This window comes from Salvelinus fontinalis, chromosome 18, assembly GCF_029448725.1.
Source record: "Salvelinus fontinalis isolate EN_2023a chromosome 18, ASM2944872v1, whole genome shotgun sequence".
NCBI classification, from domain to species: Eukaryota; Metazoa; Chordata; class Actinopteri; order Salmoniformes; family Salmonidae; genus Salvelinus; species Salvelinus fontinalis.
In genome coordinates this window covers 26,961,989-27,083,179 of record NC_074682.1, presented here as the reverse complement: position 1 = coordinate 27,083,179, position 121,191 = coordinate 26,961,989, and the positions used below count along the sequence as shown (strand labels likewise).

At 44.0% G+C, this 121,191-nt stretch overlaps 1 protein-coding gene across 12 annotated transcripts; it reads right to left on the bottom strand.

Moving 5' to 3' along the window:
* Positions 1-17,709: 17,709 nt before the first annotated feature.
* On the bottom strand, positions 17,710-114,092 carry LOC129815233 (ERC protein 2-like). 12 transcript variants are annotated; one of them, XM_055868825.1, is made up of 23 exons: positions 113,983-114,092; positions 104,108-104,944; positions 86,229-86,252; positions 84,010-84,171; positions 83,464-83,730; positions 78,502-78,576; positions 75,608-75,763; positions 73,794-73,961; positions 71,275-71,442; positions 69,561-69,698; positions 62,417-62,557; positions 62,036-62,176; positions 55,486-55,521; positions 50,094-50,335; positions 41,614-41,778; positions 35,583-35,594; positions 28,211-28,343; positions 27,778-27,938; positions 27,316-27,487; positions 26,295-26,933; positions 25,330-25,400; positions 24,878-25,078; positions 17,710-24,460 (listed from the first exon to the last, which is right to left on the bottom strand). In XM_055868825.1, exons 2-21 carry the CDS (start codon positions 104,783-104,785, stop codon positions 25,374-25,376), a joined length of 3,705 nt encoding a protein of 1,234 aa, XP_055724800.1. In that variant the 5' UTR covers positions 104,786-104,944; positions 113,983-114,092; the 3' UTR covers positions 17,710-24,460; positions 24,878-25,078; positions 25,330-25,373. The 12 variants fall into 12 exon arrangements, with proteins under 12 accessions (XP_055724800.1, XP_055724805.1, XP_055724799.1 ...); XM_055868830.1 differs by having other exon boundaries at positions 27,340-27,487; XM_055868824.1 differs by having other exon boundaries at positions 78,502-78,589; positions 83,465-83,730.
* Positions 114,093-121,191: the final 7,099 nt, after the last annotated feature.

Below are 121,191 nucleotides of genomic sequence, written 5' to 3'. Positions count from 1 at the left end.
GTTATGTTCTGCTCCTATAATACTTGTTCTGTTCTGCTCCTATAATACCTGCTCTGTTCTGCTCCTATAATACCTGTTATGTTCTGCTCCTATAATACCTGCTCTGTTCTGTTCCTATAATACCTGCTCTGTTCTGCTCCTATAATACCTGCTATGTTCTGCTCCTATAATACCTGCTCTGTTCTGCTCCTATAATACCTGTTATGTTCTGCTCCTATAATACCTGCTCTGTTCTGTTCCTATAATACCTGCTCTGTTCTGTTCCTATAATACCCTGTTCTGTTTATATAATACCTGCTCTGTTCTGTTCCTATAATACCTGCTCTGTTCTGCTCCTATAATACCTGCTCTGTTCTGCTCCTATAATACCTGCTCCGTTCTGCTCTTATAATACCTGCTCTGTTCTGTTCCTATAATACCTGTTCTGTTCTGCTCCTATAATACCTGCTCTGTTCTACTCTTATAATACCTGCTCTGTTCTGTTCCTATAATACCTGTTCTGTTTATATAATACCTGCTCTGTTCTGTTCCTATAATACCTGTTCTGTTCTGTTCCTATAATACCTGTTCTGTTCTGTTCCTATATATACCTGTTCTGTTCCTATAATATCTGTTCTGTTCTGCTCCTATAATACCTGCTCTGTTCTGTTCCTATAATACCTGTTCTGTTCTGTTCCTATAATACCTGTTCTGTTCTGTTCCTATATATACCTGTTCTGTTCCTATAATATCTGTTCTGTTCTGCTCCTATAAGACCTGCTCTGATCCTATAATACCTGCTCTGTTCCTATAATATCTGTTCTGTTCTGCTCCTATAATACCTGTTCTGTTCCTATAATACCTGCTCTGTTCTGTTCCTATAATACCTGTTCCGTTCTGTTCCTATAATACCTGCTCTGTTCTGTTCCTATAATACCTGCTCCTATCTGCTCCTATAATACCTGCTCTGTTCTGCTCCTATAATACCTGCTCTGTTCTGTTCCTATAATACCTGTTCTGTTCCTATAATACCTGCTCTGTTCTGTTCCTATAATACCTGTTCTGTTCCTATAATACCTGCTCTGTTCTGTTCCTATAATACCTGCTCTGTTCCTATAATATCTGTTCTGTTCTGTTCCTATAATACCTGTTCTGTTCTGTTCCTATAATACCTGCTCTGTTCTGTTCCTATAATACCTGTTCTGTTCCTATAATACCTGTTCTGTTCCTATAATACCTGCTCTGTTCTGTTCCTATAATACCTGCTCTGTTCCTATAATATCTGTTCTGTTCTGTTCCTATAATACCTGTTCTGTTCTGTTCCTATAATACCTGCTCTGTTCTGTTCCTATAATACCTGTTCTGTTTTGTTCCTATAATACCTGTTCTGTTCTGTTCCTATAATACCTGCTCTGTTCTGCTCCTATAATACCTGCTCTGTTCTGCTCCTATAATACCTGTTATGTTCTGCTCCTATAATACTTGTTCTGTTCTGCTCCTATAATACCTGCTCTGTTCTGCTCCTATAATACCTGTTATGTTCTGCTCCTATAATACCTGCTCTGTTCTGTTCCTATAATACCTGCTCTGTTCTGCTCCTATAATACCTGCTATGTTCTGCTCCTATAATACCTGCTCTGTTCTGCTCCTATAATACCTGTTATGTTCTGCTCCTATAATACCTGCTCTGTTCTGTTCCTATAATACCTGCTCTGTTCTGTTCCTATAATACCCTGTTCTGTTTATATAATACCTGCTCTGTTCTGTTCCTATAATACCTGCTCTGTTCTGCTCCTATAATACCTGCTCTGTTCTGCTCCTATAATACCTGCTCCGTTCTGCTCTTATAATACCTGCTCTGTTCAGTTCCAATAATACCTGTTCTGTTCTGCTCCTATAATACCTGCTCTGTTCTGCTCTTATAATACCTGCTCTGTTCTGTTCCTATAATACCTGTTCTGTTTATATAATACCTGCTCTGTTCTGTTCCTATAATACCTGTTCTGTTCTGTTCCTATAATACCTGTTCTGTTCTGTTCCTATATATACCTGTTCTGTTCCTATAATATCTGTTCTGTTCTGCTCCTATAATACCTGCTCTGTTCTGTTCCTATAATACCTGTTCTGTTCTGTTCCTATAATACCTGTTCTGTTCTGTTCCTATATATACCTGTTCTGTTCCTATAATATCTGTTCTGTTCTGCTCCTATAAGACCTGCTCTGATCCTATAATACCTGCTCTGTTCCTATAATATCTGTTCTGTTCTGCTCCTATAATACCTGTTCTGTTCCTATAATACCTGCTCTGTTCTGTTCCTATAATACCTGTTCCGTTCTGTTCCTATAATACCTGCTCTGTTCTGTTCCTATAATACCTGCTCTGTTCTGCTCCTATAATACCTGCTCTGTTCTGCTCCTATAATACCTGCTCTGTTCTGTTCCTATAATACCTGTTCTGTTCCTATAATACCTGCTCTGTTCTGTTCCTATAATACCTGTTCTGTTCCTATAATACCTGCTCTGTTCTGTTCCTATAATACCTGCTCTGTTCCTATAATATCTGTTCTGTTCTGTTCCTATAATACCTGTTCTGTTCTGTTCCTATAATACCTGCTCTGTTCTGTTCCTATAATACCTGTTCTGTTCCTATAATACCTGTTCTGTTCCTATAATACCTGCTCTGTTCTGTTCCTATAATACCTGCTCTGTTCCTATAATATCTGTTCTGTTCTGTTCCTATAATACCTGTTCTGTTCTGTTCCTATAATACCTGCTCTGTTCTGTTCCTATAATACCTGTTCTGTTTTGTTCCTATAATACCTGTTCTGTTCTGTTCCTATAATACCTGCTCTGTTCTGTTCCTATAATACCTGTTCTGTTCTGTTCCTATAATACCTGTTCTGTTCCTATAATACCTGTTCTGTTCTGTTCCTATAATACCTGCTCTGTTCCTATAATACCTGCTCTGTTCTGTTCCTATAATACCTGTTCTGTTCCTATAATACCTGCTCTGTTCTGTTCCTATAATACCTGTTCTGTTCTGTTCCTATAATACCTGCTCTGTTCTGCTCCTATAATACCTGTTCTGCTCCTATAATACCTGCTCTGTTCTGCTCCTATAATATCTGTTCTGTTCTGCTCCTATAATACCTGTTCTGTTCTGTTCCTATAATACCTGCTCTGTTCTGATCCTATAATACCTGCTCTGTCCTGTTCCTATAATACCTGCTCTGTTCTGCTCCTATAATACCTGCTCTGTTCTGCTCCTATAATACTTGTTCTGTTTTGTTCCTATAATACCTGTTCTGTTCTGCTCCTATAATACCTGCTCTGTTCTGATCCTATAATACCTGTTCTGTTCCTATAATACCTGCTCTGTTCTGTTCCTATAATACCTGTTCTGTTCTGCTCCTATAATACCTGCTCTGTTCTGCTCCTATAATACCTGTTCTGTTCTGTTCCTATAATACCTGCTCTGTTCTGTTCCTATAATACCTGCTCTGTTCTGTTCCTATAATACCTGCTCTGTTCTGCTCCTATAATACCTGTTCTGTTCTGTTCCTATAATACCTGCTCTGTTCTGATCCTATAATACCTGCTCTGTCCTGTTCCTATAATACCTGCTCTGTTCTGCTCCTATAATACCTGCTCTGTTCTGCTCCTATAATACTTGTTCTGTTTTGTTCCTATAATACCTGTTCTGTTCTGCTCCTATAATACCTGCTCTGTTCTGATCCTATAATACCTGTCCTGTTCCTATAATACCTGCTCTGTTCTGCTCCTATAATACCTGTTCTGTTCTGCTCCTATAATACCTGCTCTGTTCTGCTCCTATAATACCTGTTCTGTTCTGTTCCTATAATACCTGCTCTGTTCTGTTCCTATAATACCTGCTCTGTTCTGTTCCTATAATACCTGCTCTGTTCTGCTCCTATAATACCTGTTCTGTTCTGTTCCTATAATACCTGCTCTGTTCTGATCCTATAATACCTGCTCTGTCCTGTTCCTATAATACCTGCTCTGTTCTGCTCCTATAATACCTGCTCTGTTCTGCTCCTATAATACTTGTTCTGTTTTGTTCCTATAATACCTGTTCTGTTCTGCTCCTATAATACCTGCTCTGTTCTGATCCTATAATACCTGTCCTGTTCCTATAATACCTGCTCTGTTCTGCTCCTATAATACCTGTTCTGTTCTGCTCCTATAATACCTGCTCTGTTCTGCTCCTATAATACCTGTTCTGTTCTGCTCCTATAATACCTGCTCTGTTCTGTTCCTATAATACCTGTTCTGTTTATATAATACCTGCTCTGTTCTGTTCCTATAATACCTGCTCTGTTCTGCTCCTATAATACCTGCTCTGTTCTGCTCTTATAATACCTGCTCTGTTCTGTTCCTATAATACCTGTTCTGTTTATATAATACCTGCTCTGTTCTGCTCCTATAATACCTGCTCTGTTCTGCTCCTATAATACCTGCTCTGTTCTGCTCTTATAATACCTGCTCTGTTCTGCTCTTATAATACCTGCTCTGTTCTGTTCCTATAATACCTGTTCTGTTTATATAATACCTGCTCTGTTCTGTTCCTATAACACCTGCTCTGTTCTGCTCCTATAATACCTGTTCTGCTCCTATAATACCTGCTCTGTTCTGTTCCTATAATACCTGTTCTGTTTATATAATACCTGCTCTGTTCTGTTCCTATAATACCTGTTCTGTTCTTATGTAGTGATCAAAATATAGTAGCCATATCTAGGAAAAGCAGAGTTCCAAAGGTTGGGCCTAATATAGTGTATAAGAGGTCATTCCGTAAGTTCAGTAGTGATTCCAATGTTGTTGATGTAAAAAATATTTGTTGGTCTGTGGTGTGTAATGAGGAGCAACAAGACACTGCACTTGACGCATTTATGGAATTGCTTATTTCAGTTACTAATAAGCATGCATCCATTAAGAAAATGACTGCACAACTTGTTAAATCTCTGTGGATTGATGGGGAATTTAACAATTTTATGGTTGAGAGGATTGAGGCAAAAGGAATGGTGAATAAGTCTGGCTGCACAGCCGATTGGCAAACGTACTGCAAATTGAGAAATCATGTGACTAAACTGAATAATAATAAGAATAAAATACACTATGAAACAAAGATAAATTACATAATGAATGACAGTAAAAAGCTTTTGAGCTCGTTAAATGTAATTTTGGGCAAAAAGCTCCATCATTCATTGAATTAGATGGCTCATTCATCACAAAACCCACTGATATTGCCAACTACTATAAAACCTGTTATGGATCTGCAAATTCTTTTCAATTTTTACCTAAAATGACCTACCCAAATCTGACTGCCTGTAGCGCAGAACCTGAAACAAGGATATGCATATTCTTGATACCATTTGAAAGAAAACAATTAGAAGTTTGTGGAAATGTTAAATTAATCTAGGAGAATATAACACATTCGATCTGGTAAAAGATGATGGTATTATCTTTGAAATGCAAGAGAAAGGCCATAATATATTATTCCAGCCCAGGCACAATTTAGATTTAGGCCACTAGATGGCAGCAGCTCATCCTGACATGACCCTCCAGCATGACAATGCCACCAGCCATACAGTATTATCATCTACATTTATGATGAGTATTTCTGTTGAAACGATGTGGCTATACAAAATCAATGGATGTTTTTGGAACTAGTGAATGTAACGTGCCAATGTAAACTCAGATTGTTTGATATAAATATGAACTATATCAAACAATTATTGGGGGGAGGAGTGTGGCGAAATCCTGCACTTAAGTGCGCTGCCACTTTAAGAGCACATGAGCAGTAGGAAGGAGGAGATAAAAGAGCTCGTTAAGCTCTATTGGGGAGAGCTCTTGTTGGCGCGACAGTTTGGTTTGTGTGTGCTATGCTGCAGAGTGTTTTTTGTTTGTCTTCACCGTATGTGGTTGTACAGTTTTTTGGATCAATCCTCGGTGTGATCGCTCGACGACGTGGTTGTTCTCAGTTGGGACCGCGATGGTTATGGATCAAATGGATTAGTAGCAACATTTGTTGCGTAGCATTCAACTACAACCCAACATACCATCGGACAGTCAGACCGGATACCTGCACCCTCAAAACCACAGCTAAGCCCTCTCTTGTTCTCTTTCTCTCTTTCTCTTCACGCTATGTTCCAGTGCTTTACACTGAAACCGACTCTATTTACTAAGTACATTGAAGTTTCATTGGAGCTGGACTAGTGTGTATATGAACACCACACATTCATACCCTCTGCACTCCTTCCCAGGAAGAAAATACAAACTATTGCAAATCCTCTGTGTGATGACTGGGTTCATTCATTATTATGTGAAGTTGCTGTTTATTCGCTCTGCCATTATTGTTATATGAGGTATGTTTGGTGGGGTTACCAATAATTGTGGAAGGACTGATGTGATGTGGGATCTATAGGGTGTGTATTCTTTTTTCTCTCCGCTGGCTATCTGGTCAACAGGCTACACTCTAGGCAGTCTCTTCTGTTGATGTGTGTGGGTCTGGTAGTGGTACTCTCGCTGTTCTACTATTTTCCTTTTGGCAGGGTTAATACCTGCCTGGCGCCCGAACAAAATCTTCTTTACCTTTCTCTAATTAATACCGCTACAAGGTCAGTAAAGTGAATTGTAGGTTGAGTGAATGTTATTTTAAAGGGGTACACATAGACAAATTAATTAACTTCTGTACAATGGAGTAAGAAACACTTCTTTGGAGGGGTAGAATGACTTATGACCTCTATCATAGCTTTCATTTGTGGTCTGATCAGCCTTATGGGAAAGCTATTTGGATGGAGAATTTAAGGTAATTTGCAATACTGATTTCAAGGTAACTCGTGAAATGGATGAGGAAAGTTGTGTTAAAAATGGGGGAGGATATGGTCCTTTGAGGGTTGGAATGGACATATTTTAAGCAAATAGAGCAGGAAAATAGATTAAGGTGGAAAAATAGTGATTTTTATAAGCAAAAAAATGTATTATGAAAATAAATATGTTGCCGTTCTTAGGGATGGTAAATTACTGTAGATAATGGATCCCACACTATGCAACATATATAAAATTATTGATGAGACTGATTTAAGATTAGCCCACGTTATTGTTAGATAAAATACAGTGGACTCCCGAAGGAGAGATTTCAATTGTACAGAAAACATATGCTATGTTTAGCATTATTTTGGGCTTTATTTAATCATTAGATTTTTGTTTTTTTAAATAAGTAGAAAGTTGACAGGGATATATGGCATCTGTGTTGATCCAGAATCATTTAGGTTACTTGGAATAATTAACTATTGTCGAGCATGGGTACCATACTTTTCCTTGCATACAGAACAACTTAGTGAGTTGATTTATGGTAAAGCTAAGGCAGCAAAATATAAGATCGAGTGGACGGAGAAAGCTGAGAAACAGTTTGTAGACATAAAAAAGTTATTACCTCCTTAACAAAGTTTTCCTATCCCCCGACCGTTCCTACCTCTTGGTGGGTTGGGGGAGAAAAGATAAGCCATTCTAGTTAAATTTGTCTTTTGTTTCTGTTAGTCTTTAGTGACATGGATAGAAGTAGTCTGCTGTCATTCTGATCTAAGAATATTACTCCTGCTTATTATGAAGAAAAAATACATCTGTTTAACTTTGTAAAGTAAAGGTGTGTTTAGAATTATTTTTGTTGTATTAATGATATTTAATCTCTCCTCAGACTAATATTATTCTGTTTGTCCTGTGGGTACCTTTGCCACTGTTCCACCCCTTGTGTATTGCGCTGTCATGGTGTATTTGTTTGTATTTGTGTGTGCTCCCAGAAGTGTGAGTATGGGGTGGTACCTAGCAGACCGATTAACTTCTCTGCGCTACGGATCCCTTTTACGGGATCATTTTCCTAAACAACCGCTGAATTGCATGGCGCAAAATATTACTAAAAATATTTATAATCATGCAATCACAAGTGAAATATACCAAAACACAGCTTAGCTTGTTGTTAATCCACCTATCATGTCAGATTTTGAAAATATGCTTTACAGCGAAAGCAATCCAAGCGTTTGTGAGTGTATCAATCAATGCTAGAACAGTTAGCCTTAAATTAGCTTGGTGACGAAAGTCAGAAAAGCAATAAAATTGTCACGTTCTGACCATAGTTCTTTTGTGTTTTCATTGTTTTAGTGTTGGTCAGGACGTGAGCTGGGTGGGCATTCTATGTTGTGTGTCTAGTTTGTCCATTTCTATGCATGGCCTGATATTGTTCTCAATCAGAGGCAGGTGTTAGTCATTGTCTCTGATTGGGAACCATATTTAGGTAGCTTGTTTTGTGTTGGGGTTTGTGGGTGGTTGTCTTCTTTCTTTGTGTTCATTGCACCAGATAGGACTGTTTCGGTTTTGCCACATTTGTTATTTTGTATTGTGTTCATGTTCAGTTGTTTATTATTAAAACATGGATACTAACTACACTGCGTATTGGTCCGATCCCTGCTACACCTCCTCTTCAGACGAAGAGGAGGAAGGCTGCCGTTACAGAACCACCCACCCAGAAAGGACAAAGCAGCATGGTAAGGGACAGCAGCGGCCTAGTACACAGGACTCCTGGACACGGGAGGAAATTCTGGACGGTAAGGGACCCTGGGCCTGGTCTGTGAGTTTTGGTGTGCAGCCCTCTCTTGGCAGGTTTGTTGTGGTGCCATATTCTTTCCATTTTTAAATAATGGATTTAATGGTGCTCCGTAGGATGTTCAAAGTTTCAGATATTTTTTTGTAACCCAACCTTGACATGTACTTCACAACTTTGTCCCTAATCTGTTTGGAGAGCTCCCTGGTCTTCATGGTGCCGCTTGCTTGGTGGTTCCCCTTGCTTAGTGGTGTTGCAAACTCTGGGACCTTTCAGAACAGGTGTATATATACTGAGATCATGTGACAGATGATGTGACACTTAAATAAGGTCCACCTGTGTGCAATCTCACTAATTATGTGATTTCTGAAGGTAATTGGTTGCACCAGATATTATTTAGGGGCTTCATAGCAAAGGGGGTGAATACATATGCACACCACTTTTCCGCTTTACATTTTTTGAAACAAGTTATTTTTTTAATTTCACTTCACCAATTTGGACTATTTTGTGGATGTCCATTACATGAAATCCAAATAAAAATCAATTTAAATGACAAGTTGTAATGCAAAAAAATAGGAATAATTCCAAGTGGGGTGAATACTTTTGCAAGGCACTGTAATTGGATATTTGTAAACAAAATAAATATGTTCTCTAGAGGACTAACACACCTGTTGTAGGATTCATTATAGCGCCAGCCGTCAAACCTAAGGAAAACAGATCAAAGGAGCAAGAACAAAGGTAGCAGTCAAAAGATCATCTTATTCAGGGTAATAATTTAATCTGTTCTGTTTTGTTACAAATCATCAGGAAACAAAGATAGAAGTGGAACAGCTGTATACATGTGTAGGCCTACCTGCTGTAATAGTTGTTGCATCACTAATGTGAACTTCCACCAGATCTAAGAGTATTTGGGATTTACAGTAAATGTGTTTTTTTAGTTTGTGGGTCAGAATGAATACATTAATACTAAGAAGATTGTAAATTCAAAGGGAAGTCAGATCATGAAGACCTGCAGCACTGATAGATTTGTTTAGATCATGACTCACCTGTAAAGCTGTACCCATCACTACGTGGAGAGAGAGAGTTTGGTCCTAAGCTCACTCTGTAGTTACAGCTCACATCCTTACTCCTCACTGACTGTAGATGTCTGATCAGATTGTCTTTGGTACCATTGAATGTACAGTACCATGTTTTCAAGAATGGCTTATTCTTCTCTCCAACAGACAGGTTACAGTTGGTGTTGTTACCAGCAGGCCCAGAAATCAAACAGGTGATGAAATGCTCCTCATTACGACTGGTAGTAATCACTGGTTTCTGAACTGTGAAGTAGAACACACTACTATGCATATCTCATTCTGTCTGTATTTTATTGTATGTTCCATTTTCACAACGAAAGCTTAAATGCAGATATTTATTCAAATTATGGATCTATGGTTTACATTACAATTACAAACCTTAAAAAGTGTTTTTCTCTATAATAATTAGACAATATTCAAATGAAACTGCTCATACTGACAAATAATATGTCAAGCACATATCTGTTTACTGTAAGTCAAGCACATTAATATATCTGATTACTGTAAATCAAGCACATTAATACAGTGCCTTCAGAAAGTATTCACACCCCTTGACTTTTTCCACATTTTGTTGTGTTACAGCCTGTAATGGATTAAATTGAGATTGTGTTTGTCACTGGCTGACTCACAAAACCCCATAATGTCAAAGTGGAATTATGTTATTTTTTAATTAAATCAATGAAAAATGTAAGGCTGAAATGTCTTGCATCAATAAGTATTCAACCCCTTTGTTATGGCAAGCCTATCAGACGTCAGGATAAGACCCAGATGCAGACAGTTCGAAATAACAAATGTTTATTTACAAAACGAGTCCGTAAGGTACAGAAAGGCAAAGGAAAGAGGAGACAAGAGGTTTAATCCTTGATACATGGAATGTGGGATGTATACGGTGGGTGCGGGGCAACAGAAGACAAACAGCAGAGGTGCTAAGGATCTTGGCCAATAAAACGGGGGCAAATCTACCCGGAGGGGAAAATCCCGAGTGGACAGCAATAACCTCTGCCCAAGGCGATAGCGGGGAGCCGGGGCCCACTGGTGGTTCGCCTGTCGATGATACCTGGAGGTGGTCTTGAGAAGAGCAGACCGAGCGCTCTTCCAGGTACACCGACAGCAGAGGACGAACATCTGGGCCGAGGGTATGTTGACCTCACCTCTTCCTCCTGCTCCAGGAAGAGCGGGGGCTGAAAACCCACAGAGCACTCGAAAGGCGAGAGCCCATTGGTCGAGCAGGGAAGGGTGTTCCGACAGTACTCCACCCACACGAGTTGCTGGCTCCAGGTGGTGGGGTTGGTCGAGACGAGGCACCGAAGAGTCGTTTCCAGGTCCTGATTGGCACGCTCCGACTGGCCGATGACCCAATGAGTCTGCAGAACTCCTTCAAGAACCGGGATGAGAACTGAGGACCCCGGTCGGAAACCATGTCCACCGGAAGTCCATGGATCCAGAGGACGTGCTGCAACAGAAGGTAGCTTGAGGAGGGGAATGAAATGGGCGGCTTTGGAAAACCTGTCCACAACTGTAAGGATAGTGGTGTTGCCATTAGACGAAGGGAGACCAGTGACGAAGTCCCGGGATATCTGTGACCAGGAACGGTGAGGGACAGGAAGAGGTTGAAGGAGGCCAGCCGGAGCTTGTCAAGCAGTCTTGTTCTGAGCACAGACAGTGCAGGCGGCAACGAACTCGGAGACGTCAGGGACCATGGTGGGCCACCAAAGCATTGTCTCACAAAGGCCAGGGTCCAACGGGAGCCAGGGTGGCAGGCAAGCCTTGAGGAATGAGCCCATTCCAGTAGCGGGGAGCAGGCAGAGTCTGGGACAAACATCCGGTTAGCCGGGCTCCCCCTGGGGTCCGGCTGGGAACGCTGCGCCTCACGGACCTGGTTCTCTATTCCTCAGACGAGGGTAGCAGCCAGGCACGAGGTAGGAAAGATGGTCCGAGGGTATAGATGCGGGGCTATAGCGGCGTGAAAGCGCGTCTGGCTTAACATTCTTAGACCCCGGGCGTTAGGAGATGTAGTTGAACAACAGGGTCCATTGAGCTTGCCTGGTGTTGAGACGCTTGGTGGTGCGGAGATGTTCTAGTTTCTTGTTGTTCGTCCACACTATGAATGTAAGTTCCGCCCCCTCCGAACCAGTGTCTCCACTCCTCCAATGCCATCTTCACCGCGAGTAGTTCTCGATTCCCCACATCATGATTCTTCTCTGTGGCGTTAAGACGATGGGTCCAGGGCAGAACGCTTGGACAGGATTACAGAACGCTGTATTCGCTGCCAAAGGTGATTCTAACATGTATTGTTGCAGGGGTGTGAAATCTTATGTAAATGAGATATTTCTGCATTTCATTTTCAATCAATTTGCAAAACATGTTTTCACTTTGTCATTATGGAGTATTGTGTGTAGATGGGTGAGAGAAAAAAATATTTAATCCATTTGGAATTCAGGCTGTAAAACAACAAAATGTGGAATATGTTAATGAGTATGAATACTTTAGGAAGGTACTGTATATCTGAGTACAGTAAGTCAAGCACATCAGCATCCATTTGAACAATAATATCTTACCAAGAATAGTGACAGAGACAGGCTCACTGTGAGTCGATGGAAAGTGTGTCTCTACAGTGTAAAAATATCTCACACAGAGAAACAATGAATAACATCTCCATACTGAACTAGCCTTTCACTTAACAGATTGTCAGCAAGTTTCCTTTAACTGAAATAGTTAAAATAGCAAAACTACTGCAAAACTAACGTGTGTTGATGTTACTTTACCATCCTTAACAATGTTTTCTCACTAACCTTGAGCTTGGAGAAACAAAACAGCATCTAGAAAGAAATAAAACAAGCATGTTACTCATTCTGGGAGGAAAAAACTGTTATGGGTTTAAGATGGCACAGTGATGCCATCTGTTGGTAAATGTTTATTACTGCAACTCATGTATTTATACCGGGGTGCTTGAGATACCCGGGAGTGTCATGATGTACAGAACAAGGCTGGTTACTAGCATTAATGTCTCTGTCTCGTCATTTACCATTGGAACAAACATGGTGTCAGAAGAGGGATCACTAACCATGCTTTCCGCAAATTAGAGTAACCTGTTCTGGTTTACCAAACAATTGTTTATTTGAGTAAAATTTCGCCGGAATTGGCTTTAGCTAGAGTGAGTTTGCCAGTTAGCTTCAGTGTTGTTAGCACCGGTTAGACATGGCAGCGAACATTCCCCCTCCCGCCGTTATGAAGCTCAGCGGGGATTGGAGCACGAACTGGGATACGTTTAGAGGTGAATGGGAAGACTATGCGCTAGCAACGGGACTTCTGGAAAAGGACGAAGAGGTAGTGGCTGCCACTTTGAGGACTATAATGGGAACTGAATGCCGACACGTATACAAACACAACCTGAACCTAACAGCAGCTCAGCAAGGTAACGCTATAACTATTCTTGATGCTCTTGAACATTACTTTAAGCCAGCAAAGAACGTCATCTACGAGCGTTATGTTTTCGGTTGTTGCAAACAGGAGGACGGGGAGTCCATTGACAGCTTTGTCACTAGGTTAAGGGAAAAGGCAGCTACATGTGACTATGGTGCTTTAAGAGATGAACTGATCAGAGATAAGATTGTGCTTGGCATAACTGATGAGGGCACCCGCAGACGTTTGCTGAGAGAACGTGACCTGACGCTGGTCTTGGCAGTGGAGACATGCCGTGCAGCAGAGCTTACTGATATACGGATAAGGTCCATGGAGCTAGAAAGGCAACATATGGACAATGTCAATGCTACATTCAGGCAGCCAGTAAAGAAATTCCCCTTTGCTACACCTAATGCTAATATTACAGCCAACTCTGCAGTAGACAACCCCAATACATGCCGATATTGTGGCATTTCTCATGGACGAGGAAAAGAACACTGCCCAGCCTATGGAAAAATATGCAAATCCTGTGGTACAGCTAATCACTTCGCAAGGGTCTGCATGAAAAGCAAGAGAAAGGAGGGTAAAGTGAACTCCATTGAAACAAACCCAGATGAAGGGAACAACAGCACAGAGGATGTATATGCTAGCGAGTGCATCGGGGCAGTGAGGGCAAAAGGAAAAAAGTGGTTCGTCACTCTGCTACTTAATAATAAACCACAGCAATGCCAGATAGATTCAGGGGCCACATGCAACGTTATGAGCATTAAAGATAAAAGGAGGCTCGCGCCCAGAGACAATCTCACACAGAGTAGCACCAAGCTGAAACTGTATTCAGGCCAGTTCATGACCTCTTTAGGCCTGTTTGTGACAGAGTGTGTTTTACGTGGCCAGAAACACACCCTTGAGTTTGAAATAGTTGAGGCTAGTCAACAGCCATTACTGTCAGGTTCTACATGCGAGCGCCTTGGGCTTATTAACTTTACCATCCCAGCTGATCTTAACATTATAGATAAAGTCAAGGCTGGGCCCCTGAGCAAGGAGACACTCCTAAGCAAGTACCATGATGTCTTCAACGCCCCGGTCGAGTCAGTTCCCGGGGAAGTCCACTTTGAGTTGGACGCAGCAATCCAGCCTGTCCAGTGTGCACCCCGTAATGTACCAGTGGCCATGAAAGCAGCTACGAAGACTCAGCTTGACAAATACGAAGCAGATGGCCACATGATATCCGTCACTGAGCCTACAGACTGGATAAGTAATATGGTTATCATCAAGAAACCAGACAAGCTACGGATATGCATTGATCCTAAACACCTCAACCGGGCTCTGCGACGTTCACATTACATTATGCCCACGTTGGAGGATGTTCTTTACAAGCTCCCAAAGGCCAGAATCTTCACGCTCGTGGACGCTAGAGATGCCTTCCTGCAGTGCAAGCTCGACAAGCCCAGCAGCTACATGACCACCTTTTGGACACCCTGGGGCAGGAAGAGGTGGTTGAAGCTTCCGTTTGGTGTCTCCGTGGCTCCAGAGGTGTATCAGCGGAAGCAGCACGAGCTGTTGATGGGACTCAGTGGCGTGGAACCTATAGCAGATGACATCCTCGTAGTGGGCTGTGGGGACAGTGATGAGGAGGCAGAATGTGACCATGACGCCAAGCTGCTGGCCCTGATGGTCAGATGCAGACAGGTCAAGCTAAGGCTAAGCATAAAAAAGCTTCAGTTTAAAGTGCCAGAGGTCCGCTTTCATGGGCACATCTTGTCCTCCATCGGATTGAAGGCGGATCCTGAAAAAGTGAAGGCTGTCTTGGAAATGCCCCACCCATCTGACGTGAAGGGAGTGCAGCGCTTCGTCGGATTCGTCACTTACCTGGCCAAATTCCTACCGCGGCTCTCTGAAGTGTGTGAGCCACTAAGGAGGCTCATGGACAAGGACGCCATCTGGCATTGGCTCCCAAAACATGACGCAGCGGTGAGGGAAATAAAAAAACTGGTCACCCAGACACCTGTACTGCGTTACTACAATGTGTCAAAACCTGTCACGATTCAGAGTGACTCAAGCCAGTATGGACTTGGCTGTTGCCTCATGCAGGAGAGCCAGCCTGTGGCATTCGCCTCTAGGGCACTCACCCTAACAGAGCAGAACTATGCCCAGATAGAGAAGGAGTGCCTCAGCATTGTGTTTGCATGCCAACGCTTCCACCACTACCTGTACGGGCGTGACAATATTACCGCAGAGACAGATCACAAGCCCCTTATTGCTATATTCAGCAAGCCTCTTCTGAATGCCCCAAAACGACTGCAGAGCATGCTACTGGCCTTACAAAACTACAACCTCACGGTGGTGTATAAGCCAGGGCCAGAGATGTATGTGAGTGACACACTCAGCAGGGCTACTGCATCAGGCACTCACACACGCTCCATGCATGAACAACACGCAGTGTGCAGCTTACAAAGAGAGCAAGTCGATGTTGAACACATCAACCAGGCTGATTACCTCAATGTTACGGACCAGCGCCTTATACAAATCAGACAGCACACAGACAGGGACGGACAACTCCAGGCATTGAGGTCTGTGATTATGATGGGCTGGCCCGACTGCAAGGAAGAAACTGCTTTAGCCGTCAGAGAATATTGGCAAGTCAAAGAGGAGCTCAGTGTTCAAAATGGAGTAATATTCATGTGTCAGAGAGTCGTTATTCCCCGGTCTCTGCGCCATGAGATGTTGGCGCGTGTGCACTCAAGTCACATAGGAGGTGAGGCCTGTTACAGACAAGCACGTGACACACTGTATTGGCCAGGAATGCAGAGTGAAATCAAAGACTATGTCAGTAAATGCACAATCTGCAATGAATACGCCATTGAACAACAGAGAGAGACGATGATGTCCCACGAGCTACCGATGCGCCCCTGGCAGATAGTAAGTTTAGATCTCTTCCAGCACAGTGGCAAAGACTTTCTGCTGGTAGTTGATCATTATTCAGACTTTTGGGAGATTGACCTCCTCCCCGACCTCTCAGCAGAGACAACGATCAAACGCTGCAAGGCTCAGTTTGCCCGCTATGGCCAGCCAGATAGGGTAATTTCAGACAATGGACCCCAATTCTCCGGTGTTGAGTTCCGAAAATTTGCTGCAGGATGGGAATTTGAGCACGTCACTTCATCACCACGATACCCAAAAGCTAATGGGAAGGCGGAGTCCGCAGTAAAAATCGCAAAGAACCTCTGCAAAAAGGCTCTGCGAGAGGGCCAAGATGCCTAGAAAGCAATCCTGCAGTGGCGCAATACCCCGACAGAAGGCATGGATAGCAGCCCGGCCCAGCGCCTCATGGCACGGCGCTTAAAAGCAGCTCTGCCAGTAGCCAACACTCTCCTGGAGCCCTGTGTGGTGACTGACGTGCTGGTGAAGCTACGTCACAGAAGACAGGTCTCCAAGTTCATCTACGACAAATCAGCAAAAGACTTACCTGAGCTCAGGGTGGGTGAAACGGTGCGAATGAAGCCACTACCAGGGGACTGGACGGGCCTCTGGAGACTCGGATCCTGTGTACAGAAAGTGGCACCACGCTCCTACTTGGTCGAAGTGAATGGATCACTGTACCGTCGCAACAGGGTTGACCTTCGGATTGCTGAGCCAGCACCTACTCAGAACCCTGATGGTCAAAGGGGTCGCATGACAAAAGACGGAACTCCAGCAATGGGGCCTGAGGCACTGGGCGAAGAGCCAGGTGATCACAGGTCAAGTCACATGGGGCCTGAGGCACTTGGCGAAGAGCCAGGTGATCACAGGTCGACTGCTCCCTCGCCCATCAATACTCCTCTTAGACAGTCAGGTGACACGCCTGTGCGGGAACCCGCAGTCCTCGCAGACAAGCCCCCTGTCTTTTCACGTTTGTCTCAGCCACCAAAAAGACTTAATCTGTAGGTTTCCCATCAGGGTTGACAGAAAGAGATTAAAAGAAAAAAAAAGAAAAAGTAAAGAGACTATCAAAATGTGTTAAATTGTTATCTGAGAAAAAACTTAAAAAAAAAAAAAACTAAACTGTTCATGTTGGAAATTATTATTAGGTTTGTTTTGTTAATGAATTGACACCTCCTGTCCTATTTTATTAAAGGGAAGATGTTATGGGTTTAAGATGGCACAGTGATGCCATCTGTTGGTAAATGTTTATTACTGCAACTCATGTATTTATACCGGGGTGCTTGAGATAAAAACTATCCTTCAAATGTCTTTGTGTGTCCTCTGTTTATATTCACATTGCATTCATACAGATACAGTACATTGGTAAATGGAGACTGTTCATTAGCAGTAACAACTCAATCACACAGTACATAATGACTTCCATTACACAGGCTGGTGTATCTTGAAGCAAACTATACATGTGATGTAACATAAAGTTGTGTTGTTAGAGAATATATGAAATATAACACTTACAGTGGAAGAAGACTACTGAAAACAGGAGACCAGCGCTGGGGTTGATCAACTCCATTTTACAGAGACCATCTGTGTCTGGTGGGCAGACTGATGAACTGTGTCGTTAAACAGTCATCATAAGGAAGTGTTCAGTCACCACAGGAAAACCACATGAGCAGGTTTAAAACAATATGTTCTAAGTACAGAGACCAGCCTACACACAAGTCAGAAAGTCACCTTTATTGAATGTATATAAACAAGCTGGCCAACACTCAATAGTAATATTCTGATACAGCACATACAATAGAAATGTCTGGGGCACTGGAGACAGCCTCCTAAAAACACCAAACATGACACACAGTATCCATTCTGAACACAACTCTCTCTCTCTCTCTGCCATAGAGGGTTTCACCCCTCTCTCTCTCTCTCTCTCTCTCTCTCTCTCTCTCTCTACCTGCAATATGAGGTTTTGCAACCCTCTCTCTCTCTCCCTGCAATATGAGGTTTTGCAACCCTCTCTCTCTCTCTCTCTCTCTCTCTCTCTCTCTCTCTCTCTCTCTCTCTCTCTCTCTCTCTCTCTCTCTCTCTCTCTCTCTTTCTTTCTACCTGCAATATAAGGTTTTGCAACCCTCCCTCTATCTTTGACTCTTGCACTCACACGTGCGAACAAGCAAAAACATATACAGTACACAGACACGTACAAACCCACACACACACTTTATCACACACATTCACACAAACACACTTCATCATTTCTCTCACACACATACACACACACACACAATCTTTCTCACAGATTTACTCCTGCAACACCACAAAAACATGCTTCCTCTTTCATAACACTGCACACGCTGCCTACTAGGGGGACAGGACAAGTGAGGAGACACACCACTCTCAAACACAACATCACACCGTCACCATGCAAATGCACTTCATGTATGACGACTGGAGCACCATGGGAAATAAGCCCAGGTTCACACAAGTAATGACTCAACATGCTGGATACACATTTAACTTGTTCCTAAATCCTTACTGTACAGAACACATTTACTTATACACGTAGTACAGTCCCAAACTGACATATTCAATAAGCCGAACTGAAAAAAAAGTCTAACTTAAAGATTTGAATCCACAATATGGGAAAACAGCTCCACCGCCGTTATTGTTTTTGTTTTGTTAACAAAGAAGAGGTGGGGAGCGTCACGCGTCAAGGTAAAAAACAAAGGTTGATATGCTGCTGTTCTATCACGCGTGCAATGATGTCAGAAAAAAAACAAACAGTGTTGCACTAACTACTTTGTTGTTGTAATATCCCAAACAGACCTGGCAGTTTCACCATTACGGATTCCAGCTTTAAATCTACAAAAGTAAAAACCCCAAAAATAACAAAAACGTTTCTGCCATTGATCACAGTGTTTTGTTTGATCCAATGGTTTGCATTTTCAACATCATACCATAAATCAAATGCAACTTGTACAAGACAAAGAAGGTGAATCTGTCCGCCTGTATTAGGCTTCTCATACTCCTATTCGAATCAGAAGCCCTTTTACTCCCTTGATCGCTATTGGTGAAGTCTGTTGTCTTTAACTCCTGGGTCATGTTCATTAGCCGCCAAACGGAAGAAAAATCTAGTGAAACAGGGAAGGACTACCTGGACTTGTCCAATTTCATTTTATTAACATTTATTTAACTAGGCAAGTGAGTTAAGAACAAATTCTTATTTTCAATGACGGTCTAGGAACAGTGGGTTAACTGCCTTGTTCAGAACAACAGATTTTTACCTTGTCAGCTCAGGGATTTGATCTTGCAACCTTTCGGTTACTAGTCCAATGCTCTAACCACTAGGCTACCTGCCACCCTAATAAGAAACATTAATTCTCATTTTGCGTTGCAAAGCGTTTTAAAACATTGCATACACTAATGAACACAACCCTGGAGTATGTTAACTGATAGGCCACTGATGACTGCACATCAAGATCTCTGCATAGAAGACAGGAAAATATCCCCAGACTATCACTCTCAGTTGGCACATCACGTAAAAATTTGCATGCATGGGCACAAATGAAGTGTTCAACGTTTTCTACCATGTTCTATTTACCAAGTGCTGTACAGTCACTTATCATGGTAGGAGAACCCATGCTTTATCTATTCAGTAGTAAAGGACCTGAAAATGGGCGATTCTGAATCCGTTCCCCCTGATGGCTACGTTCAAAATATCCAGGTTAAGACAAGAAGATTCTAATATCCCATAACTCTTTGCACCAATACTCAACAAGGGACCCGCTTCCGCATTCGGAATGACTGGGAGTGAATGGTAGCAACACAGAAAGTTTGCCATCAAAGTGAAAAATAAACACAACTGTAATGAATTTCAGCTAACTACTCCTTGAATACATAGCATAACTGCTTTACTGTCATTCTATTCATTTAGACTTTATTACTGGACTTCCTGACCGCTGGTCATGTTTCAATGCTAATCTGGAATCCAGCAACATCGCTGGTGCCATTAATTTTTTATTTTTGAATGTTTCCACATGGAATTATTACATTGTCTTAACCTTCCCACCTTCAACAAAGCCTGATGGTAAAGTGAGAGGTTTTTAACTCCACTGTCCATGTGCTTTTCCATCTCTGACATTGTAAACACAACATCCACACACCGTCTTTTTTTCAATTTGATTTCATCGGAACTTGTAATTCTTGGGCAATGAGAGGATGAGTTGTGAGATTCATGTCCTGGCTGAATTCTATGTTGAAGCTGACAGACAAATGGATACAGAGGTGACGTTGGTAAGTGGATCACTTTTTGTATGGTACCCACACACACACACACACACACACACACACACACACACACACACACACACACACACACACACACACACACACACACACACACACACACACACACACACACACACACACACACACACACACCATGGAGGGGGGTTAGTGGTAGTAGTGATGGATGGGGGTTAGTGGTAGTAGTGATGGAGGAGGGTTAGTGGTGGTAGTGATGGAGGAGGGTTAGTGGTGGTAGTGATGGAGGGGGGTTAGTGGTAGTAGTGATGGAGGAGGGTTAGTGGTAGTAGTGATGGAGGAGGGTTAGTGGTGGTAGTGATGGAGGAGGGTTAGTGGTGGTAGTGATGGAGGAGGGTTAGTGGTGGTAATGATGGAGGGGGGTTAGTGGTGGTAGTGATGGAGGAGGGTTAGTGGTGGTAATGATGGAGGGGGGTTAGTGGTGGTAGTGATGGAGGGGGGTTAGTGGTGGTAGTGATGGAGGGGGGTTAGTGGTGGTAGTGATGGAGGAGGGTTAGTGGTGGTAGTGATGGAGGAGGGTTAGTGGTGGTAATGATGGAGGGGGGTTAGTGGTGGTAGTGATGGAGGGGGGTTAGTGGTGGTAGTGATGGAGGGGGGTTAGTGGTGGTAGTGATGGAGGAGGGTTAGTGGTGGTAGTGATGGAGGGGGGTTAGTGATGGTAGTGATGGAGGAGGGTTAGTAGTGATGGAGGGGGGTTAGTGGTAGTAGTGATGGAGGAGGGTTAGTGGTGGTAGTGATGGAGGAGGGTTAGTGGTGGTAATGATGGAGGGGGGTTAGTGGTAGTAGTGATGGAGGAGGGTTAGTGGTAGTAGTGATGGAGGAGGGTTAGTGGTAGTAGTGATGGAGGAGGGTTAGTGGTAGTAGTGATGGAGGGGGGTTAGTGGTGGTAGTGATGGAGGAGGGTTAGTGGTGGTAGTGATGGAGGAGGGTTAGTGGTAGTAGTGATGGAGGAGGGTTAGTGGTGGTAGTGATGGAGGGGGGTTAGTGGTGGTAGTGATGGAGGAGGGTTAGTGGTAGTAGTGATGGAGGAGGGTTAGTGGTAGTAGTGATGGAGGAGGGTTAGTGGTAGTAGTGATGGAGGGGGGTTAGTGGTAGTAGTGATGGAGGAGGGTTAGTGGTAGTAGTGATGGAGGGGGGTTAGTGATGGTAGTGATGGAGGGGGGTTAGTGGTGGTAGTGATGGAGGAGGGTTAGTGGTGGTAGTGATGGAGGAGGGTTAGTGGTAGTAGTGATGGTTGAGGGTTAGTGGTGGTAGTGATGGAGGGGGGTTAGTGGTGGTAGTGATGGAGGAGGGTTAGTGGTGGTAGTGATGGAGGAGGGTTAGTGGTGGTAGTGATGGAGGAGGGTTAGTAGTGATGGAGGGGGGTTAGTGGTAGTAGTGATGGTTGAGGGTTAGTGGTGGTAGTGATGGAGGGGGGTTAGTGGTGGTAGTGATGGAGGAGGGTTAGTGGTGGTAGTGATGGAGGAGGGTTAGTAGTGATGGAGGGGGGTTAGTGGTAGTAGTGATGGAGGGGGGTTAGTGGTGGTAGTGATGGAGGAGGGTTAGTGGTGGTAGTGATGGAGGGGGGTTAGTGGTGGTAGTGATGGAGGAGGGTTAGTGGTAGTAGTGATGGAGGGGGGTTAGTGGTGGTAGTGATGGGGGGGGGGTTAGTGGTAGTAGTGATGGAGGAGGGTTAGTGGTGGTAGTGATGGAGGGGGGTTAGTGGTGGTAGTGATGGAGGAGGGTTAGTGGTGGTAGTGATGGAGGAGGGTTAGTGGTGGTAGTGATGGAGGGGGAGGGTTTTGCCAATAGAAGGGTTTTTGTTGTTCTCTACACACTCAACTGTCATGTATGTCACCACATCGGGATACACTGGGACAATGACATTGACAACAAACAAACACACACCACTGAGACTGGATAAAGCATCTGCAATGACGGAGTCACTCCAACCCTCCACTTTAACAATGGTAGTGATAGTCCTCACTGCCAAGTACAAGTTTCAGAAGTACTGATCCTATAGTGAGTGTGTGTGTCTCAAAAAATATTTCTCACGCTGTAGCAGGAATGTAAGATCTCTTCTAAATGAGAATGAAATAGTCTTCTTTCCTTTGGAATCTGTCTCAAGGTTTCTTGAGAGCCAGTCTGTTTTCATACAGGGAATGTTGAGTGCTGTATTTTTTCTTGTAATGTACACAACAGAGGAAAGTCACAAACGTTACTCCACACACTAAATACGTTTTAAAAATCCTTAGGCCAGTTAAAAAATTAAAAGAACATGTATTTTTATCCTCATTCTTTTTTTTCCTGGCACAATATTCTGACCACATAGACATGTAGACTATAGATCTCTTTCTATATATATCTATAATATGTATATAATATGAACGAGGCACAAGGCCACCTTGTTGAGAAGAACAAAAACGAGTCACTAGGCTTGGGTTTGGGTTAGCACAGACTATGACTGCTGAAAGAGAAGAAGAGAGGATGAGAAAAGAGGTCATGAAGAAGAGGAGGGAGTAGGGAGACGATGAGCCGGAGAAAGGGCTATAAAGGTATGGCAGGAAATCTCATACACCTGGGTGTCCATGGATGCCATTACACATATAAAATCTCTCCAGCTGATCTTACGTACAATACAGTCTTCTACAGTTCATAAGCAAGCCAGGTTATGGGATCAACATCCCTATTTAGTGACATGGTTGCACAACATCCAATGGCCGTGTCCCTTGGCTGTGTCTCTGGTTGAACATCATGTTGTGAGCACCAGTGATCTAAAAGCACCATTAGAAGTATCCCTGAAACAGGGGAGGAGAAGGTGCATATAATCATGTAATCTGATTGGTGTATGTTCTGAAAATACCATTCTGATTGGTACTGGTTTAAGACATCTACATGCTTTTGATTGGTGCCCTTGACTCATGACTGGATAAAAGCTGCATAACTAGTTCTGATATCTGCATAGATTGGAGTTTTAACTGTGACATCAACTGAGGTAACAGGATAGATACACAGTTGGAAGCCCCAAGCCCAAAGGCCCAGTAAACCCCTGGTACATGGCCATACCCATAAGGCCATGCCAGACTGCACATTAACGGCACAAGCAAACCTTCAGTACTACAGGCAAGGCCAGTGGCTGCTCATTGGTCAGATAAGAGCTGTAGTTGTACCTATTGGTCTGATAAGAGCTTTAGTGGGTGCCCATTGGTCAGATAAGCGCTGTAGTGGCTGCCCATTTGTCCAATAACAGCTATAGCGGCTGCCTATTGGTCAGATAATAGCACTAGCGGCTGCCTATTGGTCAGATAATAGCACTAGTGGCTGCCTATTGGTCAGATAATAGCACTAGTGGCTGCCTATTGGTCAGATAATAGCACTAGTGGCTGCCTATTGGTCAGATAATAGCACTAGTGGCTGCCTATTGGTCAGATAATAGCACTAGTGGCTGCCTATTGGTCAGATAATAGCACTAGTGGCTGCCTATTGGTTCCTCTTCCTTGTTCTGATGCACTTAACACAAAACACTTATAGCCATAGTCAAGTACTGCAGATGAAACACACTCAAGAAAAGGTAAATAGAAGATAAAAGTAAGTAGCACAACAATTTAAAAGTAATCTAAAGCTGTACCTGTATGGCACTTCATAACATATGTGGGAAGAGAGCAGGCTATCTCTGAAAAAGAAAACTACAAAAAACTACATATGAGTAAAATAAGCACTGTGAAGACTGTCAGTAAATAGGGAGGAGACTGACAGGCAGGGGAGCCAATCAGAACCAGCCGGGGATGAACAGGGCAGGGCAAATCAGGTAAACAGCGCAGCTCAGGTAAGCAAGGTGGAGTTAGGAGAGTGAACCAATTAGACACAGGTTGGTGAGAATGGGGGGGTGGGGGGGGGGGGGGCAACAGGTGAGCTGAGCAGCTTGACAACTGGGCCAGAGTGGCTGTGTGAGTTTGGCTGTGTGAGCAGGACCACGGAGCTGAGACCAGACAGCTCATCTGTCTGTCTGTCTCTGTTTGTCTGAGGGGGACCCAGTCTGTCCAACCGAGTTTAACTTTACAGAAAGCACCTCTGTGTCTGTGTAGGGCCACTCATCCTCCACAGAGTCACTCTCAAAGAGCTGGCCAGTTTCTTTAATGTCTGTACAGTGCTCTTCACATGATGGCTCCTCAGTCATCTGTAAAAATACACATAATGGTGTAATTAACACTACAGCCGTTCCTGTCCATTTACAGTGATTGTCGAATGAACACTAAACAATAACTCACAGTGCTTAATTCTATGTCTATCAATCAATATAATACCAATCCATCAAATGTATTTATATAGCCCTTCTTACATCAGCTGATATCTCAAAGTGCTGTACAGACCTCCGGTAAGGGGACTAGGATTGCAAAATTCAGGTATCTTTCCCAACATTCCCAGGTTTTCCTGAAAGCCCAGTTGGAATATTCCTGGAATTAAGAGGGAATAATCAGGAAATCCAGGAATCTTCCAACCGGGATTTCTGGAAACCCAGGGGATTCTTTCCAAAAGTTACCCCTAAAGGGGACCCTGCAAATCAAGTGTTACTGAATCTAGAAATAAGTTTTACCTGCTCAACTATCAGTCTCCTCGTCTGGCCTTCCCACCTGCTTCATCCGTCCTCCTCTTCATCATCTTCCTCATCCTCAGTAAAAAATAAAGGCCCCATTTTGAAGTGTGGATTGTGTGGCGGTAAAAAATGTTTGGTCAGGTAGTCAATGTGTTTCAGCATCATGGCATGGCTGTGCTCCTCCAATAGTGACTGAATCATCTAGGATCCAGAGAGATGAACGGAGAGAGAGAGCGAGAAACGTGGCGAGGGAGGCAGGCAGGGTTGGGAGGGAGAGAGAGAGAGGGAGGGAGAGAGGGAGGGAGGGAAACAGGAAGAGAGAGCGAGAGAGTTACTCATCAGTCAGCTAAACAAATAAATCCACAGCACACAGAGATTTGGAACAGAACTGAAGAGAAAACAGGAAGTGAAAGCGAAAAGGTACGAAAAAGCAGTGTTTCAAAACATCTCACCCCTCAGAACAACATCAGAGCTTTTGTTGTCATCATTGGCACGATCATGCCCAAATGCCCTCCTCGTCATCCTATTGGTGACAGTGTTATAGGTCGGCAGAAAAAGTTAGCAGGAAGTGAAGAAAGGGTTAACAAGAGTTAGCATAGGTCAAAGGTCATTATATGACAGCATGTCATGAGTAGGTAAATATGCAGGAGAGAAATGATTGAAAGCACTATATTAAGAGTCATGATAATGTTACACTGTATACAGGATTATATAGGATTAATATAGAGAAGAGCAAAGGCATAAAGGCATTGTAAGTTTGGTTTTTGCTTGTCAATCCAATCTGCATTGCATAGGTTAATTAAAGGCCCACTCTGTAATATTTACAGACAGTATTGGTTGAATGGGTTAACAGTGGTCAGCTTGATCCAGGCATGAATGTTGAGCAAAGCTGAGAATAAACATTGGGTCTATTTTGACCTCACACCAGGAAGGCCCTGCAGTAGAGTGGTCATAGGGCCCTGGTCAACAGTAATGCACTATAGGGAATAGGGTACCATTTGAGACACAGCCTTAGAGTTAATCTAAACGTAGATTTAAACGCACAATGCAACAGTCTAGCCATTCGACCACCACACCACAACAAGGATAGGAAACAGAGGGGCAGCCTGCTTTTTGTCTAATAGCGTTCGCAAAAACATCTGTAATTGCAAAAACATAATGGCAATGCAATTCATTCTGAGTAAATACGAGAATATGGTTTGGAATAAGTAAATTATGTGCACCACTTTAGTAGCTACAAAGAGTTAAAGCCTTACAATCAGAGTTCTGGGCCCATAGTCATAAAACATCAGTTTTGCCTTTTAGATCATATGATGATATGGACAGGGGGGACTTGATCCTAGATCAGCACTGCTGATCTGAGATGCTTTATATATCCAGCCCCTGATTGTAAACACAAGAAAGGGAGACATGTGACCTGGTCGTGGGAGGGGCGGTGGCTGGCATGGGGGGGTCCTCTGGCAGGCCCTGGTCCTCCGCGGTGGTGTGGGGGCGGTTGGCGGGGGTGGCCACCTTGCTGTTGCGGGGCATGGGGAGGGTGATGGGGGTGCTGCTGAGGGTGTTGGGGGTGTGGGTGCTGGGGGTGGGGGGCTTGCTGCAGGGGGCCGTGAGGGTGCTGCTGTGGGTGCTGTTGGAGGTGGGGGTGCTGCTGCTGTGGCGGAGGCCCGTGAGGATGCTGTCCTGGGTGGGGGTGTTGTTGTTGTTGTGGGTGTGGGTGCTGGGGTTGCAGCGGGTGCTGGGGCCGTGGTTGGTGTTGTTGGGGCTGTTGGGGGTGCCCCTGCGGGTGCTGTTGGGGATGAGGGGGGTACTGCTGTTGAGGCTGCTGAGGGTGAGGGTGTTGTTGGGATGGGGGCTGGGGTTGCTGGGGGTGTGGGGCATGGGGGTACGGGGCGTGCTGCTGCTGGGGATGTGGAGGGTGCTGGTACTGGGGCTGGGGCTGGGGGGACTGAGGCTGGAGACCCGGTTGGGGTTGCTGGGGTAGGGAATGGAAGGGAGGATGGGGGTGGTAGTGGTCGTCTTCATAGTTGTCTGCCATCAGCTTCATCCTGCTCTGTGTCTGTGGAATAAAACACAGACATGTAAGTTCTACAATTTAACACGAGAGACCCAAACACTGAGTTAGTCATTATGAATGGAAGGAATTGATCGAGTTAGCAGCGAGAGAATAGCAACTGAGTAGCTGAAATATGCTTATAACGGAACAACTGCTGCTATCGTGAGCAGGTCCTCAATGAGACAAACCTGTGTAAATAAAGGCAGGGTTGGAGTCAATTCCAAATTCAGTCAATTCAGGAAGTAAACTGAAATTCCAATTCCAATTAAATATTTCTAAATACTTTTCAATGAGAAAGAAATGGAATTACCATTTCAGTTTAATAACTAAATTGACTTAATTGAAATGGAATGGACCCTGAGTAAAGGTTGAATAAAATGTCTACCTGAGTTGTGTCACCAGTCCTGACCTGCTGTTTTAGCTGGTGCATCAATCTGTCCTTCTCCCTCTTCAGAGCCAGAACCTCTTCCTGGGTCTTCTTCTTCCCAGAGGCAGACAGCTCTAGCAGAGCGATGTTAGCATCCTTCTCACTGATGGCTGCCAGCAGGGCCTGTTGTCTATAGACAGACAAGAGAAAAAGATACTAGTCAGCACAGCTGAGACAAAACATGCATCTTTCCCACATATGAAGATAACATAATTTACCATTTCTCACTATTTACGTGAAACAAAAAAGTATTGACATGGCGTTTGAGCATTCACACGACCAAGCCAGTTTTTCTTTATATCCTTTACCTATTTGAATGATTTGACTGCAGATCTTTTGATTACCATTGTTAAACAGAATATGAACATGAATATGAACATGTTTCATTGCTCTGCTGATGTACGACATCCCATGACTCACTTCATCTCCAGGATCTCCTCCAGCTGTTTCCTGCGCTCCTGTCTCATGTTGGTCAGGTGACCGTCCCTCTCCTGCAGGGACTGCTGGGTAGACGAGAGGCGCTGCTTGGTGGCATCCAGCTCCTGTTTAGTTCTCTCTAGGGTGTTCATCATCTCCTCCAACTGACACACACACACACACACACACACAAACACACACACACACACACCTAGGAATTACAGACATACTATATTTTCTATGTCTCTCACACGCACGCACACACGCACACACACACACACACACACACACACACACACACACACACACACACACACACACACACACACACACACACACACACACACACACACACACACACACACACACACACACACACACACACACACACACACACACACACACACACACATTCACACACACTTTTTAAACAGACCTTCAAATGGTGACCAAGGTCCATGGTGTTGTCTTTTCGAGGGTCCCCCATTATCTGACCAGGCTTCTTTTCCCCCTGGGCGCCCAGTTTGAGGTTGGGACCCCCCTTCTTAGTAACCTGCTCCTTGGTCTGCCTGGATGGAGAACCACAGATTATGTCAGAATTCAACTCTCTATCATACTAGTCACCGTCTTACCACATCACTAGCCGAACAACTGGTATCAATGGTTCATACGTCCCCTTGAGGCATTACTAAGGCATTAGTAATACTTTGTCTACTGTACTTTATAAGTAAATATAGACACACAGAACTCACATACCACACATACAGGTTTGGGTAGGTTACTTTCTAAATGTAATATGTTACAGTTACTAGTTACCTGTCCAAAATTGTAATCGGAAATGTAACTTTCAGTTACTTTGAGATTACATTCCCTTTAAGAGGCATTAGAAGAAGACAAAAAATATATATTACCAATGGAATGAAATCTATTGCAGGATAAATCAATATTAAAATTTACATAGCTGGCTATTAATGGATGTTGGATTTTACTTTATGGGTTGGTTACGTAGGCTTCTTCTAACCCATTGCTTTTTACAACAGATAATAATACGATTAGGCTACACTGTAAAAAGTGTCAGATTTACAATCATTCCAATTAATGTAATATCCTTTGATCTTTAAGAATATGACTTAGAAATATGTAAATACTGTTTATACTATGAAACATTTCAGGAGATCTCAGTTGGGGTCTCAGCTTACTGTTCAGAGTTAGAATAGTAGAATACACAAGGTGCAATTTAGAACTGTGGTTGTGCATCAGCAGTTTTCACTTGTTATGTCAATCACTGATTGTCACTCAACTAGCCATGTCAGCTAACAATTGTTAGATTTGTAAATTAGTCTATCCAATTATCTAAACTTGTATTAATCATGGCTGACTACCGACTGGGCACACAGGGCACGTACCCAGGGGCCCTGAACTCCATGGGGCACCCATCGATTTTGTTAGTCACTCTCACTCAGATATAATTTACATGGCATAAGTCGAGGCAAAATGTGAAGAATTGCAGGTAACTAGCCCTGAATCAGTTACCCAACCAAGGCAGGGCCCCCTAACTTCTCTCCTCCCCACATCTGATGATTAGCAGAGCGGCAGCAGGCTATCTACACTCATAGAGAGCAGGCTCCTGTGGTTGGCGGTTGCAGTAAAAAAAAAAATATACATATACACATTTCCATTTTTCTCTGCCTCAAGGGCCCCCTACGGGCTTGGGCCTCTGGGCTTCAGCTCCTGTAAGCCACTGCATTAAGCAGGCCCTGGATCTGCACTATGCAGCTGTTGCAAGAGCACATTTTTCACTGGCTGTCCACTGGTTGCAAATAAAATAATTGGTAGGCAGCTTAAACTTCTTTAGTTCAACCACTATTGGGTTGAAATACACATATACATTTGTGAACAGCCACCCACTACAAACACAATTCATTAGGTGCATAAAGCTAAATGAGAGAGCAGCAGTGTGATTCACTTGAATTCGCTATGTAGATGTCAATTATAAGTGATATCCTTATCGCCGTAGACTACACCACTACTGTCCTCCTTACCTCCAAGCCTTTATTCAAATTGGATTATCCTTGAATGCCTTTGACAGTAGTCGCACCATTGGAAGACATAGCTTGGACTGTAGCCTATAAAAGCCTGTTCCTGCTCTTTTACCGCGATCCATCAAATACATTTTGTGTGTCATCATAGTGGTCTCTGACTTGTGGTGAGACTCGCTCAGGTGGAACAAACTTAAACGTGAGTCTTTTTTTTCAATGCTGATTTGAATGTTGTGAGTAAACAGAAAGGTGTCAAAGATTTTTTTCTCGCAAACTACCTTTATGAATTTAAAAGTATTCCTAGAAGAAATCATCATTTTTAAAAAGTATCTGAAGTCTGATAACAATATTCTTTCTGATAACGTAACGGATTAAAGTTAGTTGCACACATATACAGTTGAAGTCGGAGGTTTACATATTTAAGTTGGAGTCATTAAAACTTGTTTTTCAACCACTCCACGAATTGCTTGTTAACAAACTATAGTTTTGGCAAGTCGGTTAGGAGATCTACTTTGTACATGACACAAGTACTTTTTCCAACAATTGTTTACAGACAGATTATTTCACTTATAATTCACTGTATCACAATTCCAGTGGGTCAGAAGTTAACATACACTAACTTGACTGCGCCTTTAAACAGCTTGGAATATTCCAGAAAATTATGTCTTGGCTTTAGAAGCTTCTGATAATTGACATAATTTGAGTCAATTGACATAATTTGAGTCAATTGGAGGTGTACCTGTGGATGTATTTCAAGGCCTACCGTCAAACTCAGTGCCTCTTTGCTTGACATAATGGGAAAATCAAATGAAATCAGCCAAGACCTCAGAAAATTTAAATTGTAGACCTCCACAAGTCTGGTTCATCCTTGGGAGCAATTTCCAAACGCCTGAAGGTACCACGCCTGAAGGTACCACGTTCATACCGCGTTAACTTAATTGAATTAAAACAAGTCAGTTGAAATCAAATAAAATAATTAAAATACAGTAAGACATTGTTAGTTTGGCAAAAAAAAACGAAGCAAAAATTTGTGGGTTACATATTTTGTCCAATGGTAAATAATTGCAAAAAATAGTACACAGGTATAAACACCATGGGACCACACAGCCGTCATACCGCTCAGGAAGGAGACGCGTTCTGTCTCCTAGAGATGAACGTACTTTGGTGCGAAAAGTGCAAATCAACCACAGAACAACAGCAAAGGATCTTGTGAAGATGCTGGAGGAAACAGGTACAAAAGTATATACACTGCTCAAAAAAATAAAGGGAACACTTAAACAACACAATGTAACTCCAAGTCAATCACACTTCTGTGAAATCAAACTGTCCACTTAGGAAGCAACACTGATTGACAATAAATGTCACATGCTGTTGTGCAAATGGAATAGACAAAAGGTGGAAATTATAGGCAATTAGTAAGACACCCCCAAAAAAGGAATGGTTCTGCAGGTGGTGACCACACACCACTTCTCAGTTCCTATGCTTCCTGGCTGATGTTTTGGTCACTTTTGAATGCTGGCGGGGCTTTCACTCTAGTGGTAGCATGAGACGGAGTCTACAACCCACACAAGTGGCTCAGGTAGTGCAGCTCATCCAGGATGGCACATCAATGCGAGCTGTGGCAAAAAGGTTTGCTGTGTCTGTCAGCGTAGTGTCCAGAGCATGGAGGCGCTACCAGGAGACAGGCCAGTACATCAGGTGACGTGGAGGAGGCCGTCGGAGGGCAACAACCCAGCAGCAGGACCGCTACCTCCGCCTTTGTGCAAGGAGGTGCACTGCCGGAGCCCTGCAAAATGACCTCCAGCAGGCCACAAATGTGCATGTGTCTGCTCAAACGGTCAGAAACAGACTCCATGAGGGTGGTATGAGGGCCCGACGTCCACAGGTGGGGGTTGTGCTTACAGCCCAACACCGTGCAGGACGTTTGGCATTTGCCAGAGAACACCAAGATTGGCAAATTCGCCACTGGCGCCCTGTGCTCTTCACAGATGAAAGCAGGTTCACACTGAGCACATGAGCACATGTGACAGACGTGACAGAGTCTGGAGACGCCGTGGAGAACGTTCTGCTGCCTGCAACATCCTCCAGCATGACCGGTTTGGCGGTGGGTCAGTCATGGTGTCGGGTGGCACTTCTTTGTGGGGCCGCACAGCCCTCCATGTGCTCGCCAGAGGTAGCCTGACTGCCATTAGGTACCGAGATGAGATCCTCAGACCCCTTGTGAGACCATATGCTGACACATGCACATTTGTGGCCTGCTGGAGGTCATTTTGCAGGGCTCCGGCAGTGCACCTCCTTGCACAAAGGCGGAGGTAGCGGTCCTGTTGCTGGGTTGTTGCCCTCCTACGGCCTCCTCCACGTCTCCTGATGTACTGGCCTGTCTCCTGGTAGCGCCTCCATGCTCTGGACACTACGCTGACAGACACAGCAAACCTTTTTGCCACAGCTCGCATTGATGTGCCATCATGGATGAACTGCACTACCTGAGCCACTTGTGTGGGTTGTAGACTCCGTCTCATGCTACCACTAGAGTGAAAGCACCGCCAACATTCAAAAGTGACCAAAACATCAGCCAGGAAGCATAGGAACTGAGAAGTGGTCTGTGGTCACCACCTGCAGAACCATTCCTTTATTGGGGGTGTCTTACTAATTGTCTATAATTTCCACCTTTTGTCTATTCCATTTGCACAACAGCATGTGACATTTATTGTCAATCAGTGTTGCTTCCTAAGTGGACAGTTTGATTTCACAGAAGTGTGATTGACTTGGAGTTACATTGTGTTGTTTAAGTGTTCCCTTTATTTTTTTGAGCAGTGTATATCCCCTGTAAAACGAGTCCTATATCAACATAACCTGAAAGGCCGCTCAGCAAGGAAGAAGCCACTGCTCCAAAACTGCCATAAAAAAGCCAGGCTACGGTTTGCAACTGCACATGGCGACAAAGATCGTACTTTTTGGAGAAATGTCCTCTGGTCTGATTAAACAAAAATAGAACTGTTGGCCATAACGACCATTGTTATGTTTGGAGGAAAAAGGGGGAGGCTTGCAAGCCGAAGAACACCATCCCAACCGTGAAGCACGGGGGTGGCAGCATCATGTTGTGGGATTGCATTGCTGCAGGAGGGACTGATGCACTTTACAAAATAGATGGCATCATGAGGGAGGAAATGATGTGGATATATTGAAGCAACATCTCAAGACATCAGTCAAGAAGTTCAAGCTTGGTCGCAAATGGGTCTTCCAAATGGACAATGACCCCAAGCATACTTCCAAAGTTGTGGCAAAATGGCTTAAGGACAACAAAGTCAAGGTATTGGAGTGGCAATCACAAAGCCCTGACCTTAATCCGATAGAAAATGTGTGGGCAGAACTGAAAAGGTGTGTGCGAGCAAGGAGGCCTACAAACCTGACTCAGTTACACCAGCTCTGTCAGAAGGAATGGGCCAAAATTCACCCAACTTATTGTGGGAAGCTTGTGGAAGGCTACTCAAAACGTTTGACCCAAGTTAAACAATTTAAAGGCAATGCTATCAAATACTAATTGAGTGTATGTAAACTTCTGATGCACTGGGAATGTGATGAAAGAAGTAAAAGCTGAAATTAATCATTCTCTCTACTCTTATTTTGACATTTCACATTCTAAAAATAAAGTGGTGATTCTAACTGACCTAAGACTTGGATTAAATGTCAGGAATTGTGAAAAACTGAGTTAAAATGTATTTGGCTAAGGTGTATGTAAACTTACGACTTCAACTGTATGTGGGTGATACAAGGCGACTGTTAGACTCATTAGAAACACATGCAGATGGACACAACATAACACAATAAAAATTAACACAAATATATATACACACTGAACAAATTATAAACACAAGATGTAAAGTGTTTTTCCCATGTTTCATGAGCTGAAATAAAATATTTTCCACATGCACAAAAACATATTTCTCTAAAATTTTGTCCACAATAGGTTTACATCCCTGTTGGTGAGCATTTCTCCTGCACCAAGATAATCCATCCACCAGACAAGTTTGGAATATTGATTGAACAGCATTATCATTACACAGGTGCACCTTGTGCTGGGGACAATAAAAGGCCACTCTAAAAAGTGCATTTTGTCACATTACAATGCCACAGATGTCTCAAGTTTTGAGGGAGCTTGCAATTGGCATGCTTACTGGAGGAATGTCCACCAGAGCTGTTGCCAGAGAATTAAATGTTTCTTTGTCTACCACAAGCCGCCTCCAATGTAATTTCAGAGAATTTTGCAGTACATCCAACCGGCATCACAATCGCAGACCACGTGCAACCACGCCCGCCCAGGATCTCCACATCCGGCTTCTTCACCTGCGGGATCGTCTGAGACCAGCCACCCAGACAGCTGATGAAACTGTTGGTTTGCACAACCGAAGAATTTCTGCACCAACTGTCAGAAACCGTCTCAGGGAAGCTCATCTGTGTGCTCGTCTTCCTCACAAGGGTCTTGACCTCCGAGAGCAACAGTTCTGCGTCGTAATCGCCTTCAGTGGGCAAAATGCTCACCATCGATGGCCACTGGCATGCTGGAGAAGTGTGCTCTTCACGGATGAATCCCAGCTTCAACTTTACCGGGCAGATGGCAGACAGTGTCACGCGGACGAGCGGTTTACTGATGTCAACATTGTGAACAGAGTGCCCTGTGGTGGTAGTAGGGTTATAGTATGGGCAGGCATAAGCTACAGACAATGAACACAATTGCATTGCATCGATGGCAATTGAATGCACAGAGATACTGTGTCAAGATCCTGAGGCCCATTGTCGTGCCATTCATCTGTACACAATTCTGGAAGCTGAAAATGTCTCAGTTCTTCCATGGCCTGCATACTCACCAGATATATCAGCCATTGAGCACGTTTGGGATGCTCTGGATCGTGTATGACAGCGTGTTCCAGTTCCCGCCAATATTCAGCAACTTCGCACAGCCATTGAAGAGGAGTGGGACAACATTTGAATATGTGTATTCCCAGTCATGTGAAATCCATAGATTAGGGTCTAATGAATTTATTTAAATTGACTGATTTCCTTATATGAACTGTAACTCAGTAACATTTTGAAATTGTTGCATGTTCAATTTATATTTTTATTTAGTATATACAGTGCATTTGGAAAGTATTCAGATGCCTTGACTATTTCCACATTTTGGTACATTACAGCCTTATTCTAAAATGAATTAAATATTTTTTTCCCTCATCAATCGAAACACAACACCCCAAAATGACAAAGCGAAACAGGTTTTTAGAAAACATAAATACTTTATTTACATAAGTATTCAGACCCTTTGCTATGAGACTTGAAATTGAGCTCAGCTGCATCCTGTTTCCATTGATCATCTTTGATGATTTTTTTTGCTTTGTCATTATGGGGTATTGTGTGTAGATTAATGAGGGAAAAAACTATTTTATCCATTTAAGAACAAGGCCGTAACGTAAAAAAATGTGAAAAAAGTCAAGGGGTCTGAATACTTTCCGAATGCACTAATATACACTCAGGTTAGACATACAGGTACTGTAATTGACACTGAAATTTGAATGCAAAAACAATGAACAGCATTCAGGAGAGATACAGATGAGATAAAGACAATTCCATTCTAATACAGTATGTTCAGAGATCTCTGAAATGACTCACAGGTTTAGGCACCAGAGTTACAATAGTAGGGGGGAAGTCGCACCTCTCAGGTGTAGGGATGGGGATGGTGGTGGGGGGGGGGGATTCTAATGGAGGTTCGCTACTTACCTGGGAGCTAGGCTGCAGGTGGAGAAGAGGAGGAACAGGAGGAGGAGGTGTAAGGAGGGATGGCAGGACAAGGGGAAACAGCAGACAGAAACAGGAGACAGGAGAAGAGTAAGGAAATGTAACTTTAGAATCATAACAGAAAATAAGGACAACAGAGGACCCATAACCAGAATAGAGTGTACACAATCAGAGACAGACAGGGAGAGATCATCATCATCATAAGAGGCATCAATGAGAGACAGTCACTGGAAAACACAGACATAGCTAACGTGGAATGCACAGGATACACCTTCTCCTCTGACAGTCAGGTTACAGCCCTGTATGTCTTTGTATTAGCTGCTGGCTGCACAGCCTGTGAGTGCGGGCTGGGCATGCAGTCAGTCAGACAGAGGGGACAGAGGACACTAGCCGTGATAGAGAGAGGTGGAGTGAGCGAGGGTAGGCTAGGAGGAGGGGAGGGACAAAAGAGCTAGTATAGCTAAACAGCAAGGAGGAGAGGAGACCAAGTGGGCAAGGCAGCAAGGGAACCAGTCAAGGGAGCCATGGCAGACAGACAGAAAGAGGGGGACCAACCAAACAACTGGGGGGGGGCATATAGTACATACAGACCCTACCTACTAAACAGCTGAGCAGAACACTGTTGACCTGGAGGACAGCAGCTCTAGTCATGCAGGCCAGGATACTAGGCTGAATGCTAGCCTTTACATTGGGCACAGCAAGCTAGACAGGGAATGGGAGAGGGCAGGGAGATCAGGGCGGAGGTCAGTGTAGAGAAGGTGGGAATCACTGTTAGTAGTAGGGTGGAGGTATCGAAGCAGTGAAGGGTGAGGATGGTTCTGGAAGAGGGTTAGGGATGGAGGTATCAGAACAGACAAGGGTGAGGGGTGGAGGTATCAAAACAGAGAAGGGTGAGGGTGGTTCTGGGGGAGGGTTAGGGGTGGAGGCATCGGAACATCGAATGGGTTCGATCTGAGGGAGAGATTGGGGTGGAGGTGGGCAGATGGGGGGCAGGAATGAGCAGGGGAAGCAGCATGCTCACAGCAGTAGAAGGACTAAAGACAGGACCTTGCTACTCTCTTAGAAAAAAGGTGCTATCTAGAACCTGAAATGGTTCTTTGGCTATTCCAATACAGTCGTGGCCAAAAGTTTTGAGAATGACACAAATATTCATTTTCACAAAGTCTGCTGCCTCAGTTTGTATGATGGCAATTTGCATATACTCCAGAATGTTACGAAGAGTGATCAGATAAATTGCAATTAATTGCAAAGTCCCTCTTTGCCATGCAAATGAACTGAATCCACAAAAAAACATTTCCACTGCATTTCAGCCCTGCCACAGAAGGACCAGCTGACATCATGTCAGTTATTCTCTCGTTAACACAGGTGTGAGTGTTGACGAGGACAAGGCTGGAGATCACTCTGTCATGCTGATTGAGTTTGAATAACAGACTGGAAGCTTCAAAAGGAGGGTGGTGCTTGGAATCATTGTTGTTCATCTGTCAAACATGGTTACCTGCAAGGAAACACGTGCCGTCATCATTGCTTTGCACAAAAAGGGCTTCACAGGCAAGGATATTGCTGCCAGTAAGATTGCACCTAAATCAACCATTTATTGGATCATCAAGAACTTCAATGAGAGCGGTTCAATTGTTGTGAAGAAGGCTTCAGGGCGCACAAGAAAGTCCTGCAAGCGCCAGAACCGTCTCCTAAAGTTGATTCAGCTGCGGGATCGGGGCACCACCAGTACAGAGCTTGCTCAGGAATGGCAGCAGGCAGGTGTGAGTGCATCTGCAAGCACAGTGAGGCGAAGACTTTTGGAGGATGGGCTGGTGTCAAGAAGGGCAGCAAAGAAGCCACTTCTCTCCAGGAAAAACATCAGGGACAGACTGATATTCTGCAAAAGGTACAGGGATTGGACTGCTGAGGACAGGGGTAAAGTCATTTTCTCTGATGAATCCCCTTTCCGATTGTTTGGGGCATCTGGAAAAAAGCTTGTCCGGAGAAGACAAGGTGAGCGCTACCATCAGTCCTGTGTCATGCCAACAGTAAAGCATCCTGAGACCATTCATGTGTGGGGTTGCTTCTCAGCCAAGGGAGTGGGCTCACCCACAATTTTGCCTAAGAACACAGCCATGAATAAAGAATGGTACCAACACATCCTCCGAGAGCAACTTCTCCCAACAATCCAAGAACAGTTTGGTGATGAACAATGCCTTTTCCAGCATGATGGAGCACCTTGCCATAAGGCAAAAGTGATAACTAAGTTGCTCGGGGAACAAAACATCGATATTTTGGGTCCATGGCCAGGAAACTCCCCAGACCTTAATCCCGTTGAGAACTTGTGGTCAATCCTCAAGAGACGGGTGGACAAACAAAAACGACAAATTCTGACATTACTCCAAGCATTGATTATGCAAGAATGGGCTACCATCAGTCAGGATGTGGCCCAGAAGTTAATTGACAGCATGCCAAGGTGGATTGCAGAGGTCTTGAAAAAGAAGAGTCAACACTGCAAATATTGACTCTTTGCATCAACCTCATGTAATTGTCAATAAAAGCCTTTGGCACGTATGAAATGCTTGTAATTATACTTCAGTATTCCATAGTAACATCTGACAAAAATATCTAAAGACACTGAAACGGCAAACTTTGTGAAAAATAACATTTGTGTCATTCTCAAAACCTTTGGCCACGACTGTAGGAGAACCCTTTAAAGAACCTTTTTTGGTTCCAGGTAGGACCCTATTGGGTTCCATGTAGAACCCTTTCCCCAGGAACCAAAAAGAATTCCCCTGTGGGGACAGACATTATGGCACCCATTTTCTAAGAGTGTACAGAAGCTACACAAAACAGCCAAAACACAAAAGGCCACAGTGTGTGTGTGTGTGTGTGTGCGTGTGCGTGTGCGTGTGCGTGTGCGTGTGTGTGTGTGTGTGTGTGTGTGTGTGTCTGTGTGTGTGTGGAATCAGTGTCTGGTTATTGTCTATGCGTAAGGTATATGGGATCTGTACTGCATTTGCTACAGATCAAGTTGTGTATGTGATTTTAGAGTGTGGGTCAGAACATTCTCCTGGTGAAACTTTTGCCATTTTTTAGGGTTAGGGATGGAGGTGGCTACTTCAGATCCCATAATGGTGCTCTGTTGTAATGAGAGTGAGTTCATGGTAAAGGGAGGGAACAGGGCATACAGACTGTCAAATTAAATATCATCCAGGAAATGAAAAGAAATACATATGATTCAGTATATACAGTGCATTTGAAAATTATTCAGACCTCCTGACTTTTTTCCACATTTTGTTAAGTTACAGCCTTATTCTAAAATGGATGAGTTTGTTTTTTCTCCTCATCAATCTACACACATTATCTCATAATGACAAAGCAAAAACCGTTTTTTAGATTTTTTTTCAAATGCATCAAAATAAAAAAAACTGAAATATCACATTTACATAAGTATTCCGACCCTTCACTCAGTACTGTGTTGAAGGCCCATTGGCAGCGATTGTAGTCTCCCTTTCTTCTCTGCAGATCCTCTCAAGCTCTGTCAGGTTGGATGGGGAGCGTTGTTGCAGTCATTTTCAGGTCTCTCCAGAGATGAACGATCAGGTTCAAGTCCGGGCTCTGGCTGGACCACTCACGGACATTCAGAGACTTATCCCGAAGCCACTCCTGCATTGACTAGGCTGTGTGCTTAGAGTCGTTGTCCTGTTGGAAGGTGAACCTTCGCACCAGTCTGAGGTCCTGAGCGCTCTGGAGCACGTATTCATCAAGGATCTCGCTGTACTTTGCTCCGTTCATTTTTCCCTCGATCCTGACTAGTCTCCCAGTCCATGCCGCTGAAAAACACCCCCACAGCATGATGCTGCCACCACCATGCTTCACCGTAGGGATGATGTCATGTGCCTTTTACTGAGGAGTGGCTTCCGTCTGGCCTCTCTACCATAAAGACCTGATTGGTGGAGTGATGCAAAGAAGCAGCACTCCATTTCCACAGAGGAACTCTGGAGCTCTGTCAGAGTGACCATTGGGTCCTTGGTCACCTCCCTGACCAAGGCCCCTCTACCTCGATTGCTCAGTTTTTCCAGGAGGCCAGCTCTAGGAAGAGTCTTGGTGATTCCAAACGTCTTCCATTTAAGAATGATGGAGGCCACTCTGTTCTTGGGGTTCTTCAATGCTGCAGAAATTGTTTGGTACCCTTCCCCAGATATGTGCCTCGACACAATCCTGTCTCAGAGCTCTAAATCAAATCAAATTTTATTAGTCACATACACATGGTTAGCAGATGTTAATGCGAGTGTAGCGAAATGCTTGTGCTTCTAGTTCCGACAATGCAGTAATAACAACAAGTAATCTAACCAAACAATTCCGCAACTACTACCTTATACACGCAAGTGTAAAGGGATAAAGAATATGTACATAGAGATATATGAATGAGTGATGGTACAGAACGGCATAGGCAATGGTGCAGTACATGGTATAGAGTACGGTATATACCTATGAGATGAGTACTGTAGGGTATGTAAACATAAAGTGGCATAGTTTAAAGTGGCTAGTGGTCCATGTATTACATAAGATGGCAAGATGCAGTAGATGATATAGAGTACAGTATATACATATACATAAGAGATGTGTAATGTAGGGTATGTAAACATTATATTAGGTGGCATTGTTTAAAGTGGCTGGTGGTACATTTTTACATAATTTCCATCAATTCACATTTTTAAAGTGGCTGGAGTTGAGTCAGTATGTTGGCAGCGGCCGCTAAATGTTAGTGGTGGCTGTTTAACAGTCTGATGGCCTTGAGATAGAAGCTGTTTTTCAGTCTCTCGGTACCTGCTTGGATGCACCTGTACTGACCTCGCCTTCTGGATGATAGCGGGGTGAACAGGCAGTGGCTTGGGTGGTTGTTGTCCTTGATGATCTTTATGGCCTTCCTGTGACATCGGGTGGTGTAGGTGTCCTGGACAAGTCCTTCGACCTATTGGCTTGGTTTTTGCTCTGACATCTACTGTCGACTTTGGGGCCTTATATAGATAGGTGTGTGCCTCTCCAAATCATTTCCAATCAATTGAATTTACCACAGGTGGACTCCAATCAAGTTGTAGAAACATCTCAAGGATGATCAATGGAAACAGGATGTACCTGAGCTCAATTTCGAGTCTCATAGCAAAGGGTCTGAATACTTATGTAAATAAAGTATTTCTGATTTTTAATACATTTGCAAAAAACTATAAAAAACTGTTTTGGATTTTTCATTATGGGGTATTGTGTGTAGATTGATGAGAAAATAAGAAAAAAAATCAATTTTAGAAAAAGGTTGTAACGTAACAAAATTAGGAAAAATTCAAGGGGTCTGAATGCTTTCCGAAAGCTCTGTATGTGTTGAAACTGACATACTGTATATGAGAAATATATGACATCCTTAATGCTTTCATATGTGAAATCATATGCATACAGTATAAGTTCAGTATTAATACAAATATGTAAGTATTGATTCATACATGCTACTACAGATTCGTTTTTGATATAGTTTGTTTACCTGGCGCCTTGTTTAGGTGGCAGGTAGCCTAGTGGTTAGAGTGTTGGACTAGTAACCGAAAGGCTGCAAAATCCCAGCGCTGACAAGATAAAAATGTGTCGTTCTGCCCCTGAACAAGGCATTTAACCCACTGTTCCTAGGTTGTCATTGAAAATAAGAATTTGTTCTTAACTGACTTGCCTAGTTAAATAAAGGTAAAGGAAAAATGTATTAGATTGAGTCATAAAGTGTGTACAGGCATGGGTGGAGAAGCAGGCTGAAGACATGCGCAGACACACGTGCACAAAGATGCACATACAACATAAGACACACACTGTTGCAGGCTTTTGCAAGACTTCTTGCACAACAGATATAGTGATCTTTACATAACATGGATGGGCCGATGGGCTTCCAAATCAAACCAAATAAATTAACAGGTGAGACCATATGCAGGTGCAGTCCCAGACGTAACCCACGAGGGCAGCCTTGCTGAAGTGCCAGGGGCAGAGCACTCACTTTCCCAGGAAGTCCCACACCATGCCCCCAATCTGCTGGGGGGCAGCGGACACAGGGGGGAGCGGGTCAGGGGGAGCTCTACCACCGGAACCGTGACGAGGGACGGAGCCAGGGCCGGAACCAAGGCCGAAACCAGGGCGAGGGACAGGGGCAAGGTGAGGGGGGCTGTGCCAGGGGGAGTAGGAGGAGGAGCGTGAGAAGGAGGGTGAGGGGAAAGTGTTGGGGAGAGAGAGAGAGAGAGAGAGAGAAGAGAGAGAGAGAGAGAGAGAGAGAGAGAGAGAGAGAGAGAGAGAGAGAGAGAGAGAGAGAGAGAGAGAGAGAGAGAGAGAGAGAGAGAGAGAGTTTTGAGTTTTTATAAAACCTTTATTTTCTACTCAATTGTTAACATAAATAATGACACACTGCCTTTTCAGAAATAAAACAATGAAAATAATTCCTACACAAAATAAATAAAATAAAAATACAAAAGAACATATACATTCAACTTATTTCCTCAACAAAAAATAATTTCCCCTCCTCTACAAAACAAAGCGCTCCTTCATATGCCCACTTCTCCTCAAACAATGGGAGATCTTTTACAGCTGAGAAAAACTCAAAATCCACTTTTATTCTTGCTTTCACTAATCCTTTAAAAACACATCTTATATCCTTCTCATATCCCGTTTCTATTTTATGTTTCCTACTCAAAAAAATTGACATCTTAGCTTGTCCCAAAATAAAATTTAACATTTGACATTTTCTTTTCTGTTGCTTACTATATTGAAACCCCAAAATAAAAACATTGTTATTAAAAATCTCACCTACAGCTCTAAACAATGATTCCAGTATTTCCAATAAAGGTTTTATCCTCTCACACTCCATAAAACAGTGAAAAATGGTTTCTCTTATATTACAAAAAGGACATCCATCTCTAACATCTGAATTAATGACAGATACAAAAGCATTAACTGCAATAATGCCATGTAACACCCTCCATTGCATATCACCAGTACCCTTTTGTAACGGTGGTTTGTACAGTGCTCTCCATGCTGGCTTTACCTTGTCATCAATTCCCAATTTTACCCTCCATGGAGTGTCTTTTCTATTTTTCAATTTCTCTTTGTTTAACACCTTAACACACCCCCTATACAAATCCTTCCCATTCACCTCATCCAAACCCACCTCCTCCAACCCTCTCAAATCCAACAATATACCCTTTCTCTCTGACTCTGTGATATTTGGTGTAATCCCTAATCTTGGAAATGAGACGTCTTCATCTTGTTCCTTCTTCTTGTGGCTATTAAGCATTCCCCACTCTTCCGCTGACAGAGCTTTCCTGCAGCTTCCCAGCATTTGTCCAACAATCCTTTCCGACCTCACCCCCAAATGTTCAGCCAACCGTCTTCCATCCATTAAGTCGGGCCCAGCCATTGCCATTAACTGTCTTAAGGTGATTATTTTTCCCTTCACCAGAATCTTGGAGAAATGTGGAACAGCTGCAGTTGTACAATCCAGTCTTGCCCCAAACACCAGAGGTTCCTCCAACAGCCAATGCACTGACTCCGCTGAAGTTCGTCTGGACACCTTCATTATGCTCCACACTCTGAGAAGGCCTCTGTAAAACGGAGGTACTCCCTCCCTAGAAATCTGGCTACTATCAACCAGAAATAAAGCCTTCTTTAAACCTAAACCTCCAACCCTCTGTAACACAAGGCCTGCTACCCCCCTCCACACCACATTTTCCTGTCCATAAAGCAACCTTTGAATAAACTGAAAACGGAAAGCAGCAGCCCTACTAGCAAGATGTACCAGACCTTGTCCCCCCTCCTCTTTTGACAAATACAAAACACTTGTGGAACCCAGTGATATTTATCCCAAAAAAAATCTACCATAATTGCCTGTATCTTAGCCAGAAGACCAGAAGGTGGTTCTAAAACTGCCAACCGATGCCATAATGCAGAGGCAATCACATTGTTAACTATAATAGTTCTCCCCCTATATGACATTCGAGATAACAACCAACGCCATCTCCTCATCCTCCCTTCCACCATTTCAACCACCCCAATCCAATTTCTTTCCACAATCCCCTCATCTCCTAAGTACACTCCAAGATACTTAAACCCTCCCTTACACCATTCCAATCCCCCTGGCAAAGCCATGATCCCTCCAGACCATTCTCCAATCTGTAATGCACAACTCTTTTCCCAATTTACTTTTGCCGAGGATATTCCCCTAAACCGATCAACCATTAGACTCAAACTATCCACCTCCGCTTGATTTTTCACTAAAACAACTACATCATCAGCATAGGCTGAAAGACGAATAGGAGGAATATCCTTGGAAAGGTACACCCCTTCAATGCGACTTCTAATGCTATTTAGTAGTGGCTCTATAGCAATGGCATACAGCATCCCTGATAAAGAACATCCCTGCCTAATACCTCTACACACTTTAAAAGGAGCACTCAAACCACCGTTAACTTTCAATACACTTTCAATGTCACCATATATCACCTTTATCATGTCAATAAAACCAGAGCTGAACCCAAACGCCTCAAGCGTATGCCATAAATATTGATGTTCAACTCGGTCAAATGCCTTTTCCTGATCAATTGAAATTAGACCTGCATCCACCCCAATAGCCCTAGAGATGTCCAAAAAGTCACGAATCAGAGAAATGTTATCCCCTATCTGCCTGCCAGGAACACAGTAGGACTGGTCCGTATGTATGATTTGCCCCATCACCTCCCTCAGCCTGTTGGACAAAGCCTTGGACAGGATCTTATAATCAGTGCACAATAAAGCCACCGGCCTCCAGTTTTTCACCTCCCTAGGGTCTCCCTTTTTGGGCAGTAGGGTGAGGACAGCCCTTCTGCAGCTTAATGGTAGTAACCCTCCGGTTAAACTATCATTAACCACTGCCAGCCAATCTTCTCCCAACATAGTCCAAAAAGACTTAAAAAAGTCAACGGGAAGCCCATCAAAGCCTGGTGCCCTTCCATTTTCCATGCCTTTTAATGCAGAGTATAACTCCTGCAAAGACAATGGTTGCTCAAGCTCAACCTGAGCTTCTGCATCCACCTTTGGGAGCCCATCAAGGAACTTCTGTGTCACTGTTTTATCCTCTTTGTACTCACACTTGTAGAGCTCAGCATAGAACTCTACTGCCCTCTTTCTAATTTCACTAGGGCTAGTGAGCTCTTGTCCAACAGCTGATTTGAGACAATGAATAATTTTTCTTTGTCCATTCTTTTTCTCTAAACCAAAGAAAAATTTGGATGAGGCATTCATTTCAGATATTCCCTGAAACTTACTTCTCACCAATGCCCCCTGTGCTCTGATACCCAGCAGGTCTGCCAATTCAACTTTTTTTTTCTTGAGTGCCTGCGTATGGCCCCAATCTCCTGTGGTCTCAACCAACGTCATGAGTTCCACTATTTCAAACTCTAGGGCTTTCATTGATCTGATGATATCCTTGGTGACATTCCTCGTGTATTGATTACAAAATTGTTGAATCTGGATTTTCCCTATATCCCACCACTGTTGAATGGATACAAAACTGTCCTTTTGAGACCTCCACCTCTCCCAGAAAAAACAAAAACATTTCCTGAAGTGAGCATCACTCAATAAAGTTATATTAAAATGCCAGTATGCGCTTTTGGGTTTTACATTATTAATGAACACCACCTCTGTTATTAAACAATGATCAGAAAATCCCACTGGGGTTATCACACTTGATTTACAGACCTGAGATTGATGCTCAAAACAATAAAACCTATCTAACCTTGCCATAGAGATGATGTTCTCTCTCACATGCGCCCAGGTGTACTGCCTTGTGCCTCCATTTTGTCTCCGCCAAATATCACACAATTCATGCGTTACAATGAGGCGTTTTAAAAAGGTCCTTGAGGCTATATGAGGTTCTTGATGATTTCTATCTAAATCACTGACTGTGCAGTTAAAATCCCCAGCAATAAATAAATAATCTTCATTGTTACATTTCTCAATGGTATTTGATAATGTCTCTAAAAAACATACCCTCTCAACTGCCACCACTGGGGCATAGACATTTATCAGACACATAGTGATGTTTTCATACCTTGCTCTAACTTTTAATAACCTCCCCTCAACTACCTCTTCAACCTCATAAGACAAAGGCAAAAACCCCCTTGAGAACAATATAGCCACACCCCCACTTTTAGAATTTTTATGACTACACACCACTGTCCCCCCCCACTCCTTTTTCCACATAACTTAATTTTCCAAATTACTATGTGTTTCTTGTAGAAAATTTATGTCACTTCCCTTTCCCCTAATTAACTCATACACTATCGCTCTTTTTTTAACATCTCTTCCACCATTTATGTTTAAAGAAGAAATCTTAAAACTGCTCATGAATGAAAAAAATATACAGAGGAAAATACAGATATCCCATCTCTTTACAGGGTTAAAACTGCAACTAAACCCTTTCATTTTCTTTAGAATTTACATCACTAATCACTCTCGTGACCACCTTCTTAAGTCTAGCAATTTCAGGGCTTGTCAAACCTCCCCCTGTTATTTTTGACATCAAAAACTTTGCTGATTCAATAAACAATTCACTTTCAGGGAAAAAAACAGTTATATTGTAATCCTGCATATATTTCTTCCCTTTTGTCAACTTCAGAAATTGGCGTACCTTCTTAATTCCATACCTTCCTTCCTCCCCAATTATCTCACTATTTTGTTGCGACGCGTCAGATGACTCACTCCCGCTCTCTTCCCCAGAGGAAAACTCCCCCAACTCTTCAACCTTTTCATCTTCAACTAATTTATCAATCTCTACCTTCCTCTTAGAATTAGACCCTTCACCCCCCCCTACATTCTTTCTCTTACTTCTCGGTACTTTGAAAACAGCTTCTTCCTTTCCTGTTATTTCAATTTCCTCTTTATCTCCAATTTCACTTTCCAACACCACCTCAGCAACGGCAGTCGCAATCTCACAGACTGCTTCCCCTCCCTCCTTGTTCTGATCCACCACAATTGTCCCCGTATCCACACTGCCTTCCTCTCCCCCTTTTCCAACCACATCTGCCCACCTTCTTCCTTCCCCCGTACTTTTAGCAGTTTCATCTCTTTGCGTAAATGCATTATCTGTACCATCACTATAACTACTACCGGGCTCTGCGCGCTCCTTCTCAGGACAACTACGCACCAAATGCCCCTCTCTTCCACACCCAAAACATTTCATTGATTCAGTAGAAGCGTAAAACACATAATCAAATCCATCAATCTTAAAACTGAACGCTAAATTCAGTTCATCAACGTCCTTTTTTAAGATCATATACACTTGCCTCCTATGAGACACGACATGTTTCAGCAACGGAGATTTGCATCCAAAAAGAACTTTCTTTATTGTAGATACAATTTGACCATGACGCGATAATTCTCTCTCCAACACTTCATCTCTAACAAATGGTGGTACGTTAGACAATATAACCTTCTTAGCCGGATTCATAAGTGGAAATACCTTCGTCTGTGTCTCCCTCAAAACAACACCGTTCTCCACCATCGTATTCACTTTTCCAATAGAATCTAAGAATATCACTACTGCGCTATTCATCCTTGAGGCTGATTTAATGCTATCATACCCAATCATACTACCTACCGCTAAAACACATTCTTCCACTGAACATCCAACCTCTGCCAAAATCTTAATTCCATTGCGCCGACTAAGTTTTTCATACTCCAAATTCTCACGAGTGGACATTTCAACCAGCCTCAACCAGCTGGTTGTGCCCTCGCGAAAACAAACAACCTCAAACTATCCCACCACCCCTCTACTTGTTAATTAATAATTAGAACAATTATCTTTAAACCAACTAATCAATATATATATATTTACATACCAAAACCCAATAGAATGAAAAGAAATCCAGTCGCTCTCACAAACACTCCTGCTTGACGACTCACTTCCCAGCATGCACTCCGAAGAGAGAGAGAGAGAGAGAGAGAGAGAGAGAGAGAGAGAGAGAGAGAGAGAGAGAGAGAGAGAGAGAGGAGAGAGGAGAGAGAGAGAGAGAGAGAGAGAGAGAGAGAGAGAGAGAGAGAGAGAGAGAGAGAGAGAGAGAGAGAGAGAGAGAGAGAGAGAGAGAGAGAGAGAGAGAGAGAGAGAGAGAGAGAGAGAGAGAGAGAGAGAGAGAGAGAGAGGAATTGTGAGGGAGAGACAGTGGTAAGGAAGAGGTGCGAGAAAAAAACAGAAAGAAAGAGAGAGGTGACACGGAAGAAGGGAGAGAGGGAAAAAGGAGAAGTTGTTGTGAACAAGGAAAATATAAAGGGGGGAAGATTTGGGCGAAGATGGTAAAGAAGGACAGAAACACTCAGTTAAATGAATCAGTCACAGCATGAGAATGACACACTGAAATGCAATGGCACTGTATTACTGCCAGGGGAGGCTCATGTGGCGAGCACATACAGTTTGACCTACCTGGACCCTTTTCTGCAATATTTTACACTAAAATGGTCATTCCAAAGTCTAAAGATGAAATGTTCTATTCATCAATACTCTATAAGTATGATGTAGATTTTCACTATCAGCCAGCATTGTACCCATGGGAGGGTTGGGGTGCACCTGAGCAGCACAGTACACAGATTTACAGGATGACGTGACATCCACATATCAACAAAGACCAGATGAGAGAGTAGATTAACTACACAAGAGCACATTTAAGCCAACTTGCACAGAGTTACAGAAACAAAGCATAGCAGTAAAGCAGTCAACAGCGGGCCATTTGGAGAGGACCATGCACATCCAGTGCCTTGTCATACAAATCCAATGAGCTTTCACCTTCGCTGCACATTGTAGGGGTTTCACCCATAGCCTTGCTTGCTCACTAAAAAACTATCAAAACCTCCATTCATACTGTGACTCAATCAAGTGATTTGTAATAATTAAATAAGACTTTCAAAAATTGCATTAACAGTAAGTAATAGTATTGCGTTAGACGATGGTTTTAGTCTGATAATCAGTTCAACAAATATGATAATCTTTATCTATAATTCTGTCTGTTTCTCTATCCATAGCACTTCCATGCTTATGCCACACCTCCAACTACTCAACATCAATATATATGTATCTATTATAAGACCTACAGTGCCTTTGGAAAGTATTCAAACCCCTTGACTTTTCACACATTTTGTTACGTTACAGCCTAAATCTAAAATGTATTAAAAAAATAAAACTCCTCAGCAATCTACACACAACACCCCATAATGACAAAGCAAAAGCAGATTTTTAGAATTTATTTAAAATGTAATAATAAAAAACAGAAATACCTTATAAGTACTCAGACCCTTTGCTATGAGACTCGAAATTGAGCTCAGGTGCTTCCTGTTTCCATTGATCATCCTTGAGATGTTTCTACAACTTGATTGGAGTCCACCTGTGGTAAATTCAATTGATTGGACATGATTTGGAAAGTCACACACCTGTCTATATAAGGTCCCACAGTTGACAGTGCATGTCAGAGCAAAAAACCAAGCCATGAGGTCGAAGGACTTGTCCGTAGAGCTCCGAGACAGTTTGGCCACCTGGCCAAACTGAGCAATCGGGGGAGAAGGGCCTTGGTCGGGGGAGGTGACCAAGAACCTGATGGTCACTCTGACAGAGCTCTAGAGTTCCTCTGTGGTGATGGGATAACCTTCCAGAAGGTCATAAGACACATGACAGCCCGCTTGGAGTTTGCCAAAAAGGAACTTAAAGACGCTCAAACCATGCCAAGATAGAACTCTTTGGCCTGAATGCCAAGTGTCACGTCTGGAGGAAACCTGGCACCATCCCTACGGTAAAGCATGGTGGTGGAAGCATCATGCTGTGGGGATGTTTTTCAGCGGCAGGGACTGGGAGACTAGTCAGGATCGAGTGAAAGATGAATGGAGAAAAGTACAGAGTGATCCTTGATAAAAACCTGCTCCAGAGCATTCAGGACCTTTGACGGGGACGAAGGTTCACCTTCCAACAGGACAACAATCCTAAGCACACAGCCAAGACAACGCAGGAGTGGCTTCGGGACAAGTCTTTGAATGTCCTTGAGTGGCCCAGCCAGAGCCTGGACTTGAACACGATCTAACATCTCTGGACAGACCTGAAAATAGCTGTTCAGCAACACTCCCCATCAACCTGACAGAGCTTGAGAGGAACTGCAGAGAAGAATGGGAGAAACTCTCCAAATACAGGTGTGCCAAGCTTGTAGCATCATACCCAAGAAAATGTGATTTTTCATTTTTTAATTGAGCAAACATTTCAAAAAAACATGTTTTTGCTTTGTTATTATGCGGTATTGTGTTTAGATTTGTGAGGGGAAAAAACGATTTAATCAAGTTTAGAATAACAAAATGTGGAAAAAGTCAAGGGGTCTGAATACTTTCCGAAGGCACTGTATATACTTGATATATCTGTAAATATAAAGCACTTCCGCCGACTACCATAGAAATGTAAATCTAAGGGTAGTATAGCCCAGTTACCTTTCCAGCTCAGCGATCTTCTTATCCTTGTTGTTCTTCTCAGTCTCCACCTCTCGGAGGATGGCTAGTAGCCTATCCACCTCGGCCTGGGCCTTGCCAGACTCCTCCTTGTAGTAGGAAACCTCCTTCTCTAGGACCTTGACTCGCTGCTCCCGCTCCCGCTCCCGCTCCACATACTCTGGGTTCCCCCTGGAGCCCACTCCCACTCCCACCTGCTGGACCTCATGGACCTCATGGGCCTTCTGCATAGTCATGGATATGGGGAAATACACACACACACACGTACGCACGCACGCACGCACGCACGCACACACACACACACACAAACACACAAATGGACGCAGGAATAAACACACACACATACGCATGAATGGAACACACGCACAGACATGCACATACGCACAAACTCTCACAAATAGGAGAGGGGAGAGAACCCAGAACAGACAAGCTCAACAGTTAGTGTCTTTTATGAACTTCTCACTCTCCTCTATCCCTCTTTCTCTCTCCCTCTTTCCCTCTCTCTGTAATGTATAAATAAAGCATGGTGAACAGGGGACATCAGTACTACTATGGCTCATTAGCTCTCTGAAGCTGTTATTTAGCTCCATTAAATGAACCATTCCTGTGAGACTAGTGTACCAGAGCGATTGGAACTAAAGGCTGCTTGTGCCTGTTACAATATGCTAATGCTAACAAGAAAAACAAGCGATATAGAACAGTTGAGATTTGTACATCTGTCATTTAGTATCATTAGTTTTCCTGAGTAGCTTCTTACAGACTTGCTGACCTCATGACAATAACTTTTTAGGAGCCAAAGTGGAATGTGGGCCAGTATCCCAGACACAGATTAAGCCTAGTCCTGGTCAAAAGAGCACTTTCAATGGAGATTCAACATTTAGCATAAATTCACTTTAGTCCAGAAGCAGGATTCATCTGGGTTGTGGAAACAGGCCGTGTCTGTATAGGAAGGACAAGACCAGGGCCTGTAACCACAAAGCATCTCCCAGTAGGAGTGCTGATCTAGGATCAGGTCCTTACCTGTCCATATAATCATATTCATTATGATCTAAAATATTAAACTGATCCTAGATCAGCACTGCTACTCTGTACTGCTTTGTGAATTCAGGCCATGTCCTTCCTGTTATAATTACTTGGTAGAATCACTCTCATCTCTGCTCTCATATCTCTCTGGATAATCACACCTCATCACCTCTAGTGTGTCTAAGTCACTGAAAGAGGATAGGCTTTTGACCACCATTCAGTAAAAACTGAACAGCTTGAGTCATCTTTCAAACACACATAACAGAAGTACACAACACAGATCAGAATTACACAACACATCTGAGACATCACATCGACAACGCTGACAGTCACAGAGCAACACAACAGAGCAACACAACGGACCAACACAACGGACCAACACAACGGACCAACACAACGGACCAACACAACAGACCCAACACAACAGACCAACACAACAGACCAACACAACAGACCCAACACAACAGACCAACACAACAGACCAACACAACAGACCAACACAACAGACCCAACACAACAGACCAACACAACAAACCCAACACAACAAACCCAACACAACAGACCAACACAACAAACCCAAAAGAGCAACACAACAGACCCAACACAACAGACCCAACACAACAGACCCAACAGAGCAACACAACAGACCCAACACAACAGACCAACACAACAAACACAACACAACGGACCAACACAACGGACCAACACAACAGACCCAACACAACAGACCAACACAACAGACCAACACAACAGACCCAACACAACAAACCAACACAACAGACCAACACAACAGACCAACAGAGCAACACAACAAACCCAACACAACAGACCCAACACAACAGACCCAACAGAGCAACACAACAAACCCAACACAACAGACCCAACGCAACAGACCCAACACAACAGACCCAACACAACAGACCCAACAGAGCAACACAACAGACCAACACAACAGACCCAACACAACAGACCAACACAACAGACCAACACAACAGACCCAACACAACAGACCCAACAGAGCAACACAACAGACCCAACACAACAGACCAACACAACAGACCAACACAACAGACCCAACACAACAGACCAACACAACAGACCCAACACAACAGACCCAACACAACAGACCCAACACAACAGACCAACACAACAGACCAACACAACAGACCAACACAACAGACCAACACAACAGACCCAACACAACAACACAACAGACCAACACAACAGACCCAACACAACAGACCCAACACAACAGACCCAACACAACAGACCCAACACAACAGACCCAACACAACAGACCAACACAACAGACCCAACAGAGCAACACAACAGAGCAACATAACAGACCAACACAACAGACCCAACACAACAGACCAACACAACAGACCCAACACAACAGACCCAACACAACAGACCCAACACAACAAACCAACACAACAGACCCAACACAACAGACCCAACACAACAGACCCAACACAACAGACCAACACAACAGACCAACACAATAGACCCAACAGAGCAACACAACAGACCCAACACAACAGACCCAACACAACAGACCAACACAATAGACCCAACAGAGCAACACAACAGACCCAACACAACAGACCCAACACAACAGACCAACACAACAGACCCAACACAACAGACCAACACAACAGACCCAACACAACAGACCCAACACAACAGACCAACACAATAGACCCAACAGAGCAACACAACAGAGCAACACAACAGAGCAACACAACAGACCAACACAACAGACCAACACAACAGACCAACACAATAGACCCAGCACAACAGACCAACACAACAGACCCAACACAACAGACCAACACAACAGACCCAACACAACAGACCAACACAATAGACCCAACAGAGCAACACAACAGAGCAACACAACAGAGCAACATAACAGAGCAACACAACAGAGCAACACAACAGACCCAAAACAACAGACCCAACACAACAGACCAACACAATAGACCCAACAGAGCAACACAACAGAGCAACAAAACAGAGCAACATAACAGAGCAACACAACAGAGCAACATAACAGAGCAACACAACAGAGCAACACAACAGAGCAACACAATAGACCAACACAACAGACCCAACACAACAGACCCAACACAACAGACCAACACAATAGACCCAACAGAGCAACACAACAGAGCAACAGAACAGACCCAACACAACAGACCCAACACAACAGACCCAACACAACAGACCAACACAACAGAGCAACACAATAGACCCAACAGAGCAACACAACAGAGCAACACAACAGACCAACACAATAGACCCAACACAACAGACCAACACAATAGACCCAACAGAGCAACACAACAGAGCAACACAACAGACCCAACACAACAGACCCAACAGAGCAACACAACAGAGCAACACAACAGAGCAACACAACAGACCCAACACAACAGACCCAACACAACAGACCAACACAACAGACCCAACACAACAGACCCAACACAACAGACCCAACACAACAGACCAACACAATAGACCCAACAGAGCAACCCAACAGAGCAACACAACAGAGCAACACAACAGACCCAACACAACAGACCCAACACAACAGACCCAACACAACAGACCAATACAATAGACCCAACAGAGCAACACAACAGAGCAACACAACAGAGCAACATAACAGAGCAACACAACAGAGCAACACAACAGACCCAACACAACAGACCCAACACAACAGACCAACACAATAGACCCAACAGAGCAACACAACAGAGCAACACAACAGAGCAACACAACAGACCCAACACAACAGACCCAACACAACAGACCCAACACAACAGACCAACACAATAGACCCAACAGAGCAACCCAACAGAGCAACACAACAGAGCAACACAACAGAGCAACACAACAGACCCAACACAACAGACCCAACACAACAGACCCAACACAACAGACCCAACACAACAGACCCAACACAACAGACCCAACACAACAGACCCAACACAATAGACCCAACAGAGCAACCCAACAGAGCAACACAACAGACCCAACACAACAGACCCAACACAACAGACCAACACAATAGACCCAACAGAGCAACACAACAGAGCAACAGAACAGAGCAACATAACAGAGCAACACAATAGACCCAACAGAGCAACACAACAGACTAATACAACATAGCAAAACAACAGAGCAACACAACACATAGCATGACTAGATAAATATAGACCCCCACAGTGAGCCACGTCAACCATTACCAGTGTTAGAAGGTTAATATTAGGCCTCTGTTCTATTGACCACTTATTAACATGGAGACAGTGAAGGGAGCCAAACAGTGACGAGAAAACAAAGCATGCTGTAATAAGGAGGACAAATCATAGCATGCAAACTAACATAGCTGGGAAAACAATCTTTGCAATGCTTTCCCCATGAACAGAGTCAGGTCAATCCAGCAGTGACAACAAGTGACATATTTCAAGCATGAGGAGTAAAGTGAGCACCAACAGTTTGGGGAGAATCTAAAGGTCTCAGAGGTGGGTGGCGTGTACCTCTAGGACTAGCCTGTGGGCCCTGCTCAAAAGTAGCGCACTATGTAGGGAGTAGGCTGCTGTTTGGGGGACACCCCTGTAGGCCCTATACAGGTATGCAAGGCCTACAGTTAGATAAATATTGTGTTGATTATTAATTTAGAGTTTGTTAAAATAATGGTACAGAGCTAAATGATATCTTGGTATCTTACTATCAGCCATGATGCCGAATGTGAGAACACTATAGAAGAAGAAACTATCCGTAACTTTCAGTTAACTCAGCTTTTTTCTGCTATGAAGTTTTGTAAGAAACATTCGACCACAGTAAAAAACACATTATATCACCATTGTACAAGTCTTCATACAAGTATTCAATACAGAGACCAATGGTTGAGCAACAACATTAGATTAGGCTATCAAGATGCAAATAAATAGAACCCCAACTGTGTGGTCATACAGATTACAAGTTAGGCTAAGATAAATGCTAAGATAAACGCTAAGCTAAATGTTAAGCAACATTTTAAGCTAAATGCTAAGCTAAATCCTAAACTAAATGCTCACTTCACACTCTGTTCATACAGAATAGAGGCTAATGTGCGTGCAGTTGGAAAGCTAAATCATACTTATACAGTGAAAAGATCAACATCCATCTACATTATCTGAAAGAGATACCAGGGACAGTGGGACTGAGACCATGTGACCATGACACGATTACACACTAGCTAGCTAGCATGTTCTAGGGTTTTAGAGTAGCTTTTGGTGGGTGTCCTCATGCTTTCAATATGTGCCACCACAGAGAGCTCCAGACGGAGCAAAGAAGGACTTACAGGGTTGTTCATCTGAGTGAACAGCTGCTCTGCTTGCTACATTGCAAAGGAAGGTGGTGAAGGGGGGAGACGAGGAGGGAGGGGGAGGGGGGAGACCGGGGAAGATAGTATTAGCATGTAGCTCTATTAGCCAGAGGAGAGTAGAAACAGCAGGATCCGGGGAGAACAGACTAGCCTGGTACCAGATCTGTTCATCCCAAACAGACAATGACCAAAGGAGTTGGCAAGACAGCAAAAACAGTTCTGGGACCAGGCTAAGAAAAAATATGTTACATGTTAGCCTACATGTTACATGTTAAAGAAGTGTCAATATAGAGAACATGTTTAATGTATATGTTACTGTACATGTTGAACAGTATGTTGAGACCATAGAAATAAAATTACACCCAATTTGGAAGCCGATCCAGCCATCACGGAACCTTCACTTGATTTTGTAATTGGATTTCTATGGTTGAGACAGCTAGGACCACTGGACAGGAACAGAGGAAGGAGTAGGAGGATGAGGAGTGAGGAGTGAAGGGGAGGAGGAGGAGGAGGAGGAGGAGGAGGAGGATACAGAATGGGTGGTTATGGGACAGAGAGACACAAGGGGGAGATCTGATGGACATCTTTGCTCCCCATCTCAGGGGTTCTACGGTGTTGTATGAACATTATCCAGACATAACGATTTCCACTAGTTACCACAGCCACAACGTCAAAATTGGCTGTATGTTACCCGTTTCAAGAAACTAGGCGGATATCGAGGGTCACTAACTCTGTTAGGTATGCGTAACTGGCTGTAAAGGAGTCAGGTGCAGGAGAGCAGAAGTTGGGTAGCCAAAGGAGCCTTTTATTTCGGCGAACAAAACACACGGCACTAAGAACACTAAACACAATATGGGTTGACATAACCCAGCGCAAACCAGTCTAGCGTGCACATACACCAAACAACAAACAATTCCACACACAGACATGGGGGGGAACAGGGGGTTATATACACGTCTAATACAGAGGGAATTGAAACCAGGTGTGTAGGAAAACAAGACAAGACAAATGGAAAAATGGAAGGTGGATTGGCGATGGCTAGAAAACCGGTGACGTCGACCGCCGAACGCCGTCCAAACAAGGAGAGGAACCGACTTTGGCGGAAGTTGTGACAGTACCCCCCCTTGACACGCGCCTCCAGCAGCGCGCCGACACCGGCCTCGGGGACAACCCGGAGAGCGAGGCGCAGGGTGATCCGGACGGCGACGGTGGAACTCCTGCAGCATTGACGGATCCAACACATCCTCCACCGGAACCCAGCATCTCTCCTCCGAACCGTACCCCTCCCACTCCACGAGGTACTGTGAAGGCCCTCGATGTACAGAGGGGGCGGAGGAACCTCCCGCACCTCAGACTCCTGGAGCGGACCAGCCACCACCGGCCTGAGGAGAGACACATGGAGGGGATAATACGGTAATCGGGGGGAGCTGTAACCTGTAACAAACCTCGTTCAGTCTCCTCAGGACTTTGAACGGCCCCACAAACCGCGGACCCAGCTTCCGGCAGGGCAGGTGGAGGGGCAGGTTACGGGTCGAGAGCCAGACCCGGTCCCCCGGTGCAAACACCGGGGCGTCACTGCGGTGACGGTCCACGCTGGTTTTGTGGCGCAGCTCGGCGCGCTGAAGGTGAACATGGGCGGCGTCCCATGTCTTCTCTGCGCGCCGGAACCAGTCGTCCACCGCAGGAGCTTCGATCTGACTCTGATACCATGGAGCCAGAACCTGCTGGTACCCCAGTACGCACTGGAAGGGGGAGAAGTTTGTGGAGGAGTGGCAGAGCGAGTTCTGGGCCATCTCTGCCCAGGGCACGAACGCCGCCCACTCTCCTGGCCGGTCCTGGCAATAAGACCGCAGAAACCTACCCATATCCTCGTTAACTCTCTCCACCTGCCCGTTACTCTCAGGGTGAAAACCCGAGGTAAGGCTGATCGAGATCCCCAGACTTTCCATGAATGCCCTCCAGACCCTCGAAGTGAACTGGGGTGTCAGACACTACATCCTACACCCTGTAGTGCCGGAAGACGTGCGTAAACAAGGCCTCCGCAGTCTGTAGGGCCGTAGGGAGACCGGGCAGAGGAAGGAGACAGCAGGACTTAGAGAAACGATCCACAACCAACAGGATCATGGTGTTTCCCTGTGATGGGGGGAGATCGGTGAGGAAATCGATCGACAGGTGCGACCATGGCCGTTGTGGAACGGGTAGGGGGTGTAACTTACCTCTGGGCAGGTGCCTAGGAGCCTTACACTGCGTGCACACCGAGCAAGAGGAAACATAAACCCTCACGTCCTTTGCCAAAGTGGGCCACCAGTACTTCTCACTCAGACAGCACACTATGCTGGGAATGCGGGGAAAAGTCAGGAAAGTAAACATGCACAAACAGGTGTACAACAGAGGGCTCTGGATGAGAGTGGTGCAGGCTCACCTGGGGCGACGCCAGAGGGCCTTCCCTGCTGCCTCAACCCGTAGAGGAACCAACCCGGCACCGACCAGCAGTGTGACCTCTGCGGCCACAAATGGTACACGTGAAGGCCCCTCTTCTGGCGTCCCTGAGCGCAGCACCTCCTTGCTCCATAGGCACCAGAGTGGTGGTGCTGAGAGGGGGAATCGACAGAGCCCTCTTTGGACGTCCGCGGGTGACCAGCAGGTTATCCAACCGAATGGACAGGTCCACCAAATGGTCGAAGGTGAGGGTGGTATCCCTGCAGGCCAACTCCCGACGGACATCCTGGCGTAGGCTGCAGCGATAGTGGTCGATAAGGGCCCTGTCGTTGCATCCCGCTCCTGCGGCCAGGGTCCGAAACTCCAGGGTGAACTCCTGGGCACTCCTCGTCCCCTGCCTCAGTTGGAAGAGATGTTCACCCGTCGCTCTACCCTCGGGCAGGTGGTCGAAGACTGCCCGGAAGTTATGGGTGAACTCCTCGAAGTCGTTCACCGCCGCATCTCCTTCTCCCCACACAGAGTTAGCCCACTCCAGAGCTCTCCCCGAGAGGCACGAGACGAGGGCTAACACCCTCTCCCTTCCGAGGGAGCCGGGTAAACGGTGGCCAGGTATAAGTCCAGCTGTAGCATGAAACCCTGGCACCGTGCCGCCGTCCCATCATACTCCCTGGGAAGGGCGAGACGCATCCCACTGGGACCGGGTACAGGAGGGACGAGTAGTGGGAACCCCTGTTGTGCTGGTGGAGGCGCGGGAGGGACTCTCTGTCTCTCCCAGCGGTCCATGGTCTGAACGACGCGGTCCATTGCGATGCCGAGATGTTGTAGCATCGCCGCGTGTTCTCTGACGCGCTCCTCGACTCCTATAACCGGGCTACCTGCTCCTTCTGACTCCATGGTCGGGTGTGGAATTCTGTTAGGTATGTGTAACTGGCTGTAAGGGAGTCAGGTGCAGGAGAGCAGAAGTTGGGTAGCCAAAGGAGCCATTTATTTTGGAGAACAAAACACACGGCACTAAGAACACTAAACACAATATGGGTTGACATAAACCAGCGCAAACCAGTCTAGAGTGCACATACACGAAACATCAAACAATTCCACACACAGACATGGGGGGAACAGAGGGTTATATACACGTCTAATACTGAGGGAATTGAAACCAGGTGTGTAGGATGGAAATGGAATGGAAAAATTAAAGGTGGATCGGCGATGGCTAGAAAACCGGTGACGTCGACCGCCGAACGCCGCCCAAACAAGGAGAGGAACTGACTTCAGCGGAAGTCGTGACAACCTCACACGAGAGACATTTGAATGTAATCTTTTTTTTTTTATCTAAATTTGTTTTTTGCCAGAAATGCCTTCTGGAACATGTGAACTTTCATGTGCCTTAATAACAAACATGTATGCCATCTGTAAATACAAATAAAATTGTTAAATTACGAACCTAGTTGGTTTAGCCACAGAAAAGCCGGCAACCTTCCACTAGCCATGATTGGCTGAGATAATGCGTGGGCTGGACATGAGTTCGGATTGGTCTGCCACATAGCCCGCTTCTGTCTATTTGAGCTGGTTAGTATGTGTTGGTAATCCTGTCTAACATGGCGTAAAAAAATATATATATATTGCTTAGTAGAACTGCATAAGTGATGCTCTCCACTTTATGGAGGACAGAGTTTTGAAATCAGTGGAATTAGAGTATGATAGCAAAGGAGATGGAGAAAACACCTGTTTCCAGATTACATCTTCAAACTAGGGCAACCATGGCATCTGTGACAGGGAGAAGCGTCCATCCATGATGTATACGGATGGGTAAGATAGTCTAGCTAGCTACATTTTTCAGATATTACACATTTAGATTTAATTTCAAGTTAACGTGTACTGTTAGCTAGCTAGCTAAAAATAGTTGGCTGGCTCGCTAGCTAACATTACGTGTATAATCTTATTATTCGTATTTCAGAGCCATTTTCTTGGCTAGTTATAGCCTAATATTAGCTAGCTAACATTGAACCTGGTTAGCTACCTGCAGATTCCTACAGGGTACTAATGTCATGAGTTGTGATTATGGTTAATTGTTTAGCTAGCTTCATGTCTTAACAAACACTATGCAAGTGTTAGTTTTAATAGAATTTCACTGCGACAACTGTTAGCCAGTTAGCTTGGATGCTTGACTGCTGCTTTTAGGACAGAACGCTCAGATCAACCCTGAAGGAAATTTGTGGAGCTCAAGCTTAAGAGGGTGTGAATGATGTTGAATGGGTGTAGAGAAAGAAGCGCTCTCCAGTAGGTATCAAAACATTCAAAGGCCATTTTCTCAAAAGTGAGGTTACAAGTTAATTCGAAGCAGAATTACTTTCCCATTGTTCCTCAAATGCAGTGTATGACATACTATGTTGTAGCTCTGTGTCTCTGCTTTTATCCAATGTAAAAAACATAATTAAACATTTTGTTACATAAGACCGAATCAAGCCATTCGGTCACATATTGTAAAAATGTATGAAAACAAAAATGTATTTAAGGTTAGGGTTAGGCTTAAGGTTAGCATTGTGTTTAAGGTTAGGGTTCGAGGTTAGAGTTCGGTTTAAAATATATTAAGAAGAGAAACGGTAGAAATAGGCAGGGTTTATAACTTTGTGATTGTGGTAACTAGTGACGACCAGACATAACTAGTCCAATAGTATCCCGTTAGTAAGTTAATTAAATGCAGAAAACTCTGATCCGGGTTTTACATTCCATCACTATAGGAAGTCAAAACCAAATTATTTGATTCCGTTGATAAGAGGGTTATAACAAGCAGGGAATTTATCGAGGATTGGACGTTTTCACAATGTTGCTACAGCGTTGTGTATGCATCTGCTAATAGTAGCAGCAGCAGCATTGTAAAAAGGATGTGAAAAAAAAGGATGTAAAAAGGATGTTGGCAGGGACTGATGAGGTTGTATATATTAGACATGCTAATAGTAGAGAATGCTCCAAAATTATCCACCAGGGTTTGGTTCAAGTTGAATCGAAGGCAGTCAATTCAGGATGTAAACTTAAATTCTAATTTAATAATTGATCAAAAAGCCATCTACTGTATATTCAATAACTTCTCAATAAACTGAAAGCTATTAATTTCAAAATATTTTCAATGTTTGAAGTTTAAACTCAAATAACTTACTAAATTGACTACCTTCATTTCGAATTGACCACAACCCTGTTATCTACCATGACAGATAGAACATGGCAGCTTTACACACGCTCAAGTCCAGTAACCAGCAGTAGTAGCACACATAACCAGGTTGTAACCAAAATGGTCTTGAATTGAGGATGTTACTGTATTAAAGCAATACAGATGTATATTTTTTCAAGAATTGGATTGATGAAACATACTTAAATAATTAGTGGTTTAAAGGGGAAGTTCAGTATTTTCCAACCTAATGTAAGATGGTTCCTCGTACTGAAAGTAGGCTACGGGTCAGGATAAGCTGTAATACATGGTTCGGCTTTCTTTAAACAGCCACGACAAACTTAAGCTAATTTTAGCCACAGCTAGCTAAAAAGCAAAGGAGGTGATAGGGGCAAACACGCAATACTGAACTTCCCTTTTAATGTGACTATTTGATGCAGGGTAAAGTAAAAGTCTTCATCAGCCATACAGGTATAACACTGTCTACCAGATACTGCAGGTTTAGACTGAATTGTAAAAATGCAACTGAAGGTAAGCAGATTAGTAGAGGACATTATCATGGTATAAAAGGGATCTCTTCCACTTGTTTCCTTGAACCATTTAACCTAATACTTGCTGAACTGTGCACAATGCACTGTAGGTTTCTCTCCATTATCAAACACTTTCAGTAAGCTCTGTACCATACAGTGTTACTATAAATCCTTGCCATCCCTTTAACAGGGATTCTAACAGTGATTTTAACTGACAGACTAAATCATTGAGGCCGTCCCAAATTAGTTGTTCAGGTGGTCATTGCTAGTTGACATAATAGACATCAGAATGAAACCGCAAAGGCCTCTGAGAGTATGCTGTAGTTTTGAATCCCAGCCATGCATTCCCCACTTCCATTGACACTTTTAAGTGGTGCAGTGCTAGGACACCTACCTTCTGTAACTGTGTCTCCAACTTGCTACACTCCTCTTTCTTCTGCTCGATGGCCATTTCCAGAGACTTGAGCTTGGATTCTTTCTTCAGGCTGGAGGAGGCCAGGGAGGAGGCATGCTCCTTCAGGTCAATGAGACTGGACTGCAGGGGGACAGACAGGGACAACACTGATAGTTAGGACCAGTCCAGACCAGGTGGCACAGTAAAAACACTGAACAGGCCTAACTGCGTCACGCTACCAGAGGGAGCAGCGTTCCATGTATTTGAAAGGGTACAGTTATTTTGCTCACTTTTCTCTGCCAATTGCTCATGCAATACACATGTACTGTATATCCACACAAACAAATACACTCACACACACGCACACACGCACACACTGACCTCCTTCTCTGTTAAATCCATATGGAGGGTGTTGACTTTCTCCTTGAGGTCCTTGTTCTCCTTCTTATAGGACTCCACCTCGTCAATCCTCTCATTGTCCTCCCTCGCTCTCTGCTCCTTCAGTCTCTCTATTATCCGCTCCTGAGAGACACACATACACAAATCAACACATTATGTCCACCATCAACACATTATGTCTACCATCAACACATTATGTCTACCATCAACACATTATGTCTACCATCAACACATTATGTCTAACACAACACATTATGTCCACCATCAACACATTATGTCTAAAATCAACACATTATGTCTACCATCAACACATTATGTCTACCATCAACACATTATGTCTACCATCAACACATTATGTCCACCATCAACACATTATGTCCACCATCAACACATTATGTCTAACACAACACATTATGTCTACCATCAACACATTATGTCTAACATCAACACATTATGTCTACCATCAACACATTATGTCTACCATCAACACATTATGTCCCCCATCAACACATTATGTCTACCATCAACACATTATGTCTACCATCAACACATTATGTCCACCATCAACACATTATGTCTAACACAACACATTATGTCTACCATCAACACATTATGTCCACCATCAACACATTGTGTCCACCATCAACACATTATGTCCACCACCAACACATTTTGTCTAACACAACACATTATGTCCACCATCAACACAATATGTCTACCATCAACACATTATGTCTAACACAACACATTATGTCTACCATCAACACATTATGACCACCATCAACACATTATGTCTTCCATCAACACATTATGTCTAACATCAACAAATTATGTCTAACATTAACACATTATGTCTAACACAACACATTATGTCCCCCATCAACACATTATGTCTACCATCAACACATTATGTATAACACTTCACATTATGTCCACCATCAACACATTATGTCTAACACAACACATTATGTCCACCATCAATACATTATGTCTACCATCAACACATTATGTCTAACACTACACATTATGTCCACCATCAACACATTATGTCTAACACAACACATTATGTCTACCATCAACACATTATGTCTACCATCAACACATTATGTCCACCATCAACACATTATGTCCACCATCAACACATTATGTCTAACACAACACATTATGTCCACCATCAACACATTATGTCCACCATCAACACATTATGTCTAACATCAACACATTATGTCTACCATCAACACATTATGTCTACCATCAACACATTATGTCTACCATCAACACATTATGTCCACCATCAACACATTATATCCACCTTCAACACATTATGTCTAACACAACACATTATGTCTACCATCAACACATTATGTCTAACATCAACACATTATGTCTACCATCAACACATTATGTCTACCATCAACACATTATGTCTACCATCAACACATTATGTCTACCATCAACACATTATGTCTACCATCAACACATTATGTCCACCATCAACACATTATGTCCCCCATCAACACATTATGTCTAACACAACACATTATGTCCCCCATCAACACATTATGTCTACCATCAACACATTATGTATAACACTTCACATTATGTCCACCATCAACACATTATGTCTAACACCACACATTATGTCCACCATCAATACATTATGTCTACCATCAACACATTATGTCTAACACTACACATTATGTCCACCATCAACACATTATGTCTAACACAACACATTATGTCCACCATCAACACATTATGTCTACCATCAACACATTATGTCTAACATCAACACATTATGTCTAACACAACACATTATGTCTTACACAACACATTATGTCTACCATCAACACATTATGTCTACCATCAACACATTATGTCTACCATCAACACATTATGTCTACCATCAACACATTATGTCTACCATCAACACATTATGTCTACCATCAACACATTATGTCCACCATCAACACATTATGTCTAACACAACACATTATGTCTAACATCAACACATTATGTCTACCATCAACACATTATGTCAACCATCAACACATTATGTCCACCATCAACACATTATGTCCACCATCAACACATTATGTCTAACACAACACATTATGTCTAACATCAACACATTATGTCTAACATCAACACATTATGTTTAACATCAACACATTATGTCTACCATCAACACATTATGTCCACCATCAACACATTATGTCTAACACAACACATTATGTCTACCATCAACACATTATGTCTAACATCAACACATTATGTCTAACATCAACACATTATGTTTAACACAACACATTATGTCTACCATCAACACATTATGTCTACCATCAACACATTATGTCTAACAATACACATTATGTCCACCATCAACACATTATGTCTAACACAACACATTATGTCCACCATCAACACATTATGTCAACCATCAACACATTATGTCTAACATCAACACATTATGTCTAACACAACACATTATGTCTAACACAACACATTATGTCTACCATCAACACATTATGTCTACCATCAACACATTATGTCCACCATCAACACATTATGTCTAACATAACACATTATGTCTAACACAACACATTATGTCTACCATCAACACATTATGTCTACCATCAACACATTATGTCCACCATCAACACATTATGTCCACCATCAACACATTATGTCTACCATCAACACATTATGTCTAACACAACACATTATGTCTAACATAACACATTATGTCTAACACAACACATTATGTTTAACATCAACACATTATGTCCACCATCAACACATTATGTCTAACACAACACATTATTTCTAACATCAACACATTATGTCTACCATCAACACATTATGTCTACCATCAACACATTATGTTTACCATCAACACATTATGTCTACCATCAACACATTATGTCAACCATCAACACATTATGTCTAACATCAACACATTATGTCAACCATCAACACATTATGTCTAACACAACACATTATGTCTACCATCAACACATTATGTCTAACATCAACACATTATGTCAACCATCAACACATTATGTCTACCATCAACACATTATGTCTACCATCAACACATTATGTCCACGATCAACACATTATGTCTACCATCAACACATTATGTCAACCATCAACACATTATGTCTAACATCAACACATTATGTCAACCATCAACACATTATGTCTAACACAACACATTACGTCTAACATCAACACATTATGTCAACCATCAACACATTATGTCTAACACAACACATTATGTCTACCATCAACACATTATGTCCACGATCAACACATTATGTCTAACATCAACACATTATGTCAACCATCAACACATTATGTCTAACATCAACACATTATGTCTAACATCAACACATTATGTCTACCATCAACACATTATGTCTAACATCAACACATTACGTCTAACATCAACACAGTATGTCTACCATCAACACATTATGTCCACCATCAACACATTATGTCCACCATCAACACATTATGTCTACCATCAACACATTATGTCTAACATCAACACATTATGTCTAACATCAACACATTATGTCAACCATCAACACATTATGTCAACCATCAACACATTATGTCCACCATCAACACATTATGTCTACCATCAACACATTATGTCTAACATCAACACATTATGTCTAACATCAACACATTATGTCTAACATCAACACATTATGTCCACCATCAACACATTATGTCTAACACAACACATTATGTCCACCATCAATACATTATGTCTACCATCAACACATTATGTCTAACACTACACATTATGTCCACCATCAACACATTATGTCTAACACAACACATTATGTCCACCATCAACACATTATGTCTACCATCAACACATTATGTCTAACATCAACACATTATGTCTAACACAACACATTATGTCTTACACAACACATTATGTCTACCATCAACACATTATGTCTACCATCAACACATTATGTCTACCATCAACACATTATGTCTACCATCAACACATTATGTCTACCATCAACACATTATGTCTACCATCAACACATTATGTCCACCATCAACACATTATGTCTAACACAACACATTATGTCTAACATCAACACATTATGTCTACCATCAACACATTATGTCAACCATCAACACATTATGTCCACCATCAACACATTATGTCCACCATCAACACATTATGTCTAACACAACACATTATGTCTAACATCAACACATTATGTCTAACACAACACATTATGTTTAACATCAACACATTATGTCTACCATCAACACATTATGTCCACCATCAACACATTATGTCTAACACAACACATTATGTCTACCATCAACACATTATGTCTAACATCAACACATTATGTCTAACATCAACACATTATGTTTAACACAACACATTATGTCTACCATCAACACATTATGTCTACCATCAACACATTATGTCTAACACTACACATTATGTCCACCATCAACACATTATGTCTAACACAACACATTATGTCCACCATCAACACATTATGTCAACCATCAACACATTATGTCTAACATCAACACATTATGTCTAACACAACACATTATGTCTAACACAACACATTATGTCTACCATCAACACATTATGTCTACCATCAACACATTATGTCCACCATCAACACATTATGTCTAACATAACACATTATGTCTAACACAACACATTATGTCTACCATCAACACATTATGTCTACCATCAACACATTATGTCCACCATCAACACATTATGTCCACCATCAACACATTATGTCTACCATCAACACATTATGTCTAACACAACACATTATGTCTAACATAACACATTATGTCTAACACAACACATTATGTTTAACATCAACACATTATGTCCACCATCAACACATTATGTCTAACACAACACATTATTTCTAACATCAACACATTATGTCTACCATCAACACATTATGTCTACCATCAACACATTATGTCTACCATCAACACATTATGTCCACGATCAACACATTATGTCTACCATCAACACATTATGTCAACCATCAACACATTATGTCTATTATCAACACATTATGTCAACCATCAACACATTATGTCTAACACAACACATTATGTCTACCATCAACACATTATGTCTAACATCAACACATTATGTCAACCATCAACACATTATGTCTACCATCAACACATTATGTCTACCATCAACACATTATGTCCACGATCAACACATTATGTCTACCATCAACACATTATGTCAACCATCAACACATTATGTCTAACATCAACACATTATGTCAACCATCAACACATTATGTCTAACACAACACATTATGTCTAACATCAACACATTATGTCAACCATCAACACATTATGTCTAACACAACACATTATGTCTACCATCAACACATTATGTCCACGATCAACACATTATGTCTAACATCAACACATTATGTCAACCATCAACACATTATGTCTAACACTACACATTATGTCCACCATCAACACATTATGTCTAACACAACACATTATGTCTACCATCAACACATTATGTCTAACATCAACACATTATGTCTAACATCAACACATTATGTCTACCATCAACACATTATGTCTAACATCAACACATTACGTCTAACATCAACACAGTATGTCTACCATCAACACATTATGTCCACCATCAACACATTATGTCCACCATCAACACATTATGTCTACCATCAACACATTATGTCTAACATCAACACATTATGTCTAACATCAACACATTATGTCAACCATCAACACATTATGTCCACCATCAACACATTATGTCCACCATCAACACATTATGTCTACCATCAACACATTATGTCTAACATCAACACATTATGTCTAACATCAACACATTATGTCAACCATCAACACATTATGTCTAACACTACACATTATGTCCACCATCAACACATTATGTTTAACACAACACATTATGTCTAACACAACACATTATGTCCACCATCAACACATTATGTCTAACACAACACATTATGTCCACCATCAACACATTATGTCTAACATCAACACATTATGTCTACCATCAACACATTATGTCTACCATCAACACATTATGTCTAACATCAACACATTATGTCTAACATCAACACATTATGTCTAACACAACACATTATGTCTACCATCAACACATTATGTCTAACATCAACACATTATGTCTACCATCAACACATTATGTCTAACATCAACACATTATGTCAACCATCAACACATTATGTCTAACACTACACATTATGTCCACCATCAACACATTATGTTTAACACAACACATTATGTCTAACACAACACATTATGTCCACCATCAACACATTATGTCTAACACAACACATTATGTCCACCATCAACACATTATGTCTAACATCAACACATTATGTCTACCATCAACACATTATGTCTACCATCAACACATTATGTCTAACATCAACACATTATGTCTAACATCAACACATTATGTCTAACACAACACATTATGTCTACCATCAACACATTATGTCTAACATCAACACATTATGTCTAACATCAACACATTATGTCTACCATCAACACATTATGTCCACCATCAACACATTATGTCCACCATCAACACATTATGTCTACCACAACAAAGCTATCTATATCAAAATTCTTATTACTTTTGAAAACATACAGTCTCTCTTCAGAGGAAAGACGAGCCACAAAACAACACTGAAAGTAAGTTATTGATCTATTGTGTGTTACTCACATTTCCATTTTAACTCAGTAATGCATATCCAGGTCATGTGATCTGAAATTATGTGTTCTGGTTCTGTGTTCTCCTACTGTAAAACTCTGTGCCCTGGTTCTAAGTTCTCCTACTGTAAAACTATGTGCCCTGGTTCTAAGTTCCCCTACTGTAAAACTCTGTACCCTGGTTCTAAGTTCTCCTACTGTAAAACTATGGGCCCAGGTTCTAAGTTCTCCTACTGTAAAACTCTGTGCCCTGGTTCTAAGTTCTCCTACTGTAAAACTCTGTGCCCTGGTTCTAAGTTCTCCTACTGTAAAACTATGGGCCCTATATTTCAAAGTTCTGTACCTTCTCAGAGAGTGCCTCCTCCAGGGTGGCCAGGGCAGTGTCAGTGTTACTGGAGTCAGTCTGTAGAGACTTCACCCTGTCCTTCAGGTTCCCCAGCTGCTTGTCCTTATCACACAGCTGCTCCTGCAGATTCTCAATCTGGGGGGGAATAGAGAGAAAATTAGAATGAGGTCAAAATAACTGTAGATAGAGAAACTGCATTAAAAGTTAGTTAGTGTGAGTGATGTTTGCAGGCTAAAAGACTAGAGGGGACTGTGGTTGTGTCCCAAATGCCACTGTATTTTCTATATAGTGCCAAATCAAAAGTAGTGCACTATATAGGGATCCTTATTACTTTTGAAAACATACAGTCTCTCTTCAGAGGAAAGACGAGAACTCAAACGTAGTGCACTATATAGGGAATACAGTGCCATTTAGGACATATGACTGTGTTGGACTTTTTAAGCCTGTGAGAGGAAGCCTTTATTATTTCAGCCAAAGACATCAAATACTGTGGTATCTCTGAATTTAATTAAAGCTCTTTTAGATTTGCTGGTAATTGAGGGCGAGGAAAGAGAGAGAGAGAGAGAGAAGAGAGAGAGAGAGAGAGAGAGAGAGAGAGAGAGAGAGAGAGAGAGAGAGAGAGAGAGAGAGAGAGAGAGAGAGAGAGAGAGAGAGAGAGAGAGAGAGAGAGAGAGAGAGAGAGAGAGTTTAGATGTAAATGGCTATATACAGAGTCTCCATTTTCACAGTGAGATGTTTTTCAAAGATAGTAAGAAATAAAACAAGATAGTCTAGCCAGACAGAAAGAAAGAGAAAGAGGGATATCTGAGAAAGAAACCAATCAAAAATACAGAGAGACACACCAGAAGAAGAGACAGAGAGAAATATATAGTTAAAAGAGAGAGAAAGATATAGTTAAAAGAGAGAGAAAGATATAGTTAAAAGAGAGAGAAAGAAAGAGAGAGAGAGGGAGAAAGAGAAAGAGAGGAGGTCAGGGTGAGAGAATAACCCTCACTGTATATTTTTAGAACACACTAGAGGCAGTGTGGCAGAAACTCCCTCGTATCCTCCTTGTCTGTGTGTGTGTGGACACACTTTTAACCTGAGAACAGCACCGAAACACTTGATGGACAGAGCTACAACCATCAATTTGTGTCCTCAGAGACCAACTAGCCCAACCGTGTGTCCCAAATAGCACCCTATTCCCTATTCAGTGCACTTCTTACGACAAGGGCCAATAGGGGAAGCAACCCAGGTCTCAGGGAGACAGGGATCCGACCAAACATCCAAACAACCTGTACTGATATACAGCAAGCTCTCACCTAAGTTCTATGTAACAATTCTCAAGATTTCTCTCATTTCGGGGAGAGCTTTCTTGTAAACCTATGTCTGATTTTCAAGATTTTTCTCATTTCGGGGGAGAGCTTTCTTGTAAACCTGTCTGAGTCAAATGTATCAAATGTTTCCCTCAGATTTGTTCTTAGGCGAGTAGCTGAGGCCTCCGAGTCGCTATCCATTACACGTATTTCTACTGAAAAGCATGTTATGCCTAAAAGCAGAGCTAGGCTGCCCCACTTCCAGTACTGTAAGCAATGGTTGGAGAAAACGATGTTGTTCACCGATGCCGTTTAAGTCCATTTAAACAAACTAGTGAACAATCACAGACTACCTTGACCAATCCCTGATCCTTAACCCTGCCCCTAAACCCCTGACAGCTGCCCCTGCCCCTAACCTTCTTCTGCAGGACGTTGATCTTCCTCTCCTTGACCTCCAGCATGTCCTTCATGTCTCGAATCTCTCCGGCCAGCGTACACTTTTCCTCCGTCAGGTCCTGCAGCTGCTTGGTCTTCTTGTTTAGGAAGGACTCCTTCTCCTCCAGGCGCAGGCGCAGGGCGTCCACCTGGGGGGGGAGAGGTCACAGGTCAAAGGTAAAATGTCACAGTTCAGAAGTCAAATTCAATCAAATGGATTTCATGAAGCCCTTTTGACATTAGCAGTGGTCACAAAGTGAAAACCACCCCAACACCCAGACCACTGGAGGAAGTTTGTGAATGCTCCCCAAAGAGCAAAAGGGTTTAAGTCAAGATGTCACAAAGTGCTTTCATAGTAACCCGGCTGACGGGCATTTAACACTGAAGGGCAAAGCTCAAAGTTCAACGGTATTATTATTGTCTAGTTGACGAAGGAGTGTCCTCTCTGAAATACTTGCCATTTACAATACAATGTTCATTCCCCTCTAAAGGGTAGGAGGCAAGAGGGGAGGTGATACAGTTGAAGTCAGAAGTTTACATACACTTGGGTTGGAGTCATTAAAACTTGTTTTTCAACCACTCCACAAATTTCTTATTAACAGACCATAGTTTAGGCAAGTTAGGACATCTACTTTGTGCATACAAGTACTTTTTCAAACAATTGTTTACAGACAGATTATTTCACTGTATCACAATTCCAGTGGGTCAGAAGTTTACATACACTAAGTTGACTGTGCCTTAAAACAGCTTGGAAAATTCCAGAAAATGATGTCATGGCTTTAGAAGATTCTGATAGGCTAATTGATATTATTTGAGTCAATTGGAGGTGTACCTGTAGATGTAGTTCAAGGCCTACCTTCAAACTCAGTGCCTCTCTGCTTGACATCATGGGAAAATCAAAACAAATCAGCCAAGACCTCAGAAATAAACCTTGTACAGACCTCCACAAGTATGGTTCATCCTTGTGAGCAATTTCCAAATGCCTGAAGGTACCACGTTCATCTGTACAAACACTAGTACGCAAGTATAAACACCATGGGACCACGCAGTCGTCACACCACTCAGGAAGGAGACGCGTTCTGTCTCCTAGAGATGAACGTACTTTGGTACGAAAAGTGCAAATCAATCCCAGAACAACAGCAAAGGACCTTGTGAAGATGCTGGAGGAAACAAGTACAAAAGTATCTATATCCACAGTAAAACATGTCCTATGTCGACATAACCTGAAAGGCCGCTCAGCAAGGAAGAAGCCACTGCTCCAAAACTGCCATAAAATAGCCAGAATACGGTTTGCAACTGCACATGGCGACAAAGATCGTACTTTTTGTCGAAATGTCCTCTGGTCTGATTAAACAAAAATAAAACTGTTGGCCATAACGACCATTGTTATGTTTGGAGGAAAAAGGGGGAGGCTTGCAAGCCGAAGAACACCATCCCAACCGTGAAGCACGGGGGTGGCAGCATCATGTTGTGGGGGTGCTTTGCTGCAGGAGGGACTGGTGCACTTCACAAAATAGATGGCATCATGAGGCAGGAAAATTATGTGGACATATTTAAGCAACATCTCAAGACATCAGTCAGGATGTTAAAGCTTGGTCACAAATGGGTCTTCCAAATGGACAATGACCTCAAGCATACTTCCAAAGTTGTGGCAAAATGGTTTAAGGACAACAAAGTCAAGGTATTGGAGAGGCCATCACAAAGCCCTGACCTCAATCCTATAGAAAATTTGTGGGCAGAACAGAAAAAGTGTCTGCGAACAAGGAGGCCTACAAACCTGACTCAGTTACACCAGCTCTGTCAGAAGGAATGGGCCAAAATTCACCCAACTTATTGTGAGACGTTTGTGGAAGGCTACCGAAACATTTGACCCAAGTTAAACAATTAAAATGCAATGCTACCAAATACTAATTTGAGTGTATGTAAACTTCTGACCCACTGGGAATGTGATAAAAGAAATGAAAGCTGAAATAAATCATTCTCTCTACTATTTTTCTGACATTTCACATTCTTAAAATAACGTGGTGATCCTAACTGACTTAAGACAGGGAATTTTTACTAGGATTAAATGTCAGAAATTGTGAAAAACTGAGTTAAAATGAATTTGGCTAAGGTGTATGTAAACTTCCGACTTCAACTGTATGTAAGTGTGTGATGCAGAGGACCAGGAGAGAGGGATATGATGTGGACCAAAACAGGACAAGGACCAAATTACATGCAGGGGAAGAACATTTTATTAATGACCCCAACAAGATTCTGCACACATCATTAAAACGTAAATATTTTACATCATCCAAGGGTGTACATAGGCGTGTGTGTGTGTGTGTGTGTGTGTGTGTGTGTGTGTGTGTGTGTGTGTGTGTGTGTGTGTGTGTGTGTGTGTGTGTGTGTGCGTGTGTGTGTGTGTGTGTGTGTGTGTGTGTGTGTGTGTGTGTGTGTGTGTGTGTACGGTGTGTGTGTGTGTGTGTACGGTGTGTGTGTGTGTGTACGGTGTAGCTACCTCTGTCTGCAGTATGGCAGCGCGCTGCTCCTTGGCAGTGAGGGACTCTTTGAGAACCTCTATATGCTGTTTGCAGTCTGAGTTCTGGTTGTTCAGGGTCTCCAGCTTGGTCTGCAGGGCCAGCAGCTCAGACTCCTTCTTGGACAGCTCCTGCTTCAGTTGGTCAATCTGTGGAGGAGAGACACACATACACACACACACACACAGAACAGGGAGTATCACAACTAGTTATTGTATGAAGTTGACAGCTAACTAGTATGATTATGGCAGGTGTGTGCCTGCATGTGTGTGTGTGTTTGTATTAGGTGTCTGTGTATGACTGTACTGAGTGTGTTTTGTGCAGTGGACATTGGACAGAACAGCCTCTCACTGAAACTGACGGACAGTTTATCCACTGTGTTCCTTTCAGCCAGGCTCTCCTCTCATTAAATATGCATTTTGGCCTGACTCTCTGCATTATTCATGAGGTATACATCAGCCTTATCTATGATTGATGAATAATGGGTTAAAAATACAACAACAAATCCCCCGCTGGTTTCAGCCACAAATGGGTAATGTGCGTGTGGAGTTGGATGTAAACACACGGACACAATTCTACAGATAGGCTAGAGGCTAGACCCTGGGGACGACATGCCCCTTGACATGGTCAGACACCACAGACAGACAGATAGAGGGCTCGAAAGACAAACACATCTGTTTTACAGACAGGCAGGCTGGCGGACGGAGGGATGGACGGACAGACAGACAGACAGACAGACAGACAGACAGACAGACAGAGGGACAGACAGGCAGGCTGGCGGACAGAGGGATGGACGGACAGACAGACAGACAGACGGACAGAGGGACAGGCAGGCAGGCTGGCGGACGGAGGGATGGACGGACAGACAGACAGACGGACAGAGGGACAGACAGGCAGGCTGGCGGACGGAGGGATGGACGGACAGACAGACAGACGGACAGAGGGACAGACAGGCAGGCTGGCGGACAGAGGGATGGACGGACAGACAGACAGACAGACGGACAGAGGGACAGACAGGCAGGCTGGCGGACGGAGGGATGGACGGACAGACAGACAGACGGACAGAGGGACAGACAGGCAGGCTGGCGGACGGAGGGATGGACGGACAGACAGACAGACGGACAGAGGGACAGACAGGCGGGCTGGCGAACGGAAGGTCGGACAGACAGACAAGGTGACAGACATACAGACAGGGAGGCTTAGAAAGAGGCTGGGAACTTAACCTGACTGTGAGACAACTGACGACAGACTGTATAATATGACTGAGCAAATCAAAGCTGGACCAACTGGATAAGAAGTGATAAGATAAGGGTTAATGAGAAAATGAAACGTAAGCAGTTTGTTGCAGTTGGTTCCAATGGTAATACTCTACTATCAGTCATGCTAGATGGATACAACCATATTGACAAGGCTTCAGAGGTGATCATAAAAGAGAGATTTTAATAACAAAGGAATTATGTTCTTTATTGTCTTCCTCTGCTCTCTCTGCTGTCTCTCTGCTAAATGTACAGTCAGTAACAAATCAACAAGTAAGCGTCTCCCAGTCAGATAGCTGCCAGCGAAGCACTTCCCTGATGAAATCAGTTAATTTAATCCTAAAGCTAGTTTATTTACAGTCAGCTCTGTTCTGTTCTGTTCACTTTGAACCTGCACAGCAAAACCGACATTGTGAGTGATTATGTTTGGCACATCATACACACACACTGTGTGTGTTTGTGTGTGTGTGTGCGTGCGTGCGTGCATGTGTGTATGTGCATGTGTGAGTTTGTGTTTTTTCCTGTATATGTGTGTGTACCTTGGTCTTCATAAACTTGGAGTGGTTCTTGTAGACCTCCATCTGTTTGATCTCCTCCTCTCTGTCCTCGGTGTTCAGCAAGCCATTAGCCTTCAGTATCTGGATCTCATCCTCCAGGTCCCTGATGTTGCGCTCCAGAGACGCTATCTTGGTGTCCTGGTCAACACACACACACCAGCTGTAAGACTCTATCTTGGTGTCCTGGTCAACACACACACACACCAGCTGTAAGACGCTATCTTGGTGTCCTGGTCAACACACACACACCAGCTGTAAGACTCTATCTTGGTGTCCTGGTCAACACACACACACCAGCTGTAAGACTCTATCGTGGTGTCCTGGTCAACACACACATACATACATGCACACACACGCATGCAAGTGCAGACACACACACACACACACACACACACACACACACACACACACACACACACACACACACACACACACACACACACACACACACACACACACACACACACACACACACACACACAGACACACACGCATGCACACACAGACACGCATGTATGCATGCAGACACACACACTGGCTGTACACTACATCCACACTTAAAAACCAGTAGTAGAACATTTCCAAAGGTTGACCAGTGTACAAAACACAAAACACTTGAAAGAGAGAGAGAGAGAGAGAGAGAGAGAGAGAGAGAGAGAGAGAGAGAGAGAGAGAGAGAGAGAGAGAGAGAGAAGAGGGCAATAGAGAAAGAAAGAGTGAAAGAGAGAGAGAGAGAGAGAGAGAGAGAGAGAGAGAGAGAGAGAGAGAGAGAGAGAGAGAGAGAGAGAGAGAGAGAGAGAGAGAGAGAGAGAGAGAGAGAGAGAGAGAGAGAGAGAGAGAGAGAGAGAGAGAGAGAGAAGAGGGCAATAGAGAAAGAAAGAGTGAAAGAGAGAGAGAGAGAGAGAGAGAGAGAGAGAGAGAGAGAGAGAGAGAGAGAGAGAGAGAGAGAGAGAGAGAAGAGGGCAATAGAGAAAAAAAGAGTGAAAGAGAGAAGGGGGCAGCGAGACAGTTAGAGACAGCCAGAGAGTCAGAGATTAAGAGAGAAAGAGAGAGAGACAGCCAGAGAGTCAGAGATTAAGAGAGAAAGAGAGAAAGAGAGAGAGACAGCCAGAGAGTCAGAGATTAAGAGAGAAAGAGAGAAAGAGCTCTTTGAAGTAATAAGGAGGAGAGCCGCTGCAGTATCTCGAGAAAAATCCAAAGCTTCCTCCTCCTTCTCCGCCTGCTGCAGATCCAGCTTTAGCTCCCTCACAGCCTCTCAGTGGATGAATCACCATTTGGAAATACTGAGCAGCACACATCACATCCAGCCTGGGAGAGGGTCCAGCCCAGAAAGAAACGCCTGGAGAAGAAGCAGGAAAAAGGTCCGTTCTGCTCTGTAGTCGTCGCACATCAATGCAGGAGCCAGTCTCTGGACTGCGACTGCGACTCCGAGTGTAGCTTTGACTTCGCAGGGTTTTCAAATAAATAATACAGATTAGCCGTGGTCCGTCTCCCATGCACTCCTCCTGCAGAGCACTGAGAAATAACCCCTTTTCTTCTCCCTCTCTCACCCTCTCCCGGCCTTTCCTTCCCTCGACTGGTTCTGAACTTGTGAAATTGAACTAGAACTTTCGCAGGGGTCATCCAGAACCCAGTGGAGAACTAGGAACACTGGCTGCATGAGATTCTCTCGCTATAGGATGATGGAAAAAACAACAGACGGTCCTGATCTAAGGGGTTAATGTGAAGGTGTGAAAGCTGTTATCATGTCCATGTTCCTCGTCAATGCATCACTATCCTCCAATTGCAGCCAGATGCAAGCTACCATAGAGAGAACATAGTAGTACATTAGAACATAGTATAGACAACAACATACCGTAGCTCAATGGGTCAGAGAAGCTATGTCATCCAATTGATTTCACTGCTACAGTAGATCATGCTGATCAAGGTGAGGATGTAATTCTCTCACGCACTCTCTCTCTCTGTCTCTATCCCTCTCTCTCGCTCTCTATCTCTATCTCTCTCTCGGTCTCGATCCCTCTCTCTCTCTCTCTCTCTCTCTCTCTCTCTCTCTCTCTCTCTCTCTCTCTCTCTCTCTCTCTCTCTCTCACTCTCACTCTCACTCTCACTCTCACTCTCTCTCTCTCTATCCCTCTCTATCTCTCTCAGTCTCTCTCTCAGTCTTGATCCCTATCTCTCTCTATCCCTCTCTCTCTCTCTCCTCCCTGTGTTCTGGCCTCAGTGTCATAAACAACCACACCTGTTTCCATGGTACCAGCAAGCTGGCTGTGTGCTCTCCTTGGTGTTTGAGGAGTAAGGTAGAGAGAGAGAGCGAGAGAGAAAGAGAGGGGGCGGGGCTTGGGCTTGGCTCTGTATGCAAATCCAGAGCCTCCAGGAGCCAGCGTGTCATGTGACCATGCGAGAGGAGAGTCATGTGACCGTGGTAGGGGATGTTGGGGTTTTGCTCAGCACCAATCCATCTCCATCTGATGTGGTGTGTGAGAGAGTGGCGTGCTGGAGGGCTGTGAGCTCATGCTTTATATTTAGGAGGCGATATCACAGCTCTGCAGCTACAGTAGACTGATGGGCTCTACAGTGGTTCAGTTAGTGCTTTGAATATATTTTTCATAGCTTTTGCATGTTATGTACCTTTGTAACATCATCCACACAGACTAGTCTCACAAGGCCGTACTTCCAAATATCGTCTCGTTGAACAAAGCCTTGGCTTTCGAGGCTATCCACAGACTAGAATCAAAGTGCAATCAAACTAAGCAAAACCGTTCTTCTTAGAACTAATGTTTGCGTACTTCATCTGACCACATGGTTGGTCTCAGTGATGGTGCTAGTCAGGTGTAGCATGATGTACAACAGTACCCATAATGCCCCATGTTTCTTACCTTCATCTCTATGATGGTCTGGAGGGCTTTGGTTTTGCCAGGGTCCTGGTGCATCTGATTTCTCCTGTGCAGTTCCTGGGAGAACACCAGTTGATATGAAATGGACAAGACAAGCATCAAATGTCGCCTCTCTTAAGACATAGTGCAATTGGCCCGTATTTATGAAGCATCTCAGAATAGGAGTGCTGATCTAGATTCAGATGAACCTTTTAGATCATCATGAATAAGATAACATGGATAATGGGGACCTGATCCCAGATCAGCACACCTACTCTGAGACTCTTTATAAATATGGGTTCTGAATCTCTCCAAAAGCATATTAGCAAATACCACAACACAACTTTTCAGTATTTTCAATGGGTAATGACTTAGCTCAGCACTCTAGAGACAGCATTGAAATAAGTTACGTTTATTTGCACTACCATTTACATCAGTCCTATACTTGCCCTGCTGGGAAAAATACTGTACACAATTCAGAGGAGGCTGATGGGAGGAGCTATAGGATGATCAAGCACATCAAACATATGGAAAGCACATGTTTGACTCCGTTCCATTTATTTCATTCCAGCCATCCTCCTAAAGCTCCTCCCACCAGCCTCCTCTGACACAGATTGAACACTGTTCCTATCACTTCAGTCAGAGCACAGTAAACAGACAGAAAGACATACAGTATTGCCCTCTAGTGTTGATACGCATACACTTTACCTTAGAAGAAAAATTTGGAAATTGCTTTAAAACCAGCCCCGAACAAATAATATGACTCATCACAATCAGTAACACCTCAAACACAAGTGAGACCAGTGCCTACAGAGGCTACCCTGACCAGGTGGAATCTACTGGGTCTACTGTGGGCAGATAGTAGGGTGGTTCAACCAATTAGATGCCCTTTAAGTAATGTAACTTAATGGGAAATGTTTTTGATTTCACCTCATTTTTACATTCTGTCATAAAGAGCACGCGTTCATCTTCCTAAAAAACATGTTTTGCCATTTCAAAAGGTTAAATAAATAAATGACTATAGTAAATGCCTATTAAGTGCCAAGTAAAGCAACAAGGTTGACCATAACAGAGTTGACGACTTCATCATAAATCAGCACTAATGCTTGTTGTGTGCTACAGGGAGGGGCAATTGAATGCAAGCTTCACGAAATATTTGAAATTGGTCAAACATTTCTAGCCTGTCTATCTATGGGTAAAAGGATTGACGTCTTTGTCACGCCCTGGCCTTAGTATTCTTTGTGTTCTTTATTATTTTAGTTAGGTCAGGGTGTGACATGGGTAATTTATGTGGGTTTTGTAGTGTCTAGGGTGGTTGTAAGGTTTAGGGGGTTTATTAGTTGTTGGGTTTATGTTTAGTCTAGTTGTCTAGCTGTGTCTATGGTTGAGTGTAGGTGTTTAGGAAAGTCTATGGTTGCCTGAATTGGGTCTCAATTAGAGACAGCTGGTTATTGTTGTCTCTGATTGGGAGCCATATTTAAGGTAACCATAGGCTTTAGCTGTTTGTGGGGAATTGTCTATGTCTAAACGTTAGTAGCGTGTGTGTGCACTTTCGTTTTGTAGCTTCACGGTTGTTTTGTTAGTTTGAAAGTGTTTTGTTTCGTTTTACCTTCTTCAAAATAAAAAGAAGATGTATTTTCCACGCGCTGCATGTTGGTCCTCACTCTCTCCAAAAGATGATCGTGACAGAATTCCCCACCAATGCGGGATCAAGCAGCGCGAAAAGCGGCAACAGGAGCAGCGCAAGGATTCATGGACATGGGAGGAAATTCTGGACCGGGAAGAACCAGGAGAATATAACCGCCCCAAAGCTGAGCTGGAGGCAGCGAAAGCAGAGAGGCGGCGATATGAGGAGCTAGCTCGGAGGCAGGAAAAGGATCTGGGCTACACTACGTGGGAGGAGATCGACAGGTGGGCGATCAACCCAGGGAGAGTGCCGGAGCCCGCCTGGGATTCTCTGGCGCAGTGCAAGGAGGGATACCGGCGGATGGAGGCAGCACGAGGAAGCGGTAGGAAGCCTGTGAGAACGCCAAAAATTTCTTGGGGGGGGGGGGCTTAAAGGGAGAGTGGCGAAGTCAGGTAGGAAACCGACGCCTACTCCCTGTACTTACCGTGGAGAGCGAGAGTATGGGCAGACACCTTGTTACGCAGTAGAGTGCACGGTGTCTCCTGTACGTGTGCATAGCCCGGTGCGGGTTATTCCACCTCCCTGCACTGGCAGGGCTAGATTGAGTATTGAGCCGGATGTCATGAAGCCGGCCCTACATATCTGGCCACCAGTGCGTCTCCTCGGGCCGGTTTACATGGCACCAGCCTTACGCATGGTGTCCCCGGTTCGCCTACATAGCCCGGTGCGGGTTATTCCACCTCCCCGTACTGGTCGGGCGAAGGGGAGCATTCAACCAGGTAAGGTTGGGCAGGCTCAATGCTCAAGGGAGTCAATACGCCTGCACGGTCCGGTATTTCCGGCGCCACCTTCCCGCCCCAGTCCAGTTCCACCAGTGCCTACACCACGCACCAGGCTTCCAGTGTGTCTCCAGAGCCCTGTTCCTCCTCCACGCACTCGTCCTATGGTGCGTGTCTCCAGCCCGGTACCACCAATTCCGGCACCACGCACCAAGCCTCCTGTGCGTCTCCAGAGTCCTGTGCATCCTGTTGCTGCTCCCCGCATTAGCCCTGAGATGCGTGTCCCCAGCCCGGTACCACCAGTTCCGGCACCACGTACTAGGCCTAATGTGCGTTCCCAGGGTCCAGTATGCCCTGTTCCTTCTCCCCGCACTAGCCTGAAGGTGCGTGTCCTTAGCCCGGTGCCTCCAGTTCCGGCACCACGCACCAGGCCTACAGTGCGCCTATTCCGGCCAGAGCCATCCGTCTCCCCAGCGCCATCTGAGCCATCCGTCTGTCCCGAGCCATTAGAGCCATCTGTCTATCCCGAGCCATTAGAGCCGCCCGTCTGTCCCGAGCCGTCAGAGCCGTTAATCAGTCAGGAGCCGCTAGAGCCATTCGTCAGTCAGGATCTGCCAGAGCCGCCAACCAGACAGGATCTGCCAGAGCCGCCAACCAGACAGGATCTGCCAGAGCCGCCAACCAGACAGGATCTGCCAGAGCCGCCAACCAGACAGGATCTGCCAGAGCCGCCAACCAGACAGGATCTGCCAGAGCCGCCAACCAGACAGGATCTGCCAGAGCCGCCAACCAGACAGGATCTGCCAGAGCCGCCAACCAGACAGGATCTGCCAGAGCCGCCAACCAGACAGGATCTGCCAGAGCCTTCAGCCAGACAGGAGCAGCCAGAGCCTTCAGCCAGACAGGAGCAGCCAGATCCGTCAGCCAGCCAGGAGCAGCCAGATCAGTCAGCCAGCCATGAGCCGTCCAGCCAGGATCCGCCAGAGCCGTCCAGCCAAGATCCGCCAGAGCAGTCATCCAGCCAGGATCCGTCCCTCAGTCCGGAGCTGCCGTCCCTCAGTCCGGAGCTGCCGTCCCTCAGTCCGGAGCTGCCGTCCCTCAGTCCGGAGCTGCCCCTTAGTCCGGTGCTGCCCCTTAGTCCGGTGCTGCCCCTTAATCCAGTGGGGTTGAGGGGGAGGGTGGCCATTTGGAGGAGGCTACGTAAGCGGGTAGTGACTATGGTGGGCTGGGGACCACGACCAGTACCGGAGCCGCCGCCGTGGAAGGACGCCCACCCAGACCCTCCCCTAGACTATGTGCTGGTGCGCCCGGAGTTCGCACCTTAAGGGGGGGGGTTATGTCACGCCCTGGCCTTAGTATTCTTTGTGTTCTTTATTATTTTAGTTAGGTCAGGGTGTGACATGGGTAATTTATGTGGGTTTTGTAGTGTCTAGGGTGGTTGTAAGGTTTAGGGGGTTTATTTAGAGTAGTTGGGTTTATGTTTAGTATAGTTGTCTAGCTGTGTCTATGGTTGAGTGTAGGTGTTTAGGAAAGTCTATGGTTGCCTGAATTGGGTCTCAATTAGAGACAGCTGGTTATTGTTGTCTCTGATTGGGAGCCATATTTAAGGTAACCATAGGCTTTAGCTGTTTGTGGGGAATTGTCTATGTCTAAACGTTAGTAGCTTGTGTGTGCACTTTCGTTTTGTAGCTTCACGGTTGTTTTGTTAGTTTGTAAGTGTTTCGTTTTACCTTCTTCAAAATAAAAAGAAGATGTATTTTCCACGCGCTGCATGTTGGTCCTCACTCTCTCCAAAAGACGACCGTGACAGTCTTCTGCTCAACACGCTCAGTTTTCCACCACAAAACACCAGAAAATGTCAAAAAAGAGTAGAACAAGCTCACTTGCTTTTACACTATGATAAGATTATTAGATGTTCAATGTTTCTTTTGAAAACATTTTTTCTAATAAATTGTTTCGCCATACGAGAGTTCAGTTCACATGTTTTTTTTCTTCCTTAAAATGAATCACTAATCACATGAAATAAATAACAATCATCACAAATTTCTGTCAAAGCAACAAATAACTTGGGCTTTACAATGATGGTGAAAACTTGGGGTGCACTGAGGGTGCACGGAGGAACATTTGAAAATGCTGAATTTTGCCACTTTAGCAAGCCTTTATTCATATAACTCAGATGTATTGAATTTTCTATGTGGTGTTTATTAAAGGGAACTTCATAACAGGCCTTTAAAATTCCATATTTGTGAAAAGTTTCAAGGGATGCAAAAAGGCACTTATTTCTTGGAACGACCCAGTAGTTATATAGTTATGTACATTTAGTGGTTGAATAATAGCACTACATTTACTCTGAGTCTACTGTGGCCCTACAGTAGCTAGAGTATATAGTACTATATGGCCATATGCTAACCATAAGCACTACATAAGTCACGTCACCAACGGCACCCTATTCCCTACATAGTGCGCTACTTTTTGACCAGGCTCTGTTCAAAAGTAGTGCACTACATAGAGACATATAGACTAGGGTGCTATTTGGGATGCACCCATATACTCTTGTACCTCTCGGAGGTGTATGTTCTCCTTCTCCTTCTGATCCAAGATGACCTCTAGGTGTCCCAGCTGTGCCTCGGCCTCAGCGATGCGCCTGGCCCTCTCCTGCTCCTCCTCCTCATTGACCCTGCCTGGCCCCCCAGGCAGACCCTTACTCTGGAGCATTTCCAGCAGCTTCTTGATAGACTCGTCCCTGGCCCCCAGCGTCTGCTTCTGGGTCTCCATCCGCAGCTCCATCTCCTCCAAAGTCTTCCTCAGGAGGAAGAGCTCTTTGGCCTGCAGGAAAGCAAGGAATTTTATGTAATTTTAAATTAAGGATGTCATCATTAGGGCAGCGCAATTCTCGGAACTTTCCCAAAATGTCCAAGTTGGAAGAAAATTCAGAAATCTCCGGTTGGAAGATTCACGGAATTCCTCCAAGGAATAAGAAGTAAATCTGAACTTGGGAATTTTGCTACCAGAATTTTCAACCCTGGTCATAATAACCTGGAACTAATAACTAACTAATTTATTTAATCAGTCATTTATTGTGAATTATTTATTAAGAATCCTTGCCTGGCGGTCGTGCTCGGCCTGCAGTCGTCTAAAGTTCTCCTCGGTCAGCTCGATGTTGGTGTAGTGTTCCCCAGAGCGGCCGCCACTCTCCTGCAGCAGGTGGTTCAGATCCCTCTGGGTCCTCAGCTCATCCTGCAGCGCCTGGATGGTCAGCTGCAGGTGCTGTGGGGGTCACGCACACACACACACATCAAGGAGTCTCAATCTGGTAGGATCACAGCACTTAGCCTAAGATGGATTCAATTAAACTACAGACCCGACACTGAATACATACTCATGGAATGACATATTCAGACACACATGCAAACTCACACACACACAAACACGTTATAGAGAGGGGGGACAAGGGACATTTTGATGGTCCTGTGGAAAGGAGATATGCATTAGGAAGAACACACACAGAGAAACTCACAAACACACATTGTAATCTATTCATCCTCTGGAGCTGAAAGAACTGAGGCCTTACCTGGCTATGGCATGAAAGACACATAGAAAACACACACACACACACACACACACAAAGTATGGCATCATGAGAATGGGTTGAAGAGAAAGAGAAAATACAACTGTTTTATATACTGTTCATAATCAACTAAACGGCTTGTTGCTTTCCATCTTCTGTTACCATTTTTAGGGTGAGTAGTGAGTACTGTAAATTGCTATCTATGTACAGTACTGTATATCAGTCATCTAATCTTTAGGAATGTCTCTCAAGGTCTTGACAACAGGAATACTAAAAGAGACATTTCAACAAAGCCATCCAGTGAATGACTGAATCTGTGTGTTGCTGGGAGAAAGCGATTGTGCAACCGAAATGGCACCCTATTCCAGTAGGAAAGCAAAGAACTTGTAGGACCATGATCCTTCGATAATAGTTTGACGATCATGTCAAGTGTTTATTGTTTAACGGTTGCGTTCAACAGCTTGCACTTTCAAAGGAGGTTGTGCTGTGCTGCTTTCATGTATGATTGTTGCAGCATTATTGATAATTATCTATCATTATTGTAGGGCGGGTGCTATCCATACAGCCTGAGTCGAGAACAGCAGAGATCCATGTAGAGCACAGTAAACAATGTTCCCACAGAGCTGGAGACTAACCGACAGCAGTAGACTCAGCGGACTTCTGGGTTCATGCCCATCCATATGCTATGTGTTAGGGTGGTGTGTGTGTATGTGTGTGTGTATGCGTGCGTGTGTGTGCGTGCATGCGTGTGTGTGTGTGTGTGTGTGTGTGTGTGTGTGTGTGTGTGTGTGTGTGTGTGTGTGTGTGTGTGTGTGTGTGTGTGTGTGTGTGTGTGTGTGTGTGTGTGTGTGTGTGTGTGTGTGTGTGTGTGTGTGTGTGTGTGTGTGTGTGTGTGTGTGTGTGTGTGTGTGTGTGTGTGTGTGTTAGGGAAAAGCAATGCTCCTCCATTAGACTGCACACACTGCTTCAGGAAGCACACGGGAAAAGTAAAGGGGTACAGTACCTGATAACTAAACGAGTCACACATCCATTGTAGTGTGTGTAGTGTGTTTAGGACAAGGGAAAAGGAGACTGAGGCTCTGTGACTCTCCCAATATACACGCTAGCATACCACTGTGCACTGATTGGGCCATGCATTCTCAGTGGTATGCTAGTATGGACATTGGAACCTAGCCTGGGTGTTGGAGTTTAGGGGGCAGATAAATACAGAACAAAACACAGTCTATTGTATACTATAGCGTCACAAAGGATGCATACACAGTGCAGAGGAGCAGCCACACCCCTATATGAGAACCACACTCACAGTATGTTGGTCTGTATAGGGTGAACATACGAGGAGGATCAGGTGTGCTTGGAGTAAATAAGGAATAGCTGAACAAACAACACTCTGTTAAACAGAGTGTGTAGGGGAAGGGAGAGGGTCAGAGGGTAGGGTGTAGGAAACGGAACAGGCTAGACCCACCACACTCCTTTCGGGTGTGTCTAAGAGTCAAATTAGGAGTATGTCCAAAATGGCTCTCTGTTCACAATATAGGCCCTAGTGCACTACTTTTGGCCAGATCCCACAAGCTCTGGTCAAAAGTAGTGCACTATATAGGGAAAAGGGTGCCATTTGAGATATGACCTAGGGGTGTGTGGGGGGGGGGGCATAGGTCTCTGGTGGTCACTGAGGAAACACGACGACATCACACTGGTGGTGACTCTATGTTGTACACACACGGCGGCCAGGGCAGCGGTGGCAGACATAGGGACAAACCTTGGTCCTCCTGGCGTCCAGCAGCTGTAGTAGCACGGGCAGAACCAACAGAGAGAACACAGTGCACGGAGAACACAGCATCAGAACACTCGGGAACATGAAGCGCACGTGGAGAACATATGAGCTACTGTAAGAGCTCCCATGAGAAACGTGAGAACAACATGTGAGGAACGTGAGAACAATGTTGTGAAGAACGTGAGAACGTGTGAAGAATGTGTGAGAAACGTTTCAGAATTTTTGCCATTTATTTATTCATCCATCCAGCCCTCAAATCATGTATCACTATTGGATGTAAATGATACAGTTAGGAACCTCACAAACTCACACAAACACATACTATAATCACTCTAAAACATCATGGAAACCTTAATGGAAAGAGTGAAATTGTGAGGTTATTTGATGGTGAATACATTTCGGCATTATGTCTCACCACATTAATTGATACAAAATTCATACTAGTGTGCTATTGTGGGGACGGTTTCCCAGACAGAGATTAAGCCTAGCCCTGGATTAAAAAGCAAGATTAATGAATGTACTTTTAAGTCCAGAACTAGGTTTAATCTGGGTCCGGAAAACAGCCCCTTATATCAGGGATAATCAAATAGATTCACCCAATTTTTTCTTGAGGGGATGGTCAGGGGGCTGGAACATAATCTGGGCCTTTCTCCCCCGATTGCTCAGTTTGGCCAGCTTTTGTTGGTTTCCAACTTCTTACAATTAAGAATGATAGAGGCCACTGTGGTCTTTGGGATCGTCAATGCTGCTGAAATGTTTTGGTACCTTTCCCCAAATCTGTGCCTCGAGACAATCAAGTTGTTGAAACATCTCAAGGATGATCAATGGAAACAGGATGCACCTGAGCTCAATTTTGAGTCTCATAGCAAAGGGTCTGAATACTTATGTAAATAAGGTATTTCTGTTTTTGTTTTTTTATAAATTTGCAAACATTTCTAAAAACCTGTTTTCACTTTGTCATTATGGGGTATTGTGTGTAGATTAATGGGAAAAACATGTAATCCATTTTAGAATAAGGCTGTAACGTTACAAAATGAATAATTTTCAAATGCACTGTACACGATTACATATATATCTCTATTATGCATAGGAAAACTTTGGAACCGATTTCTTAAATTAAAATCACTTGGAGCTGATTTGCTAGTGTTTTTACAGTGTTTTATGTACAACAATTTAAGAAAAAAAAGCATTGCTCTGTAAACTTGTTTGGAGAACCCTGCCCTATTAGTGTTAAGCCTGTGCTGTGGTAGTATGTTCTTCCATCCAGCAGAGGGTAGTGGTCCCTTTAGCAGAGTGCTGTCTCTCAGGCGGTCTCTAATGGACTGCCAGTATCTTTCCGCTGCGTTGGGCAAAACTCCCTCATGTAAGCATACCAGCCTTCTTGGGCCAGTACACTGAAATCATTTAAAACCTGTCACATCTTTAGTCACACTCACAAAACCACATTCACACATGCTCAACCAGTTTTCTGCCGTCCGCTCTCTTCCTCACACTAATTCACTATTGCCTCTCTTTATCTCCCTCTCTCACACTCAATCCACCATCTCATAAGATGTATGCTTACACAAGTCAAATGCTGAACAATCATTGTTTATTCATCAAAATGCTGTATGTAAACTACGTAACACTAAATGAGTGGAAATTAATTTATCCTGACATTAGTTGTAAACATATTTATTTCGATTATTATTCCCAGCTAGTCAGTAACATTATGTCTGTCACGTAGAGTAGCCCAAAAGCCTAAACTGGAAAACCTAACCTCTATCAAAATAAAAAGATGGCAGAGCCGCAAAAGTTCTTCTGTGCAAGGGTGTTTATTTACATAGTGATTCCAGAACAAAAACAACAGTTCTGCCATCAAACATATACCTTATGGGCCAGCTAAAAACAATGCTGCCCCATCCACAGCTCAATCCTAAATACCTCTCCATGAACTGAAAGAGAGGCTCCTTTTGTAGGGCTAGCCCCTCCCCTCAGAACAATTAACCCTAATTAATTGAGCAATTACCTATACAAACCTACATTTTCTATTTAACTAAACATACTAAAGTATATACATTGCAACACGTTTTTTATGAAACAATATCACAATATAACATTTACAACATTACATCACTACTGACAGTATCTTTCAATATGCCCATTTACATTAATGAGCCATTTGGGACAGGCACTATATAGTCAGCCCAATCCCTTAGCTCTGGTCCTTATCCAGCATACCTGGAAACTACAGAGATGCAGAGAGAGAGGAACAGAACAAACAAACAACTCGCTCATCCACAACATCGATAAGTATAATAAATATTACTTATATTAAATATGAACACTTGTCTGTTTATTTATTTATTCCATAATCGGTTACTGAAGTAAGTGTGAAATGTATATACTAAGATAGAGAAGTTAACTTGTGTGTCGAGCCACATTGTTATCTGATAACGGAGCAGGGAGAAGTGATGAATGTGTGCGTGCGTTAAAGTACCAAATGCTGCCCGCGGCCAGTGACGGACTTGAATGTATAAGTGTAGTTAGTAACATTATGTACCGTATGAATGTATAAGTGTAGTTAGTAACATTATGTATGAATGTATAAGTATAGTCAGTAATATTATGTATGAATGTATTAGTGTAGTCAGTAACATTATGTATGAATGTATTAGTGTAGTCAGTAACATTATGTATGAATGTATTCGTGTAGTCAGTAATATTATGTATGAATGTATTAGTGTGTTCAGTAACATTATGTATGAATGTATTAGTGTGTTCAGTAACATTATGTATTAATGTATTAGTGTAGTCAGTAACATTATGTATGAATGTATAAGTGTAGTCAGTAATATTATGTATGAATGTATAAGTATAGTCAGTAATATTATGTATGAATGTATTAGTGTAGTCAGTAACATTATGTATGAATGTATAAGTGTAGTCAGTAATATTATGTATGAATGTATTAGTGTAGTCAGTAATATTATGTATGAATGTATTAGTGTGTTCAGTAACATTATGTATGAATGTATAAGTGTAGTCAGTAACCGTATGTTACTGACGATCAGCTGTCCTGTCTCCCTGTACCGCTGTCTTAGTACTCACAGTACGGACACATCTGCAGTCCTCATGCCTCCTTGCAGCATGCCTAAGGCACGTTCATGCAGATGAGCAGGGACCCTGGGCATCTTTCTTTTGGTGTTTTTCAGAGTCAGTAGAAAGGCCTCTTTAGTTTCCTAAGTTTTCATAAATGTGACCTTAATTGCCTACCGTCTGTAAACTATTAGTGTCTTAATGACCGTTCCACAGGTGCATGTTCATTAATTGTTTATGGTTCACTAAACAAACATGGGAAACAGTGTTTAAACCCTTTACAATGAAGATCTGTGAAGTTATTTGGATTTGTACAAATTATCTTTGTGACACCGAAACGTTTGTGGTTTACCCAATAAATTGCTGGGCGTTTATACATAGACTGTGCGACTCTCTTTGTTTTTCAAGCTTCCAGTTTATCCCCCGTTAGTCAGCACCTCAACACTAAATAATGTTCTCTGGGGTTCCTCCAGCTCCAGTTTTTTATTATCTTTCTTTCCCAAAACTATTCAACACAATCACAATAGCTTTTTTGTCTTTTAATCATGTTGAGCATCTTTTAACATACTGTAGGCCTGGTCCTGTTGTTACCTCATATCCCAGTGATATCTTATTTTATAATCATAGAGCTACATACTGCATTGGATGAACACTCACATGCAAATCAATCATCCACCTTGATAATCAAAGACCTCTCCCATTCACACAGTCATTCTCCTACCACACCCCCACACACAGTCATTGACAAATGAATAGACACACACACCTACACAGAAGCCATAAGAGGTTGTATTTTATATAGGTTGTACTCTCGCTCTGATCAATATCCAGTCATGTTGGAACTGAATTGGAGGAAGCGGTCCAATAATACCAACCTCCTCTCCCCTCCTCTCCCCATCCTCTCATCCTCTTCTCTCCCTCTCATCCTCTCCTCCCTCATCCTCCCCTCCTCTCCTCTCCCCATCCTCCTCTCCCCATCCCCTCTCCTCTCCTCTCCCCATCCTCCTCTCCCCATCCCCCCTCCTCTCCTCATCCTCCCCTCCTCTCCTCCCCTCATATCCTCCCCTCCTTCCTCTCCCCATCCTCCCCCTCTCCTCCCCCATCCTCTCCTCTCCCATCCTCCTCTCCTTTCCCCATCCTCCCCTCCTCTCCTCCCCCCTCTCCTCCCCCATCCTCCTCTCCTCTCCCCATCCTTCCCCCTCTCCTCCCCATCCTCTCCATCCACTCCTCCCCCATCCTCCCATCCACTTCTCCCCATCCTCCTCTCCCCAACCTCCCCTCTTCCCAGCCTCTCCTCATCCTCCTCTCCTCCCCATCCTCCCATCTCCCCATCCTCCCCTCCTCTCCTCTACCCATCCTCCCCCCTCTCCTCCCAATCCTCCCCTCTCCCCACCCCCCCTCCTCCCTCCCACATCCCCCTCCTCTCCCATCCTCTCCTCATCCTCCCCTCCTCTCCTCCCTCATCCTCCTCTCCTCATCCTCCCCTCTCCTCGTCCTCCCCTCCTCTCCTCCCCCATCCTCCCCCTCCTCTCCCCATCCCCCCTCCGCCCTCCCACATCCTCCCTTCTCTCCCCTTCCCATCCTCTCCTCATCCTCCCCTCATCTCCTCCCTCATCCTCCTCTCCCATCCCCCCCTCCTCTCCTCTCCCACCCCCCCTCCTCTTCTCTCCCCAACCTCCTCTCCTCTCTCCATCCTCCTCTCCTCTCCCCAACCTCCTCTCCTCTCCTCTCCCCATCCTTCCCTCCTCTCATCAACTCCCCTCCTATCCTCTCCTCTCCCACCCTCCGCTCCTCTCCACCCCCATCCTCCCCTCTTCTCTACCACATCCTCCCCTCTTCTCCTCCCCATCCTCCCCTCCTCTCCCGTCCTCCCCTCATTTCCTCTCCCCATTCTCCCCTCTCCTCCCCCATCCTCTCCTCTCCCATCCTCCCCTCCTCTCCCATCCTCCCCTCCTCTCCTCCCCCCTCTCCTCCCCATCCTCCTCTCCTCTCCCCATCCTTCCCCCTCTCCTCCCCATCCTCTCCATCCACTCCTCCCCCATCCTCCCATCCACTTCTCCCCATCCTCCTCTCCCCAACCTCCCCTCTTCCCAGCCTCTCCTCATCCTCCTCTTCTCCCCCATCCTCCCATCTCCCCATCCTCCCCTCCTCTCCTCTACCCATCCTCCCCCCTCTCCTCCCAATCCTCCCCTCTCCCCACCCCCCCTCCTCCCCTCTCCCCACCCCCCCTCCTCCCTCCCACATCCCCCTCCTCTCCCATCCTCTCCTCATCCTCCCCTCCTCTCCTCCCTCATCCTCCTCTCCTCATCCTCCCCTCTCCTCGTCCTCCCCTCCTCTCCTCCCCCATCCTCCCCCTCCTCTCCCCATCCCCCCTCCGCCCTCCCACATCCTCCCTTCTCTCCCCTTCCCATCCTCTCCTCATCCTCCCCTCATCTCCTCCCTCATCCTCCTCTCCCATCCCCCCCTCCTCTCCTCTCCCACCCCCCCTCCTCTTCTCTCCCCAACCTCCTCTCCTCTCCCCATCCTCCCCTCCTCTCCTCTCCCCAACCTCCTCTCCTCTCCTCTCCCCACCCTTCCCTCCTCTCCTCAACTCCCCTCCTATCCTCTCCTCTCCCACCCTCCGCTCCTCTCCACCCCCATCCTCCCCTCTTCTCCTCCCCATCCTCCCCTCCTCTCCCGTCCTCCCCTCATTTCCTCTCCCCATTCTCCCCTCTCCTCTCCACATCCTACCCTCCTCATCCTCCCCTCTCCTCCCCCATCCTTGCCGCCCCTGAGCATTGCATGAACATTCATAGCATATAGATGTGCCTCTGCCTCTCCCTCTTCCTCTCCCTGTGCCTCTACCGCTCCCTGCCTCTTCCTCTCAGTCTCTTTCTTCCTCTCCCTGCATCTCCCTCTCTTTCTGCCTCTGCCTTTCCCTCTGCCTCATCCTCTCCCTGCCTGTGCCTCTCCCTCTTCCTCTGCTTCTCCCTGCCTCTCCCTCTCTCTCTTCCTCTCTCTTTGCCTCTCCCTGTTCCTCTCCCTCTGCCTCTCTCTTTGCCTCTCTCTTTGCCTCTCCCTCTTCCTCTCCCTGCATCTCCCACTCCCACTCTCTCTTCCTCTCCCTCTCTTCCTCTCTCTCTGCCTATACCTATCTCTTTGCCTCTGCCTCTCCCTGCCTCTTCCTCTACCTCTCCCTGCATATTCCTCTTCCTCTCCCTCTGCCTATGTCTCTCTTTGCCTCTCTCTTCCTCTTCCTCTACCTCTGCCTTTTCCTCTCCCTGCATCTACCTCTGCCTCTTCCTCTCCCTCTGCCTATGCTTCTCTCTTTGCCTTTGCCTCTCTTTTTCCTCCATCTCCCTCTTCCTCTCCCGCTCTGTCTGGTGCATGTTCTAAACCAGATGGCTTGTGAAGTACTAGGTGACTATGGAAAGTAGTGGTCAGAGCATAATGGACTACTAGACCATAATGTAGGTCTACAGTATTTCTCAGTCCTGGTCCTGGGGACCCTCTTGCCCTAGCACTAACACACCTGATTCAACTAATGAACTCATCACCAAGCCTTTGATTTGAATAAGGTGGGTTAGTGCCAGGGCCAGGATTGAGAAACACTAATGTAGGAGACTGTTAGACATCACAGTAAGGATACACATTGAGGGGATGGTGGACTAGATGTCCTGGATATAGCAGATACATGATGCTACATGACATACCATCATTCATTCTTAATATCTGGGCAGGCCAGTCATCCGTTTGCTGACGGGGGCTGCATGCGTCAGTGACAGGTTTCACCGTCATAGAGAGTAGCACAACCTGTTACACACAGGGAGGTTGAAAACAACAAACAAGAGGAACACACTGGCACAGGTTTCCACTAGAGATGGATCTGTGTCTTTCCCACCTGACCCGAAAAGCATAAAAAAGTATTAAATGGAGACCCGTTCTGAACGGACCAGAGGACAGTCAGACCCGTTCTGCACGGACCAGAGGACAGTCGGACCCGTTCTGAACGGACCAGAGGACAGTCGGACCCGTTCTGAACGGACCAGAGGACAGTCGGACCCGTTCTGAACGGACCAGAGGACAGTCGGACCCGTTCTGAACGGGCCAGAGGACAGTCGGACCCGTTCTGAACGGACCAGAGGACAGTCGGACCCGTTCTGAACGGACCAGAGGACAGTCGGACCCGTTCTGAACGGACCAGAGGACAGTCGGACCCGTTCTGAACGGACCAGAGGACAGTCGGACCCGTTCTGAACGGACCAGAGGACAGTCGGACCCGTTCTGAACGGACCAGAGGACAGTCGGACCCGTTCTGAACGGACCAGAGGACAGTCGGACCCGTTCTGAACGGACCAGAGGACAGTCGGACCCGTTCTGAACGGACCAGAGGACAGTCGGACCCGTTCTGAACGGACCAGAGGACAGTCGGACCCGTTCCGAAAAGGCCTGTGGAAAAACAGATGTAAAAATAGCGCAATCAATAAACGAGTGATATTGGCCAAATGATCCACAGTTATGTGTCCTAAACCCTAGAGAGACCGGGAGAAAGATGCCATGTTCCCAACAGCAACATGCATTTCTTTAAATTTGCCAGATAAGCTACTACTGCAAAACAGATAGTCAGTGCCTTCAGAAAGTAATCACGACTCTTTTACCACAGTTTGTTGTATCACTAGCCTACAATCAACTCCCCAAAATGTCAAAATGGAATTATATTTTTGAAAACAAAAAGCTGAAATATCTTGAGTCTAAGTATTAAACCATTTTGTTATTGTAAGCCTAAATAAGTTCAGGAGTAAAAATGTGCCTAACAAGTCACATAAATAAGTTGCATGGACTCACTCACAGTAATAGTGTTTAACAGGATTTTTTGAATGACTACCTCATCTCTGTTCCCCACACATACAATTATCTGGAAGGTCCCTCAGTCGAGTATTGAATTTCAAACACAGATTGAACCACAAAGACCAGGGAGGTTTTCCAAAGCCTCGCGAAGAACGGTGAAGTTATGAATTACACTTTGGATGGTGTATCAATACACCTAGTCACTACAAAGATACAGGCATCCTTCCTAACTCAGTTGCCAGAGAAAGGAAACTCAGGGATTTCACCATGAGGCTGATGGTGACTTTAAAACAGTTACCGGGTGCAATGGCTGTGAAAACTGAGAAAACTGAGGATAGTTTAACAACATTGAAGTCACTCCACAATAATAACCTAATTGACAGAGTGAAAAGAAGGAACCCTGCACAGATACAAAATATTCCAAAACATGAATCCTGTTTGCAGTAAGGCACTAAAGTAAAAAAATAAAATAAAATAAAAAGTGGCAAAGAAATTAACTTTGTTCTGAATACAAAGTTTTATGTTTGGGGCAAATCCAACACAGCACATCACTGAGTACCACTGTTCAAGAATGGTGGTGGCTGCATCATGTTATGGGTATGCTTGTCATCAGCAAGGCCTAGGGAGTTTTTTAGGATAAAAATAAATGGAATAAAGCTAAGCACAGGCAAAATACTAGAGGAAAACCTGGTTGTCTGCTTTCCAACAGACACTTGGACACAAATTAAAATTTCAGCAGGACAATAACCTAAACCACAAGGCCAAATCTACATTGGAGTTGCTAACCAAGGTGACATTGAATGTTCCTGAGTGGCCTAGTTAGAGTTCTGACCAAAATGGGCTTGAAAATCTATGGCAAGACTTGAAAGACAATGATCAACAACCAACTTGACAGAGCTTGAAGATTTATTTAAAGAATAATGTGTAAATGTTGTATATTCCAGGTGTGCAAAGCTCTTAGAGACTTGCCCATAAAGACTCACAGCTGAAATTGTTTCCAAAGATGATTCTAACCTATATTTATGTATTTACATTTCAATCAATTTGCTAAATTTCTAAAAACATGTTTCACTTTGTCTTTATAGGTTATTGTGTGTAGATGGGTAAGATTTTTATTTATTTAATCCATTTTGAATTCAGGCTGTAAAACAACAAAATGTGGAATAAATCAAGGGGTATGAATACTTTCTGAAGGCACTGTAAGTTACCTGTTTGAAAGACTTGCAATAAACTGACACAGATTACAAGCTCGCGCTGGTCTCATCACCTCACACACATTAAATGAACAGAGGACGTGTCCAATCAGGTCCAGTCGGTAAATCAATTTTAATTGCACAAATCCGAGACCCATGACAATTACAGTGCATTCGGAAAGTATTCAGACCCCTTGACTTTTTCACATTTTGTTACGTTACAGCCTTATTCTGAAATGGATTCAATTGTTATTTTTCTTAATCAATCTACAGTCGTGGCCAAAAGTTTTGAGAATGACACAAATATTAATTTTCACAAAGTTTGCTGTTTCAGTGTCTTTTGATATATTTGTCAGATGTTACTATGGAATACTGAAGTATAATTACAAGCATTTCATAAGTGTCAAAGGCTTTTATTGACAATTACATGAAGTTGATGCAAAGAGTCAATATTTGCAGTGTTGACCCATCTTTTTCAAAACCTCTGCAATCTGCCCTTTCTTGCATAATCAATGCTTGGAGTAATGTCAGAATTTGTGGGGTTTTGTTTGTCCACACGCCTCTTGAGGGTTGACCACAAGTTCTCAATGAGATTAAGGTCTGGGGAGTTTCCTGGCCTTGGACCCAAAATATCGATGTTTTGTTCCCAGAGCAACTTAGTTATCACTTTTGCCTTATGGCAAGGTGCTCCATCATGCTGGAAAAGGCATTGTTTGTCACCAAACTGTTCCTGGATGGTTGGGAGAAGTTGCTCTTGGAGGATGTGTTGGTACCATTCTTTATTCATGACTGTGTTCTTAGGCAAAATTGTGAGTGAGCCCACTCCCTTGGCTGAGAAGCAACCCCACACATGAATGGTCTCAGGATGCTTTACTGTTGGCATGACACAGGACTGATGGTAGCGCTCACCTTGTCTTCTCCGGACAAGCATTTTTCCGGATGCCCCAAACAATCGGAAAGGGGATTCATCAGAGAAAATGACTTTACCCCAGTCCTTAGCAGTCCAATCCCTGGACCTTTTGCAGAATTTCAGTCTGTCCCTGATGTTTTTCCTGGAGAGAAGTGGCTTCTTTGCTGTCCTTCTGGAAACCAGGCCATCCTCCAAAAGTCTTCGCCTCACTGTGCATGCAGATGCACTCACACCTGCCTGCTGCCATTCCTGAGCAAGCTCTGTACTGGTGGTGCCCCGATCCCGCAGCTGAATCAACTTGATGAGACGGTTCTGGCGCTTGCTGGACTTTCTTGGGCGCCCTGAAGCCTTCTTCACAACAATTGAACCGCTCTCCTTGAAGTTCTTGATGATCCGATAAATAGTTGATTTAGGTGCTATCTTACTGGCAGCAATATCCTTGCCTGTGAAGCCCTTTTTGTGCAAAGCAATGATGACGGCACGTTTTTCCTTCCAGGTAACCATGTTTGACAGTGGAAGAACAATGATTCCAAGCACCAACCTCCTTTTGAAGCCTCCAGTCTGTTATTCGAAGGCAATCAGCATGACAGAGTGATCTCCAGCCTTGTCCTCGTCAACACTCACACCTTTGTAAAATGAGAGAATCACTGACATGATGTCAGCTGGTCCTTTTGTGGCAGGGCTGAAATGCAGTGGAAATGTTTTGGGGGGATTCAGTTCATTTGCATGGCAAAGAGGGACTTTGCCATTAATTGCAATTCATCTGATCACTCTTCATAACATTCTGGAGTATATGCAAATTGCCATCATACAAAGTGAGGCAGCAGACTTTGTGAAAATTAATATTTTTGTCATTCCCAAAACTTTTGGCCACAACTGTACACACAATACCCCATAATGAAAAAGCGAAAACAGGTTTTTAGACATTTTTGCAAATGTATTAAAAATAAAAATATATCAGACCAGACCCAGATCTGAGACAAAAATCTGAATTTGGGACCAGGACCTGCTCGGGTCTCGGGTCAGATATCAGAATTCAGGTCTGTTAGACCCATGAAGACCTCTAGCTCACACACACACGCATGCACATATCCACCAATGTACGTGAACACACACACACACACACACACACACACACACACACACACACACACACACACACACACACACACACACACACACACACACACACACAAACATCCACATACACACACAAACATCCACATACACACACACACAGACACTCTCAGCCACCACAAATGCACACACATGCACGCACACACACATTGTCATGCTGTATGAACATCGCACTCGCACACACTGAAGGCCTTTGAGGTTCAGGTGAAAGACACAGTCATCTGCTTCAACATTACTATTCACTCATACCACTGACTACTACAGTAGTATGAACTTCACCAGAGGAATATAAGGCATTTCCCTGCTTCAGTACAGCTCAAAGTATCTGACTAAAACAAATCTAGAATCAGCCATATTGACCTGAGATGACAAATACAAATTCACACAAATGGCTGAAATGCATTGTGACTCTTTTGCTGTGGCTACGGCTGGCACGTTTCCATCTGGAACACTCTGACAGCTCCACTCCGCTTCGTTAAACCACGGAGCTCTATGAAGGCCAAGCGCTGCAGAGCGTTACTCCAGCCGGATCGATAATCCCAGACCTGCACACTGGCTCCAGGAATTTACTGTTCAGTCCAACTGTCTCATGCCTCTGCTGTACATAATGGATAGATGGCGGACAAGGAAGCACAAGCTGATCTGGTAATGCTTTGACTAATCTACCCTTATTTCTACTCTACTCATCTCTCATATCTCTAATTTCCTCTCTCTCTCCATTATTTCCTCCCTTCTCATGAATCATCCTTCTTGAACTGTCTTTTCCCCCTCACTTCCTCTCCACTCATCCTCTCCCTCCTTCCACTCATCCCATCCCCTCCCTTCCTCTCCACTCATCCCCTCTCCTCATCTCCACTCATCCCCTCTCCTCATCTCCACTCATCCCCTCCCCTCTTCTCTACTCATCCTCTCCACTCATCCCCTCCTATCCATGCATCCCCTCCTCTCCACTTATCCCTTCCACTCCTCCATCCAGCTTCCTCTTCTCTGATCTAGACTTAAACCCTGTCTGTGATATGGGGCCAAGATGTTACTCACTCTGAGGCCTCTCATCTCCTCACTTCTCTCTCTCTCTCGCTCTCTCTCTCTCTTCCTCTTCCTTAGCGTCAAAATATAACCCATAGCTAACTCACTCTTCTCATGTCCTTTCTACACCTCTCCTATCTTCCCATCCTCCCTGGTTTAAACCGGTCATGTTAAAAGCTTAGGTTAAAACTAGATGTCACAGGAATATCCGTCTGTCAATCCAGGAGGAGTGTTTAATCCCAGGGTCCTTAGTTTAGTGATGAGCTTGGAGGGCACGATGGTGTTGAACGCTGAGCTGTAGTCAATGAACAGAAATCTCACGTAGGTGCTCCTCTTATCCAGGTGGGAGAGGGCAGTGTGGAGTGCAGTAGAGATTGCATCATCTGTAGATCTGTTGGGGCGGTATGCACATTGGAGTGGGTCCAAGGTGTCTGGGATAATACATATTCATGTGATTACTGCACATCCATGACTATTAAATGATATATTATACTGCACAATACTCTAATCGTCTTTGATTACCACACATTCTGTTCATCTTTGTTAAAAATAAATACAAGCCTACCACACCCATGAACAGTGGGCACAACAACACATTTGTAACCACACACACACACACACACACACACACACACACACACACACACACACACACACACACACACACACACAGTAGATTAGTGGGCTCCATACACACACACACACATTCCCACAACCTGGGAGGAGGCTACAGTCTGGTTACAGGCCAGTTGGATCTAAGGAGCACTGAGGCTGAGTGAGGGGGCTGGCTGCTGGCCATTATAATGCAGAACTGCCGACAGGAAAGAGAACTGTTCCCCTGCTGTGAGACTAACACTGCCACTACAAATCAGTGTGTGTGTGCGTGTGCGTGTGCGTGTGTGTGTGTGGCCATGTGTGTAAATGTATATGTGCGTGCATGCGTGTGTCTTCACACGTGAGATGAGACGACTAACAGAAGATTACAGATCAGAGAAATATGGCAGTTTATCAGGAACCATCAATCTCATCTGTGGAAAATGTGTGCCAGTGGTGTGTCTGGGCATTACCACAGCAGTGATATGTGAGTCTATCCTCCATTTTGGGGATTGTGATGATGGTTGCTGACTGCCTGGCTCAGCAGCAGAGCTCCAGCCCAGCTATAACAACACATATACACACACGTTGTTATACACACACACACACACACACACACACACACACACACACACACACACACACACACACACACACACACATGCATTAACACAAACACACGTTGTTACAAACAAAGGGACAAACACACACACACACACACCATTATGAGTTGGGATGGCAGTGTTTGACAGCGTGAGTGTGCTCAACTCAACTGGATGACTTATTCAACAAAACCGGAGCTGATGCTAAATAATGACCCCGAGTTTATGCTAAATAATGACCTCGAGTTTATGCTAAATAAAGACCTTGAGTTGATGCTAAATAATGACCCCGAGTTGATGCTAAATAATGACCCAGAGTAGATGCTAAATAATGACCCAGAGTAGATGCTAAATAATGACCCTGAGTTGATGCTAAATAATGACCCCGAGTTTATGCTAAATAATGACCTCGAGTTTATGCTAAATAATGACCCTGAGTTGATGCTAAATAATGACCCAGAGTAGATGCTAAATAATGACCCAGAGTAGATGCTAAATAATGACCCTGAGTAGATGCTAAATAATGACCCCGAGTTTATGCTAAATAATGACCTCGAGTTTATGCTAAATAAAGACCTCGAGATAATGACCATGAACTGATGCTAAATATTGACCCTAAGTTGATGCTAAATAATGACCCAGAGTTGATGTTTCATAATGACCCAGAGTTGATGTTTCATAATGACCCAGAGTTGATGCTAAATATTGACCATGAGCTGATGCTAAATAATGACCCTGAGCTGATGTTAAATAATGACCCTGAGTGGATGCTAAATAATGACCATGAGCTGATGTTAAATAATGACCCTGAGTTGATGCTAAATAATGATCAAAATGGTGAATGTTCAAAATGCTGTGGCCAAAGCATTACCTTCAGCTCAGCTAAGACCCACAGGGTGCTGCATGATTTGATGATAAGGTACCATTAGTAGAAAACTAGCATTTCAATGAAACAGTTCTAGGCTAATTGTGAGTCGTTTGAGTGGGTTTGAATCGTGCGTTGAGTCATATTTCGTGAGTTTTGTCCGCTACAATGATGATGTAAGAAAGAACACACTGTATTTTCAGTAAATAAATCATGTATAATATGTGCTTTGGCTAATAGTGGGCTGCTAGAATAGACGGATTGAGCTAAAAGCAGGCTGGTCAGATTTCCTGGTCATGATGTAATTTACTCTCTTCAGTCAGCAGCTCAACAAGTCTATTGGGTGAGGAATTCTTCCACCCTCCAGAACCATTGTACGTGTGTGTGTGTGTGTGTGTGTGTGTGTGTGTGTGTGTGTGTGTGTGTGTGTGTGTGTGTGTGTGTGTGTGTGTGTGTGTGTGTGTGTGTGTGTGTGTGTGTGTGTGTGTGTGTGTGTGTGTGTGTGTGTTTGTTTGCCTTACAATGCCCCAACCGCAACTCTGTGATTCAAGATACAAGTGAGCAATTACATTGGCAAGACACAGCTGCTTTTTATTAGCCAAACGCAATTCATTATTGTAGGCTAACTCTGTCTCCAGGGAGGGAGATATCATTCACAGCAATCAGAGCAAGACTGTTGTCAGAGAAGAAGACGAAAATTGAGAGGATTTACTCCGCCTACACACGCACACGCACGCACACACACACACACACATCACACACTGTAGATGTCACTGTAGATGTCACAAAATCTACACATCATACACTGTATGTAGGCTCTGCCTCTTGTATGAGATAAATCTGTAAATCATACACTGTATGTAGGCTCTGCCTCTTGTATGAGATAAATCTATACATCATACAGATGTGTCTTATCCCATTATGTATCCTCATATCCTTTACTTCTCATGTGATAATGACAAGGTCACCACACACACCCTCAATGCACTGTATGAAAGCAAGACATCCTGGATGTTAGATATACACTACATGGCCAAAAGTCTAATATTAATATGGAGTTGGTCACCCATTTGTTGCTGTAACAGCCTCCACTCTTCTGGGAAGGCTTTCCTCTAGATTTTGGAACATTGCTGTGGGTACTTGCTTCCATTGAGCCACAAGAGCGTTAGTGAAGTCAGGCACTGATGTTGGGCGATTAGGCCTGGCTCGCAGTCGGCGTTCCAATTCATCCCAAAGGTGTTCGATGGAATTGAAGTCTGGGCTCTGTGCAGGCCAATCAAGTTCTTCCACACCGATCTCGAAAAACCATTTCAGTATGGACCTCACTTTGTGCACGGGGGCATTGTCATGCTGAAACAGAAAAGGGCCTTCCCCAAACTGTTGCAGCAAAGTTGGAAGTACAGAATCGTCTACAATGTAATTGTATGCTGTATCATTAAGATTTCCCTTCACTGGAACTAAGGAGCCTGAACCATGAAAAACAACCACAGACCATTATTCCTCCACCACCAAGCTTTACAGTTGGCACTATGCATTGGGGCAGGTTGCGTTCTCCTGGCATCCACCAAACTCAGATTTGTCCGTCGGACTGCCAGACGGTGAAGCGTGATTCATCACTCCAGAGAATGCGTTTCCGCTGCTCCAGAATCCAATGGCGGCGAACTGCCAGCCGATGCTTGGAATTGTGCATGGTGATCTTAGGTTTGTGTGCAGCTGCTCAGCCATGGAAATCCATTTCAGGAAGGCCCCGACGAACAGTTCTTGTGCTGTCATTGCTTCCAGAGGCAGTTTGGAACTCGGTAGTGAGTGTTGCAACAGAGGAAAGGTGATTTTTACGAGATAGCTTCAGCACTACGTGGTCCCATTCTGTGTGCTTGTGTGGCCTACCACTTCGCGGCTGAGCCGATGTTGCTCCTAGACGTTTCCACTTCACATAAATTTGATGAACTGACTTGTTGGAAAGGTGGCATCCTATGACTGTGCCATGTTGAAAGCCACTGCGCTCGTAAGTAAGGCCATTCTACTGCCAATGTTTCTCTAGGGAGATTGCATGGCTGTGTGTTAGATTTTATACACCGGTCAGCAACGGTTGTGGCTGAAATAGCCGAAGCCACTAATTTGGATTCGGGGTTTCCACATACTTTTGTATATATAGTGTATTATGTCATTATCATCTGGCTTTGCCCATATTGTTAGGTATACAGATCTATCTATTTCCATCTGATCAATCTTTATGTCATAATGTATTTCAGAGATATCCCATATGGTGCCCTGCAGAAGACCGAGAAAAGAGAGACAGAGAAGGAAGGGGGTGATATAGAGTGGTCAAGTGGAGGAGAAAGGAGAGAGGGGGGTCAGGAAAAGAAAATGACTGACAGATAGATAGATAGATAGATAGATAGATAGATAGATAGATAGATAGATCAGGAGAGGAAAGAGGGAGAAGATCAGACAGGGAGGGTGCGAGAGAGAGCGAGGGAGAGAGTCTCAGACATTGCTTTGTCCTTGACATTCCTCTCCAATCCTTGAACCTCCTGCAGACTGGAGACGTGGGAGATATGTAACTAACTCCACACCCTCACAACCAACATACAGGGGGAAGGCACAGAGACCAATCAAATCACATTTGGCTGTGGACATAGCCCTTACATCATCCATCCGTGGCTCAGTGGTGGCTGGTGTGCGGACATATAAGAATGTCTCATTGTAATGACTGAAATGGAATGGATGGAAAGATATCAAACACCACAAACACATGGAAACCATTCCATTCACATGGATACCATTCCATTCACATGGATACCATTCCATTCACATGGATACCATTCCATTCACATGATACCATTCCATTCACTACATTCTAGCCATTATTATGAGCCAGTCCTCCTATATCTCCACCCACCAGCCACCACTGCTGTGGCCAAATCCCTAAAATCAGCTGTGGCCGTACTGCAGCCTAACAATCACTTGGGCACAATCTCTTGGGTACAATTTGGATAAAGCCTCCAGAAAAACAAACTAGGACGAACCAGGAAGCTTTAACAAAGTGCAATATTTGATATACTGTACAGTGTGTGGTGTGCTGCACTGAAACGTAGAGTTGCGAAGTTGTACTCAATTATGATTTTACCACAGTAAGATACTGTGGAATCTAGATAGATTATTTTAGAAGCTTCTTACTGCATGCGTATCCACCTTCCTCCGTCCATCCCTCCCATTCTTTCTGAGGACTCCTCTAAATGGGGGATGAGTGGGTTATGAAACATTTATGGCCACCAACACCTCTTTCCAAAAAGGTTTCCACATGTATTAAATAAACATGACGGTGTGATAATTATTGGACATCAGGGAGTAGAGACAGAGAATACCTTGGGACAAAAAGAGAATAGTTAGTGACGAGACAGGAGCGAGAACAGTGAGAAACTGTGACAAGAAGGGAGAGAGATCCAGAAAGAAACATAGAGAGAGGGGACAGATGTCGAAGTGAGATGTAAAGGGAGATTGAGTTGTAGAAGTGCACACTAATCCTAGTACACACTATCAAGTGTGGACTTCCAACTACACACCACCAAGTGTATACTACCAAGAAGTAGCATAGGAGAGAGGAGGGGAGAAGGCATGTTGTGTTCTACCTGGTTTTCCTCGTGAGTCACCCTCATCTGCTCCTTGAGGACGGAGGTGCGCGTCGCCTCCTCCTTACGTATCATCCTCTCCTTCTTCAGCTCGGGGCTCCAGAAGCTCTTGATGCTGTTGGTGGACGAGCCCAGCTTGCTGTCCTTCAGGTCCAGCTCTCTCCTCAGCAGGTCGTTCTCCCGCTGCATGTCCCGGAGTGTGGCCTGCATCTCCAGCAGCTCCCCCCCACCACCCCGTACCGCCTGCCGCAGCAGGGCAGACGGCACCCCCTGGTGGTGGTGGTGGTGCTGCAGCATGGACAGGGAGCCGAGGTCGCTGTAGGACAGCAGGTCAGTGTGGTGGCCCAGCCCCACCGTGGCGATGTTGGGGCTGCTGCCCATGGCCGTGACACGCCCCCCATACATGGCCCGGTTGGAGGCACGCCCCAGCGTCATCGTGCCCTTGGGGTAGGTGGCGGTGGAGCCCACTCCCTCATGGTCGCTCAGATACATGGGCCCGGATGTGGCGTAGGCAGCGTTTAGAGACTGGATGTTCTCCATGGAGAGCGTCTTGCCCCCTCCACTGCTCCCACCCCCACTACTGGCCCTCCGGTGGCCCAGCCTGGGGGACCTAGGCAGTCGTGGGGACCGTGCAGGGCTGCTCTCGATGTGGCCTACTGCTCGGGCACTGCCGTACATGTCCTGGGTGAGGGAGGTGTGGCCTGGGCTGGCCGGACGCACGCCACAGGGTCCTTACCAGGGGCGCGCTGCAACGATCACAGTGTAACCTCTCTCTGTGAGACACATAGGTGGCTCACTGCATGCCTGTGTGGGTGGAGGGCCTCAACGTCGACAGATCTGTGGAAATGGGAGAAGAATTTGTCATCATAATGACAAGAAATCAGCTGCATATTTTATGTGTTAGATAAAATAAAATAACTTCAAAAGCATATACAAAAAACATTCCTCTCTCTCTCTTTCACACACACACACACACACACACACACACACACACACACACACACACACACACACACACACACACACACACACACACACACACACACACACACACACACACACACACACACTAACCCCCCTGTAGGATTTGGTGGGTGTGGTGTTGTAAAGAGCTGCTCTCCTCCTGTTCACATTGACAGCTGGGTGAGTGAGTCACCAGCCTGTGGCTCTGTGGGTTTATGTTCCAGGAAGGGATTCCAATTCTAAGTGAACCCACTGGGAATCACAGCATCACCCTGGTTTCCCCCGGCCCAGGCACTCATCCCAGTCCTATTAGTGCTGACCCAGTCAGAAAGCAGAGAACACCTATCCTACTGTGCATAGTAGTACATAGTATAGCAACTATAGTATCATAAAGGCATAAAACCACGTGCCATGCCCATCTGACACTCCGAGGCAAATGATATTCAACGAGGGGCTATGCGTTCTATGGAAAATAATGAACGTCGTGGAAGGTGTGTTCCTCAAGGAACTGACCTTCCATGGAGTTGCATTATTTTCCAGAGAACGCATAGCCCCTCGCTGAATAGTTTCTTTTATACCATCGCTATTTAACTAGGCAAGTCAGTTAAGAACAAATTCTTATTTACAATGATGGCCTACCAAAAGCCCTCTCATATAAAAATATAGGACAAAACACACATCACGACAAGCGAGACAACACAACACTACATAAAGAGAGACCTAAGACAACAACATAGCAAGGCAGCAGCACATGACAACACAGCATGGTAGCAACACAACATGACAATAACATGGTAGCAACACAACATGGCAGTTGCACAACATGGTAGCAGCACAAAACATGGTACAAACATTATTGGGCACAAACAGCAAGAAGGTAGAGACAACAATACATTTGTATTTTATATGTAACCTTTATTTAACTAGCAAAGTCAGTTAAGAACAAATTCTTATTTACAATGACAGCCTATGCCAAATCTGGACGACGCTGGGCCAATTGTCCCCTATGGGACTCTTCTAGAGGCAAATCACGGCCGGATGTGATACAGCCTGGATTCAAACCAGTGACGCCTCTTGCACTGAGATGCAGTGCCTTAGACCGCTGCGCCACTCGGGAGCCCCATCACGCAAAGCAGCCACAACTGTCAGTAAGAGTGTAAATGATTGAGTCTTTGAATGAAGAGATTCAGATAAAACTGTCCAGTTTGAGTGTTTGTTGCCGCTTTAACACATTTGCCTCTAGAAATGTGTTCAACATCCACTGAAGAGCTAGCAAGTTGACTAGATAGTAGTTGCCGTGGTAACCAAACAAACAGACTAGTTTAGCTAACCAACAATCAGTCCTAGCTTGCCATTATGAAAATCGAATTCAACAATGCCAATAATGTTATGAATTTGACTTTTGCTGTCAAAAGCAACTCAAGCATAGAACATGTAAGAATAAACTACAGGCATTGAATTCTACTGTGCGTTATATGGGAAATAATGCACACACTAGAATGCCCCCTTCATGCCAATCAGAAAAACGTATTCAACAATGGCATGGTATAATTAAGCAATAAGGCCTGAGGGGGTGTGGTATATGGCCAATATACCATGGCTAAGGGCTGTTCTTCGGCTCGACGCATCACTGAGTGCTAGGATACAGGTCTCAGCCATGGTATGTTGGCCATATATCACAAACCCCGAGGTACCTTATTGCTATTATAAACTGGATACCAAAATAATGAGAGCAGTAAAAATAAATGTTTTGTCATGCCCATGGTATACGGTCTGATATACCATGGCTTTCAGCCAATCAGCATTCAGGGCTCGAATCACCCAGTTTATAATAATATATAATACATGTCAATAAGCAGTCACCTTAGTGAGTGACTGGGTATCAGTTAGAGACTACATCCCCCAGAGTTGCGCAAGCTTCCATTTCCTCTTCTGGAGCACTCAGCCATATGTAATCACTCTTATCCCTCCACACCCCAGGGTCACATTCACTAGACACCAAACGGAAGAAAATGGACTGAAACAGGGAGGGACTACCCTAATCTTGTTGAATAATTAACACTGGTTTTCATTTTCCGTTGCAAACTGTTTTGCTACGGTTTGCACTAATGAATAGGAACCAGGGGAAGGCAGAATGGCAGCAAGTGTACCTCATCTTTTGTGCTAAAAATAAAGACAAATGGAGCTTCTGCTGTTGTATTAATGGCACATTATCAAAGGGTAAAACAAATGTATTGTAATTGTCCATCTATAGACCTACATCATACAGCTGTGCTGTCATGGTATAGCTAAGGGCTCTATTCAGTCTCTAACGCTGAAGATCCACTTTATAGCACAAATGTTCCAGCGGTCACAGTTCACGGTAAACGCTGCATACGCCGGCTCAATCGGAAATTACCTTTACATTTTTAGGCGGGTCTTCCACGATACTTTGGTGATACGGATTTAATCCAGCCATTTAAATCTATGTTTCAAATTAATTGTAATTCCCACCTAGGAAACAGAGTACAGAGCGGTATGTGAACGTAATGCTTCCCACTGTAGGCTACTGCTAGTGTTTGCTGGACGCACATTAGCATGCACAGTAGGAGTGTGCATGTGAGCTCAATTCCATGTGGAGTCATTATACACCAGAGTCGTCAAATTTAGCTGAGCGGTTACAGCCTCCAGCATATGGTGTGTGTCCCAGATGGTATTCCCTATATTGTGCACTACTTTTGACCAGAGCCCTATGTGCCCTGGTCAAAAGTAGTTCACTATATAGGGAATAGGTGCCATTTGGGATGCTCGCCCAGTGTTATCAAAGGGCTCAGGAGGTACAGGAAGCAAATAGGGTTCTGGTAGGAGAAACCCAAAGATGAATGGCTGTTTTAAGTGATGATGGTGCTGTCTGTCTGTCTGTGGGAATAACTTGTTCGTACAGAAACAAGACATTTTTTTGAGCTCTGAAGGATTTACCAACATAATTGCTATTATTCTTTTGGCTGCTCTGTGTGTGTGTGTGTGGGGGGGGGGGGGGGGGGGGGTAGCGTAATAATGTGTACATGCACATGTGTGTGTACACTACAGCGTGTTGGTCTGAGTGTGAGCATGTAAAATGTGCTCAAAACGTCTCCCTCTCTATACTTACAAATCCATTCAACTGTTTTTGTTTTACACTGAACAAAAATATAAACGCAACATGTAAAGTATTGGTCTCATGTTTCATGACCTGAAATAAAAAATCCCAGAAATGTTCCATATGCTCAAAAAGCTTATTTCTCTTAAATGTTGTGCACAAATTTGTTCAGATCCCTGTTAGTGAGCATTTCTTCTTTGCCAAGATAATCCATCCACCTGACAGGCGTGGCATATCAAGAAGCTGATTAAACAGCATGATCATTACACAGGTGCACCTTCTGCTGAGGAAAATAAAATGCCACTCTAAAATGTAAAGTTTTGTCACAAAACACAATGCCACAGATGTCTCAAGTTTTGAGGGAGCATGAAATTGGTATTCTGACTGCAGGAATGTCCACCAGAGCTGTTGCCAGACAATTGAATGTTCATTTCTCTACCATAAGCTGCCTCCGATGTTGTTTTAGACAATTTGACAGTACTCCAACCGGCCTCACAACCGCAGACCAGGGGTGTTTCTCAAAATGCATACCACCGTGTTCCGAGCACGCAAATTGGAGCATGAGACCGTAGGAGCATGAGTCCAAATATGCGAAACGGAGCACAGAGGGCACTTCTCGAATGCGTACTCCGTTTGTAAATTTTTTTGAAGCATCGATGCAAGCTTCAACGGAAAGTATGCAAAGAAATAGGATGCAACCACTTAAAAAATGAAGAACATTTTCTTGAAATCATTATTTGAGCTGAAGCGAGAGCAAATACACTCCTACTTCGGAATGAAATGCTGCCTATTCACATCTCATATGTTGCCTGACTACAATATTGTATATTGATACGTTAATAAATACATGCTGTGTTCATTTTGGCATGGTTACCTGCCTACAATACCCACTGTAGTGTGAATAGGTCGCAAGCCCATAATAAGTCAATAGAGCTAACTGGCTAGCTACTACTGTTAGCTAGCCAGATAGCCACAAAGAATTGTTAGCTAGCTACCCACAAAGAATTGACATCTACCTTCGATAACATTGGTTTTAGGTAATTTTTGCCTGTTATACTATCTGGTTAGCTACATTATTACGATTCACATATAGCTATCTGATAGTTATGAAGTAAAACGTTTGCTTTGTGTATATCTTGTTTCATCTCTATTGCCACTGTCCTGGCTAGAAGAAGGAAGGTTCAGTAAATGGGTAAGTCCATAGTAAGTCAATAGGGCTAACTGACTAGTCACAAAGAATTGTTAGCTAGCTACCCATGAAGAATTGACATCTACTGTACCTTGCATAACATTAGTTTTAGGTTATGTTTGGCTAGCTAGATTACAAGGATTCACATAAATCCAGCTGATAATTATGAAACAAAATGTTTGCTTTGTGTATATCTTGTTTGGTCTCTATTGTTGTCATTGTCTTAGCTGAAAGAAAGTTTGGTGAATGGGGAGAAGCAAGTGCTTCTCAAATGTAACGTTTTATCCTTTCTCCACACTCTCGTCATCACAAGAACATACTCAAGAAAACGTCCTCGGAGACGGCACTTGGCGCATGAGAGTGCGCAGCACGGTAGTATGCATATTGAGAAAAACCCCAGGTGTATGGCGTCATGTGGCTCAGCGGTTTGCTGATGTCAACGTTGTGAACAGAGGGCCCCATGGTGGCTGTGGGTTATGGTATGTGCAGGCATAAGTTACGGACAACGAACACAATTGCATTTTATCAATGCCAATTTAAACGCATAGAGGTGCCGTGATGAGATCCTGAGGCCCTTTGTGAGGCCCATTTTTTTAAGGTATGTGTTTATCTGTATTCCCAGTCATGTGAAATTCTAATATTAGGGCCTTATGAATTTATTTTAATTGACTGATTTCCTTATATGAACTGTAACTCAGTAAAACCTTTGAAATGATTGCATAATGTGTTTATATATTTCTTCAGTTTGGTTTGCTGATTTTCTGTGAGGAAGTAATGATAATGTACATTTCGTGTACATGTTTGAATATTATTAAGTTTCAGGTATTTTAGGTATCCAAAGTGGTGGTTATGTCTGTATGTAGTCAGATTCTACAACTGAATATGAGAATATGGCTGTGTCCCGGGTAGCACCCTATTCCCTGTGTAGTCCACTACTTTTGACCAGAGCCCTGGTCAGGGGTGATGCCCTATATGGGGAATGGTGAGGCATTTGGGACGTACCCTAAAATACAATTTTACAACAATCAAGCAGCATCATCAGGTTCTAGATTTTCCAGTACCATCAGTAGTCTTCTAAACACTTTAGTGTCACACATTTACAGCAACTTTCCCAAAATTCTCTGGTTTTCCAAAAATGCAGGGTTTCTGGGATTTTGGGAAAGTTACTGGAATTTCGCAACACTTAGCCACTCCCAGTAGCACTCTCAGACTCTAGCCAATCATCTTTGAGCCACATGGTGGTTGTATGTAAGTGTTATGTAATGCAATGTTTTTAGATTTTAGATGTGTTATTGTTAGACCACTTATTTTACCTCATGTTATGAGGCTGTGTGTTATACCCAGGCTCTTCAGTGTCAATCTAACATTGTATTTATTTGTCCCAGTGCCAGTCTGTTTGTGCTATCATGCCAACTTAATGGAGTTGGCAAAAGCACAAACAGATCTGGGAACAGACTCATTTTGTTAGGCTCCAGTGTAAAAAAGTGCAATATGTCTAAGAGCATCTTCCATTTTATTCCCTCCCTCCCTCCCTCCTTCCTTTCTTTCCATTTATTTCTAATAAGATTCTATTATCAAGTCAAACATTTAATTGGTTGTAGCTGTTCTTCATGGTCCCTCCCACTGCCCTCTCATTTTGATTTGATTGGTTGTATTATGACGAAGATGACTGAGATGTGGTTGTCCCACCTAGCTATCTTAAGATGGCCTGAGAACTTTAGATGAACTGTAAGTTACTCTGGATAAGTGTGTCTGCATTTAATTACTCAAATGTAAATGTATTATCAGAATAACTGGGCTGTTTTAAGGGATGGTGTTGTCTGTCTGTCTGTGGTGATAACTGGGCTGTATTCTTCCTTCCTTCCGGGCCACACTTGCATCATCTTCTCAGAAGACATGGTTTCCATGGTGACTGCATTGTCTGGGCTTACAGCGATAAAGCACCTGGGTTGGCAGTCCTCTTACACCACGCTAACTTAAGTTTGAAAAGGCAAGAAAAAAGAGTATTCCTGTGAATTCCGGTGTGGGTGGATAGAGGAAGGAGAAAGGAAATGTGAGAGTGACTACAGATGGTCTGGTCACCTGTACCATTCACTCCTCCCTCCATGCCAGGGTAAGGGCGAGGACAAGATGGCCACTATCTTTACCGGAACCATTATGTGTCTGCCCTACAGCCAGACCTGACTTTGCCTATAGCACTGCACCACCTCTCCCTTTCAGAATCAAATAGTGATGTGATATGGCTGTATGTCTGTCTATGAAGTGCCACAAGGATATTGGAGGTAATGAAAGTATTTTACAGCCTAGTGTTTGGAAATTACAATGACCATAGGACTTGGCAAGACAGCAGAAACAGATCTGGGTCATGGCTAAGCATTTTGGGGACAAGATAGAAATATTGAAGAAATACCTGTGAGAAAATACATAAGTAGAGGCAATTACAACAACACGATGACAGTTTTCTGCAACAAGAAGCTTTAAAATGGGATGCGAGTGTTACAAATACAAAATGACAGAGTGAATCAAATGAAATCCATTGGAAAGGGTGTAATATGTCAGCCTACATCAGCTGAGAGGACTGAAGCAGTTGTATTGGCTAAACAAGTTGCTTTTTCAGCAGTCAGTCCCTCAGAGGCTGTAGCTAATTAAGCTCAAAGAAGTTAAACAACATGCATATCAGGAGGCTGGCAATTCTTATCTTCAATTGGCTGCCAATGGCTACAAATTGTTTGTAAAGTCTGTAGTGGAAATGTTGGAAAAGCATCAAGAACTGCATGTGGCCAGCTGGGTTCAAACTCCAGGTCTCCTGGGTGCAACAATACCTTGCTATCCCACTGAGCTAAAGCCTATGTCTTCTGTCTGTGAAGCCACATCAACACAGGAGCCTACAATCCTCTCCCATTAACGCGGTCAGGGGTTGTAGCGCAGAATCGACCCAACATCAGTGCTGAATCCACAAACAGCGTTAGCGCTAACTGCGGTGCTGTCCATTGTGCTGAACCAAGAGTCAAACACATTGCATATATTTGCATATGCAATCAACAAGCCAGACGATGATAATATTCTTAGCCTAATAAAGGCAGGTGTTATGCGGCAGATAGGCGTAAGCAGCTGTGGTGTTTGCGAGGGCCAAAATAACTATAAGCGAAGGACTGTGCAGAAGAAATTGTCGTCGGAGATTCAGAGATGTGGCACGGAATTGGTCGCACATATAGGCCCTGGGTGTTTCTGTGTAAATAAATAATGATGCTTTTGGTTTTGGGGCTGTCTACATTTCTATAAGGCCATGTCATTTTCCTTTCATCAACCACGCACAACCTTTGAAAACCTTTATTTTGGTGGCCTTTACTCTTGCCATGATGGAATCGAAATCCACATAAGACCACAGCAGTGTCTCTCTAAATATCATTATAAATCACATAATTACACGCCAATGTGGTATCATTGTTCTAGTCACAAATGGATGTAAATGGTCAATGTTTCAGCCATCATGCATACGGTACCTTAGGCTAGAGTTTGAATACAAACATTCACACCAGGACGTTATTTAAAATGTACTCAAAATCGGCACGACTCGTGCCGCACGAGGTCAGCTGCATAGGCTACAACTGTGCAGAATAATTACGTGGGGCAAATTATGTATATGGGCTACTAAGTAGGCTACATAATATTGAATGACCATCATCAAGCGTTACCATTGACAAGACACCCAACCCCACAATTGAAATCACTCCCCTTGCCTTTCATTATTGGTTGAGATCAGATAGCAGAAAAACGTTTTTCCTAATGGCTGTCACCTTTGTCAGTTAGCCAACATGAAATGTCAATTTCTAAAGGGGGTTCATTAGTTTGAGGGGGGACATGTAGCTGTAGGGTTCTTCTCATATCGCTTTTAAAAAATTGTTGGAACATAAAACGATAATGTTTAGTTGCCAAATATCCTAAATGACATACAGTATCAATAAGATCCAGGTATCAATATTGTAAAATATTTCTAATTCATAATGACCTCATCTGTAAAATGCTTCCCTCTGAATTATTCTAATAAGGAAATATATGATATAATGAAACCCTGGGGCATGACAGACGTTTAACATGTCGAATTGTCACTGTCATGCCCGTGATATTTCGTGTTTCTCGGGACTATATACATTTTATCTAAATGCAATGTGATAGTGTATGACAGTTAGCCACTAGATGTATAAAACCGTATACATTACAGAGCACTGGGCCCTATTAAGATAAAATACGATTCTAACGCCCTCGAAATCCTTTATATTGAAAATTAAATAGACACATATGCAATTCTTTCACCTTTCCTGGACACCGATTCTACTCGAAATGAGCCGACAATCAAATTAGATTTTCACCCGGATCGAATGAGTGAAATGGGCCTATACATGATAAAAACAGTGACTACAAATTACCTTGCCTACCGTACGTTTTTCCCATGCATGCATCTACTATACAATCCAACGAAAGGATTGGGAGTGATGTTTTACGCACACATCGAAAACACTTCACTATTTACACATTTAGTGAGTCAGTACTGCTCTATATCATACATATCAGCATTGATCTTGAATAAATCAAATAGAAATTTACCTTTTTCTACAGTTAATTCCTCTCCATCACCTTTCAGAGACAGCAACTCCATTCACACCAGTCTAGCATCCTGCGCTGTCATTGGGCAGCGGACACGCGCTCTCTCTCGCTACCTACTACAGAGCAGCACAGTCTGATTTAAAGGGACAGTCAAAAGAGAGCAGAGTATTGAACCATCGAAACGTGAATGTGTAATCCCAAAATAGAAATCTAATTTTTCAACTCACAAATGTATCAGACTTAATCATTAACCTCCCTGCTTTTTATGGTCACCATCCTCACGGGTGTAATATGGGGGGTGTAGGTTTAACAACTTATTTAGTTAGTTGAGGAATTGTTTGGTAACTGGCTGGTGCAGTTTGCCAACCCCCGCCACCCCCAATATCATCTAGTCTAATTTCACAGCCACTGTGCCATCAATCACTATTATGCACCATTAACTACTGTGTTCAACAGAGATTACAGTTCATCCAGGCTTGTCATCCCCTATAACTCTTATCATTTGTGTGCTGATTTTATGACCTTTTCTAAATGTGTCTCATGCAAAATAGTCTGTGCTGATTGGTTGAAGCATCTCAGGCCCATTTTATGCTCAGCTCATAGCATTGAGAGTGCTCTGATTTGCTTGGCTGCCTTCTGCTTTCCAAATGGCACCCTATTCCCTATATAGTGCACTATTCCCTACTGTATATAGTGCACTAAAAGTAGTGCATGCATATAGGGAATAGTGGGGCTCAGTGGGGAGGTGTGGGGAGGTGTAGGGAGTATCCTCAATTCAGGAAAATGCCTCTGGACGTAGGATAATATTTTGTTCTTGAATGGAATAAACCCATGTCCCTTGGGGGGAAACTTTTCAGTTGTACTGGGAATGGATGGAGTTTGGATGAAGACAGATGTTTACCACCTACTGTAGCAGGGAGACCAGAGGGAGAGAAAATAGAACAGAAGAGAGCGATGCAGTGAAGAACAGGAATCTTCTCAAAGCAAGCCATACCTGAAGCAGATAGAATTGTTCGGATAGGATTATCTTTTTATTGTATTTACATTTTTCATTTTAGTCATTTAGCAGATGCTCTTATCCAGGACGACTTACAGTTAGTGCATTCATCTTCAGATAGCTAGGTGGGACAACCACATCTTCAGATAGCTAGGTGGGACAACCACATCTTCAGATAGCTAGGTGGGACAACCACATCTTCAGATAGCTAGGTGGGACAACCACATCTTCAGATAGCTAGGTGGGACAACCACATCTTCAGATAGCTAGGTGGGACAACCACATCTTCAGATAGCTAGGTGGGACAACCACATCTTCAGATAGCTAGGTGGGACAACCACATCTTCAGATAGCTAGGTGGGACAACCACATCTTCAGATAGCTAGGTGGGACAACCACATCTTCAGATAGCTAGGTGGGACAACCACATCTTCAGATAGCTAGGTGGGACAACCACATCTTCAGATAGCTAGGTGGGACAACCACATCTTCAGATAGCTAGGTGGGACAACCACATCTTCAGATAGCTAGGTGGGACAACCACATCTTCAGATAGCTAGGTGGGACAACCACATCTTCAGATAGCTAGGTGGGACAACCACATCTTCAGATAGCTAGGTGGGACAACCACATCTTCAGATAGCTAGGTGGGACAACCACATCTTCAGATAGCTAGGTGGGACAACCACATCTTCAGATAGCTAGGTGGGACATCCACATCTTCAGATAGCTAGGTGGGACAACCACATCTCACATGTGTGGTGCTGGTTAAGTGTTCTTTTATTATTTATTATTATTTTGGGGATTGGGCTGAGCTGGAGCTGCCCTCCCGTAGGGGTGGGACGGCCAAGAGACCTGAGGTGGGAGAACAGAGTGCTCGGATTGGGATGTAGGGTTTGAACATAGCCTGAAGGTAGGGAGAGGCAGTTCCTCTTGCTACTCCATAAGCAAGCACCCTGGTCTTGTAGTGAATGCGAGCTTCAGCTTGAAGCTAGTGGAGGGTGCTGAGGAGCGAGGTGACATGAGAGAACTTGGGAAGGTTGAAATCCAGGTGTGCTGCTGCGTTCTGGATAAATTGCAGGGGTTTGATGGCACAAGCGGGGAGCCCAGCCAACAGCGAGTTGCAGTAGTCCAGATGGGAGATGACAAGTGTCTGGATTAGGACTTGCGCAGCTTCCTGTGTGAGGTAGGTTCGTACTCTAAGGATGTTGTAGAGCATGAACCTGCAGGAGCGTCACTGCTTTGATGTTTGCAGAGAATGACAGTGTTGTCCAGGGTCATGGTTCTTTGCACTCTGGGAGGGCGACACTGTACAGTTGACAACCGTGATGGCGAGGTCTTTGAGCAGGCAGGCCTTCCCCGGGAGGAACAGCAGTTCTGTCTTGTCGAGGTTGAGCTTGAGGTGGGTCTACATCCAAGTTGAGATATCTGCCAGTCACATTGAGATGTTGCCACCTGGATGTCAGAAGGGGAAAGAAGAAAAGTAGTTGAGTGTCATCCGCACAGCAATTATAGGAGAGACCATGTGAGAATATAACAGAGCCGAGTGAGTTGGTGTATAGAAAGAAGAGGAGAGGGCCTAGAACCGAGCCATGGGGGACACCAGTAGTGAGGGTATGTGGTGCAGACACAGTTCCTCTCCATGTCACCTGGTAGGAGCGACGTGCCAGGTAGGACGCAATCCAAGTTCACGGTGTCAAAGGCAGCGGATAGATCTAGGAGGATGACAACAGAGGAGAGTCAGCTTTGGCAGTGCGGAGAGCCTCTGGGACACAGAGAACAGCAGTCTCGGTTGAGTGACCCGTCTTGAAGCCTGACTGGTTAGGGTCAAGAAGATTGTTTTGAGAGAGATAACGAGAAAGTTGATCAGACAGCACACTCGTGTTTTGGAAGGAAAAGAAAGAAGGGACACAGGTCTATAGTTTTTTTGTGTGGTTCCTTGAGGAGGCACTATATGAGGAGGTTCCTTACCTATATAGTGCACTACTTTTGACCAGAGCCATAAGTGTGCCATTATGACACCAATGAATCACAATCAACACACAATACAATCTGGTTGTTTGTTTATGTGTCATAGGTGGTTGTTACTGTGTGTGCGTGCGAGGTGTAGCTATAGGATGGTGAAATAGGTGGTTCCTCTATGGGTCGGTGTTGGGTGTGTTACCTGGCTGTGGGGGTCTCCGTTCTATAAGCCAGTGAATCAGCCAACGACTCTCTCAGAATCAGAGAGCCTTAGAGCCCTGCCTTCAGTGCCTTGGAATCATTAATCACATGATGAATTCTCCCATCGTCATGGTGATGGCAGCCCAGGTTCCTTCCTTCCTGTGTACAGCCAGCGCTGACTCATAAAATAAGTGGCCATCGCCACGGCGACCCAGCACACTGTAAATCGATCTGAGTGCATTACATTTACATCGCACATCATGACTTCGCTATGAGGTGTGCATTCCGCCCAGAGAAGAATAGCATCACTAAACCTTACAGGCTCTTCTGTGGATGTGAGTGATGTTAATGTTGAAAATAAAAAAGTCCCCTCAGTACAGACCCACCCCCCTGTAGACATGCACATGCTCGCAACTGTGCTGCAAACACTGACGATGAATGTGGCTGACAGGCTCAAGAGAGAAGATCATAGAACCATTATGCACACACGAATGCGCGCACACACGTGCATGTACACACACACAGAGAGATACCTGTTCATTAATCACACATTCATTAATTCACTGTCCTGTTTCTATATAGTCAGGTCAGAATATTCTTTAGCTCCCCTCTATGCAGTGTGTGCCTCCCTCTTAAGAAAGTGTGGAGGAATGGGGAGAAGGGAGGGGGGTATTGATTATGCAGTCTAGAGGAATCTCCCGCATGCCATGCACATTGGAAGGGCCGGGGTCTGTGACTGGAAGGTTGGAGAGGAAAACCAGAGGGTGCGTTCATTCATTTCTCTCCTCACCCTCCTTTTTTATTTCTCATCCCTTCCTTTTTACTTACTAATGTTTGTGTAACTGTAATTAATTTAGACATAATGCTGCTGGCTGATTCACAGTCTGTGGCTGATTCAATCTGCTCTCTGTTGGCCTCTGCTTGTTGACTGGGACACGCACCAGAACATCAACGACGGGTTCTTCTGAATACATTTTTCACAGAGCAATTCTCAGACGGTTCTCTTGCGTAGAAATGATCTTATAATTATTTTCAGTAATCAGTGATAATGATGGGATAAACACTCAACTAATCACACATCTGCAAACTCATCTTCCTGGTTTCTCTTTCTGCATCTGAAGCAAGCTGTTGTCATCCCCTGTCTCACTGTTGAAGAGGTGTGCTCTCCCACTGTCTGAATTGTTTACTTGGATCCCCATTAGCTTTTGCAGAAGCAGCAGCTACTGTTCCTGGGGTCCACAAAAAAAACACAAAACATGACAAGTAACAAAACATTGATCCACTGATAGACAAGGACATTCACACACATTTTAAATACAACGATATACAAACATTATAACTAAAAACGAATGTAAACAATACAATAAAACAATGATGTGTGTGTTAGTTTCTGTGTATCCCCTTACAGTCCCTGCCGTACCATGAAATGTTTTTTAATCTTTTTTAATGTTACTGTTTGCTGAGTGTGACGACCCTCCCATTCTGTCTACCGTTTTCTCTCTCTCCTTGCTCTTGTTTCCCTATTAGGATGCCGGTGGGTGGAGTTGGGAGGGTCGTCAGCTACATGGGGAACACCTGGGCCCACTCTCCCAGGATAAAATCACCACTTCCCCATTCATCAAGGAGACTCTCTCCATACAGACACTTTGATAGATTTTGTTGCGTTTGGTTGTGCTTTTTGGTAGTTTGTTTTAGCATCTTTCAACACCTTGCATTATCACATTCATCCATGCAAAACATTCACTTACACTACTGATTACACACACCATTGTATATTATACATAGTTTCTTTATTTAATAAATATATATTTTGTTACTTCTTATCTCCACGTGTCTCCCTTTTGTTACGGGCTTTGAGCCGGTTCGTGACAAGTGGGGGCTCGTCCGGGATCTTTGAACGTATTGGTTTGGGAGAACGTGGAGGTACGTGTTTGGTTTGCGTATTTTGTTTGAATTTGATAGGCCCAGTATTGGTGGCCTTTGTTGTTTGGTTTGTGGGTTGCGTTGGAGAGAGTATAATGGTTAGTTTCCAGGCCCTGCCCAGCCTGGAAACTCTTGTTCTACTTTCTGTTGGGACATCGGTCTGAGGTGAGTAATCGGCTGTGTACCTCAGTGGGAGATTTGGGTTGGGTAGTGGAACTTGCTACCCGGAGCTATAGCCTTTTTACCTCTGATAGGCTTAGCGACCTGTTTCATTTTTGAAATATGTTGGGCATGGTTAATGTTTGTTATTTTTGTGTGGTGTCTGTGGACTGAGCAGTTGTCTCGGGGGCACATCCGTGGCTTGGTGGAATCTACCAGCGTGCTGGGTGGTTTATTTCCATGCCAGCGGGCTACAGTGCGTAAATACCCACCGCAAATCCGCACGAAGACTAGGGTTGAGTTAATGTAGGTTTGGGGAAGCTCCGTATCTCATCTCTCTTCTGTGGTGCTCAGGGTGATTGTCATTTCTCTGGTTGTGGTCTGGTGTGCTCAGCAGAGGGGAAGAGTGATAATATTTTTTTTTGACTATGGCGTCTTATGTATATGAGTTCATTCGCTTTCCATCAGAGGAATTGTTAGACTTAGGTACTAAAGAACAGCTGTTGAAGGTGGCTGAACATTACAAGGTTGAAATTAGTGATAAACGTCTAAAGAATTCTATTAGGTTGATATTGAAGGCCAATCTGATGGAGAGTGGTATTCTTGAAGTTACCACTGGACCAGCTTCTGCTGAGGAGTCATCTCCCCGTAATGTTACAATGGCCATTCAATCGGTTAGTCCTAGTAGTCTTCTTTTTGAACAGCAGAAAGAACTGCTCCTGTTACAGCTGCAGCATGATCGTGAGAAGCTAGAGCATGATCGGCAGCATGATCGTGACAAGCTAAATCATGATCGTGTAAAGTATGAAAAGGAATTAGCATTTAAACAAGATATGGAGATGGCTAAAATCAAGTTGCAACAAGAACGGATAGAGTTGATTAGGGAAGGAAAGATTTCAGGGGAGAGTTTGTTCTGGGAAGGTGACCAAGAGTTACCTAGGGGTCGTTCCTCTTTTGGTCGTGCCCCGGACATATTTGATATTGTTGGGAACTTACGGTTATTGCCTCAGTTTAATGAAAAGGACCCTGAGACATTCTTTTTGTTGTTTGAGCGTGTTGCTGACGCTAGGAGTTGGCCTGATTCTGACCGCACCTTAATGTTGCAGTGTGTGCTGACTGGTAAAGCGCAGGAAGCATATTCAGCTCTTAGTGTACACGACAGTACCTGTTATGATAAGGTTAAAATGGCTGTGTTGCAGATTTATGAATTGGTCCCTGAGGCTTACCGCCAACGATTTAGAACTTTAAAAAGGGATGATCAACAGACTCATGTGGAGTTTGCGCGACAATTATCTGTACAGTTTAATCGCTGGTGTTCTGCCTCTGCAGTTGTGACTTTCCAAGGGCTGTGTGATCTGATTATGTTAGAGCAATTTAAGGACACAATCCCTGATCGTATTGCCACGTATATTAACGAACGAAAAGTAAAGAATGTCGTTGAAGCAGCGGTTTTGGCGGATGAGTATATGTTAACTCACAAAAGAGTCTTTGCAGAGCCCCGTATTCGGAATGAGTGGGGGCGTTCGGATAGATTTGGGCTTCGCTCACCGAGATACTTTGGTTCACGGGCAGAGTTCAATTCAACTAGGGTTGAGCCTGAATCCCGTGGAAGAGCTGACTTTGGGCAAGAGTGTCATTACTGTCATGATTCAGGTCATTGGAAAAACGAATGTCCGGTTCTCAGGGAAAAGGACAAATTCAGTACGCGTGATTACGTTAAATCTAAGCCTACGGCGTTAGCTGCGCCTGTTTCACATCAGTTCACTCATGACACATGGTCTCAGGGGCAGGTGAAAGTCCATATTCACTCAGGCTATTTACCTTTCATTACGGAAGGTTTTGTGTCTATATTAGGGAGTAAGGAATTGGTGCCAGTGAAGATCTTGAGAGACACAGGTGCCTCCGAATCGTTTGTGTTGGAGTCTGTGTTACCCTTTTCAGCTGAGACTGATTCGGGGAAGAGTGTT

Bases quoted from the DNA above. Each gene is read 5' to 3' on its own strand.
- LOC129815233 (XM_055868824.1), bottom strand. From the start codon at position 104,785: ATGTACGGCAGTGCCCGAGCAGTAGGCCACATCGAGAGCAGCCCTGCA. The intron at 69,699-71,274 runs GTTAGGGGCAGG...ATTCCCCCCCAG, and splicing joins TCAACGTCCTGCAGAAGAAG to ATTGAGAATCTGCAGGAGCA. The intron at 25,401-26,294 runs GTCACATGTCTC...TGTCACCAATAG, and splicing joins ACCGCCCCTCCCACGACCAG to GATGACGAGGAGGGCATTTG.